General features: G+C 41.5%; 3 protein-coding genes across 5 annotated transcripts in view; 1 reads left to right on the top strand and 2 right to left on the bottom strand.

The window, feature by feature from the left end:
- The first annotated feature begins 10335 nt into the window (after positions 1 to 10335).
- POU3F4 (POU class 3 homeobox 4) lies at positions 10336 to 11427 on the top strand. Its single transcript, XM_042876715.1, has one exon. The coding sequence runs from the start codon at positions 10336 to 10338 to the stop codon at positions 11425 to 11427; it is 1092 nt and encodes a 363-aa protein (XP_042732649.1).
- A 35485-nt stretch (positions 11428 to 46912) lies between these two features.
- RPS6KA6 (ribosomal protein S6 kinase A6) lies at positions 46913 to 87260 on the bottom strand. 3 transcript variants are annotated; one of them, XM_042876542.1, is made up of 22 exons: positions 87117 to 87260; positions 78688 to 78747; positions 75248 to 75364; positions 71672 to 71753; positions 70931 to 71011; positions 69931 to 70010; positions 67085 to 67191; positions 66788 to 66825; positions 65631 to 65773; positions 64781 to 64851; positions 63680 to 63768; positions 63129 to 63193; positions 61122 to 61224; positions 60504 to 60628; positions 60068 to 60193; positions 59488 to 59577; positions 58731 to 58889; positions 58149 to 58310; positions 57595 to 57671; positions 55844 to 55961; positions 53524 to 53664; positions 46913 to 52505 (listed from the first exon to the last, which is right to left on the bottom strand). In XM_042876542.1, the coding sequence occupies exons 1-22, from the start codon at positions 87195 to 87197 to the stop codon at positions 52380 to 52382; spliced, it is 2241 nt and encodes a 746-aa protein (XP_042732476.1). In that variant the 5' UTR covers positions 87198 to 87260; the 3' UTR covers positions 46913 to 52379. The 3 variants fall into 3 exon arrangements, with proteins under 3 accessions (XP_042732476.1, XP_042732478.1, XP_042732477.1); XM_042876544.1 differs by having other exon boundaries at positions 87136 to 87260; XM_042876543.1 differs by lacking the exon at positions 87117 to 87260 and adding an exon at positions 86720 to 86741.
- A 16363-nt stretch (positions 87261 to 103623) lies between these two features.
- Positions 103624 to 144179, bottom strand: part of HDX (highly divergent homeobox) — a 42782-nt gene continuing 2226 nt past the window's right edge. The window contains exons 2-11 of the mRNA XM_042876648.1: positions 144178 to 144179; positions 141616 to 141762; positions 136334 to 137455; positions 132209 to 132262; positions 124779 to 124925; positions 120387 to 120594; positions 117255 to 117334; positions 114430 to 114513; positions 111620 to 111742; positions 103624 to 110598 (exon numbers count right to left, since the gene is read on the bottom strand). The exon at positions 144178 to 144179 is cut by the window's right edge and continues 145 nt beyond it. Of these exons, the coding sequence (XP_042732582.1) occupies positions 110473 to 110598; positions 111620 to 111742; positions 114430 to 114513; positions 117255 to 117334; positions 120387 to 120594; positions 124779 to 124925; positions 132209 to 132262; positions 136334 to 137455; positions 141616 to 141762 (2091 nt within the window). The 5' untranslated portion in view covers positions 144178 to 144179 and the 3' untranslated portion in view covers positions 103624 to 110472. The remainder of the gene's footprint in view (positions 110599 to 111619; positions 111743 to 114429; positions 114514 to 117254; positions 117335 to 120386; positions 120595 to 124778; positions 124926 to 132208; positions 132263 to 136333; positions 137456 to 141615; positions 141763 to 144177) is intronic.

Here is a 144179-nt window from a genome sequence, read left to right as displayed (position 1 = left end):
CAGCCTGTGGTCAGCCAGGGGCCCAAGGACAAACGCTTGCTTTTTCAGGCCAAGATGGCTAAAAGCAAAGTTTGGGAGCACGGTCATGGTGTGGTCTCACTCGGGAATGGGAAGATCAGAGTGGCACATAGGTGTCTCTGCAGCATCTGCAGAAATACACTGGGCAGTGGTCACCACGCATTCACTTGCTGCTGTCACACAGTTCAAACGTGTGTGACATCTCCCGTGTCACAGCAGTCATTGGCCTCTTACTGATGATCTCTGTTCATGCATTCATCCCATTAGATTGATACGCTGCATCTCCTTGCACACTGGAGCTCGGGTTGTGTCACTACCACACTACTCCATAAAGGCAAACTATTTCATATGGGCTAAGATTATTTCAGAAATTATGCAGAATAATTCTGATATCACTCATGCAATCTTTTGCTCAGTCCAAGAAAATCTGCAGTTCATGTAACCCAGACTACCTTCCTGAATACCAATAGTGCTTCATCAGTTTATGTCAGCTGAAGGTCTGGCCCCACATACTCTCCTCAACCTACTAAGAACCAATTTCTGCTGACACAATAATTACTACAGTGATCTCCAGCTTCACCTGCCCTTCTTCCTATACAAGTCTTTCCTACCCACAAGTGCACACACGGGCAAGAATCCTGCAACTCTGCAACCAGAGCTTTAGCAAGAGGTATCCACAGACAACACAAGAAATCAACAGCGGCTGAAGATAATCATCATTCAAGTAATTTAGAATCAGTTAGCCATGTGATTTATCTAAATACAAAGTGATCTGAAACTTACAAATCTGAATTCAAAACATGGTCATGTGAAACACCAAAACAGAATGCAGTTACAGCTCAGTCCTTGGTGGGTGCCAGTCACTACTATAAAACTATTGCATAGATCATTTATTCAGAGGAGAAGAGTATAGCAAGAACAGAGGTTGAAGCACTTCCAGATTTGCAAAGGAGCTGGTCTTACCAATGAGGTAAAACAGTTAAGCTTTAATGGAAAAAATATAAATGCAAATATATATAAAACGAACCATGAAATAAGCTTCTTATGGAAATCTGTGCCTCATAACAAGAATGGTACATCATTTCATGACATGCCAAGCCCCCTGGATGTGTACTTTCATTCCTTCCTCACTCCTGCACAGTAACCACAACAAGAGTTATTTAATGGCACTGGTAAAAGTTTTCCAATTTGGGGATATACAATCAGTATCTCAAGAACCTGGACAAACAAATCTAATGAAAACAGACAGAAGGAGAAAAGATTTCACTGGGAGAAAAATGTGCCTGATGGGAAGGAAACCAACTGCTGTATTTTGCTGCAGCTAAGTTTGCACAGTCTGGAGAAAGCACACACTAAGATCCCCATGCACTGCAACGTAGAAGTACTGCAGTTCTAGCCACATAAAGCAAGTCCTGTGTAAGCCAGAGCCACGAGATCCCCAGCTCCCAGTTCAAAAGGAAGCCCCTGTCTGACCCTGGGCACCGCCAAGCGCAGCACCGCATCCTGCGGCCACGCGATGGGACAGAAGCACTCCTCGCATCCGCAGGCACTGCCAGAGGCCTCAGAGCAGCAGGACAACACCCAGAAACCCTCGTTCAAAGAGTAGGAAATATTCCCGACCCCAGGGTGGGGGCTGGACACATCAGCAAGTGGAGCTGCCATGAGATTTGCTTTCCCAAACAACATCCTGCTCTGCTCTGCCGTGGAAGAAATTTACTCCTTATTCCTCTTTAATATTCATGGAGTACTGAGCTACATTAAGAGCGAAGTTTGAATTTCAGAAACGTTCTGACAGTTACAAAGCACAGATTCCAGCCCCAGTTTCACACTAGGTTTTTTTCATTACGGCTGTTATTACGAGTATTAGTATCACTGGAGAAGTGATTAAAAGGTCCTGGACATGTTATTAAAATAGTCTAGATCCTCGCTTCAACATCAAGATGACGTCTGTTATTTTATAAACAAGAATAATGGAATTTGAAGTGCTGCCTATTCTTGTCTTCATTCTGAAATAGAGCTACTTTCGCTATTAAAATCATCTGAGAATAATTCCAAATATTTGAAGCAGAGGCAAAAATATTTACTATATAACACTGAACGCTATCCAGATCAGCTCAGAAAATGTGAATAGAATAAAAGGCCAGGAGCTGCCAAATCCTGCACATTGCCAGGGGAATCGGGGAGTGAGATACCGGACAGACACCTACAGCATTGGTCCCCACATTTATTTTCAGGTGCTCAGTTGCTGAAGCACAGGCATTCCAGGCTTACGATTATACAGAAAGGGTAGTTTGAGCTGCAATTTTGAACAGCACATTTTTGCTCGTGGAGGGAACCCAGCAGTTTAACTACATGTGTTTGTGCATCAGCCCTCTTTTCCATAGCGTTCACAACACAGAAATTCAGAAGTCTTAGGCATAGATTAAATGCTTTCAAAAATCAATTGTAGGCTGGCATATAAGTTAACCAGTCTGACCTTGTGATTTACAGAATAAACACTTCTTTAGGAAACAAAGTGTAGGAATATTTTATGTTTCTATAATTATTTGAGATAGAACCACACATAAAAATGAGAAAACATGACAATATTTAAGGACATTTATCTGCGGATAATTGCTTGAGGTATTAAAACAGGGCTCATTCTGAGGTTTGGGATATTGCAATATTAAAATACGCTAACAAAGGCAATATCCAGTACACAGCTCAGCCAAACTGTAACAAATGTTTTGAATTCCACGTGGCGTTGTGAAGATAATCACGTAACCTGGTTCCTACTTGATGACTCCAAGTGTTTAACTGGGAGAGCTTCATATCAACACATAGAATGTGATCATGGAAGAAGCAGTTTGATCCGCAGTTATTCTGCTGGCTAAAGAGCATCTTTCAAGCTACTGTAGGAGCCATGCAAAGCAGTCATAAAATACACTTCTTCAGTTACATATTCCTGAGGATGGAGCGCGTAGGTAACGCCCAAGTACTAATGTGCCTCACAACAGCATTTTTTTCATTCTTACTAGTGTCAACAGCAGTGTAACCCCAGAGCTTTCGAATAAACGTTTGCCTTAGTTTGATCATAGAAGTGTGCTACCCAGTAATTAAATCCAGTTTGTATTTGTAAAGTGCACACTGAGCAACACTGCGCACAGAGCTGAACCGCGCCGTGTTGGTATCCACAGCTCTCAGTTCTGGGAAATCCATAAATTCATCTGTCAGAGGTAGAAATACTTACACCAAATTCCTGCTAAATCTTTTGAAACGGTTTGCTCAAACTCCTGACATAGCGTTTTGCTCTAAACAAATTTCTAGACAACCCTGTGATTTTCCATCTCTGAAAATGTACTGTTTCCCCTCCACGAAACTAGAACAGAGGGTCTGAGAGAAAGGAAATTATTAAGCATTCTAGTGGGTTTTTTCCAACAAAAACTAAGATAGAGGTCAATGAATAAGTATGTGCAGGCTGGAACTTAAATCCTCTGGGGTGACTGTAGGCTAATTAATAATTAATGCCAGAGACATGGTGTTTGAAATGCAGATGTGATAACTGGAGGCCTGGCAAAGCTGTTCAGAGGAAGCAGATTTGGATGCTATAGGGAATAGGCACTCCCTTGCCGGCTGGCTCTGAAAGCAGACCTGGGTGCAAAGCAGGGCCTATGGTTTAGATTATATTCCCCTCAGCTGTTAATTACCTGAACCTACTTTGAAGTTTTTCTCTTTTTATCCTCTGCATGAAAAGAGATTGGTTCAGCCAAGGGACTTGAAAAAATGATCAAATGCATGGAGTAGAGGAGGGGAATAGAACTTCAGATATAAAGAAGATAAGGAAGAAAAACACTCAGGGAAACATATAAGAACACATTAGGAAGTGCACGAGTGTGACTGGCTGTCGGAGCGCGGCGCGCTGCTCTCGGTTATTCCATCCATTAAGTAAACCCCTGCGCATTTTACGAACAGATTTGTTAAAAGGAACCTCTCTCTATATGTATACGGTTTACATTAATTATTTGATGAAAGTACCGTAGGTGATTTTCTATGCTATTTTTAATTCAATAAAGTCATTTAAACCTCCTTATGTTTGGGGCTATTTAATGAGGTGTGCAACATTAGCAGAATCACCAATGAGCTGTTACTACAAGGATTCAGATTTTGCAGAAACCGCTCCTTCTCGCAAAGGACAGAGGCGCAGCAGCACCGGGATCTGCCCTGCGAGCAGAGGGACAGGTGCCGGAGGTCCCTCAGCCCCACGGGTTATTTCCACAGCGGGCACGGAGAGCGGGCAGCTGGGACCCGGGCACCCAGGCTTCGGGCCTCGCCGAGGGGAGGGAGAGACCTCGAAGACGCGTGAAGGGCGGGGGAGCCCTTCCCGCAGTGCCAACCGGCCGCTGAGCACCGCGGCCGCGGTCGGGTCGTGCCGAAAGGCTCCGGGCGAAGTGCTGGCGGCGGGGCTCCGTGCCGGCCGTGCCGGCCCTGGCAGCGCGGAGCCGGGCGGGCTGGCTGCTCCTCGGCCGTTCTCGCTTGGCGAGGGCACATCGCTCCCTGTTCAAAGTGTCTTTTTGTGATGCTCTTCCCCACTCGTTAGAGCTCGTCGTTTCAAAGGCTTCCACCACGAAACTTCCCAGCAACTTCACTAAAACCCCGTGAACAAAACGGGCAGGGGGGTCTTCTCTTTTTTTTTTTCTTTTTTTTTTTCTCTCTTTTTCTTTTTTTTTCTTTTTTCTTTTTTCTTTTTTTTCCTGGAGCACGGCAGGACGAGGCTCTCTGCCTTACGTCACGTAGCCCAGCCCGCTCGCACACACCTGCACGGCGCTCCCGCTGCGGGCGGAGCGGGGCATCCCCAGCCCTGCCGCCCCAGGGCGCTCCGACGGCTTCGTAACGGCATCGGGGCGTTGAGACGGTTTGATATTAAATCCCGCTCATTTCCTAGGTGAGGGCTGCGAAGTGAATGTGAGGCAGCATTAAAAGGGAATTGAATTTGCATTCCTTCTGCTACAGGCACATGTTTACATGACCTTTAAAACAGAATTAAAGCTGTATCATCAGCAGCTGTAGGCAATTCACATTACTAAGGCAATCAAATCAGAAGGCTAAACTAACTATAAAACATAAATTAAACTGATAGAGAATCAACCTAATTCACTCGGTTTACTCGCAGTTTACTTATCCCCTACTAGTAATTTCGGAGCGGTTTGCAGAACGGGGAGCACTCGGAGGTGGCACTCAGAGCCGCCGGCCGGCGGAGGGGCGGCCCCGAAGCACAACAAAGGCACAGCCGATACCGGCGGAAAGTTTGCGGATGGTGTTTCCCGGCCCCCCCCCCCCCCGCCGCCCCTCACCCCCTCGACTTTGATTTATTTCTATTTATTCCTAGCGGGCAGCGGAGCGCTGGCACGCCGAGGGGTTGCGGCTCCCCTTTAATGGCTCTTCTCCCGTGCGCACTTCGATTTGTCCTCGGGACTGCTCTGATTTATGGCTCTCCCGGCTCCGCACGCGTGCGGCCCCGCCGCCCCTCCACCACCACGGGGAAAGGACCGCCGTGGCCTCGGGCGGCTTTAAGCAGGAGAAAAAGGTGCAGGGAGAGAGCACGGCCGCGTGCTGCGCAATGCCGGCCGCTCTCTTCACGCAGGCCGGGGCTTGGGCCCTGGGGCTGTCCCGAGGGCAGCGGGGGAGGGTCGGGCAGGGGCCGGGCCGAGCCTTTGTGCGCTGCGCTGGGGGCCATCACCGCGCATCCACCTGCGCGGCACCGTCCCGTATGGCGACGCGAATCGCAGAACCCCGAGCCTCCTGTCCCTGAGCGCTCCCTGCCATCGCCTGAGAGCGATTCGCGAAGGAAACGTTTTTCAGCGGCACAGCCCGGCCTGAAAGTTCCGATTTTATAACGGCTTTGATTGGCGCGACGTGGATGAGACGGGGAGTAAACTTGCCACCAAAGTGTAAACATTTCATCTGAGCGAAAACAAAGAATTAGCGGTGCCACAGAGGTATTTCTAAGCGTAAGCCGAGGAGTGACGCGGCACCTCGGGCTGCAGGAGGCGTTAAGATCCCTCTGCAGGACCGCGAGCATCACAGAGCGATTTGCGGGCTGAATGAGAAAGGTGGGAAAACGTATAGTTAAAAATAAAAACACACACTGAAATTCTTCGGTAAACCAAGAAGCAACGACGCAGGGATCTGTCATCCTCGGAACAGAGCTATTTGTCTTCGATGTCTCATTAGTCAACAGAGGTTCAATAGCACTCGGGTTGGTGCTTTTTTCAAATCCAAGCCACTCTCCTTTCAATATGCCCGAGCAGGACTCTGCGTTCGGGAATTGTATTTTAACTAAATAATGAAAATGAGAGGTGGGCCCTTGGGCTGCGAGGCGGCCCTCGGCTCCCCGTGCCCGGCGGAGGGGGAGAACGGTGGGCAGAACTGCGGTGCTCCGGTCCGGGAGAGCCGGGCACAGCGCGGGGACCACGCGAGTCTCAACCGCACCGTGAGGAAAGCGCCTACGTAAAGGGAAGCGATCCGCATTGTCGTGCGGATCTATTAACTCCTCCCGTGACCTTACAGCCATGCACGGCACGAAGCGAGCCCCTCCGCCTGCTCTGAGCACAACAAACCCGACCTTTCCCTCCGTGGATTTAATCCGGGGTGCGCATAACCCACGGCGAGAGCGGTGCCACGCTGCAAATGGGCGTTTTGCAGAGACTTCCCGGACTATTTTTGCTCTCAGCTGCAAACCAACCAAATGTTCGATGCAGTACCTGCCACACAGCCGCCGAGCTGGCGGAGAACATGACGTGCTCGTGCACAAATGAACGACATTTTTTTTTTTTCTCCAGCAAGTACATTTCTCAAACATTAACAACGTGGAAAATATATATATATATACATAGAGAGAGAGAGATAATAAATGGCGATCGAAGCAGAGCAGCGAGGAGCCGCACAGAACGATTTGGAAAGCTCAGCGGTTAGAAGACAAATGCCATTTACCTTGCGGTTCTCTGCCCGTGCCTCGCCCATTGTCCCTGCCTACCCTGCTCCGTGCGCTGCCCCGCCGCTGCGGGGGGGGTCGGTGCTAACGGGGGCAGTGGGGGCTGCGGCCGCTCTGACACTGGGACAGCGTTCATTTGCGATCTGTCCGTCCGCCACAGCTGCGGCTCTGCGATGGCACTGCGCTGCTGCGGCTCTCCCTCCTCTCTCTCCCTGCACAGCGTTTACTCACGTTCGAGAGCAGCCAACAGAGACCAAAAAAAAAAAAAAAAAAAAAAAGAACTAATTGAGCTTGTGTCGGTATTGGCTAATTTCTGCTAATACTCCGTAAATTCCTCTTTTCCTCCCAACCTTCTCCCGTGCAGGTTAGGTTTGCACAAAGCACCTCCGGAACCCGGCGGTTCTCGTACCAGCGCCTTGAAGTACACAATGAGAACCTCAACTCCTGGCTCCGGGAGCGCCGAATGCCCTCCCCGGCCCCCCCTCCCCGCTCTGATTGACTCTGTTTGGAAATTTGCACTTGTTCCCACCGAGCGCAGCCCGACTCGTCCTGGCTCCGGAGTGAACTTGTGTTGAAGGTGAAGTTTTCAATCTAGAGGTCATGACACCGAGCCGCCGCTTACCGCTCCGAGCTTCATGCCGTATTAAACACAATCAAAACGAACCCCTTTTAGACCTCTTTCCCCCCCCCTTTCTCCCCCCTCCTCCTTCTGCGGATGAACAATGAGAAAAAAAAATATCTAAAATATAATAAACGCGTGATAACAACACCGTTCCTCGCGCTTCTCGGGGAGCTCCCCGCCGCACGGAACCGCACCACCGCACCGCTCACACCCGCACACCCGGAGGAGCTCCGGCAGCCCCACACTGGACACAGCAGCCCCGTCCCCCCACGGAGCACGGCCGCGGTGACGGCTCTGCCTCCGCCGGGCTCTGCCGCTCCGCGCCCGCCCCGATCCCACGCCGGGAAGGGCGATCCGAGCCGGGGGGCTCCGAGCAGTTGCCCCCCGACAGCGGCCGTCCCGGCCGAGCCTGCGCCAGGCGCGGGGACTCCGCCACAATGACAGCTCCTCCACTTCAAAGCCGGCCTTTCTCTATAGCGACTTCTAGCTGCCCCGAGACGGTAGGCTTCCTTCGGCTATTGTGCGAGCTTTTTCGTGCCAAAGATTTAGCAAGAAAGAAAAAAAAAAAAAAAAAAAAAAAGAAGAAGAAGAAGAAAAAAAGAAAAAAAAAATTAACGCCGGGGGTTTGCTGGGGAACGGGAAGAGCGGAGGCACCGGACCCGGAGGACCGCAGAGCTCGATCCGAACCGAGAAACTTTTTTTTTACTTTAATGGGTCCCAGTCTATGAAAAATAAGTTACAAATTCTTGCAACAGTAGCTTTGCATGTACTTATTTTTCTCCCATGTCCAGACGGGGTCGGCTATTGAATAAGGCTCTTTTATTCTGCATGGGGCAGGGGATTTGTGGCCATGGTCCCCCTTTTATTCCTCTCTCTATGGAAACCCAGATCATGGGGAGAAATATGCGAGGCTGAATAAAGAAAAGCAGCAGAAAGGACCGCTTGAGAGCGGCATCTGTTACACTTGGGAAGTTAGACTGACAGGAAAGAGCTAAAGAAACCCTCTCCAGCAGATTAGTTAGAACAGCGCCGAGATTTAACTATATGCAGATAAAAACACTTTAAAATACCCCAAACGCGCCCAGAGGAGGCACGGAACCTCCTCCTACGGCAGCGCTGCTGTCCCCGGCCGCAGCACATCGGCGACAAATCCGAGGATGGGACGGTCGGGTTTATCTCCCTGCCGCGCTCTGCCTTCATTAAGCGGCGGAGCTCCGCGTCTGTTTGCACGGGCGGATGGGATTTGAAAAATTGTTTCGGAAGTTCAAGCGCAAATTAATTTTAAATAATTTAGTTACGTTTTTATACAGCGTGGAGATATGTATAAATATATATACATCGTCTTCCGCGCGCTCCGGTGATATTTATTTTGAGAAGCTCGTGAAGGCGGAGAGAGGAGGGAAGGGGAAAAAAAAAAAAAAAAAAAAAAACGGGCTCTGCGGTCCCTCTTTATCCGCCCTCCGCGGTGATGAATGCGGCGCTCCGCCGCTGCCCTCCGCCGCAGCCGCGCCTCTCCCAGGGACATTTGTCATCCCCTGACCTCCGCGCTGACCCCTCCTCTCGCTCCCGGCCGCTTCCCGAGGAGCCGCAAACTTTCGGCCGTGTTGTCCCCGGGTCGCGTTGCCCGACGCGACCCGCACCCGAGAACCGGGACCGAACCCAGGCAGCGGAACCGGGGGGCGGCAGAGCGGGATCCCGCGGTGCCCCCGGGCGGCCCCGGCCGAGCCCCATTGCGGGCAGCGCCGTGCAGGAGCCCCGGCGAGAAATTCCCGGGGCTTTTATAGTGGTAAAGTAGGAAAGCGGGGCTGGAAGGGGGGCCGGGGGGAGCTCACCTTCTTTCTATCAATTTTCTCATTTTCTTGAATTTTCTTCAGATCTGTCTTCTCAGGGAAACTAATGCCTTAATGACTTTCTGGTAGCTGCAAGCCTTCTTTTATTTCTGCTAAATATATGAAAATGTATGCAAATTTAAATCAAGCTTAACCTAGGCGCTCTTGCAATATATTTAATGGAATTTCAAACCAATAAGGGCACCGCGCCGCGGCCGCCCGTCAGCGGCACCGCCAGTGCGCAGCGCGGAGCCCCGCACGGAGCGGGACGGCGCGGGGAGGGGGAACCGCGGGGCGACGGCCGCGCTGGGCGCCGTGGGGGTTTCTCCACGGCTTTTAGTGGGTTTTATTGTTCGCTTGTTTGTTTGTTATTTTCTCTCCTCGGGAGCGCACAGCCCGGGGCAGGCGCTGGGCGCTCGGTGTGACGCGGACCACGCGCGGTACCTCGGAGAGCAGCGGGGCGGAACGGAGCAGAGGGACACAGGACCGCGCTCGCCGGGGTGGTCCCGCGGCCGCCGTTCCCCCGCCCGGTACAGCCGCCTGCCCGCCCGCCGCTCGTCATTTAAGCGGTGCCCCGCGGCCCCCCCCAGCCCCGCCCGGCGCGGAAGGAGTTAAGCGGCGGGGCCGCGTCGCGCCCGGCCCCCGGAGCAGCGGCGGAGTGATTCACTTCCTGCCTCGGGCCCGCGCGGAGCCCGGCTCCCCGCGCCCCGCCCCCCCGCCGGCCTCCTCGTCCCCCATTGGCCCGCGCAGCGCGGCCCCGCCGGCGGCGCGCCCCCATTGGGCGCTGCGGCTGCCAGTCGGCGGGCGGCCGCTGCCCGGGCCGCCGTGCCGGTGGATGTCAAAGGCTGAGGCGGCGGCGGCGCCTCAGTATAACTCGTGGGGGCTGCGCGGCGGCCATGGCCACAGCCGCCTCCAACCCCTACGGCCTGCTCGGCTCCGGCTCGCTCGCCCATGCAGACGGCGCGGGCATGCAGCAGGGGAGCCCGTTCCGCAACCCGCAGAAACTGCTGCAGAGCGAGTACCTGCAGGGCGTCCCCGGCAATGGGCACCCGTTGGGCCACCACTGGGTGACGAGCCTGAGCGACGCCGCGCCCTGGCCCTCGGCGCTGGCGGGCGGCCCGCTGGAGCAGCCCGACGTGAAGCCGGGCCGCGAGGACCTGCAGCTGGGCGCGCTGCTGCACCACCGCTCGCCCCACGTCTCGCACCACTCGCCCCACGCCAACCACCCCGGCGCCTGGGGGGCCAGCCCGGCGCACGGCGGCTCGCTGGGCCCCGCCGGGCAGCCCCCCCCGCTCGGCGTGTACCCGCAGGCCGGCTTCGCGGTGGGCGGCGTGCTGGAGCACGGGGGGCTGACGCCGCCGCCCGCCGCCGCCGCGCAGCAGCCGCCGCCGCCGCAGGGGCTGCACCCCGGGGAGCACGGCGAGCTGGGCAGCCACCACTGCCAGGACCACTCGGACGAGGAGACGCCGACCTCGGACGAGCTGGAGCAGTTCGCCAAGCAGTTCAAGCAGCGTCGCATCAAGCTGGGCTTCACCCAGGCCGACGTGGGCTTGGCGCTGGGGACGCTCTACGGCAACGTCTTCTCGCAGACCACCATCTGCCGCTTCGAGGCCCTGCAGCTCAGCTTCAAGAACATGTGCAAGCTGAAGCCGCTGCTGAACAAGTGGCTGGAGGAGGCCGACTCCTCCACCGGCAGCCCCACCAGCATCGACAAGATCGCGGCGCAGGGCAGGAAGAGGAAGAAGCGCACCTCCATCGAGGTGAGTGTCAAAGGCGTGCTGGAGACGCACTTCCTCAAGTGCCCCAAGCCGGCCGCGCAGGAGATCTCCTCGCTGGCGGACAGCCTGCAGCTGGAGAAGGAGGTGGTGCGGGTTTGGTTCTGCAACCGGCGGCAGAAGGAGAAGCGCATGACGCCGCCGGGCGAGCAGCAGCAGCACGAGGTGTACGCGCACGGCGTCAAAACGGACTCGGCCTGCCACGACCTCTGACCGGGGCTGCCGCCGGCTCGGACCTGCCCGCGGCCGCCCGACTCCCCCCCCCTGCCGCGCCGCCGCCGCCGCCGCAGCCGCCCGACCCCGCGGAGGGGCGGCCCGGGCTGAGCGCCGCCTGCGAATGGCCGGGGGTGCCCGCCGCCCGGCCCTGGATGGGCGCTGCTCGCGGACACGGGCGGGCTTCGGACGGAGGAAAACAAAACAAACAAACAAAAAACGCGAAAAAAAAAAAAAAAGAAAAACGCGGAAAAAAAAAATACAACAGAAAGGAAAAAAGACAGACGTGTGCCTATGAATAACCTTCCAGCGCCTTGGTTATATCAGCTGTATTTCAGGTGAATCTGTTTTACAATAGACTAGTTTTGCATTTTTAAAGACTTCTATAGCGTTTTTAAATGGCTGAGGTGTTTTACTACAAACTGTACACAATATTTGTGAGCTAATTTGTACCGAATCGAGCAGTCCCGCGTCCTTCCCTCCCCGCCTGGCACCGAGCGGGGACGGGGCAGGGCGGCCGCCACCCTTCGTCCCACCCCCGTCCCCTTCTCCGTTCCCATCCCTTTCCCCGTCCCCCTCCCCTTTCCTCTCCTATTCCCTTTCCCTTTCCCATCGCCGTTCCCGGGGCTCCTTACCACCAACCAGCTCTTTTCTCACCGCTTCCCCCTTCCGTCCCAACAACTCCCCCCGATCAACCGGTCAAGTTTCAATCTCTGACCACCCCCCTCCAATGAAAAAAAAAAAAAAAAAATTAAAAATAATAATTTCCGAGCGATCCGAAATGAGGCATCGCCCCAAGCCCGCGGCGTTTCGTACCGCCCGGCGTTCGGGGCTTTTCGGTCAGCGCCAGACGGAGAGGTCTGTAGTAAAACACCTTCGTAATTCTGCGCTTTGGCTTCGGAAATCAGTTTCTCTGTGTTTTGTTTCAATAGCGAAAAGGGGGGGCGGGGGTGGGGGGGGTCGTGGTTTGGGGGGAGGGGGGGGGGCGCAGCATTTGGTTCACGCTGAGCTTATTTCCGCGTCACAGGGATGCTGGATTAGCGGAAAAAATATATATATAAAATTATACCTATATAATATTATATATATATATTTTTCTCTCATCCCGCGAGGGTGTAAAAAAAAAATAAAAAAAACAAAAAAAAAAAGATAGGGGAGGAGAACAAAGTCAATACAACGCTAATGCCATACCCCATTCTTTCAGCATAGGGAAGTGCCGAGCCGTGCCGCCCCCTGGACGTTGTGCACAAGGACGGGGCCCCGAGCGGTGCGGGCCGGGCTGGGGCCGTGCCCCGCTCCCCCTCCCCCGGCCTTCAGATTTTTTCCTTTCGACATTTCTATTTTTCAAGTATTTTTCAGTAAGCGCTATTAAAAAAAAAAAAAAAAAAAAAAAAATAAAAAAAATTTAAAAAATCTCGACACTGAGGACCTGCCTATTTCTGCCAACTTTATAACTGTACAGTTTTGTATATTAAACGTTTTTTGGAAGTTATTAATTTAAAGAAAGATCATTTAGTTTATTCATTTAGTAACTGATGTATAATAAACGCTATTTTCATTAAAGGTTGCTTTTTTCAACTATTTTATCCAAAATTGCCTATTGCAGTTGCCAACAATTATTTATTTTCAATAAATTCCGCATTATGTTTAAAGAAAAAAAAAAAGTTTCAGAAAGAAAAACAAAAAAATAACAAAAAAAAATAAAAAATAGAACCCAAAGCCGAAGGAAGCAGAGGGCCCAGCGGTGCGGGGCCGCACACGGGGCAGTCGCTGTACGGGTGGTGCTCGGCCGGGCTCGGGCGGAGGGGTTTCTACCGACGCAATATTTTGTTGTTGTAAAAGGAAAAATTAAAAAAAAAAATCAACATAAAGAAAAAAAAAAGTTTAAATAAACGTTTTTACAAAAGGCACGGACGCGTGGTGCGGTGCGTGCTTTGTGCGCGGGCGGACCCCGGCCTCGCCGCCTCCCTTCCCGCTGCCGGCCGCTCCAGCTCCGGGCTGCGGGGTCGCGGCACTGCCGCCGGGCGGTCACACCGAGTGCCGGCCGCGCGGTGAGCGGTGTCCGCGGGAAGGGGTGCGGGCACGGAGCGAGCGCGGCCGGCACTCCGCCCCGCCGCCGCCGAGGAAACTGTGGTGCGCGGCCGTGAGCGGCGGGGGCCGAACGCTGCGCGCCGGGCCCGGCCGGGCCGGGGGAGTCGCGGCCTCGCGGGCGTCGCCCCGCGGGAGCGAGGCGGGAGAAAAGGACGGCGGGAGGAGGAAGCGGCCCCGGCCCCCCGCGTATCAATCGACGCAACGAGACGGCCGCCAGCTGACGGCAGCGGGTCGCGAACGGCCCCGGCTGTGGCCGCACGCCGCTCAGCCCTGGAGGGGAGCGGGGCCGAAGGCCGGAGGGGTCCCGCCGCAACGAAGTCCCTCCGAGCCGCGGGGCTGCTCCGCGCCCGGCACGGGGAGCGCTGCATTCCGGTCGTCTTCCAGCCATGTGCCCGCAGCCAAAAAAGAGGCGGTGAAAGAAGTAAAGTTCATCAGCAAAAGAACTTCAAGGACTACTTGAAAACCGGAGAAGGAAAAAAAAAACAACAACCCAACATCAAAATCAAGGAAGGAGAAATTCATTTTAAAAAGACAATTCTCGTCTCACTATTCCCTGTGCATCAGCGTTCCGGCGAGCAGAAGGAAACTCGTTTGTGCCACCTAATGTCAAGCACCAAGCACTGTGCCGTGCCCCACGCGGCCGGCACCCCGAGCACAAAGCGGCACCAGAGGGGGGAGGGAGGGAACTTGGACGCTCACGGGTCAGGGCTTCCTCTGAATTTAGGAGATTATTTAAAAAGCACAATAACAACAATCATCACCGAGGCCTGGCACGGCCATGAGGACTGGTGTTGCACACCCACAGCCACTCACAGTGATGGAGATGCTGATTTAGTGCTGGGATGTCACACCCGCTCCTGCAATAAGGGGCTGGTAGCAATGAATTCCACTGCTTTGGGATTCTGATGAACCGTTCAGTACGTTTAACAATTTTTGAGGCTGAAGCACCTTTGCTTGGTAGGGTATTAGAAAAGAAGAGGATGTGAGGCTTACTCCATATGCAGTGCCCAAATGCAGCCAAAAGCTGTGCTCTCCTGCAGCAGAACAGGGCCACAGGAGGGTGTACTCTTGGAAGCAAAGTTACAGAACCGCACAGCACCACGGTCTCATATGGCCCAGCATAGGGATGGTGGTCCCACAACCAGCTGCCTCTGACCAAGGCTTAAATTCTTTCCTTTGAAGGGTTTTTAAAGCTTGTCTTTCTTTGCTTTTAAGAGCAGCTTTATAGCATGGAGCCAAGCGGCCCCCAGCATGCAGCCACATGGGTCCTTCAGCACTGGGTCTGATCCCATGGGCACAACTCACCCCCTCACACACCAGGGCAGCTTCCACTTAATGCAGGGAGATGGCTGTGCACGTAAGTCCTTCGTTGTGCCTTCGTACATCCCAGAACATGCAGCCTCAGGCATGGCCCTGCTGCACGTCCCCAAACCCAGGGTCAACCCCATGCTGCACCACTTTCCCCTTTCCCTACACCATGGCCTGCAACCAGCAGACCAGAAAGGCTCCACAGCAATTACAGAGTTAGGAGACGTGAGAGCTGCAGTTAAGATCTTGAGGGCTGATTGCAGGATAAAATTTACTTCCAATGTGCAAGAGCCCATTTTTAAACCACGGCCTTTCAGCTGGTTTCCATTACATATATTCTGAAGTATCAAAAGCAATTAGGGTAGACAAAGTCTAAATGGTAAATAATTTCCAAATCAGACTGTTGTTAGAGCAAGCAGCATCTATTTTTGTTAGCAGTAATATACGGAGGGGGCCAAACTAAATAACTTTTGCTTTCATATCATGAAAAAAAAGCAAGGCTTCTGCTTCCACCCTGAGAGCAGAGATACAGGATTTCAAGCAAGAAAAGAAGAGCTTCAAAAGCCCAAATACAGTGGTGAGCTGTAGTGCTGTGCTCCCACCTGACCCCAGGCTCTGCAGGTCTGCCCCGCTCAGCGCTGTGCCACAAAGCAGCACTGCAAATGCTTTGCAAAGCACAGTTTGTCAGAACACCCGTCTTGCAGCAGCAGTGAGAAGCAGGCAGCAGTCTCTGGCCACTGCTGGGCACTGCTGAGGAACCCAACGTGACCCCACGTTCCTGCCCCTGGATTTTTTTCCTCAGTTGTGCCATTCCTCAGCATCTGCAGCTCAAGTACAAATAATATTTACCCGGACTCCAAACACCATTTTTGCGTGGATGTTGTTTTCTTTTTTGGCTGAGGCGTGAAATTCTGTTTTGCATCTCTATCTTTGGGAAGGAAAATAATAATAATAATAATTAACAAAACAGCCTGCAGATCTCATTAACCAGAACGTGGCTATGGCTAATGGCAGTGCCTGAGCTCCTCTGGCCATGGCTCTGCCTGGAGGATGGGATCTGTGTCACACCGCTGCTCTCAGGACCCTGCGATCCGCCTCAACCAGACTGAGCACTGCCCGCTGGTGCTGGGAGCTCTGTGCAAAGGCTGTGCTGGAGGGGGGGAATGAAGTCAAAATCCAGACAAAAACACAATTGCAGGAGGGACAAAGTCAGCCACAGCTTTTTCCAGCTCCTGCAAATGGAGTTGCTAACACAGAATTACAAACACTGTTGAGATGTTGTGCTTTGCGCTGGGCTTCACACGCATTGTATGGACACAGCGGGTCCTTCCGACCTAAGAAATGCTAATTCAGGGCTAGAACGTGGAGTTTGCAGAAACCATCCTGCGAGTGTCATGGGGGGATTACCGACCCGACAGGAAGATTACAGCTCTGCATACGTTTAGACTCCATTGATTTAAAACTTTATTACCTTTGATGTAGGGAAGCAGCCCAGCAGCAGGAGCTCAGCCTAAGGACGGGGACTGCAGGCTGATCCTCCCCGTGGGCAATGCTGCACCGTGTGTGTGCAGCTCCCACTCCCTGCCCTGCACATAGCCACGGCAGAGAGAACGCAGTGCACCCCAAATTATACAGCCATGATACATTTTAACAAAAAAAATCACAGAGTAAGTGATACTGTCGTATAGCACCCATGCTGTAGTAAAGCTGTAGTAGAAAACTGCCTGGGCTCTTTCTTCTTGGCCGACTACTGCTGGGCTGCTCCAAATGCTGTGCCAGGGACAGAAGGGGAGAACAGAGCAATTTAACCTCAACTCGGCAAAGCAGTGCCTGTTGCATCCATCCTAAATCGAGATTAAAAAGTAAAGCCTGCCTTGCCTGGTATATTAAGGCCACTCACTGTGCTGCACACAAATTTCAGCTGATTTCCAACCGTACCACATTTGTGGCACCCCTGCGTACAAACTCTGTAGCGTTCTTCGCCCTTGATGACAAAAACACTTCTTGTTATTTCATGCCAAATATCCTGGGCATTTTCCCAGCCCAAGCCCCAGCACGGCGGTAACACATTGTGTGTCCCCCCCAAGGGAGGTGGCAGCTGGCTGCAATGCTCCAACCTTTTGGACGTTGGTGCTGGTGGGTGCCCTTTGCTGTGGCCATGCCTCTTGCTGGCAACAGTACCCTGGGGGACATGGTGTGGTGAGGGCCCGTCAGGTGCCAAATATTGAAAAGGTTAAAGCCTGTGTTTATGGGTCTATTAAATGTTTACAGTCTTTCACAGACTATACTGGGCATTAAAATTACTGTATCCCATTCTTGTAACAAACACTGTAAAGAGAACCGAAAATGGCAAAGCATGAAGCTTGACAAAATTTGCAAAGGGAATGCAATGACAGCATAGTATTAATTCTCCCCTTTGAAACAGCCAGAACAGATGATGCCAGCAACCCAACCACACAGCTCGGCAAGGAGTCAGTGTAGAACTCACCAACATCACACCTCTGGCACACACAAGCAGCAGCTGCCCACAGGGAAATAAGGAGACCTGAGCAGAGACTGGAGCTTTCCTTCAGTCCTCAGAGTTAGTAAGCTAAAATGTAGAAAATAAAACTTTTGGGAGACCCCTGACACACAGCAGGGACAATGCTCCCGGTCCCACAGTCTCCTCTTAGCCCGCTTGGACCACTATAGACTATCCATCCCACTTGTACATGACAATGGGGTTTATAAGCCGATTAAACACTGTGCATGTATATATATATTTTCTTTTTTTCTAAATATTCTTCACAAGTCAGCTACAGTACATTAACAAGTGCCCGTGGAGATGGACAATGTGTACTCAAGCTGCCAAAGCATCGGTCTTTTCTGGACCTGGTTGTATGAATCCACAGGAAGAACCCTTCCATGAAGGAAGAGACCCTACCACAAGCACTGTTTTGGCAACCCAAGATGAAGCAGGTGCTCCTGGGTCTTTGTTTTTCCTGAGGGATTTTAGCTGGGGAGTGACGGACCATGGCCATTTTGGATCAGTTTTCCAGTCCTACAGTGTATAGAGTCTTGGCTAGGGCAATGTGATGGGCACCAGCTACAACATCCCACCAGTTTAATCCTGAACAATTTTATCCAGGAACCACAAAAGTGAATTTTAAGGCAAAATTTGAAGATGCTGCTGAAGATGAAGATTTCCTCAGTATGAGGAGCAATACAGAAGGAAGTAATGGAGAGGGATTTGTTCTTTGAACTGCCAAGGGTGGTGATATCAAAACATACATAGATGGATTTAAACACAGAGAGAATCAAAGGAGCTAACAGGGTGCAGAGGCTGTGCCAGGTCTGGAAAAGGTCCCTAAAAGTGAGAGACCAGTAGACACCCCATACATCATCAGAGTTTGATGACCAGGGAGTGGCCAGAAACTGTAATGGAGGAAGAAGAAAAATCCCTCTGTCCTGGTAGAGGGTTGTATGTTTCAATGTTTCTATCAGCAACAGGAGGGCTCAAAGGGAAACTGCAATGGGTATCATTGTATAATCCACAAAATCACAGAGAGCTGCAGGTTTGGTGTTACTGTGGCTGTCTTCTCCAAAAGTTTTGTGTTATGAAACAATCAGCTATGAATGTGAAAACCAAACATCTTCAACAGCCTGTAACTTATGTACACCTGTGGTAACACCTCTAATGCCCTCAAACACCATCACAATGCAACTGGTTCCCTGCTGCTGCCAATACGCATTTTAGAACAAATGTCAGATGAGGGTTAAAACATGGAGAAGTCAAGGCACCTGGATGATCCTGGTATTTGCATGGCTGAGGTTGCACCAAGAAATCAGAGCGCTGGCCACAACTCTGCAAGCTTCCCAATGGCTGCTGGTACTTGCAGTGGTGATGGAGAGTTGGCAAAGGTGCTGTCAGAATAGGGGTGAGCTAGCACAAAGCATAGTGAACTCTGAATTAGCCAAGCTGGAAAGAAAGGAAGAGAACTGGCAGTAGGTAAGGGGAAGGTGGGTGCACACAAGGATGGCAGTGCAGAGGGCAAGAGGGATTAATAGGGGTTTGTCACACAAGAGCACTGTCCAGTAACAGCATCAGCATTTTAAGGATAGTCTCCAAAAGGGAAAGAAGCATTCTGCCAAAGGATCCCCTCAGAAGTAGAATGACGTGCTTAGTAGTTGAGAAAACAGGTGAAGATCCCTTGCTGTCACTCCTCACCAAGAACTGGATGTGTTACAGAACAAAGAGCAACCATGCCATCAACCCATCAATATGAACCAAATCGTGTTGCTTTAGAGCAGCTCTCCATGTATCAAAACAATGTATAGATAAAATTATAGGAACAAGAGTAATTTTCTCTAAAATCCAACTTTTTACTTGCTTTATGTGTATCAATAGCCCTCTTGCTAGCATCCAGCTTCAAGGCAGTGATCCCAGTAACTTCTGTAGGGAAGGAAGCACATCATAAAAGTTTTGAGTGCATTCAGAAATGGAAGAACCTTAAAAAGTAGTATTTCACAGTGCAGGAAGCAGTCCCAACAACTTTCTCCTAAAGATGAACAGCACAGCAGGTTCTTGCTGACCTGGGGATCCTGTACCCTGTAAAATCTTTGTCACTGCAAGTTGCTGCATTTATACATAAATTCTCCTGGCAAAATAATAAACTTAATGTTCTTTTTAGTCTGTTGTAAGTGACAGAGATATCATGCAGGAAGCAAAAAATTCCCAGTGAAAAAAATATCTTGTGTTCTGCTGAGCTCCTCTGAAACAATGAACTTCCCTGGAGGAGCTTCTGCCTAAAAGGAGCCATGAAAACAAAACATGCAAAATAAGCAGATAAACTATTTCCTAGTATTAACTCAAAAAATTGCTAAGAAAAAAATCAAACTATTTTTTCTTCTTTAAAATCACTTTTGATTCTCATAACTGGTAATGAAAACAACAGGTCCTTCCAGCAGCAATCATTACAAGTGCACAAAAGAGGCTAAAATGGCATTAAGTGTAATGATGTCACTGATATTTGTTTCATCGTCAGCTATAGCACTAATGTGATCTTATTTGTTTTACAATCGAGGATTAAAAACCTATATGTGTAAAATATCATATGTGGTAAAGGATTATAAATGCAGTGTGGGCACAGTAGGATTAGCATTACTTAAATAGAGTTGCCTGACTTAAGTTAACTAACACGCCATACCCAGCAGGGACTGAGGTACTGACATGGGAGCATAGGACGAAGAACTAGGGTTACATGAGGAAATTCACTGAAATGGGCTACTGTGAGCCTGATGTCATGAGCCTTGATGAAAACCAGACAAATTAAGGGATCCCACAAGGTTTCACAGCCATTTAAGCTCAGTTGCAGGAATTCAACGTTATTTCTTGGCCTGCCTCTGTTACTTGCATGTTGAGCAGAAATTTTGCAAGATCCCCAATCAGGGCTGGGCTCCCGGCATCCCAGCCCTGTGATGACAAGCCCTGATTGACCTCTGAGAGGAGGAAAAGGGGACGGGAGGGAGAAAATGAGCCCTAAAGGCTGCAAGATGGGAGGTTTCCTGCAGGACAGCCTCACTGCGGGGAGTAAAAAGGAGGAAAATCCATAACTGGGGCATGGGATGCTGCACATGGGAAGTAGGAATTCATAGAGGAAAATAAAATCCCCAAGCTGGATTTTTTTCCAAAGGGTTTGTTGGAAACAAGCAAAGCTGCTCCTTCCCATGCTCAGAGCAGAGAGCATTTGGGCTCAGTTTGAGAGTATCATTTTCTTTTTCTGGAAAAAAAAAGAAAGCGTTGAGGACTCTGAGCTCTTTCACAGAGAAGCGCAGGCTGACCATTCATTTTGCCTGCTTGCATGTGAAAACATTCATATGACATATTCCCATAGCAAATCTGCAAATATACTGGAGTGAATCAAAGCAACAACGAGAATACAGCAGGGTCCTGAAAACGAAGGGCTGCCGAGCTGAGCCGCCAAGCCCACGATTGGACAGAAATTGCACTTCGTAGCGGTGCTCGACTCTGCACAACGCATCTGAGCACTGCATTGTGCAAACACCTGGCGCTCAGCAGCACGACGGTGGCGGGGACGCGCGATCAAACGGCGCGTCCTGCGGCCCTGCACGCATCGCTCCTCGCCGCCCATCCGCTGGGCTGGGGCTGCGCCGGTCCCCCCGCGTGCGGCTGCGGCAGAGATGAAGCAACTGGGAAATCAGCAAAGCAGCAAGCTGAGCGATACAAATTGGTAAAAATTATTTAATGCTGGGAGGCTGAGCTAGACACCCCCTGGTAATACTGTCAATTAAGAGTACAAAATTAATATTAATTATCAATAATGAATTGTTTGCAAGTGTAATAATGAATAGAGAAAATACGAAGGAACGCAGCGCATTTCAGATGCAGAACTGTTGGCTGTCTGTGAATATTTCCTCTGAAATCTGTTTTGATTCCATTAAGAAATACATTCATAATTATATTTTCTTAGCATTTGAGTTGCAAATCAGCCTAGACAGATCAGCAAGTGCCATAACGCAAATACATACACTGAAATTCTGTCTGATCCACAAAGTTATATTCATTAAAATTTAAAAAAAAAGTAAATCGGAAAAAAGCCCACAGAGATGCTCAGCAAGAGCAGTCATCTTTGGAAAGGAGGAAGTCAGCAGCACTTGGCAAATATTTTAACAAGAGAAGCACGTGCTGGAATATCGCTCACAGCTCATGCTGATGTGCTGGTGCCTATCAACAGATTGCAATAAATTCCTTCTCAAGCCAAGTTAAAAAGGAAAAAAAGCCAAAAGGAAAAGGTAGACACACCTATAAAGAAAGAAATCCTAGAATCATTTGAGTTGGAAGGGACGCTGAAAGGTCACCTAGCACAACTCCCCTGCAGTGAGCAGGGACACCTTGATCAGGTGCACATCCACCACCTCTCTGAGCAACCCGTTCCAGTGCCTCACCACCTTCACTGTCAAAAACTATTTCCTTACATACATTCATCTCTAGGCCTGCTTCCTTCCACCCTCACCACTCAGAAGCTTCAGACAAAAATCAGTTTACATTAAAAGTAGCCAAAATCCTTTTAGATTTATGGACTGCAAGAAAATAATTCCAAATAATACAAGTCCTTTGACATTCATCTCATTCTTTTTTTTTTTTTTTTTTTTTTTTTTTTTCTTAATAAATTGGTTGTAGCTTTATTCTAAGCCCAAACCTTCTGCAGCTCACACCACTGCCCAAGGGAGAAGAAAGGAAACCTTCAGCTAGTGTAAATGTGGTACACTGGAACGTAAAGGAATTGGGAGCATTTATACCTAATAAAGGCCCGCTCCAGAGTGCTGCTCCAGATCCTCTGAATCCCTTCTCTTTCAGCAGAGGGGCTGCCTGAACGTCATTCACATTGCCCTTTATTTTTATCCATTAGACAAACAAAATGAATGATCACATTTCTGCTGCGGACAGAAAGCAGACCCCACAGGCTATGTGCGGTTAAAAGAGCTCTTTCTACAGAGCAAGATAATACTTGAAAAGGTGACTGAAAAGACTTCAGCAAGGAGGAAAATGTCCCTGTAGGACCCTTCCTCATTCTGAGCTCTTCAGTAACGTCAGCCTCACTAATCCATACCTAGATGCGAGTTCAAATGAAAAATTCATTAACTTTGTGTCCTTTAATTTATTAGGTGTAGCAACACTCCTCATCAGTGGAAGGGCTGCAAGGAGGAGGCAATCAGTGCTCTTTTATTCTTTCTGCAGATCTATGGGCTCACAAAGGGGAAGGGCTGGTTCGCAAGGAATTATGCTTGCCTAATTAGAACGGCTGCTGGTTGCTCCGGCAGGCCTGCTGAAGGAAATGCAAAAGCTGCACCAAAGACCCAAAATGGCCACGGGAAAAACCATGCCGGGACCAGCCGGCAGCAGCACCACAGTGAACATTTTACTGCACAGTGGTACGCGCAAAGAGAATACATTAGGAACAAGAATAACAAGTTTTTTTTACATAGCAAATCGGAACTGAAACCTGGACAGCCTGCACTGCAGCAGGACTAGATGATGAGTTACGCCTGCTGGATAAAGCTGCCAGATACCTCTTGCACTCATCCTATGGCACCACAGAACTACAAACTGCTCCCATCCTACCACAGCGCTGATGTGACAGTGTGGTTCTTTTCACATAAGTTGTCCTTAGGTGACCTGCACCGGTGTCCTTTCCCTCCCTCTTTGGAAAGGGATAAACAATTATCCCCACTTTGTGCCAGGAAACACAGATAGTGAGCGGGGTGACATGGACTGCAGCCAGGGCAGAGCCCCAAGCACAGCCCTGCCTCCCGCCTGCCAGAACCGGGACCTATTAATGCCTAATTAGTGTTTACATTTTCAAAGCAAAATGTAAACACATATCTGCACCAGCCAATGCCAGCTGGGACAGGATAGCGATGTTATCCAAAAGCAATTTCCTCTCTTTTCACAGGGGCATCTCCAGGAGGTAGGAGCACAAAGCGGGATCCGGACCGCGACACCGCGCACGGTGCATGCTCAAAGCAGCGGTGCCAGATCTCCAGTTATGAAACGAGACCAGCAACTGCTCAGGCTGACAAATAGCTTTAAGCTAAGTAATGCAGTAGGAAAAAGTACCCACAAACCAAAAAAAATACCGAGGGTTCAACAACAGTCAAATACGATTTCAATTATGGAAATATAAACTGTCTTGATAACCATCTGGATAAACTCTTTGAAGAAACAAATTATTGATACCAGAGTTAATTGTTCTTTGGAATACCAGAGAACTCTGAACAGCTGTAAAAAATGTTCACAATGAAATCTGGGTCTGCTTGAGGTTAATCTGGGTTTAAGTTTCTTTACAGATATTAAAGCGGAGTTCAGCTGGACTAGAATTCCATGAGATCAGCCTGTTTCTCATGCCCATATCTTGCTCACAACAGCAGTACAAAGTCTATGGCTTTCAGCCCTCCACTCTCCAAACTCATGCCCTGTTGACCAAAATGCCAAGGATTTCCCTCTCTTACCATTAGTACCTCTTGAAGGCTAGCAGCCAACTTTCCTCATTCCCTGCAGCCAGAGTTCTCCCACTGCAAGGACCACGTAGATAAACAGAGGAGAAATTCACATTACTGAGGATTTTCTGCTGCAATGGCTGATAAAGTAAATCTGCAAATATTCTGTCACTGATATTCCTAAAACCTCTGTCACATGGATGCTCGTTTAGCAACTGCTCACAGTTTGACAGGGGATGGATATGATTGGAAAAGGCCAGCTTATATTTATCTATGTCTATTCAATGCCTTTGAGGCTTTTTAAAAAAATATTGGAAGTTAGGGAATTGTAACATCACCAAAAGATGGAAAAGAAGCAGTCTTCCTTCTCTCAGGGTCGCTCTTGGAGGGAAATATTCCAGACCATAGAAGAACAACCATATGTGACATGGGGAATTAAACATACATGTTATTTTGTGCCATAAGTAGAATCCTTTTGGGGTGGTGTAAAATGGCTATTGAGAAGAGCAGAATCAATGCAGAATATAGTCAACACATATACAGCCATCAGTGCTTGTCTACAAAATCTGTGCAGTGGTGGGCTGCTTACAAGGTACAGTTTCTTCAAGGATGGAGATTTAAACACATCTGACATAGTATCTCTGAAGCTGAAGACAGCTCTCCTATATTTCCCTAAATGGTGCATATCCTAAAACTATAAAAACTAATCTGGTTTCTTGACAAGAAGAAGAGATCATTCAGGCTCAAGTGAGCATTGCAGGAAGAAAGCTGGCAAGAGACTATGAGCTATATCAAGAACAGTAAATAACAGTAAAAAAAATAACAGTAATATCCTTACTACTTCTCATCGTATGATGGTGTTGAGGTCTCGGTACTGTGACAACAAAACTTCTGAAAGCAAAGGTACTGGGGAATACAGGTGTTGTTGCCTTGGCTTTGGTACTAAGCTGTTGTGACTTCTTGAAGTGCAGCCATAACCATATTACATTCTTATGCAATTAAGAACATATTAATGACTCAAATCTATGCTTAATCTTTCTTTGACATCTCCCTTAGTTTTAAACCCTGCTGACCTCTTGAAGCAAGGAGTTCCACACATTATACAGAACATACGCAATTACACTAGCCTCAAAAAACAACTTCTGATGTTTTCATGTTTATTGCCTCTCTCTTTCCTCGAGAGTTTTGACATTGTTAAACATGAAACTAACTATATAAAATGATTTTAGAAATTCTCAGAAGTTACAAGCTTCCTCAGAGGTGAAAGGCTGGAGTTTAGCTGGAGATTTGCCTCCCAAAGACATGAAGGGCCACATGGCCCCCAAACTAGTCTGCGTCCCAAAAAGTGTAGCATTAACCCAATATAGCCAGCATGGTCACCCTTATCACAAACACATGAGCAGGTGCATGACACTATTCCTGTTTACAATGCAACTATACTATGCATTTTAATCTGCACTTGTAGTTTTCTCTAAAATTTTCATTTGGAACTCACTTTTGTGGCTGTCCTCCATGCAGGGACAATGGCTGACAAAGGAGCATGCTAGAATGACTGGACCAGCTAAAAATCACAAAGAAAGACTTTGCAAAGAATGCCTTAGTGAATGCCTTTGTTCTCTCAGGAGAACAAGACAACACACGGTTATCTTGCACCTGTGAGGAAGGCTTCTGAAAACCTTTGTAGCAGCAGCAATTCTTTTTGGAGATTTATTGCTGTTTGCAGATCTTGCCAGATTATTGAGGGTGCAGTGTCAGTCTTGCTTGCCTGTAGAATTAAATCTCCCAGGTGATCTTCTCAAATACAATTTATTTTGCAGTGTCCCGCAGTGCTGAGGTTGGTGATCAGTGCTTTTTGGAGTGTAGGTCCCATGTAGATAAGTTGCTGTGGGGAGATGATACACACAGAACAGCTCAACAGCCCGAGATTCTGTCCCCACCATTGGCTCCACGCTTTGGAGCAAGGTGAAGCACTTATTTATTTGCATGCTGAATCAAGCACAGGAGGTAGATTGTGCATTTGTGAGGGCACAAAGGTGGTAAATTATTTATCAGGAAACAACTTTGCAAAGGCTTACCTAGACACCTCTGATGTTTTTGAAGAGCACCGCCTAAGCTTGTTTTTGGAATGAAGTAGCTAGCTCAATGATATCTTCATTTCTTGAAGACAGTTGTTCAGTCTCTTTTCTATACTGTATGTTCCACATTAAGTCATTATCTATGCTGTTCACTCCATTAATTCTGCTAGTTTTATTAGCAAAGTTCTGCTGCCTGGTCCTGTAGCAGTGACAAGCATTTCTAAAAGCTAATCTGACAGATAATGACTCCATTAAGTGTTGAATACTAATTGGTTTACATCAGGGGCCTGAAATTAATTGATGTAAATAAATTAGCACCTGAGCATGCATCACCCCAGCTTTGGATTTTCCTAAATACCAATGATTTTTAAAGCTTGTATCTTCAGCAAAACGCAATGGAATATAAACAGACAGGATGAGTAATTAAAATGTGGCAACAAAATAAGACTATCAAGATGAGCTTAACAAAGATTGTTTACCTATTGATGGAAAGGGTAGTGCCTGCCTGTACAGTCTGTTTACACTGTTCTGACTTGTACAAAAGATACTTTTCTGACAGCTTCCAAAAGATATAATTATCATTACTATTAATAACAGTGAAACTGACCTCCACACCATTACTAAGATTTAGCAAAGTTACGTGAAGCACAGTGAATGCATGCTATTAATCACAACAAACGCCTTCCCCTCCTTGAAAGTCAAGCCTTCGATTATTATTTCAAGGAATTAATAAAAGTTATTTTGTTTTAAAAGGATAAAACCTCATTACAGAGGAGATTTGTCATAGGAATGACACAAATAATGAATAATTTCTAAAGCTTAACCATGCAGAGCCATCTGGGAGCAGGGCTGTGTGCATTTGGGGCATTTCAAGAGCAGTCAATAGGTTAAAAGACACAACAAATACTGTCTATTTTTATAGAGATATTTACTATATTTATTTTCACCTCTGTAAGGAAAAAATCAAATCCAATATAAAGCAATAAAAATCAGAGAGAATACGCACGACTTGGGAAAGCAGATATCATTTGGTGCAGTAAAGCATGTTCACCTCAGGGCGATGCATGGACAGTACCAGGCACCGTATGGGCACTGGGTCTGCCACCACCAGTGAGATGTCCCCTTCCTGTCTTCGAGGCAGACAGCCTGTGGAGAGCTGCTGAGGTTGATCAAGAGACACCCAAGAGCCTCCACTTTAGATCGACTTTCTAATTACTCACACAAATCTCAGGTTGAATATGCAGATCATTTCACACGCACCAAAGAGCACGTTGTTTCAACAGTTATCACCACTGTGAAGATATTAAGTGACTTAAGGCTATCTCATAAAGGATGCAATCAGAGCTTCTGGAGGCTGGCATCACCTTCCTATCGGAATTAGAAAACACAAGACTATCAAGCACTGTCGAGAAAATAACACCAAAGCAGCAACCATCACCAACAAGCAATCTGAGCACCACCACAAGCTCAGCCTTCGCATCTTTTGCACTCAGAGCCACGGGTGGCTTCACCCCACATCCCTGGGAGCGATGCACCTGTGCAGTGCTGCTGTCACCTACTCTGCTCCCATTCCAGCCTGGAGCACCATGCAGAGCTCAAGGAAATCCCTGCTGCTAAGCCTTTGCTCCCTGCCATCAGCTCCTCTCCCATCCAGAAAACCCTTCTTGGGTTTTCAAGATTTGCCATCAGGAGACTGAAGCTGAACTGCAAGAAACAGGGGTGAGATCATCTCTGGAAACCAGCTGTAACAGAACCAACCATTTCTCAACTGTGATGCCCCTAAAGATTCTTTATTTCAGAGCCATTAACCATTTTGAGTAATAAGGGTAAAAAATGGGAGTATTAATAACTGTGAGGAAATATAGGAATGAATATCTGTCTCCTTTGACAATTGCAATAATACAACTTAAATATAGCTGTGAGCGATTAGGCAGCTTTTAAACATTGCCTGAAGCTAAATAATACGTCAGAAACATTTAGCAATGCCGTGTTTTCTGGCACATGCCTCCTTCCAAAGCACTCACCCGAGTAGTGCAAAGCTACGCAGAGCATTACACCTCCTGGATAGCTCCAGACAGCTTCTGTCATCATTCAGCCCTTCAGTTTACACCACTTATGTGCAGAATAAAGTTTCACATAACAGAGCAGCTCCAAGGCAGAACCCTTGTGCTGGGCACAAGAGGTGCAGTGGGGTCCATCCCTTTTCTCAGCACGTCACCAAGACAGCTTTAATCTCACTCGTGTAACAATTCTGATTCACTGCACCAGTGCAACATTGGAAAGTCATCAGGAATTAACCAGTGAAAATTAATTACTGGAATAAAACTTGCATAGGTTTCTCCTGTTATCAGCATTTAAGTGTAATGGACAACAGAGCTATTAGGCAGAGTAATAGACAACAGTCGAAAGTGTGCTGTTTTCTGGTAGTCACTGTACATATGCTTAATGAGAATTCAAAGAACATAATGAATTGGGATTCCCCTGTTGGGCACTGAGTATTTCTTCATTAAATTCTAATGAAGTAGGAAGAGCATCAGGTTTACTCACACAGTGTATTTTCCCCCTTTTCTGTGTTTGCGTTTAGATGCATTTAGTTGGCTCTCATCATCCTGAAAAAGCAGCACTGAAAGAACATGTTTGCTAAGAAAAGAAGTATAAATATGTAAGGACAGAAAAGACAATAGTACAAACTGTCTGAAATAATAGCTGAGGAATTTTTGCCGTGCCACACAGACCCCACATTGCCCCAAACAGCAGTTCATTTTCTCTTCAGAAATTACAGGAAGAGGTGAAACGTCTAGCAATATGATTATGACAAATCTCACTCAGTTACCATTTCTATCCAGTAAAACTCCTTTTCCCATTCATTTTGTGCACGTCACAAAGTAAGAAACACACTGTGGCTAAAGCGAAGAGTTGAGAGACTTCCCTCTGCTTCTTTCAGAATTCTATGACAAATCTGGAAATCAGCTGTTGCCACTCTACCTGCACATGGGTTGGGAGCAAGACACATCACCGTGACGCTGCCTGCACCTCCCGCACTGCTGCCTCCCACGCTGAAGTAAAGGGGATTAAAGCACTTGATGTTCTTATTGGCTGCTGGCAAGACTAGAGAAGCAATTAGGCTGTTATGGCAATTTTATGGTGCTTATAAAATTCATTAGCAGCCAATTAATTACATTTTGTCATTAATAATATAATTATTATAATCATTTCTTTTAATGTTTTTTCTGCTCGGGCCTCTTTTTTTTTTTTTTTTTCTCCACCTCTTGCTTTACCTTTTTGCATTTGCTTCCTGGCCTGGCCCATTCCAAGCCAGATCAGCTCTTAGGGCTCATCTACTGCACAGCAGCAGCACCAGCTAAGCAGCAGAGAGGGTGCGGAGAACAGGGGCAGCCCAGCAGAGCCAGCAATGCATGGCAGCTCAGGATGCAGAGATTTGTGCCAACAAGAGGAAGGCCCTCCCAGAGATGCTCACCCCTTGCAGCATGGGCCCAAAGTCCTCCAAAAGCAGTTTCTGAGGATCTTTCAAGTGTCCAAATATCTCCAGCTGACCACTCTTGGCAACATACATTTGTCCAATTTCTGGAAGGAAAAACAAAGTTTCTGAACAAAGCCTCCCTTCCATGAAATGGTGTTCTAGGTCAAAGGAGAAATTCTTGTTGTTCTCAGATACCTGTAATGTTTCAAAGCAGCCCTCTTTATTTTATTTTCTTTAAACAGACAATGCAGATAAAACCTGCAAAGTGGAATCTACCCAAAGAGGTGAGTTTTTGGAGAATTATCATCATCGTTCAGGGGTTCAGAACCAGATCACTTGTTCTTTGTGGACACCAGCCAGCTTTTCCTTTTTGTTTGAATGTTTGTATTTTAACTCCACATTGGGAATAATCTCTGAGAGACAGTTCCCTGATATTTTACATTAATTTGAGACTGAAGGGTATTTTATTTGTACCGGAGCCAGGATTTTTAAGTCTCCCTCCCAGGCTCCTGTCCTCTTTTGAAACGTCTCCCGAGACTTCTTTGATGCTCCTAGCATGAGATCCCACACCCCACAACGCAAGAGATGGTCGGAGCTGGAAACTTTCCCAGAACAAGTTTGCTGGTTAAAGGGCTCTGCTTGTGCTGAAATACCTCTCAGTCCACAGCTCTTACCTCCCATTGGTATTCCCAAACCATCATCTAAGACAACATTAACCGGTACCATGCTGGGTGCACTCCTATCTCCTGTATGAGAGGCCAAAAGGCTTTGCTATTTTCGTAAAAGTCTTGATTTTCTGGAGCTGGATCTCGGCACAGTCCTGGTGCAGCACCGCCACCTGCAGCACGGTCGGCAGCACTGCAAAGCAACAATAATAACGCAATGCAGATTTGTGGGTGACACACACGTTCCGTATCAGATGCACCTAAAAGTATACTGGTCAGGTTTGGGGTCTTATAACTCAATCCTTGCTCAAACATTCATCGAGCTATGAAATTCCGTTTAGGTTTTGTTTTTCCATAGTTCAGGCAGGCAGAGTCACTTGCTATAAATTCAGATCGTCTCCCTCAGCACTGATACTCACCAGCTGTATCTTGTGTTTTGTTTGCTGTGCACCAAAGCACTGTGTTTCAGTACTGTGCAGAAAGCCAATGGAGAAAGACAATGGAGAAAGCCAATGGGATTTCCACCAGGCTGCAGGAATCTCCAACCTAACTGTCCTGAAGCTCCTACCAAATGAATCAATTCTCAATTAGTTTTGGAAGCACATTCCACGAGCTGAAGTTGCAGCTGTCGCATCACTGAAGCCAAAGAACTTGGAATGGTCTTATATGGTGGCAGGAAAAAAAAGCTGAAATCAAACACAAATGTACTATTTGGCAAAATCATGTTTAAAAACAGCATTTGGATATGATAAGCCTGGCCTCGCTCTTACACAAGTCATCAAGGCGTTTAACACTTAAATGTACAACTTGCTCATGTCCTAGCTCCAACACACTAGCAATGTGTTTTTGGAAGAAAACACTTGGGCAGGATGTGTACATTGAAAAAAAACACAAAAACAAACAAACAAACAAACCCCTCACCTTGTAGATGTTCAGCTTTTATCAGCTGGCACAACTCATACAAACTCTCACCCACAGCAGCCTCCAGAGGAGTCTCCTCTCCACCATCAGTCCGGTGATTCAGGAGCCACAACACTGTTAAAGCACAAAACACGTAACTGTTGCTCTTAGTAATAAAGTGATCTTTTTGACTGAAGTAATTTTAACACAGCATGTTGTTAATTTCAAAAATCATTTCTCTTTGCAAGTGATAACCTTTTTGTCTGTTAAGTCTTCACTGTTTCTAACTTTCTTCAAGATGAAAACTTTGTTGTTGATGGAAACTGCGCAAAGGTTATTACCTTCACCTTCGGCTCTTTCAGGTGACTGAAAACGATTTAACCTAACGCTACACACAGACTTCATTACCCTACATTACTTGCGAAATAAAACTTTTAGGAATCCAAATCAAGACCTGAGTGACCCAAGATCACTGATGGAAGATCTGGATGAGTGTTGGCAGCACCATTCTCAGCCATATTCACCATAAGGGAACGCTGCAGCCACCTCCATCCTTCATTTTGCGATACCGAATTGCACCAAAGGTGGTAATGCAATAAGCCTTCACTGTTATAGGAGAAAAATTAAATTTGCCATTATAATGCATTCACACAAATCCTCGTGGAAAAGTTAGCTTCTATTTGCATTAAGCAACTATATTTCATATTGCATTGGTTAATGCCAATGTCTTTAGAGGTCATCAAACTCAACAGTTAAAAAAATTAATCTGAGAATTTACAGCGGTTAAATACAGCTAAATAATTAATGATGAGGAAATTGAACTTCCCATTGAGATTGGATTAGGAGCCAATGTGGGACACCACTGCTGTAGAGCCTCTTTCCCCAGGGAACCCCCCAGCAAAAATCAGCCTCTTTATTGCTTTCCATATCACTAATAAAATATGAAAGCAGAGAATACAATAAGATTTTCATATCATATTAATGACCTTCAGAATGCAATCAGACTAGCAGCTCTCGCTGAGCAATTTGCTAACATAATATAAAACTGTTAATATGATATGAAGGTCACTAAGACAGTACAAAAATTAGTGTAATGACACCAACTAACCCAGGCCTTTCAGCAAGGAGAACAATTAACTGGCAACTTCATTTTTGCAACCCATATCTCATATGCATGCGACAGACACAACAGCAGCACTAAGTAATGCGGAGTTGTCGGGTCTGGGGGACTTCAGCTCTGCAAGCTTTAGCTTTGCTGGCTCCAATCCAGCGATGCAGGGGCACGTCATGATGGTCCTCTGCTGAGTGCCAGGGAGCAAATGCAGAAGATGAGATTGATTGTAGGTCTTGTCTCTCCTTCTGCAGAACAGAAAATACATTTCTCACAGGGCCTGTCATGCTGACCAGATGCCCTGAGGCCCTGGGAGAAGCAGCGCTTCAATAGTGTAGAAGAACTTTTGGGAGGAAAGCTTTGATACAAGGGGATTTACGGGAAATAAAAGAACAGTGGTGATTTTAATAGAAGGACGCACTCGAAAATGAAAATATTTTAAAACTGTATAAATAATTTTCCTCCTGTATAAACCAATATTTAAACTTCATTTTTTATTAGGTTAAACTTAAGAACAGCCTGCAAAAAATGATCTGAAAATATTTTATAAAAAATCCTTGATTTTAATCTCTTCACTTTTAAGGCACTGCTCTGAAGTTGGGTAATTTTGCTTTCCACCATGTAAACACTGCTGAAGTACCACAGAGCATGGAGAGCAGCATGCATCTTAAAATCAGTCATATTAAGTCCTCCTGAGAAGCAGACTCGGTCAGAACAGAAACTTCACCTTGACTCACTGCATAACTCTAAGAGCAGGAACTCCACATATCCTCTGAAATTCCAGCATTAACACCAGCTGTATCCCATGACAGAAGCTGCAGAGGGTCGGGCCAACATCCCACCGTGCTCTGAACATCCTCTATTCTACCAATAGCACCGTGACAAAGTAATGGTGATGACCATCCCAGCGGCAGATGGAAAAGGGAAATCTCTAAGCAGCAAAGGGAAAGGATAAAGGAGAAATCTCTCAGCAGTAAGAACATCAGGTCAGAGTCCTGCTTCCACCAACTGTTTTTATACAGGTACTTCAGTATTTTGACCGCCAAATGCAGCGGGAAGTCATTTCTCAGTTGCTTAGTGTGGAAGAGGAGAATCTCCTCTTGGAAATTCATTTTATGTTCTGAGTCAAAGCCCTTTTATATGTATTTTATATAGAAATTGATTGGTATTTAATTAAACTACACTTTATGCCATAGTCAATCTTTAATTAAATGCATCCTTAAGCATAGAATTTAGAGCACTACCAGAATGACTTTAAGTGCACTAAGCATTTTTATGTTTTCCTCATAAACGAGAAACAAGGAAAGAAGCAAATAGCTGCTCAAACCAGGGAGTCTCTCCAGCCAAATGCAAAACGTTTGCAGGAAGCCATCCACCTACAGAAAGCAACTTCTGAATATTTCCTCTTGGGGATGTAGATTTACAGAAGGCAAACCTAAAACAGCAGCAATACTTTGAAAGAAGATCCTTTAGCTGCTACGATCTCTGTGAACATCAAAGGCTTGTGCAGCCTTTGAAGAAGGAATTTCATTAAAAAAATTAAAAATAGGTATTACCAAAAACTTCCTAACAAAATATCATGATTAACTGTAATATCTTAAGTAGCTAAATACTGTCCAAATAATACCCAACTATGAAAAATCATCAGTATTTTATACTGTACAACTATATATGTATATTGTACAACTAAAGCCTCTCTCCATGCAAGCCTGAGCATGCTTTCTCTGAAAAATCCTGAGCCTTCTTATAGAAAAACACTGAACCTGACTAAATTTGGTGTCAACATCTTTTCCATTGTGTTACAGTAGGTGGCAAAGCCCTTGTGAATTTAAAGAATATCTACGGATTGACGACAGCTCTCTAAAACCCAGAAAAATTACATCCCTTGTCATAATACCAATGTTATGTCATGTAATGATGTAATAATGCTGCATATCCAATCATAACTCTCTTGGCTTCAAGTCTGCAGGATAGAATTCTGTTGACTGAACAAAACACTTACATGGTGGAGGATCTAAAAAAGTAAGTTACAACAAGAAATAACTTTCCTCACTCTGCTTATAGGTCTAAGTTTGCACCTAGGAAAATAAAAGGTAAGAAAACACGTCCATATGCTGCGATTATTTTTTCAAAAAATTTCAGGAAAGGTTAGGTAGGCATCCTCCCCTCTGAGCTGTGTGCATATTGCTTAGGACTCTGCTACTGTTTCAGTAATGAACTGAATCATGGAATCCTAGAGACGGCTTAGGTTGGAAAGGACTTAAAGACCACATAGACCCAACATCTTGCTGTGGGCAGGGACATCTCCCACCAGACCAGGCTGCCCAAAGCCTCATACAATCCTGCCTTGAACGCATCCACAGATGGGGAATCCATAACTTCAGTCTCAGTCTACGCTTCTTTCTGCACAGATTTGATGAGGAAATTTATGAAACTTTTCCAGAAGACACGATGCTGGATGAAGCAACGGAAAAAGACGAAAAAGCAGAGAAGGAACTTGACGACTTAGATGCTGGCAGTAATTCACCTTCTGCAGGCAAGAGCAGTTACATATTCTGGAGAGCTAACCATACAGCAGGGAATGGCAGGAAAAAAAAAAAGTCATGTAATGCACTATAACTAACATATTACAGTCTGACCTAAAATGCAAGAGATAGAATCTGGACTCTTTCAGAGATCAGATCAATTCTGCTGCAAAGCACTGAGAAAGCAGTATAGGTTTAGACCACGTGAGACAGAATACATTCTGCACACATATTTTATACAATTATCTGTATAAAATACCATCCTAGTTTGTTAAATCTTCTGTTATTTATCAGAATTACCCAACATGCAATAAATCCTTGTAACTTCTCCCACTGGGCTGCCCCAGTACCTTGGGGTAACTGGCTCAAAACTCAACATGGGTAAATAAGAACCCAACGAATTTATCTTGGCAGTAACGCTGGTATTTTATATAAGCCACTTTTTCTACTTTAGTTTTGCTAATAACTGACTTTTTATCACCATTTTAATGATTTATAACCAGTGCAATTAGAACATATAACTCCAAGCACAGGGGCAGGTAAATTAATATAAATAAGGCAAAACCATTCTAGATTTCCCTGTCTCAGTTTTCTCCCTTTCCACAGCCTGAAGCAAAAGGCTCTTTCGGTTGAATTACTGGGAAAAATCTATGGTGAAGAAAAAATGAAAGAGGAGATGGACTGCAGAGATGCATTACAGAAAAGACCACAAATGAGTCTGGTTTTGCTCTTTGTTTGAAATGATTACTTTTGTCTCAGTTCTAAATCTGAACTTCCAAGAGCGAGCGTTCAAATTCCAGCCCCAAAACCATCTGAGTACAGACTTAGGGCTGCTATGGGACAAATTCCTTCTGGATTTCTCTGGGGCTTTTAAATCCGTTCTCTGCAATGCAGCATGGAAATTTCTCTAGTAATTAACACTTACTATAAGCCTCTCAAATTGAGATGTATTTTATAAAAAGGCAGTCAAGCAGTGACAGCAAAACAAATGCAGACGTTTTCTCTTTTCTAGACCTAGATTCAATTTTTGGGAATTTGCCACCAAAGTCACTGATCAAGACTAAGCTCCTCTTCCCAAAGCCTCCTTGTCGCATGACATCATACAAGGCATCAGGAAGACATCACCCCCGTTCTATTAACAAACAGGTAGGCATCCAACATAGGCCTGACATAGTATGCAGAGGAATGCTATTTAGGTTTGCTTGTTTTATTTTCCTCTAAAGCTGATCTTGATGTGTGCAAATCAGCAGAAGGATTAAATAAAATACACGAGTAGTTTTAAAATCACTATCAAGCCTCTCCCTCTGCCATGGAGAAACACCTTCAGAAAAATCACCCTCATTTGCAGCTTTCAAATAAGCACTGAGGACAATCAGAAAAATCAATAATGGAAATCCAGGTCTCCTGCTATAACATAAGAAACACCAAAGATGCATTTTCAAGTATATAACACAATACCATAACTTTGACGTGAGAGAACATATCTCAGGGCAAATGGCTATTTGCATAGAAATAGCTATCCCCTTTTCCTGCAATAAATTTAACTGAACATGTACGTTTTCCTAAACAGCAATGTCTTACCAAACAAAAACTCTATTTGTTACTAAAAAAGTAAAATACAATCAAAATCATGTGGACAAAATTGTACTGGAAAGTCTTGTAAAGACTGCTGCTCACCGAAGGCAGCAAAGAAAAGAGCAATGAAGCTGTGAGAGGTATGGAGCACAAGTCTGATGAGGAGCAGCTGAGGGAACAAGGATTGTTTAGTCTGGAGAAGAGGAGGCTCAGGGAGAAGTCATCACTTTCTACAACTCCCTGAAAGGAGGTTGCAGTGAGCTGGGGGTCAGCCTCTTCTCCTGCATAAGTAGCAACAGGACTAAAGGGAGTGGCCTCAAGTTACACCAGGAGAGGTTCAGGTTGGACATTAGGGTAAATCTCTTCTCTGTAAGTATGGTCAGGTGCTGGAACAGGTGCCCAGGCTGGTGGTGGTCACTCTCCCTGGAGGTGTTCAAGAAACTTGTCGATGTTGTTCTGAGAGTCATATTGGGGAAATATAGCTGGCAGAGGGACAGCTGGGCTGGAGGATTTTGGAGGTCTTTTACAACCTTGTTGATTCTATGAGAGGAGGCAATTGGGGGAAGGGGGACAGCATAGGTAGCTGCCCACAGACCCATCTCCCACTCTGCACTGTTGAAGGACACGTTTCACTGTGCCCAACACACAAACTCCTTGTGCTGCTGGAATTCTTTCCCTAGCAACAGGCAACAGAGTTTTTGATCCATGAGTCTCGTTAGGCTCATCGTTGTCTCAGACATGTTTAGAGCCTGTGCTTTTGTAGTTGCAGTAAACATTTTGCAACTGTCAGATACTTGATCACTAATGGTGAAAAGAGACTCATTAAACTGTCTTGAGGCACATATCCCAGCAGTCACCGTTCTCTTTAAGTGAAAATATTGTACTAGGAGCCTCCTGGATACCGCTGTGGTCCAATAATATGCATGCATTCTTATCTCTGCATTCATATCTCTGCAATTTTCTTTGTATGGCAATGGAAAAGTAATCCCTCGAATTTTAAATTCATGACAGTACAAGTTTCAATATAACACTCATGATAAACTTGTATTTTCTGAAATTGAAGATTGTTGTGGCTGGTGAAAAGAGAGACCAGGATGTGACAGTGAGAGCCCTGAAATCTCCCAACAAGAGCCATCTGGCACAGAAACACACAGTGAGTCACTGGAATGCTCCTTCCTCCAGCACCAGCTCAAGAGCTGCTCTTCACAACCACAAAATCACTTGTGATAGCACACAGGCTGAGCAACAACAGCCAGGAGGAGAACATTAACTGTATTGCACTGTTTCACTGCTGCCGACTTCCAGAAATACCACTTGCTGGGATACCCTGATGAAAATTCTACCAAAGTGTCTGAATAAAGGAAATAATACTCCTTTGTGAATGATATTTTTGTGCTATGATGGCGAGTGTTAACCGCATGTGGCTTTATACAAGGTATATGAGATTTGCATACAATACCAATAAGCAGAGCCAGCAGTGTGCAGGTAATCTCTTCCAGCTTGATCCTTGCTGGAGAGGGATGATTGCTACCCACATGGATTACAGCTATTTGATGAATGGAAACTTCTATTTGTGTTCACTGAGTGGCCAGCAGTGGAGGAAGCAAGAAACACCTACTGTCAACATAAAATGGTTGGAACTACCTCAATCTGCCTAAACTCTGCACTTAAATGCAGGCAGCTTTCACCTTCTCTCTTCAGTGGATGAGGGGAGGAAACATGACTAAATGATATTCTACTCTACAAACCCAAATAAGGCACTTTCTAAGTAGGTCCAGTCATTTCTGGAAAAAAAACCCAACACATTATCTCACACAGAAAAGAGCCTTCTATATAAAAGCAGTGTATTTCCTGCATTTTCATACACATTTTCTTGAAAAGCCATTTCTCAGACATCCCATGGGCAACTGTTCAACCCTTTCCCCAGCTGCAACCTTGCATACAAATCAGGGCAGCCTCAGTGTACAGGATGTTGTCAAAGAGGCTTGGCTGCCTGGCAGCAGCAGCATCTCAGCACCAGGCAATCCAACGTCCATCTCCCCTTCATTCATTTCTGTCAACAGAACACAAACACAAATTCATTGGGAAAAAAATGTAAAGTCCATCACTAAATTAAGATGAAGCAAAATACCCATTTTCTCACATTGTCCACATGGATATAAGATAAATAAGTGAATATGTGTATATAAATCTCCCCATGTTGAATATTTCACCTGTTAACAAAATACTGTATTATGGAAGAACCTATTTAAATGGTGGTTTGTCTTTAAATTGTTTCACATACCCTAATAGGCAGCATTTAATAACTATGATGCCCAAGCACTCTGTTCTGCACGTATGTTCTCCTTATGATGTCACCTGCCATGACAACACTGTGACATCACAGGCACCTGCATGTTGAGAAGCAACGCTGAAAGTGTCCACAGAAGGAGAGTAAGTACTCATGAGCACTCAGTGGTGCCCTGCTTTAGGAGAAAAGGAGAAGAAACAAGTTGGGGGCAAAACAGTAATTACTGAATATTGCAAATGCCAAGCAGGAATCTTGCTGGCCAAAAATGCACTACTTACTAATCTTAGCACATAGCACAATCTTAGCACATAGTTCAGTCTACAGTAACATCATTTTTTTCCCCTTACAATATACCCAGTTACCACAACTTACTTCTCTACCTTACTGCAAAAGGGAAGATAAATCTGTGTGTACCACAGATTTACCTCAGTAAACTAGCCTTGTCATGGCTCCATACTGAAGGCTTTCTCCTAGGAAAGCATCTCAAGTACAACCATTTCTTTTCAAAGCATTATCAAACATTTCTATGGCTCCTAACTTACAGTGGTAGAAGGTTATGGGCTCTGCTTTCTCTATTTGGGTTTCTTTACCACAGATGAAAGGTCTCATTGAAACCTCCTCAGCAAAGCTTAGGAACAGTGCTGCGCAAAAAGAGTCATGGCTTTCCTGGAAAATAAAGTCTGTCTGAATCATTTGAGCAGGATAATGCTTCCCTCCTACATGGAAAAAGTGCATCTTTCATGGCATCTTTGTTATGAAAAAAAAAAAACAAAACAAACCAGAAAAAAACACCCTTTCATTTAGGCTGCAGTACAATGATCTCATCCTACCAGTACCAAACATTTTCTCTCCCTGAACCCATGTTTCCTAGCATTGAATCTCCAACATGACCAATTGCTGTGCACAGACCTGGCATGGGCCGAGTGCAGGTTTTCTTGACATCTCTGCATGAAATATAAACTGCTTCCGATGAGCTTAGAATTTTTCATGTTGTAGGTGGCAGAAGCCACATGGGTATTAAGTTAGCAGCAACTTCCTATCAGTAACACAAATCCCGCAGCAAATCTTACTGCCAGGACTCCTCTGTCCTGTGGCAAAGCTCTGACAAGGGACCCAGCAACTGCCCAACATCTCAGCAACCTCCTGTCTATCTGACTTGCAGCCACTTTTATGTGCTGGAAAAAACTCAGATGCTGACACAGTGAATCCAGTTGTGTTCACCATCTCCATCCAATTCAATCCCTAAATTCTTCTTCTGTATTCAGTTTTATGTCTCTTCTCCAAGAGTGGCTACAAAAGAAAGCCGTTTTTTGGCAGAGATAGAAAAAGGAGAATGAAAACAGTTGCTTCAGTGTAAAAAGAAAATAAATCACAGGTTTAAGTCATTTTTAACAGATTACAGATGCTGATTTGCTTGACATAGTACAACTAGATCTAGACATTTGTGTTTCTAAAATTGATGGTGACTTACCTCCTGTGCACCCCTTGTTGGTATTTTGACATTTGGAAGAGCTTCCCACCTGTCAAACAGCAGGCTGTGTGCCATCACAGCAAGCTTCAGGACAGCCCTGTTGTTTCAGAATCATTCTGCAGCACAACAAAATCTGCCTGCCTGCCTAAAACCAACCTCCCTGATGAGCATCTGTCTCTGCTCATGTTTTCAGTCTCTGCAATATATTCAGTTATTTGCTTTGTTTTCGTGATATTTAGGATTAAGTTATTACATTTCCAGATATTTCCCCATAGACGTTTTCTTAAACAGCTTCCGTTGAAATAGTAATAATCCTTTGGATGGTCCAGCTGATTGTTCACCTTATTTCTTTTCACTAGGGTAGGTCTGTAAATTAGATCTCTCTTCTCCAAAGTTTTCTTGGATGAATAGTTTCATTAATAAGAAAGGAAACAGAAATCGATTCAAGCATTCAAAAGGCTCTGAAGCAAAATAATTTCAAAGTAAAAAGAATTTAGGAAATTTCAAAACACAGAGTGTAAAAGGACTTTTTAAACTAGGATTTATGGAGAACAGATAAGGTATGGAAGAAAATACAGCAGATTAAAGAAACTCGCCAAGAAACTTGCCAAGTTAGATATATTGAAATATATTCTTGCACTGGATTTTTATAGTGTACCCTCCCTGATGATGCCTTTTTCTTCTCTCTGACAGCTTTATCCGACAAGCCATTAAGAAACTGTTTGAACTTCTAAATTAAGTTTCCCTTTCTTAGTTTCATTCAAGTACTAAATTGCAACAGCTTTTTATCTTTGCATCCCTAATAATAATCATCTCCCTCCAATGCTCACACCTTTGGACACCTGCTAGCAAGGATACCTTCAACAGACCTCTAGTCTTGTTGAGCATCTGCATTTCTCATTCTCAAAGTTTTTCCTCTTCTATTAAGTAGAAAGTGTACCTGTAGTGTGTAAACCAATCCTTATTAATGAGGTAACACCTTGTAGGAGAGATGCTGAGTTTGTACACGCACATCTGTATTTCTGCACACACAAGCAAGGAAAAAATTGTCAGTAATTTGTTTTCTGGGCCCTGACTAGCAGGATGTTCCTATAACAAGATCCGCGAGGAAACACTGTTGTTGAATGTTCTGCAAAACATCACTGGTATCAAACTGTACAACTCCTTAGCTCCACATAATTCGTAAGGACGTTTGAACAAATGTAGTAGGGCACAAATCACTTACAGTACACAATTGATTCATGTGAAATTTAAGTTAGTTCACTCTGAACTCAAAACAATTACCACTGCAGTGATTTTATAAAACGCCTCTTCCCTTGGAAAGAAAGCATCTAAATCAAGCTTGGTTTCAAGCCACAAAAATTAATGATAGGTATTCTCATCTCAAGATGCAGGAAGCTATGCACATAAATCCACATGTCAAGATGAGGTTCATATAATTCTAAGCATTAAATCATTTATCCCTGAAATTGTACTATTCCAGGAAGTGTTCAGTTATATCAGTTTTGAGTTGAGGTGCTACACTAAAAGCTGTCACCCAAGCAGCCAGCTGGGATTCAGCACAAAATTGTATCAGCCTCTGTATTGCTTTCTTCTGCTTTATCTGAAAGATCTGATGAATGAGCTGGTGGCTAAGAGAAGAGACTAGCATCAGAGGAAGCAACGACACCAGCCTGACGTGGGGCAGAGGAGCATCTCGGCTGGCAGCGTGGCCTCACAGAAGCAGGCAGGATGGATGCGGGCCCCCAGACCCAGCCGGCCTCAGCCCAGCAAGGAGGCAGGTGCCTTCCCTCTGCCCAGTATAAACATCTGCACCAGTATAAACATCCACTGCAAAGGCTCCTCATCACACCAGGCTGCGCCCTGGGCACTGCTGTTAAATGGTTTGGAGCAGGACAGGGTGATGGCTTAACCAAAAATGCAATTCTAGGCCAACAGAGCATGTTTAAGGGCCGTTAGATTTGTTCACAATATTACGCATGCATAACTGTCATTAGCAGTACACGACTTGCCACTTGTTAGAGCATATTAGAAAAGTTTAGATCAAATATTTTTTGGTTGTTTTTTGTTTTTTGAATTTTTTTGTCACTGATTTTAAAAGCAACAAGAAACATCACAGCACCCAAACATGCCTAGACCTAATCACTACATGGAAGGTAAGGCTTTCCTCCTCTGTGATTGTCCCTGTCTGAATTTCAGATACCAAAAGTTCTAATGCAACACAACAGATATGGAAGAATTTTTCCCTGAAGTTCCTCAAGCCGCGCCGGCCAGGGACAAAGCCCCGATCGAAGCCGTCAGAACTACAGGCAAATAAGCCCAAGGCTCAGAGCCCAACACCTGCAGAGCCACAGGGAAAGCAGCGGCTCCATGTGTCCACAGGAAGACCAGAGATGATTGGTAACACAATGATTTCCATCTCCCACCACCAGAAACAGGCTGAGCCTCGGGCCAGCAGAGCAGACCCTGCTGCACCAGCATTCCCATCCCAAGCATGGGGCCTCATAGGCCCACATAGGCCTCTGGCAGCGAGCCCACAGCTAGACCATCCTGATGCTGGTGAACAGCAGCCACTGCTCTTTGTCTTCAAGAAGAAAATGGCCCCCCTTGCCACGGCTGCTCGGGGTCCCGCAGAGCTGCATCGTTCGGCGTCTTTAGAAATGGAAATAGTGCCACAGGGTACCCAGCCAGCACCTATCTCCATGCAGCTGACCCCACAAGGGAATTTTGTCCAGCAGCGTTCACAGCCTCCAGCTCTGCACAACAAGGGCAAGTCGGCTCCAGTCACCTGCCAGCCCCCGAAGGTCCGGCAAGCACCAGTGGGAACCAGTGTCTCCCCTCCCTGCCTGGAGATCATCTCGCTGAAGGAAGGCTTTGCCATCAAGACCTTTCCCAGGTGCAGCCAAAGCTGTCTGCCTGCAGACCCCAACAGAGCCCGCACTGAACCCCTGCCGAGGGCTGCCAAGGCACAGGGCGTTCCTGTGAGAAGCCGAGCACCGAGCTCTGTGCCCCTCGTAAGGAATTGGGGTGGAATGACATCTGGGTTTCCCCAAGGACGACCCTCACCTACTGCAGTGGTACCTGGGTGGGAGGGTGACATGTGCCCCCACATCCCCTACCCAGGGAACCACATCCCAGAGACCCCCAAATGCCAGCTCCAAGGTGACCCCATATGATATCTTTAAGTGTCATCAAATGTTAGTGTTAATTGAGAGCTGATTCCAAGCTTGGTGAGGTTCAGTTTGTTCTCTCCTTAGCTGGAAGCAAGGGGCAAGAAAAGTGGTGACACTGGGCCATCTAGCTGCTTAAAAACCTGAACACGCTTGCCATTTCTCTTCCACAAACTCCAGCAAGCACTAACAATGGTTAATCCCACAGCACATAATCAATTCTTGAAACAGTGCATACGTACCAATCCAAATATCAATTAGAAAAAACTGGCACTTCTTTTACAGCCTGGAGCCAAGTGGGTACACAGAATCCTGTAGTGAGAAATCTTCCCCATGCAGCACCTGGTTCCTGTGAGGATGGCGCAGCCTGAAGCACACAGCAGCTCTGCCCCTGCGAGTTCACATTTTAAGGATGCTTTCCACTCATTCACACCCTCAAACCACATGCAAGAAATTAATAAACACAATGTTCATTCAGTGTAAAGGCTGAAATGTCTTTCTGTCACCTGCTTAAATCCATTTACCCAGACTTTAAACAGCATCAGTGTTGATAGTGCTCCTTCCAGTAGAAATGGCCCAGGTAAGCCAGGAGGAAAAGGAAGAAGGAAGAGCTCCAGCTGTTAAGATGCGTGGTTTGCCCACTGGGGATGAAGTTCTGAGAAATCTGGAAAGAAGATTTTGTTTGGTTGGGCTTTTGTTGCTGTTTTTATTTTAGAGCACATGCTGCCTTTCCTCTGGATCACATATTGGTTGTTTTCAAGGATATGGTTATTTTGGCTATATGCTCTCCAACAGTCCATCAGAACTCAACAGAATACACTGCACCAAAGTTTGCTACAGGACAGGATTTTAAAATTCATCCTTAACAATACACCTTAAATTGCGCAGCTCTCATTACAGCTAAAAACCATCTCCTCTAACCTGCTTTCAGTGAGTCTCCTACAAAAACAGAAGTCTCCTTTCTTGAAAATCTACCAGCACCTAACACAGCGTGAATTGTAAAAATGAGACTCTGGTCATTCAGAGAATAAATGCTAGCATCTTCATATGGTTTGTGCATGGTATTTTGAATACCACATGATGAATATGACATTCTTTATTTGCCCCTCTCCTGACAGCACACAGCACCGGGCAGTTTGGCAGAGGCTCCTGCTTGCTTTCTTTGATGGCTGCTGGTGATGACAGTTAATTCAGGGCTTTGTGAAAAAGAATGGACAGTAAAATACTATTGAAAATGATTGTATTTACTAACAGCAAATGCAAAATGACCGGCAGAAATGATTATTTTCATCCAGTTGCCACAGCTGCTGCCGCTCCCCTTACTGTCCTGGTTCTGCTGTTGCAAGTGACCATGCTGGGACAGATCCAATAGCTGGTAACATTGCTTCCTTAGAGCTCTACTTCTTAGAGCTTTGTTTCCTAGTAATAAAGCTTTCAGTACAGTTTGCTGAAGAGAAGCCTCAGTACCCATAACATGCCCAGACCATCCAGCAGGGCTGTACAAACCCATGGACTGCTTGTAAACTATGGTTACAAAGACTGATGCTATGGAGGCAACACCTCACATCGCTCAAATCCAGCTAGGAACAAGGCAAGTGACTTAAACAACAGGCATGTTTTGCTCAGCTAGCTTCATACTATACCTTATGTATTTAGCATCTGTGTACTGAACATGTACATAATTAAAATAAAACCTTAACTTTGATACACTCAGAAAATGAGTCCTGTCTCATCCAGGAGATCTCAAGCCCCTTGCTGTTTAGCTTCAGTTATAGCAACAACTGCCTGCAAATACTTCTCAAGAACATGGAAAGAGTTTTAAGGGATACTTGCACTCCTTAAAAACAGAAGACACATGGAACAACAATTCGTAACTCCACTGAACCAGAACCACTCCTTTAAAGTCATCCCAAATCAGCCTTCCCACAGGCCTCGCTTTTAGCTCAGCTTAAACAACTTTGGAGCCAAACAGCAGTTCCCAACAGCAGGCATAAAACACGCTTGAAAACTAGTTACGTATCAAGCTTATAAAATTAGGAAGTAATTTAATACTGTAATTTAGGTCGTGTCCAACTAGTGAGCATTTTACAGTCATTCCTAAAGCAACAGTTCTGAAAATTGAGTGTCCTCCTAAAAGCAGCTGCAGCTGTACTCTCGAGGCTAAGAAATCAGCAGCAACAGCCCTTAATAAAAGCAAAATATCTCTAAAACTCCTTTCTGTTAAGCAACAAACACTGCGCAAAGCCCTGGAGGGCAGACTGTGTGTAGGTGCAGGGGCTGAAAGCTCAGCGCTGCGGCAGCGCGGGCAGCCCAGCAAGGGCACAGCAAAGCCATGGAGCACAAAGCGATCGATGGGAGTGCTGGCTGCTTCTTTCCAACAATTTAGGGCCATTCTTTTTAATTAAATACAGATGCCTTTTCACGTTTCAGAAAATTAATCACTTTTGGCATTTATTAGTTATTCATTTCTGTTTAAAGCATGTTTTATAATTCATTAAACCACCACAAAAATTAAATTCTTAACAGCCCAAGGCCCAAAATACGCTTAAGTAAGAAAATTAAGCACAGTAATAACTTGCGAAGAATCCTGAAATATTCATTCGGCCCGCAGCACTTCCAATGTTTATCTGCGACGATTAACTTGACACCGCACCCCCGCCGCGCTCGGCAGCCCCGCTCGGCGCGCAGCTCAGGTGGAAATGAAGGCAGCAGCCAAGGGGACGAGCGGCCGCCCCGCCACGCGGCACTGCCGCCATCTCGCGGCCGTTACACACGGCGATTCACACACGGCGATGCGGCGCCTCAGCGCTGCGACCGTAGAGCGGAGCGCTGATGTTGCGCAAGCACAGCGCGCGTGAAGGGGGAAATAGCAAGCTACTTTCTTTGGAGTCGCCTGTACTTTGCACACTTAGGAAAGCGTCTTCCTCAAGACAGCCGTGTGCAGGCAGCGCAGACGCCGCAGACGAGGAGCGGTGCACGACGGCAGCTCTCGGTTCAGCAGAGCAGTGCCTTCCCCGCTTACCTCTGCCCGCACGGTCTGGCACCGAGCTCACAGACACACATTTTGGTTTTCTCAGCATTCTGGTGCCTCAGTGTCCAGCACCGTGCTAGCTATGACGCCAACCTCCGTGGCCATATAAAGAAACTACTCAGCTAAAGCAAGCTCATATCTTAAGTGCTTCTGAGAGCTTCTTCCCCATCATCTTTCTACCCCATAAGGGAAAGAAGTATGAAGGTACCTTATACAGTCATAAAGCTTCAGATGAGTCACAGGTAGGACTGAGCTCTTTTCTGAGAACCAGTGCTTGTAAGAAAGCAAAACAATACACAACGTGCCTATGTAATTGCAACCCTAGATCTCATCAGCAGTCCAGGTTTTTGTCCAGGTTTTCCTTCATACAGGCCTTGTCTCTTTCCCCAGCAGCAGCCAGTGCCCAGTAAGCACGCAAGGAACTCATGGCCTGGGGGTTTGGGATCTCTCACTATTGTGCTGTGATGGGGATTATTTGCTGCACAGTGAACTGTTCTACCACGTACAGTGAGGGCATCACTGCCGGGCTATGCAGCAATAGCTCATCTATAGCAGAAAAGAATGTTAGCAGGCAGAGCTTTTACTACAGCTTTTTATGACCTCACGTGGTAAATGCTGATGCACTTATTTGACTGCCTGTGCAGGTCACTGCTTTTAATTTGAGTGCTCTCACTTGCACTCTAAATGCCCGTATCTGGAAAGAAAATGATTTCCTCTTTTGCATATAGTCAAAGCTGAATACCTGAAAAACATATGGAAGGTAGATCATCCCACCCTAAATTAATACATCAATCCTATCAATAAATGTATGTTTATTGAAAGTGTGGCATAAAACACTTTACTGTGAATATAAATTTATAAACAGCTCTTGATGTGAGGCTTTTGGCAGGGCTTACCAAATAACACAATTCACAGTACATTTGATTTACTATGTGTGCTCATTAATTTTTTATATCACTTCTTAAAAAAGTTGTTGAACTTTCAAATCATAAGTGATCATTTTTGTCAATTATAAAAATCATGAATCTGCAACTTTTTCACTCCAGTACTCGAGAAACTGCCAGCTATTTAAAACTGTACCTTTATCATTATTCACAAAGTCTAACAAAAATAAATACAATTTTGAGGTTGTCTTTGGCATGTTGGAATTCAAGGCAATTGTATCTTTTAGCAGCACAGTGCAAAGAAAAACAACATACCATACAATGCACTACTAGATTCAGCCTTACAAAGAGAAGAGAACGTAGTACAATGCAAACTTTAATGTCAATATATACAGAGCTTTAAAGAAAACTTTTAAAATTAAATGAAATAAATACAATATGATACAAAATCCACAATATGCTCAGAGAAAGAAATGACAGTTACAATATCTGATAACGGGGACCTTTTGTATAGTTTCATCTTTTAAGTACCTCAGAGAGCATGTGATTCATTGCACACCATTTTCAATTAATGCCCTTTCGTATATTGAGATTTATAGCCAGTCACGTGCCAGAATAGTTTTTAGCTCTAATCAGAGTATCAGTGCAAGATGCCAAAGTGCTTGGGATATTATGACAACACAATTACTTAGCCAATGCTGCTTATAAGCTTAATGCAAAACACACAAAATAAGAACGTTTTGTCCTGCAAAGGAGATCCACCTTGAGCATTTTTAGTTCTCACACACACACACAAAAAACCCAAACCAGGATCCCATGTTTTTCAAACTCATTACTGGTAGTAAGCTATCTCCCAAATCTTAACCTTTAAAGACCATTTAAAGCTTTCAAAAAAAAGTTGCTTTCTTTACATAGAAAAATCTCAAGAAAGCCAGTCACTGACTAATTGGAGAAGGGAATTCTAGTTACATAAGTTACTACAATATTCAAGTCAACTACAGCTATACCCTAGGATTTTATTTTCTTTAACTTGCTTTCATTCTTTTATTCCCAAAGGAAAATATAGGCATAATAACAAATTAATTCAGGGGAGTACATTTAAGAAAAGACACTGAGGATATGTAACTAACGAGGCATTGATGCAGAAGGATGGTACATGACAGCAGTGTACGTACGTTACCTGCAGGTACCAGTACATACTCAAGAAAACTGAGCGAGCTGTCATGGAGCAGTGTTAAAAAAAAAAAGAGCTCTGATAGCATTACTTAAGGACTCATAATAACTTAAGAAACCATTTGAAAACTTTATGAGAAACCTGCTCCTCCCTTCCCTCCCACAAATGTTAGCAAAGTTTTGGACTAGATAGGTCTAAAAAACTTAAGTGCTACACAAGAACATGAACTCCCCTTAATTGCATTGATGTTCTATTCTAATTGCATTGATACAAACCAATATGCTTGCTATATTACTGTCTATTTAACTCAATCCTCACAAGATCCCCAGCTTTTTCAATTGCAACATTTGAGGGCAGAGAGAGATGTGTCACTGCAAATGACCAGTGCATATTGCAAGTAACTTCCAACTGTTGAAGCGGCTAGATGTAATTTTAACTACTGGACATTTCAGTTAATTTCTCCAATGCATACATGAAAGTTAGCTTTGGAAAGTGAATTAAAATATGGAAGACCACTCAAGCTCTACATGAGTGATGTGTGTGAGGTTTTGGATGCCTTCTCTGAATGCTAGAATAACTTTTAAAACCATAGAACATTGGCCTCAGCTAGATAGTATGCTTAGACCATCTACGTAGGCTTTTTACAGGGTCAGAAACAATTTAGTAGTTTCAGGCATAATAGGAAAATATACACCATGCTAACAACAGCATTTAGGCAAGCCACAAAACAGTGGCTTAAATCAATCTGCCCATGCTGATTCTCTCTGGTTTGGGCATTCTTCATTATGCACCACTGGTGGACGTTGATGCCACTGCACAGCTTCTGAACACAATATAGGAATACGACAGAGTTCTTCACTTTTCATCAAAAGGAAAACTGAAGATAACTGCAATATTGAAGGGGTGAGGTGAAGAGAAGCAGGTACATCAGGTACGTGCTCCAGCTACAGTTTATTTCTGAGGGTTATCTACTCCCTTCAGCAAGAACTGTATCAGACTCTGTGCTCTTGAGAGCTAGTACTTAACTGTTATTATCAAAGCCAGAGCAGAAGTTACCTTGCTGGCAGAAAGACACCACACCCAAAATATACGATCACTTGATAGTAATTAGTTCTCCAGAAATTCTTTTAAGTAATATCCATATTTTTTTTTTATAAAAAATAAAAAATGTCACTCTTTTACAAAGTCTGTATTAGATCATAAATAGCTTGTAATCTTGAACTGTGCAGAGACCATACAAAACGTTACTGACCTTTCACTCCAAGAGCATGTTCGAGTGTTACTCCATTTCACACTGAACTGACAATGCACTCTGTTTATGAGCATTAGTAATTGAACCAAGGTCTGAAAAGTATGAAAAATTCCAAAAGAAATATCAAAATTAAAGTAAACTCTCTTGTATCCCTGCATACCTGACATTTCAAAACTGATATGCTAAAATATTCACAGCAAGTTCCCTTCCCCCTCCCCCCAAAAAATGATTTAAGGATTAAAATCAGCATACTAGAGCACACAGGTCTCATTAAATACAACAAAGATGTTTCTCCACACGATTCCCTTGTGATAAGACAAATTTGTAATGCTGTAGTCACTACTCCTGGGGCAAAAGCAAGGTTTTACTGTTAGCACTACAGGCTAGTAATGATTTAAAAAAAAAAACAAAACACAACTAGAAAGGAGAACCTTACAGATGTTTAAAAAACTTTGCTAAGAATCGGAATATCACCCTCATTTGCACATTCTTCCTCTTACCACCTTTGTTTTGCACATTGAGAAGAACTTAAATTATCTTCAGCTGCTTACAACTGCTTTTGTGCAAAATGCTTTTAAGGTGCTTATAATGTGGTGCTTCTAAGCAGGCTAAAAGAAAATGCCAATATAAACACTGTTAAATGATTAATGAATAAAGCCATTAAAGACCAGCTGCTACCTTGCAGGAAAGCTGAAGACGATTCAAATTTGACATTTGTGTTCCATTCCTTGTGTTACCCTCTAGACAAACAGTTTTTACTATTGTGTTTCAACCCATAATATACCTGGACCTCAGCCAAAACAACTTATTTCTACCACTATTCTTCCCCTTCATAGTGTGAACTCAGATTTTTTTCTGGTAGTCATACATAAATTTGCAGACAAAAATTACAGGCTGTAGATGAGAATTTCACATGTATTCTTTTGGACAAAGGTCTCTAATAGAGAAAAGGATGAGCCAATTGCACAAGGGACAGATCTGGTACTAAATAATAAACTTTCCAGGAAGCAGTCATGTTCTTTGATAGCTTTCAAGCATTTCAAACGGGCACCTCAAAATCAGGCACAAATGGCCCCAGTAAGCTTCCAACATCAACCAAACGCTCAAGAAATTTGGTATGGGGTATACTCTGCATGATACAAATAGCTCACCTATGTCTGCTATATTCATAAAGTCTCAAATCTATGTATACTCATACCTAACAATTGGGCCAGAAGATTTCCATCTTCCCTTACCACATCAGAAGAAAGCAGCTTATCTAATAGTGCTTCAATCTCAAATACTTCACAGGTATAAGCAAAGATCAGCCAGCACCCTTTGCATTTTAAAATCTGAGTTGCTATTGTCACTTTTGGAAGTTAGGCCAGAATTTTCCTGAAAGCTTTTTTTCCACCCCTCCCCCTTTCTGCCATCACAAATGTCTTATAACTGGCTACCAAAGGCGTCTGGAACAAGTCAGTCAACGATGGACAGAAGTGCAATTTTTGGTCACTTGCATTCTCAGATAGTGAATAGTCCAACTGTTGATCAATAATATGCTTCCTGATATTTAAAATTCATACCATCGTACCTCTGTACAATTTTATTGACATAATGTCTACAACATGTGAAAATATTTTAAGCTTATCATCTCTGAATGTATTAATTCCTATTTTACCAGCAGATGCAAGCCAGCACTGGTTTTGAGTCAGAAAACTCCAAGACAATTCTGGCCCTGAGATTTGTTTCCTTTCTATCACAACATTTTTTAGAAAGAGCTGAAGTTGTAACATGAGGACAGACAGGAAGAGCGAGTGCTGGCAAAAGGATATTGTCAGTAACTTGCCCATAACTGAAATTTCTGGTCACAATTTTCTTATCTGGGTACACCGCAAGGCTTATTTATTTTTCCCAAGCTACCCCTACAGTTAGGCAAATTGAATTTTGTTTCTGTAGTATTTGTACATGCAGCTAGAGATTCAGGTAAAAGCAACATTCTATAAGATAAACAAATAAATAAAAAAAACCACATGCCAAGTTCGATATAACAAAGTGTCAGTTTGTCTTATGTGCCAAACAAACTTAAGGTTAGTTATATTCAGTGGAAACAACTGCTAAGGAAACAGAACAGTTGTCGTACAGACAGATATGCAATAATAAAATGTTTTAACAAAACTGGATGACATGATGTTGTAGTACCAATATTATTTCAGTCCTTATTTTTGACAGTTTGTACATGTATTTACCTTCTCCAGCTCAGCGCCAGACAACGACGTTCATGGCAATAACCAGAAGTGTTCTTTTTCTTATAAGAGGCCATTTTTCATAAGTGAACAAAGTAAGTTTCCAGGTAAAGTGCAAATCCTTACCCATTCCTCTTGTTTATATTTTCACAAACTTACCAATTACTGGCACCATGCAAACACAGGCCTGCCAAATTAGCACTAATGAATTTAATACTGGCACAATACATTAGTCATTTTTTTAATAAAAAGAATGAACAAGTTAATTGATTCAACTTAATTCATTTAAGTGCCCAATTATAAAATTAAAAACTTGTCCTTCAAAACAGGGTTTAAATGCACAAAGAGAAGGAAAAATGTACACTGACACTTTATGTACAACTTGGTCAGTGGCAACGGTCCCCTAAACCTTTTTTTTTTTTTTTTTTAAATGAACCCACCAAACCTATACAGAATGCGAAATATTTGCAACAGATCTCTTAAAGGACAGTGTCAAGAAATTCATCATGGTGCACCTGATGTTTAAATTAACCCTAACAGATACAACCTGTAAAATAACACAGTATGAACCTGTGGCATTTTTTTTTTTCTTTTTTAAAAAAAAGGACTTCTACAGAATTCAAGTAGTGTAGCAGGAAACCATAGATGCCTTTTGATCACAGGTCAGGCAAAGTAAAGCCACTTATTGGATTTTCTCCTTGCTTCTGTTTGCTAAGGTGTCCCAGTGGATCTATAAGTCTGTTGATGTTAGCTTTTTCATGCTCCGTCGCTGAGCTAAACTTGAGGCTGCAACAGGCTCTAACACTGGCTGAAACGTCTTGTGATTCAGTGCAGAATATGTAGCAGCCATGGCTCCCTGGAGAACAGTGAAATAGATAACAAGTTGTAGAAGTTATTTTTAATCACTAAGTAGAATAATTCAATATTAAGTTCATAAAGAGAAAAATAGGATTTATGTCAGATCACATACATTTTCTAAAGTTTGTGTTGAATGAAGAAAAACATTTACTGCTGATTCCTTCAGCAGGGTACATAACGTTGCTGTTCCTTTGCTGTGTATTTATTTATTTAACATTCCTTAAATATAGTGGTTACCTTTTAATGCCAGTCAGACTTGGTACCTTCCAAGCAACAAATAGCATCAGTTTATGAAATACAGCCCCTTAAGTGGCTATTCAGGTCCCGACTTATGAACACAACACTACTAAGACTGGCTTTCACTGCTCCTTATTCGATTTTGTTAGATTAAAAAGCAAGCTGTATAAGCTGTTTACAGTAGAACATGCTTGTGTGTTGTAAGTCAGAATCACAGATACAAACTGAACACATAAAACAAGTGCAAAAACTGTAGCTTGATAATTTACTTAGGAAACATGATCTGGTCACAGAAACAAATCCCAGATGTCGTCACAGAATACCTGTAGTGGGAAGGAACCCACAAGGACTATTGAGTCCAACTCCTGGCTCCACACAGAATTCAAACCCTATGCCTGAGAGCACTGTCCAACTGCTTCCTCAAGCTCCAGCAGCTTGATGCTGTGCCCACTGCCCTGGGAAGCCTGTTCCAAGGCCTGAATTTCTCAAATAAGAATGATAGGAGATCTGTGGAAATTTCAGATAACTGAGATATCTGGTTCTTGTAGGGCCAAAAGCTACCTTTATCTATGGAAGCACAAGAAGAACGAACAAATATTTCTTCCCTCACACACAGGTTAAAAAAAATTGTTTGCTTAAATAACTTAAATGAAGATGTACATACTGGCAAAGAAAAAAAACTAAGTTCAAAATCAGTTCTGTCAGTAAACTCTCAAAGTGATACCAAATCATTGCACATCCATTAATTCAAGCAATATACAGTCCTCTGGTTGTTTTACCTTTACTAGATGTGGTGCATCTTGCCTGTTTAGTTGATAATGGGGCAACTGGTCTCTACAGGCTATCCATGAATGCTTTAATACTTGCTCTGCTGTGTATCTCTGATGCGGATCTACATGAAGCATATGTGATAACAAGTCCTAAATAAAAATGAAAAAAGATACATGCTATTTAATTAAAACAATTTTAATGTATATTTTAATTACGGCAGTAATGAAAAAATGTGGCAGGGATTAACACAATACAAACAAAAAAATCATTTTGTGCCCTGACACTACAGAAGTCTGAAAACAATGTGTTGTACTGTAATCAGTTTAACAAAACAAGCTTTTATTGTAAAGAAACTTGTTTCTGTGCTTTACATTTCAGTTTGTTCATTACTAATATGCTCTATGAAAGACCAGAAATACTGTTAGAATTTAGCAGAAAGATTTTATGGAAGAAAACTATTGGCAGATATCAATCCACATTCACACTACACACCTGGGATCTGCTGACTATGCATTACAGTTGAATTCATATACAGCTATATATTAGCAAAATAATTTTCTTTCAACAAGGTATGTAAAGAGTAAAATCAAATAAGAATGGACATTTTTCTTTGTTTAGAGGCACTGGTAATAAGCTATGAATTCGATGTTGGTCAAAAGGTGAGCTAAATAGGAAAGGCAGAGGAATAAAGACAGGAAGAACTTAAAGAAAACTAAACATGAACAAGCTGACAGGATGTTCCTTTTGTTTAGGCACAAAATATTAAACATTTATGACTATATACAAATTAATTACTTGTGGATAAGAGAATTAGCAAACAAGTATTCTGAATCACTCCTATTGAAATGCACAAGCTGTGCATTTCCAAAAGATCAGGAAGAGACGGTATTAATGCTAAGATTTATAAAAGGTAAAAAAAAAATGGTGACTAAGATACCTACAGAGGCAGGCCAACACTAAACCCCTTGAACACATACTGCAATTGTAATTCAGTCTTCAAATAAGAGGACAACATCATAATCAAGCTGATAAAGATTTGCAAGATATTCAAACATATTGAAGTATTAGTTTAATATTTGAAAGTAAAAACAAAAGCAGTGAAGACCTGACAAATTCAATGTTGAACAAGTTAGAAGTGTGAACTGAACCCGTACTATAGCAATAAACATATCAATGCAGAGTAAGTTGCTACTAGAACGAAGATAAATGGAAGAATTACTTTACCATTAAAGTACAATTAAAATAAAAAATTAAAATAAAATACAAGCAATGCCATATACATCTGGTTTTGGTCCAATAAAAACAATGACTAAAAAGATTAGGAAAATCTAAATTAGATTAAGATAGATAGATCCCAAGTTAGTGACCGGCAGGAAGTAACAGTCATAACTCTCAGGCTTTTACTGTATACTTCTAGTTCAGTTCTCACTAGCAGCTGGTAAATTGAAGGGCTGGCAGCTATCCAATGGGATCCAGGCAGGATAGAATTATGAGCCAGCCAGAACCTTACAAAATTCAACAACAACAAATTCAGAGTCCTCTACCTGGGATGGAAGAAATCCTTGCCAAGTACAAGCTGGGGATTGACTATCTATTGACTATCTGGGGAACTGCTTTGCTGAAGACGACATGGAGGTCTAGATAGGACAGCAAGCTGAACTACAAGCATGACTCAACATCCAAGAAGTCCGACAGCATCTTGGGTTGAAGCATAATAAGTAGGTTGAGGGAGGTAACAGAACTCCTTTACCGAGGCCAAAAGAATTAAGGCTGAGAAAAACTAGGAGATGTTCCACAAAAGATGTTACTTGAAACCAAGAGGAGATTTTTCCTCATTTACACAGTAAAAGCTGCCTGGCCAGGTTGTACAAAAACCTTGGAGGTTTTCAAGATCAGATTTAAGCCCTGAGCTACCTACTCTAAGATGATACTGCTTTTGAACATAGAATCACAGAATTCCTTAGGTGGGAAAAAACCTTCAGAAGAATCAAGTCCAACCAGAACCTAACCATACTGCCCTAATTTTAACAAATCACATCCCTGAGCACCACATCCAAACTGTTTTTAAACACATTCAGGGATGGTGACTCAACCACCTTCCTGAAGAGCCCATTCCAGTGCTTAACACCCTTCTTTACAGAAAGTTTTTCCTGATATCTAAACTTAACCTCCCCTGGCACAACTAGATACCTGCAGACTTTACTGTAATACTGCTGTTAAGAATAGCAAACTACTGCGTTAGCCTAATACATTTTAGTAAGATCAATAGCTGTTCTTTTAAATACCACAAAGTTACAAAGGGGAAAAAAAGCATTAAAAAATTTATACCTTTGCTGCATCAGAAACAGTGTCCCAGTTGCCTCCGCTTAATGAGAATTTTCCACTGCCTATCCGTACCAGGATCTCCTCAGGAGTATCATTAGGACCATTTGCAAATGGAGTATAGCTATTGAAAGGGAGAAACAAAACCTCTAGGTAAGAAACTAAGAAATTGATAAAACCTCATAAACCATCCTGAGTAAATATTCCACTGACAGAGATATTACATTCTATCAACACTTAGTTTCAAAGATGAAATGCTACCACATTTTCTTTTGCCCATAATTATAGTTACATTGAATAAATGAGAAATGCAGATTGAAAAGATGCTTTAACTTCTTAACAATGCATTCTAACTGGTGAAGACTTAGAAATTAAACAGAAAGGATTCATAAAAACAAAAACTATGGTATGCAGTAAGCATTCAAAGCAATTGAAACCCACTAACAGAAAGACTAGTGAGGCTAGAGTAATAGTGTTGGGAATGAGTGTACATTTAGACACAGAGCAAAACATGCACATATCTCCATGGCAAAACTGCAAGAATATTTTTGATTAAAAAAAACAAAAAGCACCAACACTAAAAGTTAGTAAGGCTTACACTACAAGATCATTGGGTTTTGATTTTTTTTTTTTAATAACTTACTGGATTTCTGTAAATTCAGGTTATTTTCCTAAAATTCCTACTGTAAAGAATTCAAAAAAATACCTGAATGACTTAAATACACACCTTATGCAAATATCAGAAGTATTATAATGCTTTGGCATCTTCTACGATCACAGGCTAATATGAAGTTAGTTTTAATAATAACAGCCAAATGTTACTCAGATTAATTATATTTTAATACCTCTTAGATTTCAAATCAGCAAGATGAAGTAATAAAACTTAATGCATCACATCTTAGCACTTTGAAAGCTCTACATAGAAGAAAGGTCAACCAGCATCATCAGCAAATGTTTAGGAAGACTCCCAGCCGGGTTAATTCTGGTACTTGAAATGATATGATTAAGGGGAACAAAAAAGAAAGCTAGGAAATCACGCTGGACTGTTCTTCTCCTGTTCTTGTTACCTGCCGTATCTTCCTGTTCAGACAATGTTTCTTAACTTCACAGGCAGCATACTGCCCAAGATCTGCATGGTTGCACATCAGTCATGCAGTGAGCTGAGCTTGATGACAAAAACCATAGTGGTAGTAGTGATTTTACACAGAAAAGCACAATATGATGAAGAACAGTTCCCAATAGATATTTATCTGTATAACAAAACTTATTTTTATACCTATCAGAAGAGAATTCCTTAGCAAGTTTATAAGTTATTCGTTTAAGTGCTTCATAGTGCTTAATGAATGTTTAGAGTTAAAAGTTTACAAGTCAGAGAATTCTGTAAAAGGGTCGTGAGCCAAGCTCGCAGAAGATGATACATGAGTTGACTACAAGGGCACTACGGGGGGCAAAAGAAGGGGCAGAAGGATTAGAAAGCAGAAACTAGACATACTTTTACAGACTAAATTATCTCTCATAAACTAGAGCAAGTCTTTGGCATCCTCTGGCCATGTACTAGGAAAGAAAGAAGTCCTGAAACTAACTATAAGATAAACCTAGTTTCTGTATGCCTTTAACTCACAGCTTCCAGTTCCACTTGAGTGTTTTTCGTTCTGCATTCAAATCAGTGAAGCAATCTCTCAATATTTTAATAGAAGCAGGGATTTGTGCAGCATGCTGAAGTTGTAGGTAAGAAAAAAACCCTAATATTTCCTCACCCTGCCAACATTGTGTAAAGGAGAACACCCAAGCTCCATATGTCACAAGCAGCATCATATCCCTGCCGCATGAGAACCTTGGGGGAAAAAAAGAAGTGTTGAGACTTTCCATTTATGAAAAACAACAAGAAAAAGCCCCCACATGCAACCCCAAACCACTACCACTACACACACAAGCTATGGATGGATAAGTCAGTCCCGGTATAGGTTGAAGTTTCACCATTAGTTGCTCTATATACAAGTTACAGTTACTATCTACAATATTTCTTGTTTCCGGAAAATTATCTTAAAATTCAAATCCATCCTTATTTCCTGAAGGTAAATCCTTTTAAAGTTAACCTTTTTAAAGCAGGCTTATTATAAACATATAAGTACTTAATAAAGTCTGGTGCATAACTATATCTAAGGAAAACTAGCAGTTTTTTGTGAGGTTTTTTTTGTAACTACTTAGAAGCGTTTGTTTTTTTTTTAATTATTATTATTATTATTTTTTTTTTTTTAAGTAAGTTGATGCATCAAAAACAGCGCAGAAGACACATGGCAGTTTAAGATACCTCTGGTGCCACAAAGTTTGCAGTATAGCACGGAGTTAGAAGTAGCCCATTTTCTCCTCGAAGTTGTTTTGCAAATCCAAAATCACAAATCCTGATAGAATCAGCATTATTTGAATCATCCATATATAAAATATTACTAGGTTTAAGGTCTCGATGCACTACCTTTAAACAAGAAATTTTAAAAGCCATCATTTAGATGACAAACAAACACATGGACGTGCAGTTTTGTTATTTATAAAATACTCTACATTAGCACACCTATTAACACTTCTACACTATTATCCAAGTTTCAAGTAACAAAAATTTTGTTTAAATTAAACTGAAAGCCTACTGGCTCATAATGCAAATGGAATTAACAGAACCAACTTGCAAACAAGCATAAGTGAACAACTATTGTCTGTTTCATTATCTGTACAAGTTAAAAAGGCTTGCAGAATAATAATAGGTAGGATGGGTTGCTAATTATTTCTTTTTAAAAAAAATAAAACACAAGTCTTCCTTTCTGCCATAAGAAAAGCACATAAGATGTGTTTGTTAATTCAAAGCAACGTGAATGAAGCTGTGACAAAAGAGATCACTCACTCCTTGGCAGTGCAGGTAGTCCACAGTCTTAGTGATAGTATATAATACAGCACTAGCCTCTCGTTCTGAGAAGAACTTTTGTCTAAGAATTCGATCAAGCAGCTCTCCTCCCTTCATCAGCTCAGTGACGAGGTATATGAATCTACCATCATCATACACCTGAAGTTGAACAAGCACATATATACACACACATTCAACTACGTCATCTGTAATTACAGATCCAGAAAAATCTGGAAATCATAGACTATACTGCGCAAACAGCAGGGACTGTCAAATTTAAATCCATAATTCAAAAGCTTTAAAGTCTGAAGAATAAAGCAACCCTATATGTTATTCTGTGAGAAGTTGAGATAATAAATCATTAAATCATGACTTAGAATAATACTTCCTCAGTCTAGGAACTTCTGTTTGTAAGAGCTCTACCATTCCCTACTCCTTTTCCCCCTCCCATAGATGGTTTGTTATCTGCTGACACTTTGCATACACGACACATGCAATTGTATTTTCAGATTCAATTACCAAGACATATTTGAAATAAGAAAAATATGACTTTTAACAGGTACATCATTTCTCATTTTAAGTTCATTAAACAGAAAATATCAGTATCCAGACAATTTAGAAAGAAACAATTATTATACAGACAGATCAATACATATATTTTGCTATGTAAAAAAAGTTTATAAGCCCCAATAAACTCCCTATATCTATGTTTATTTATTGTATATTTTGTTACAAAGTAAGAGACAAAGGTACCTACATCCTTTAAAGTTATAATGTTTGGATGCTGTCCGTAACGCATGAGAATCTCAATTTCTTCTGAGGGATCCCTCTTGCTTTTATCAATTATCTGAAAAATAAAAGTAACAAAAAAAAATCTTGGCAAGTTTCAAAAATTGCAAGAGCTTAATGCTTATTTATAGTGATTAATTTCGTCTTCCAGCTTCACATCTCTGTTTACTCAGTTCTTGTTCCATCTCTGCTACCAGTTAAGGTTTGTATCATTGTCTATTCTGCTCCAGTAGGCAAAGAAACTGACTTAACTGTCTGAAGCATCACTTCCCTGCAGCCTAGCCCCAACCTCGTGGATCTCACCTAGTTTACTTCAGATGTGTTCCTCACAATACAATATTCTCAAGCTTCAAAGCTGTAATTTCAAAAGCCAATTCCTCAATGCCACAACCTCACCAACAAAAAGAACTACAGAAGCCTATATATGCAATTTCACTTAATGAAGAACACTCATTGTTCACAGTATACTAACAGCTACAGGAACTGGAGAACCGGCATTTAAATTAATGTCTGCTACAAAAGAAGGCAATGAAGTCTATTCAAAATACCTTTACAGCAAACTCCATATTGGTAGCTATGTGTACACATCGCTTGCAAACAGAGTAGGAACCAACACCGATATCCTCCTTCAGTTCATATACGTCAGTAAACTGCGCACTGTTCCCATGAAGTTGCTTTAGAAACAAACACATACAAGCCGTCATCAAGAACTCTTTGTAACAGTACTATTTTCAACAGCAAAGGTTTTTTTGTTTTGTCTTCTTTGTTTTATTTATATATTTATTTTTAAGCTTGCCAGTGCTTTCTTTTGAATACTCAAACCAGAAAGATTCTCCTCCCCACATCCCCAGTTCTGGAGTTAAAATAGGCATTATTAAAATGATTCAACAGAATATTTTGTAATAGACTCCACAACATAAAATAACAGACTGCAAATGTTAGGTTCTGGAATTTGAAAAAAGTTTACAAAAAAAAAAATTTTACCTGTACTATTGGCAGTATGTTGGTGAGTGGTGATATTTTATGATCTTCTACAGTAGTTGTTGCAACAAAACTAAATCCTTTAAAGAGCTGATGCGCATTCGCACTGGGTGGAACTCCTGGAGAATCTAGTTGCATACACATTTGATTAGCAGGACTAAAAATTAAAGCTACTTTTAACTGTTTGCATGTTAGGAGAAAGATCGAGGAAAGGAAAACAAAAGTAGCACTATGCATTGAATAAGATTCCTATCCTGTTATCTGCCTTGGTTTTTGTCTTTTTTCCTTTCTTTCAGCAAACTAAAGGAAAGGGAAGCCTGGACACATTTAAGATGAAGTTAACAGCTATTCTCATTATAACAGAGCTGGTCTTGCCTTCCACCTTCCTTGTCATCACATCTAGAGAAACAGTAATTAAAAGAAAGAACAAAAAAAATACTATGTTAATAATAAATGCTACAGTGACTTAAGAAGGTATTGAGTTTACTTATATTTTACATCATGAAATTCATCTCACCAGCTCCAATCTCCTAATTTAGCACACACCACATTAAAAAATTTTATTTGACCCCTATAAACCCATAACACTCACCAACTTAAAAACAGTAGACGCATATTTACCTTTTGGTGTTTTTGCTGTGAATTCTGGATCAAAACAAAAGGTATCTTCTGGTTTTCCAGAAGCAGGTTTAAATGGGGGTTGAATTTCTCTTCTGAACAGTTTCTGTAGTAGGATGACAAAAGTCATAATTAAGAGTAAATGAAACTTTGGATGCTGTAATTTCACCAAGCTAAAGGCAACTCAAGCATCACCTTGTATTAGAACAGTCTTCTGAAAGAGTGAATAATACAGTAATCAGAAAAAGCACATACACATGCAAAAATGAAGTTATATTTATACGTCTTCAATTTGAAACATTATGGAAACGTTACTCAGCAAGTCAAACAATACATCTTGCTCTTCTGAATCTGTTTTGTCTACCAAGTCTGCACTTTTCAAACTAGGGCAGCAGGCTGCCGCTTATCCCCTACTTCTTCTCTCGCTTATTCAGATGAACGGTCACAGCGCATCTTCCATCTCCATCTCACATCTAGTTCATTGCCATTTCACACAGTTGTTATCATCCCAAAATATCCAAACTGGAAAGATGTGGGATACAGTCTTTGCTTTTGTCTTGGACCCAGAATAGAAGCAGCTCTGACAAGTGACAGATATATTCCTTTTAGCAAGGTACTGCCAATTCCCAAAGCAACTCTTCCAGGTTTTTCCTGACCTACTCAACTAAGCCTAAATGAGAGAAAGAAAAGGCTCCTCATTTTCTTCTTGTTCACTCGATAGGCTTTAGAAAAAATGCTTTGCCAAAGGATAACAAACCAGCAATGTAAGTCTAGTTTATAGTTACAGAAAATTTCACATTAAATGATGCCAAAACCCCATGCTAGGCTCAGGAAGTTCTGAGAACGTTTTTTCTTGGCATTTGTCTTGCACTGTCAGACCTCTCTGCAGGTAATATTTCAGTAACAAACGTACTTCCCCCTAGCCAAAACCAGGAATATACAAGAAAGAGAGACCTGTACTCATCCCAAAGAAAATGAAATAAAACACAGAAGTGTTCATCAATACCACCATAGCCAAATAAATACAAGAGTTAGAATGGCAGAGTTTTTGAATTTGCTTGCTTGTGTTTATTTCCAGCTCAGCCCTCTCCAAAAAACACTAGCTAACTTAAGATCATATTAAAACAGCCTTCTCTCACTAAGTACATTCACATACAATACTCCCATTACTTAAAACTCTGCTTGCTAATCTGGACTCTCTATGGAGATGCTGCATAAGCACAGCTAGAAAGCCAACTTCTCAGAAGTAAATAAAAGAGAAGGACAATGACAATAGGCTTTAAAACAGTTAAGCACAGTATTGACTAGCATTGCAGGTAGCCTAGTCAGCACAGCTACTGTTCCATCTACCCTTTCAAAGGCATTATAGTAAAGGAGTGTTTACAGAGTATCTTCACTTGTTGCGAATGTTTCTGGGCAACACATCTAAAAAAGGCATCACATCAAGGTGATAAAAACATAAAAAAGCAGCCATGAACTCAAGACAGTAATCTGATCAACTCAGAGCACCACAATCAATACTTCGACTGCGTGGAATATGACTAGTCAGACCGCAGTGTGCTACAGCTAACTACAGTCAAGCCAAAGAAAGCGACAGTCACAGTGAGGTTTCGTGCCTGGCACAGAAGGCATGAGACGTGCTTCAACTGGATGGACACTTATTCCAGAGAATGATTCTTGCACACAGTGAATGCCAACACCCTCTCTACCAAGTACAGATGTTGTAAGAGACAGTTTAAAATTCAGAATGTTGCAACTTTAATTACTGAACAATTAAATGCCCACTTTATAATTAATTACTGTATACCATAAACACTACAGCTCCAGATCCAACCAAGATTACAGCAGAAGCCTGAATGTTAACAGTCAGCAGTACTGCAGTATTTACTGTATCCTATTCAGATACAAATACCTGTAAGCTATAACACATACACAAATTGAAAGATAATTTTGTGTTATCTTTTATTCAGATATTTATTATGTCTATAATTCAGATCATTTTGTACTTACATTCCAGTCGACAGTAGAAAAAAAAGGATGCCTCTTGATTTCTTCAACTCCATCTGAACCGGCTCCTGAACAAAGAAAATACTCAATTAAAAAACTCTTTTTGGGTGAAGTCTTTGAACATAATTACATGAAAAGATGCTCAGTTGTTCGTTTTGTTTTTTAGTCTTACGTAAGGGTTGTTTTGTTTTTTTTTTTTTTTTTAAATAGGAAGAACTGCTAAAAATCAGAAATATTTCAAGGATACAAAATACTTCACTAAGCATATTTGCCTCCCTGATGAGGTACATGAGAATAAACAAAGCCTATAAATACAGAATGTCAATACTTGGTCAGTTTTATTCTCAATGCTAAAAGAGTCACTGGTTCAAGAAAATAATCATTCATTAGCCAGATGCAAGAATTCATGACCTAAGCTGCCAAGAAATGGACCAGAAGTCAAATTTTACTGATCATCAACACCAAAGCTTGAAAAATCCCCAGCAGCTGTTTTCCTTAAGTAACAAACTCAGCCCACTGACTTTCATTTCAATGATCCAAACAAGTTGACCCACCTAATCTATTTGATGGGTTCCTTTTAAATAACATCCTCAGAAGACTTTGTGCTTCAGGGCTGAGGAACTGAGGCATACCAAGTTTTGCTCTAGAGGAAAACAGAAAAAGTAAGAAAACAAAATTTATCGTAGTGAGAAGAGTGGATACAGGCTTCACTGCATTATATGATGCATTAAGGATTTATTCTAAGTTCTTGCACAGTATACACATTTAACTCGTTTGCTTTTCACTTTCACCTTATACATCGATGGTTACCAAAAGCAAACAAAAACACACTAAAAACAAATAATACTCTCTCCAAGCCCCCTAAACAAGTTTTATGCTAGAACTAAGTAAAACAATTATCTTGGAACATGTAAGCAGTTCAAAAATATCTTCAAGTCACCAGTATGTTGTCACCAAACTAGACATAAGGTTTGAAGAAACTCAAATTCCAAATTACTTGACTAGCTATTAGCCTCTGAAGTGACTGTGAACCTTTCACAGTAAGCAACACTACAAATGCAAACTACCATGTTAACAGAGCTGCTCCTTCATCCCTTTCTTAACTATCACCCCCTCAAAAGGCCCAAGGCTCTGCATGTGGTCCAAAGGAAATTCTTTGTTAACTAAGCACAAACAAAGGTGAGAACGTTTGCCTAACAGCTTCCCTTAGAAGTTACCAGCTTACCCAGTTAGTCCTGTTAGACAACTTAAGTGGCAACTGAGGTAATGTAAAATGAAAATGTGGACACATAAGTGCCCCGTACATATATATATGTACATAAAGAAACACCTGATTAACTGCTGCTTACAAAACAAGGAATTCTGTAACAGTAGCAATATATAAGACCAGAAGTGGCAAGTAATGCTGTTCTAATACGCTGTACTGTTATTATTTTTCATTACATCCTACAGTGAAAATAAAAGTTCATCCCTATGGTTTTAATTCCTGCAGATACTCAGCAGCATTTCCATATCTAGGATCTAAACCTTATTTCCGTGTGCATGAGGGCATGAGCTTATGTTTCTGTTCCAGTTTTAATACTCTCAAGCAAGAGCTGTTACACGTGTTTAAATTACTCTTTAGAAATTCAGAAAGTGTAATAAAATATACTTACTTCAGTATCATATTCATAGTTTCATTTCGATCTTTACCTTGAAATGGTAGTGTACCAGTAAGCATTTCAAACTGAAAAGAACAAATGTTAATCTAAATCAACACTTTTTCCCCCCAGATGCTTCAAGTGCTAAGTAGTGTACTCTTCCCATTGCTACATTAGGAAAACTGGCATGAACTTTTAAAGATATTTAAAAAAAAAAAAAAAAAAAAAATCAATAAATCTCACAATTGCTTTTAATCAGCAGTTTACATGATAGTGGCAAACGTACGGTAACGATAATGTTGGAATATCTTACATAAGCTACTTTAAGTAGAGTAACAAAATGCCTTCTGTAACCTTACTTTAGATGTTGCTGTACCATGAAAGCAGCAAGAAGAACAAGTTCTAAAACAGTACTTTTAATGCCAATGCGTATATTTCACACTGATGCTCTAACACATTACAGCAAACATGTAAGTGCTAGCATTACTGGCTCACTGCTCTGCTGCACTACAATTAGCCTGCTAGGCACTACTCTTACAAAAACACAATTAATAATCCATTTTTACTCTATGCTTTTAAGTAGCATGGAGAATAAATACACAAACTGAAGTTTCACACTATGACAACTGTTGAGCAACTAAATGGACCGTGTACATGATTTTTGGTTCCTAGCAAGTACTCCTTACAGCAAGTTTTATTCAAATTAGTTTCTATTTCAGTAGCTCTTCAGTTGTCAACTTCTCTCTCCCTCACTTAAGCTTCCTTGAATCTGGACAAATCTATTCTAGGCATTAATTCATTCACTTCAAACATCAGCAGCATATTTATGACCCTTAAGCCAGGTAAGCAGCAAAGCATACAGTACCATAAGAACACCAAAGGACCACCAGTCAGCACTCTGGTTGTGCCCACGCCTGTTTACTACTTCCGGTGCCATGTATTCTACAGTACCACAGAAAGAATAGGCCTTCTTCTCTTGATCTACTGATTCTTTGCTGAGTCCAAAATCTACAACAACAGCATTACAAGAACACAGCCAGTAAAGAACTTTAAGAGAAAGCAATACTGTAAATAGCTTATCAAAATAAAAGCGTTGACAGATTCTGTTTGCTTGCTTATAAGAACATTGTGTCATTATCCTAATCCTTCATGAAACAAGACACTGCAGATATCCAGAGACATCAGAAATTTAGTTTACCATATGCCAGAGACATTCTGCAAAGTAGTGATCAGCCATCAGTGTTACCACTCAAAATATTAGTAACTCAGTATTTTGAACATTACCTACTCAGAGCCTTACAATAAACAGAAATTTTCACTTCCTACTTACTACCTGCTTAATTCATACACAAAAATATTACAAATAAATGCATTTTGTAGAAGGTAGACTGTATTACTGAATGATGGAAAAAGTCCCTGACGTTAGTTCAATTCTCAAGACAAGGCTCTCAGCGTTCCCTTCTCTGAAGAGGGAAAGGATTCCTAATGAGTCTTTGCTTTCAAAAGGAAGAATTAAGATTGAATTTAAGTATATTGTGTAGAATTTTAAAAATGTTGCCTTTTATAATTTTCCATCACCATTAAGTCTTTGAGAATTTAAAGTTTTTTTCTCTCAGAATCTAACAGCAATATCTACAGACCAAAACATAAAATGAAATTTATTACATTTAAAGTGAAACAGTATATTTAGAAATGCATAGTCATTTATATTTTCCATATATCCAAATCCTGCAGTTCTAGATAATATATTTCCATTGTTCCTTGTAAAGCACATTACTGCAATTTTTTTTTTATTATTTATTTTATTTTTTTTTTTTTTTTTTACAGTGATAAGCCCAAAATATAATAACAATAAAAGCCTTTTTACACCAAGAGCACAAAAAGGAAGAAAGTCTCCACCAGCAACTTTTAACCAGACCGGCCTCATTTATTACTTATACATCTCTTGGGTTCTTAATTAAGCTTACACACACACACACACACACACTCACAGAAAGTGCTGTACTAATAAATGTTACCTACCTGTTAGCTTGATATGTCCTGCTTCATCAAGCAAAATGCTGAAAATTAAAATTCACATTCACCAATAGACATAAACAGAAATATTTCATGTAACATTTAAAATGTAGTAGTTCATAATTTTTATCTCCTCCAACATCCATCATTAAATTAAAAAGTCAATATTACATTTAAGTTACAGATGTATTTTATTTAAAAAAAATTACCAAAATATTTTCAAATTTTTACATTACTATAGCAGAAAACGCAAAGCAAACAAGCAAAATACACGTAAGAGTGGTAAAATACATTTTACTTTACTTTTCTGGCTTCAGGTCCCTGTATACAATTCCCAAGCTGTGAAGGTGATCCAAAGCAAGGGCCAGTTCTGCGAGGTAGAATTTCACATCTTCCTCTGTAAACATAACCTAATAAGAACTGTATAGATTTACCTTCTGATCTTGTCTTCAATTTTTAAAACTGCAATCTAAAAAAAAAAAATTCTCCTATCTGCCTTAACTTCAAAACAAGATTTAGCAGTAACTTATAAAAGGATAATTCGGAAATGTACCTAACAGATATTATATGATAACACACACTAATCATCATGATAACCATCAAGTAAAAGAACTATCTGCAATATTTAAAAATAACTGCAGTTACCACGGAGCATTGGCTAATTTTCAAGGTAATTAATTGTTGTATTTGGTATTACTGACCTCTAGGATTCCTTCAGCCACAATCCTACACAGTTGCCTACCACTGCATCCTAAGTTTTTATATAAGCAGCCATTTTTCTGCCTTTATCACCAGGTGTCTCAACTGCCATTAAAAGCATTCAGAAAAAAGTTAGATGTAAAGTAAAACATCTTGTGAAAATAATGGATGAGAAAATTAGCAGTAGGATCTGAAGAGTCTAATCCCCTCTTAAAATTTAGAAGGCCCTACCAAGACACTGAACAACCAACTGAAATTGCATACCCAACATTTTATAGAGATGCTTTTTTTCTGTCCAAAACACTCAGCTGGTTGTTACTAATTTTCATATGCAATAACTGTGTCTGCTTTGGCTTTTGTCAAGTTCTAGATATTATGAGATAAACTAATAATCTTCAAGCTTAAAACCTCAAATTCAATTCCAAAAATTAAGTCAACTATTCTCTATTTCTCAAAAGAACTAGCAACAAAAATAGCCATCTCAACTGCACAGTAAGTAATAAGACTTAATATTACAGTCATTGGACTTACTGATTTAGTAGTACACTGATCAGTACTTTGAATTGCACAATAAATAATCTGTTGCACTAGCAATGTTTCCAATTTCCAGTGTCGGTTATTCATATTGTATGAGTGATAAAGTTGTTACATGACAAAAACAGCACACAAGAAATTTCACTTTTTTTTTTTTTTTTTTTTTTTTAAGAGCAATGTTGAATCTTTCATTTGTATCCAAAAAGGAAAGATAACATTATTCTTTGGAACAGTCAAAATGCAAATCTCAAAATATAACAATGCTAAGTGGTAATCCACAGCCTTGGAATAATAATTTCATTTAAAAACTACTTTGCGTTAAATTAAATATAATGCAAGTCAATGTCATTAAATTTTACCAACGAAAACCTCATTAACTACTCATTTAATTTCCACAGTTGAAACTCCCATACCCGCATTAGAACTTAGAACACCAACAAAAGCATTTTAATAACCTCATACTAAACCCAATTAACTTAAAATAATCCTCATATAGAAAGTATGAAATGCTGTGGGGAATTTACATTTGTATGTATCTGTCTTTGCATTACAGGCATTTTTGAAAACATCCTTTCCTCATAACAGAAAACAGGCACCATTTCCTCTTACACATAGATATAGCAAACATTTAGAAGCTATCTTAACACGTAACTGAAGTCCTCAAAAAAGCATAAAGTTAGTAAGAATAACCTCACAATCATTAATTCTTTATACCTGAGGGGAGTACACAGCTGATTCAGCCGTCTAGTTATCTTTATTACAGATAAACTTGCATCCCTTAATTAAAGTACAGTCAGTAATCCTAGCTGTGTTAGTGCAGAAGAACAGTTCTTCATACTCTACTAGAACATCCTCTATAATCAGACAGTCTACGTCAAAGCAGAGACAGACCCCTTTCCTACCTAGAGTTCCAATAATCCTTTCTACAGTATGTCTATTCCCTTAACAGAGTTTTTAATCTTTATTTTTAGAACTTTAAATTAATAGAGCTCATTTCTTAGAGATGATCAATGGTCTACCAAGGTCAATTTTCTTAAAAAAAAAAAAAAAATTACATTTAGTAAAACTTGATTTATTTTTTTTTTTTCAAATAGGAAGAGGGTAGAGGAGTTCATGGACTTAGGTACTGAGGATACAACCACCTCCACCTCTATGCCATTAAAGAAAACAAATCAGATAGATACTTTCCTAAATGAGGAAAAAGTGGATAACTTCTTCCATATTTACATTTTTTAAAAACGCTGGAAAAGCTCTTTAAATGCAAAGTTGTTGGAAAATTTTCCATTAAAGATTTAGAGCTTTATATATGGTTTGTAGAAAGAAATCTTAAATATAGTAATACAAAGACATACAATACAAAAAATACTTTATGACAAATCTAAGGAAGAGGCAGGCTGTGTCACATTTCCTCCTCCGTAACTCTCTCCCAAGAAAGCAACATAAATGAAAAGTTATAGCTCCAGTTACGTGCCAAAGTTAGATGGCAGAGGAGTGCCTTCAAAAATGCTCCAACTTTGAGAGATTAAACACTGGGATTTATTTCACAATGCAGAAGAAATCTCTTAGAGATTCAGGTTTCAAGGAACATCTACACTGACTACAAGCACAAGAACTATATAACTGCTTGTTGAATTTTAACTTACTTCAGTTGGGTTTCCAAGCAACAAAACATTTTTAGACAAAAGAACTGGCCCTTGTAGATACCAGAGAAAAGCTCAGGCTGCTAGCTAATAAACATTTAAGGTTACAGCTTGTTATTCTGCAATATGCAAGGAAAATCCAACGAAGTTCTTCAAAACTTGACCATGACCAGAATAATGAGGGCAACCAGCAAGGAAAAAAAAAAAAAAAGAACCCTAATACTGTCAAAGGCAACTTCTATAAGACTGAATTAAGATAAAATTGTAGGTACTTACCTCTTTGGATAATCGCGTGAATACGTCTCCTCCCCTGAGAAAATCCAATATTAAATATAGCTTCCCTTCAGTCTGAAAGGCTTTCAAAAAAATAAAAATCAACAGTTGTGTGTGACGAAGGTGATCTACCAAACAAACCTGAATGTTTTTACAACAAGGAGACTTCGATGAAACAATGCTTTTGTTTTGGAGCTGACAATTCAGTAGCCAACATGAAATTTACATAAGTTGCTAATCAAGGCTTAATTTTAATCAATGACTCCTTGCTTGCTTCTTCACAAGAACACAATCTTAGTCATAAGAGATTGTTAAAACAATATTGTTTAATTTCTCCTTTGCCAAACAGGGAAACTAAGTACGTTAATGGCTGTTTTGGTCTAACTCAAATGTAGAAGTCTCTGCAGAACTCTTAAGAAGAGTTTTCAAAAGTACCTTATTGAAAACTTAATAAGGCTCTTGTTTCACCTGTGATAGAGTTAATTTTCTTCCTAGTGTCGTGTTGCTGATTTAGGATGAAAATAAAGTTGACAATGCATTTCTGTTTAGCTGCTGCCGAGCAGTGCTCGCACAGGCCAAGGGTGTTCCAGCTTCTCATGTGGCTCTACAGGCAAGGATTCTCTGAGGGCAGAAGGAGCTGGGAGGGCATAGAGCTAGAACAGCTAACCTAAACTGGCCAAAGCGATATTCCATGGCACATGGGAGTCATGCTGAATAGTAAGACTGGGGGAATTGGCCAAGAGGGGGGCTGCCATTGCTTAGGGACTAGTTGGGCACTAGTCACCAGGTGGTGAGCAATTGATACACAACCTAATTGCTTTGTTTGTTCTTTTTGCTTTTAAAGTTTTGGTGGGTTTTTTTTTTTTTATTTATTTTTTAAGCAATTCACTGGGTTAAACCACAATACATATACACACACACACACACGTTCTTTTCTCAGCCTTGCTACTTAAGGTCGCTAAAACCACTTCAAGTAATGAAAAAACTGAAGCAAAATACCAACCATAGTGCAGTTTGACGATAAATGGGTGATTTACTTCTACTAATATATCTCTCTCCATTTTCGTACGAACTCTATCCCGAACTGAGGAAAAAAAAAGAGCACCAGTAACAAAATTTAATAGGTGTAATACAAACAGAACAGAAATCTGGAACATCTTTACTGTCCAAAATACTTATACCTTTTTAACAGCACAAAGCATTGTTACCTAGCATACCTAACTTTTAAGTCTTCCATGGAACATGTTTTCAGACATCAAAACTGACTTTTCTTCCTTACCTGTCTCAGCTTCCTGTTTTAACTAAGTTTAACTTCTGAACTATTTGTACTAAATACATATGTTCCACCTGTTAAGATTACTTTATCCCCCTTCAAGTACTAACGCATCCCATTTGTTTGGGATTGCCTCCATTAAAGTACCTCCTGAAAGCCACAAATCTCTAAGTTACCTCACTAGGGCACCTATGAAAATTAATGACTTGAATTTCAGCCAGAATAGAGTTTAACTTGAATGTTTAAGCTCACTTACTCAGTTCACTAATACAAAAAAAAAAAAAAAAACCAACCCAAAACTAAGCAGAATTACATAATACAGTTTGAAAATCTGAAAAAAGGACATTTTACTACATAATTAAGCCATCTGGTCAGATTTGAGCTCACATTTTTGTTCTTAAGTATTTTATCAACTATTTTTTAAGACACATTTAAAACCAACTTTATGAAGTTTAAATAAAACAGACAAACCTTTTAAAGAAGCTTTTTTCAATACTTTCATTGCATAAAGTTGTCCAGCATCAGGACCAATTATTTTCCTTACAAGGAAGACCTAGTAATATAAACATTGCCTTTAAAATCACAACTTTAAATATTTTACATGTATATTAAAATCAACCTTTTCTCTCTTTTTTTTTTTTTTTAAACACTTACTTTTAACTTCATCAGTACTGACAGAGAACAGAGAACATATCCCTAGCCACCATCCCACTCCTCAAGAACACCACAAAATGAAAAGATGAAACATTTGCAACAAGACCTTTTGCGTAAGCAAGATTGATAAGCAACTAGAAAACTACCACAAAGCATTTGCAGGCCTCTTACTACTTTCAGACAACTTTTGGTATTCTTCCCTAAGCATTCACTTCTAAGGAAAAGACAAAATTGCACTACCTTGGTCAAGTTAAAGGCACATACACTACCAAGTTCTTTTAAGCACACAGACCTTTCTTCAATAGTACATTCTTTCCTATAGCCAGTAGATGTTTCTCAAATAGAATACCTGGATAGCATGAGGTTTTCTTACTTCCTTGAAAACAACTATAGCAGGACTATCTGGTCTGCCATTGATTAGTCTAAGATTTTTGAGGCTTAAGACTTGAGATCCAAGTACACATCATGTTATGTTAATCAGTTTTGTAAGAATGGTGAGAGAAAGGCAAGGAAACCTTACTATTTGTGATCAAAGCAATCCCTCCCTCTGAAAAAGATACAGCAACGGGTTTTCCCACTCTTACCAAAGGGGTTTTTACACTATATGGTATATAACCTAATACTAAGAAACTTATAATGTTAATTAGAAAATGCAGCACGAATACATGCATCTCCACCAACTAATATTCTAACGACTAGGTCTTTCAGTTTTATAAATTGATTAGTAAGTGCTTCTGTTCTTAATAATTGCTGCTATAATAACAATTCAGTTCTGAGCAACTTTCCCCCTTCTTAGTTTTTATATTCAAATAACAAGAGAATATGAAGAACTACCTCAAATTGTCTCTGGTATTACTTAGACTCAGATTTTCCTTGATATTTGATTTATTTACACATATGCTTCTTTAGAAGTGATTAAATATCTAGAAATTATTAAGAGACACGCTTGTAAGCTCATTCTGGTATCAGAATCTCATACACTGTCTACATAACTGACGAAGTCATGTAGGGCTGGAAGAAATGGTTTTTTTCTACTGAGAGCCTGAAATAAGAGGTCATATCATATTTCCTGGTTATCAAGCTTTTATTAATGTTTTGCCTAATGATTGATCTACAGCACTGCTCCATGTTGATGCGAAAATAGTCAAGGCAGTAACTCAAACATCAGATAAGATTACTATACTCACAATACATTACAAATTAAAACATCAATAAGCCTGAACAAATATTCTAATGCTTAATATCTAGCAGTTTCTGATCACGTAAGGAATTCATGTTCTAGTTGCAAATACTAGCTAATAAGGACCTAAAATAGATGCCGTTGTGAAAATTCCTTCAGCACCATTTAATTCACAGACAAATTCACCTAATCCCACATCTCACAGAGGTGCAATGGCTGCCTGTCCAACTGTAAAGTGCAAATTAAAACAGACACGTTGCACAAAGCAATGCGCATAAGCTAATCAAAGACCATCTTCAGACTGGACACTGAAGTCTCAGAACATTATCAGAAGTTGAACTGAGAAGCTCGGTAAGAGACATGAGGTTCAATCCTTCATTTCAGATGCTGTAGCAGTACACTGGGCCAGAGGAAATAAGCCTTGTGTTTGCTGAATCCGAAAGAAAAGGCCTGGGAGGTATGAACTGCAGAGAGAAACCACGTATCGCCAAGGCAGCAGGCACCTATCTTCATTGGTTTCTCTTCTAAACAGAAAGCAACAAACACTAGATAAAACTAGTCCTGTTCTGAAACGTGACAATAACCACCTGGTTCTTAAAGCTGGTTCCTGAACCAACTACTGCCAGGCTTTAAAAAGCTTCCAAACAGACATCTCACCAAGCTCACCAGGTTCTGAGCAAGAGCATTCCTAAAGCTATCAGAACTCTGAGAACTGTAAAATGAGAAACTCCCCGAGTCAGGGATAGGATGTCTGGTACCAAATGTGCTGAACCCTGAGATAGCTTGGATGTCTTAAGTTCAGAGGAATAAGAGCATGGAGCCACAATGTCTAAAGAGTCAAAGCACAGGAGGGATTTGAATATACCAACTCTCTCAGGTAAGGAAATGTTTGACAGCTTAAGAAATATTAAGAAACTACTTTAAAGGCTATTTTCTAACCTCTTTCTTATTCAAAGGACGCCTTCCTAATTATTTGAATTACTTTTCACCTCTCACGCAACTCAGAGGTTTGTTCTTGCCACAAGACAAAAACAAAAAACAAAACCAGCAAAAGAGCAATCACCCTTATGTATTTTTCCAAAGAGGAAAATACAATTTACAAGCGTTGCAGAAATCTAGTTTAAAAGTCTGGTTTTAAAATAAATTAGCTATTTATATAATAGGATTAATAGTGTAACTAGTGTTTCAAATTAGCATTTGAGCCACTTTTAATTTCATGTCTGCAATGTAACAGCAAGAAGTACATTACAAAAAATTACAGTAGGAGAATTGCCACATTTCTTCTATAATCTATTTAAATAACTTCTCACATAGTGCCTGTAACTGAAGGTCTCTTGACAAATACAGCAAAATAAAGAAAATGAAACGCCTCCAAGGTTATTTACTTTATTGTTACTTCAGTTCAAGTTCCAAATTCCCACAATCATTCCTCTGTATCTACATCAATACAGCCTTCTCATTTCTGGAAGAACCAAACATTTACACTTGTACAGAGATGATTTATCTTTTAGTGAAGCTATTTGGTACATGTCCATCAATGCTTCTTGCACCACTAGTGCCTTCCAAGCATCAATTAGAACTACAAAGAACTTGAGACCACTGAACAGATTAAATCCAGTCCACACCACACAAGAGCCCCAAGACAGCTGAAGATAGCATGATTTTATTTCAAATAACCATGGCGCTGGGCAAACAGAACGCCTCAGAGCCGTTGCATAAAAAACACCCCTTAGCCTTCAAACCAAGTGCTAAAATCTTTTGCTATGGTGCCATAGCTTCCATGTAGCTGCAGACATCAGTTGAGATGAACAGAGGCATGTCTGTGGCTCAGTCAAAGCAAGCCATAACTTTTCAAGGCAGACTTCCTACGGATTTGCTACTTGTCCTTCTGCCTAGAGACTGATGCCGTTGCCTATCTGGATCTGACAAGATAGGATGTCCTGCTATAAATAGTGCTCCCTTTACACCTTCAGACTGAAAAAATATGCGCTTTGTCAGTTTCTTTTCAAATATTATCAGTGACTCAGCTATAGCACTGTCATTCTTCCTCAAGAACTGTACTTGATCTCATTCTTCCCAGGTTCAAAGTCTGAACAGGTCTGGAGAAAGATTCTTTCTTTTCTAGTAACATACACTCCTACCAGCATTACCACTAACAAGACAAAGCTGGTTTCAAAGTGGGCATCAGATGAGAACAAGATTTGTTGTCTTACCTTTCCAAACGATCCCTGACCAAGGACCTTTAGTAGTTCAAACTGTGCTGGATCTGCTTTCTCACATCCTTCTTTCACATGATGGGTAATGGGAATCTCTTTCACACTTCCTTCATCCTATTATTTCAAAGTAAACAAGACACAACAATGAAAAGTCCTAAATTAATCAACTCTTATTAGAACTGCAAGTAAATGCTTGCTTTTCTTTTATTAAAATATTTGAAGTTGTAATAAGGCCTAAAAGAAAGCCATTCAAATGGGAAGGTTTCCATCTATATTTTCTGAAAAAAATGCAAGTTTAAAATTTCTAAACTGAAACCAAATTCTCACCCAGTTGAATAGCAGCTGAATCCTCTAGTCATAGATGTTACAACTAGAGCAACATGAGTTTTCCTACATGAAAAGAATAAATGCACAGATTTTTAAACTGAGCCTGAGATGATCCTTCTGCGCTTTACCTTTGCTTTAGCTGCCTTTCATTTTCCCAGCAATTGCTCTTCCCATCCTTTCCTTTCCTGAAATAGTCTTAATGAAAGCTAAATTGAATTTCGTCATTTTACATAATTATTGCTTTTTGCAGCAGCAAGTAATAAATATGGTCATCCACTACTCTAGCTGAAGGACTCCATGTTGTTTGAAGAGCATAAATAATACATGAATCATGTATTCTCACGTACAGATGAAAGGATTCTCAGCAGATGAAGTGCTCTCTAAGGTACAGGGCTCATGGAAAAGCTTCTGTGTGGCATCCTCCCTCAGAAAGCTGAGGGCAATGCTGAGAGGTAGGGACAGATTTAGCGTTCTGTTGACCTTTTCTCTGCTGCCTTAGTCTTCAGCAAAGTAAGGCATAGCAGCTACAAACATGAAGAGACAATCACCCAGGATGAAAATAGGTATTGCAGCTCTGTAAAACTTATGGTCTAAGAAGTTTCTGGAAGCCAAACAACTGAGATGTCAAAATAAGCACCCTTCAAATTATATGCCAAAGTCTGCAACAGCAACCTGAGCTTGCAAGCAGAAGGGGCACAAGAGTACCCCTTGGTCCTACAAAAACACCAATACATCTCACGTGCAGCAAATAAAACCCAATTACAAGGGAAAATCCCACAAACAGAGAAACAGTAGTACTTTCATGTCTTGAAGGTATCCAAGAAATTATTAGTTACCTATCTTTTCTTCACATTAAAATCTTTTAAGTAAAGGCAGACCAGGGGAGAAAAAAGAAATAAACACCCCCCCAATCTACAGCGCATTGCTTTCCTTCAGTGAGGATGCCACCGGACAGAGAACTTCAAATGACTGCTTTAACAAACATCTTTCTATGATTGGCTACAGGAAGGCCTGCAGCTTAAGACCATGCATGAAAGCTTACAATCAACATTATCAGACTGAAACATATCAAGATGCAATTCTCTAGGTCATGTGATACATAAGATCCAGGCAGAAATCTGAACATCCAAAGGTGGATGCATTTCCTTCAATGAGAAAAAGTATGGGCAATGTCCTTGTAAATTCACAAACCATAGTGCAGTGCTATTGCTAGAGTCCTTTCCCCTCCCCAGCAGCCCTTGTTTCACTCTATCAGGGAAAAGGCCTGCTTCCCAGGCACAGGTAGGTGTCAGCAAAAGGCACTGCTGCATAACAAAGTGAACTCTCAAATTAACACTCTAAGCTACTTTACTTCCTCTTACTTCACAAAAAAAAAAAAAAAAAACAGCTGACATACACTGATGTTACAGTGCATACATCCCAATTTTATTCTATCCATCCATCCATCTTGCTGACTGTGCAGATATAGATTTACATTAAAGATTTTTTTTTAAATAACCCACAACCTTGGACGTACGGCAGGGAAAAATACTAGCAGTTTGTGTCGCCTGACAACAGAAAGCAGCAGTTCCTCTGTTATACACCAGGCTGAACAAGAATATTAACTGCTAGTTCTTTCTATGAAGCGTGTGAACTCTACTCAGAAGTCTTTTTACCTCAACATCTCAATTTGTATTGCTTAATACCATGAACTTCCGCATGAGAAAAGAAATTTAAGAGTTCCTCTATTCTTTCATTTATCACCCACCTCCAGTCATTAGCCTGTGATGTCACATTTGGTTGCTGTGGGCACAGTATTTCTAAATGTGACTGAGGAGAAAAATGTTCTCAATGCAAATAAAGACTAACTTGAGATGTATAAGATGATTTTTATAGTAGTTTTGCCTTTACGAAGGATGTCTATACTATTTTAGCTATTATACTATTTAGCTATTTATCATTAAATCCCTAGAAATTGACATGACTGAGGTTTAAAAAGATCTCTGCATCATCAATAGCAAATGAGCAGATAAAGAGTTGAACAAATATACAAGCCAGTTTCACTTCCACTTCTAGTTTGGTCTCTGTCAACTGCAAATTCAGTTCTGATGTGCTCTGCTGCTCAAGTAGCAAATCTGCAGTTTCAGGTACCTGTCCTCTGTGAGCTGCCTTGCAAAAGAGGTATCTATTCCCAGCAGCTTACACAGAAGACAAAGCGCTGAAAGAAATGCCACAATCAGTTATGGCTTTCTGCCATCTTATTAGTTACAGCTTGACTGGTATGTAGCTCCAAGCACCTAACAAACAAGCTCAGCAACATCCTTTTGGTTCATGTGCAGTGAAAGACTGACACACAGCCCACTGCTCATCTTTCTCTGCTATGTGAAAGATGATGACCAGGCAGAAGGTTTATTTGCTTACTCCATACCAGAAACGTGATGCTTGTTTGTTTCCTATCTCCAAGTTTATTCCCTAAATCATTTAATTAAAAATATATTGCTGCAATACAAAGCAACGTGCAAGATTTACTTGATACCTTCTTCGATAATCCTGTTTAAAAATAACAAGGTGAGTATGCTCAAAAATGGCAGACAGTTTTCCCATGCAAAGAACAATGATCCTCAGCATCTCCTGAAAATGCAAGTTACTGAGGCACTGGACAGAAGTCCTGTTAAACAAGGATTAGCCAGTATATTTCTACATAAATGTGAAATGAACATATTGTTACAAAAATGAATTGCTATCTTCAAAATAAACGTTAGCAACCACATTGCAAGAAACACACCATTATCTCTTCTTCCATAGCAAGAGCAGCACTAAACACAGTGTATAAAAGGTTCAAGGTTGGACTGAATATTTCCTGAGCCTGTAAATGCTCTGTAAATGTTCACTTCAGTACAGAGGAACTGCCTTCCATAAAGCACTGCCTCACATTGCCAGCTTTCTCAAACAAGCCATTTAGGCCCCCACACAAATGCTGATTTTCAAAATCTTAGAGACAGAATCTCTTCACACCTGGTCAAATAAAATGACAAGTTCCAAACCCACAGAGCAGACAACATATATGTTTCTCTTCAAAAGAAAGTTATGCTAACAAGTGTTTAAGCTGAACATCTATCAAATATACTTACATGGTAGGAATATGGTTCACCTTCTTCCATAGGCTCGTCTGCCATTTTAAGGCCATTTAGCTGGAGAGGGAAAGGAGAGGGATAGAGGAAGAAGAAGAAAAATACAGTAAGATGAAATACTTTTGGAAAAAAAAAAAAAACACAACAGTTAATGTGACTAGTTTACATTTTAGAACACGTGAAATTTGCTGGTCTCCGTTCTGTAATTTAAAACTTTAGTGTTAAACAAGAACTACTACTACTTTTTATAGATCCCTTTGTAGGTGTCACTTCAGTGGTATTTAATTTGAATTAGTTTAGAATTCCTTCTCTAAGAACTGCAGATACCATTCATACAAGATGATGCTAACACAAAATTCTTCTATTCTGCACAAAATCTATGTTGCAGATGCTTTTCACATGCATTTCTAAACTCCTGCAGTATGCTGCTGAAAATTAAGTTCCAGTTTAAACAGAAAAAAAACCACCAGAAGCAGTTTTAAGGAGCAAGGACATGCACTACAGAGGGTGGAATGGAATGAGCACCACAGAATTCTTACTTCGCAGAAAAAATATTTCATTACCTATTTCTGTAATTAAAAAAAAATTGATTCCTCTACAAACGTAGCAGCAAAGATGATTTAAATACCTAGCAAACAAAGTATTCAAACTCCGGTGGAGTATTTCACAGACTGCAGATCTGTATACTAAAATATTGGTCGATTGATTACCAAAATAATACCTTCAAGAGGCAAAAGGTACAATATGCCTCTGGAGAGAAGCAAATAAGTGGCATGGTCTTAAATGAGAATAATCACAATGCCCCCACTTCAATCACCAATAAAAAAAGTTTAATTTATAAATTGAGTTCTTGAGTTTAAGGTCTTCTTAAGTAACAAAGAATTTGATGGTGTTCAACAACTGAAAAAAATATAAAACTCAAAGGACATGCTTTGTTCTAGCACCTGAAGTATTAATTATAAACTGGAAATACCTGATAAAAATAGGTGAAGCCAGCTATGGATTTTGCTAGTGATAATTGCTAATTTGTTTATGCTAAATGCTCAGCACAACTACCTTCATGTGGCACAGATCCCACATAAGAAAATATTAAATAGAAATCAGACACACAAACTCGAAACTACCTTTTTCTTGACAACAGGAGTTGAAGCAAGTAAGTTCTTGACCAGGTGATGACAGATTTGTCTTGTACTTCTGAATTTATGTAAAATACATGCCTAAGATGCCAAAATACAGTGTAACTTCTAATATGTGGATGGGTAAGACACAGAATTGCGAAGAATCTCAAAACACTGTACAGACCGTGCCTGTTTAAGAACAGAACAGAAAACCTGACAGACGAGTCAGGCTGAAAGGACAGGTCTATGCTGCTGTGGTTGTGTCATCTAAGCATATCCTCAACTACTTGCACTGCTCCTCCCAGAAGGGCTCTTCATTTCAAACACGGCTTTGAGAGCCTAAATTTGACCTCAACACCTTTGAGAGCCTTTAGAGTCCTAAATTAATGACTTTGATACACTAGATCTCCAACTTCTGTATCAAGATGCTAGCACTTATTTTTAGACTGTATTCTCACTGACAAAAGTAATCAGAGGTCACAGTATGAGGCTTTGGTTACTCCAGCTCTTCTTTGTATTTCCATTTATTTTAACCATAAATAACACACACTATTCACATTAACTACAAATCCAGATGAGTATATAACAGAAGATCCATCTGCTTAAACAAGAGCTGGCGTATTTAGCACTTGTTGGTCATGTATATGCATCATGCATCGCCCCTCGATTCTCCCAGGGGATTCACAAACCTACTACACCTGAAGCAGAAACCTTGCACACACTACAGAAGCCAATGCATTTCTTGTGCTGCATAATTTCTTTTTGCATGCCTTCTTTTGGTTAGATACTCGGAAAGAAAGGAACACCCACTATACTTAGTAATGAATTAATTAATTGCAAGATGCAAAAGTTCAGACCAGATACAAATGCCAATCTCATTTCAAATGCCTCAGTGCTATCTCATTTATTTTCACAATTTTCATAGAATAGATTCAAGTGTAAACTAACATGAAGCCCATCAAAGTTGTCCAAAAAACAGCAAGGAAAAGGGACTCCACTCCAGGTATTCAGAAACATGACAACTCCTCGCTCAGACCTGCACTTCATTTACTATGCGTTTTGACTCTTTAAATAAGATAAAGATTTTCCAAGTTTTGTTACTTAAATTTAAGCTCTGGAACCAGTATTATTGGCCACCAGGACTGCAGACACACAATGGAAACAGAGGCTTAACTCCAGATAATCTCACTATTGCTGCTGGAAAAAGCTTATGAATCAAAAACCCGTATGCTATTTTATCTGCTTAGTTTCTGAGCTTGCCATGCAAGCATCCTTTCAACATTACGGCAAATCAAATACAGTAAGTTACTGGATTTTTATGGCAGATAATCAAATGTCAATGTTAATTAATAATTTCCTATCGTACACTTTCCCCCTTCACTGTTGCTTCCCCCTCCCCCCCCAGCCAGTCTCTCTACAATTACAAATACTGGGATGCCTGCCAACCTTGAGTCCAAAGAATTTTATGCTCAAGCACATCAATCTACTTTCACTGCCTGACAGACACACAGACAACTATACTTCTGGCTTATTTGTTTGTGAATCCTGGTCATCATTTAAAGGAGAAAAAACTAAATGTGCCTATCATATCACAACCCAAGGGCTAGTAGTTTAAAGAAATCACAAACTTGCTAGTTGTTCAGTTAAAAAGCATTCAATGACAAAAATCAAAATATTACTACTCTGCCTAATTACTTCTATTGGTCAGATTTCAGTAACTAGAAGATGTCACTGCCTCACATTCTACAAAAAGAAAAAAAGTAATTCACACTCAGTTCCCACCTTTACAGAAAAAAGTGCAAAATTCTGCTTCTTGAGCCAAGTAAGATCCCCTTTAGTGATTTAAACTCAAATATTTATAAACAAACATATAAAGGACAGATCTATTTAAACTTTTAAATGTGCAATTACTTTCTGAACATCTATGAACACAGAAATTGACTTTATTACTGAGAATTAGAAAACACTCTCTATTCACAGAGACCAGACGAAAGGAAACAAGTACCAGTTTTCTGAAAGACACTTTCATCCTTGAATCGTTTTACTGTTCAGTACTTCTGAACTTCTACAATTAGCCAAGCATTTTGAAGATTAACTTGCACTAAGGTACAAACTAAACTCAGACACTGAGGCAAACAACATCAACACTTTCCAAATAGAAACTTTCAAAACTAAATACTCCACGTTGTTGATCAGTATAAAGATTAACAGAAGTCACTACATAAAAAGATGAAAACAAAGCTGAGGTCAGACAAGGTGGCAGGTAAGAAGCTTACCAGAGGTGCAGGCTGAGACCCAATGCTGTAGTGCAGATTTCTCTCTGAGTTAGCTCAGTGTAACCTGCCTTCTAATTTAATGCAATGGGTCTCATGACTTGTTGGAACTACACCATATTACCTCAGGAGAATATCTAAACTTCTGAGGACTAGTAATAGGTTTGCATAGTATTGCACATGCTTTCCCTCAGACAATTGTGGCAGAGCAGAGGAATCTCAGAATTACCAAAGATCTGAACTATCTAACTAAATATAATGCTTTCACACTGAGGACATTTTAACTGTTTACATGCTGAATGTATCATGGTTTGCGACGCCTGTAAATTCAGGCCAGATAAATGGTCACCAAAAGCACCTCACTGCAATGAAAAACAGTATGGCGCAGGACACACTTCACCTCCTGAGTCACAGAAGTATTTCCTGAAATGCTTGTGCCAAGATGTTAAGAGAGCAAGCTTCATTACAAGCCCCTTACTCTGAAGGCTTTGAAAAAAATGACTTAGGAAAAAAAATGTTAAGATGACCGCATTTGTTCTTCTCTTATTTTGAATTACATTTGCAAAGAGTTTGCATTGTTAATTTAATTAGCAGCAAACTGTCATTTCATTAGTCTGAACTAAGAAATTTTGGGCTTTTATGTACACTCAAGCAGATAGATAGTTTTAATACTGATTTTAAGCATTGTCTAAAAACTTTAGGAACTGAAGCTTAAAGGACTTACTATAAGACATCCACAACTTCCCAATGCAATAGATACTATTATTATAGGTTTTTGTTTATATTTTAATGCTAGGCATCCTTGCTGTACACGTATGGGTTGCATTCAGGGCTCTTTGTTAGCAGGGCTCACACACCCTCAGGAGGGACAAGGCACACACCCCAGGTTGTGCACAGGGCCAGGCTGCGCTGGAGGCCAGCTTGTTCCCCTGCCCTGCCACAGAGGCCAGATAACTCAGACCCACTTTAAATATATCAGTGGCACAGGGAGACAGAGCCATCCACCATTAAAAAAAAGCGTTCCTAATTTCATAATTCCTAGGCAAAGTTACAGAGCTCCTCTCCGGTGGAGAATGAAGGGTACATTCAGACAGGCTAACAAACCTTCAGCAACATGTAATTACTGATTTTAAGGGAACATTTTGATCCTCTCCATTATCTGATGCAGATCTACGCATGTCTTGTACTTGCTACTGCCACAGCAAGCCAAAACCCCAGCCATGAGCACAGGGACTGCCAAGTTCACCAAGGCCTGCAGCCCCTGACACCGCTGCCTGGCAGGGAGCAGGCTGCAGCTGCACAGCCCAGCGCATAAAGCAACAACTCATTTCTAGATAGAGCACTGATGAAAACAATGTATTTCAAGTTTTATTCTTGATGTAATGCAGCACTACGTCCACATACATACTGAACTTCTATACATCAGAAGCTAACAAGTTGCAGAAATCTAGATGGATGGGAAAGATTGCAGGGACTGAGCTGAGCCACCTCAGCTGAGCCCCAGCCCTTCCGGAGACTCAGAACTCCTCCACAGCTATGTTCCAAAGCAATATACCAAACACTATCGCAGCACTTTCCAATGCAGAAAGACATTAATTGTTTTCCATTTAGGCGTATTACTGTGCTTACTTCTCTCATCTTCATTTAAGGCCCTTCTTTCTTGTAAATCTTTACGAAGACTGGACACTGCTGCAACGGCTGAAGGCCCTCAATTCACACGTTATGCACAACTACGATTACATTTTTTTTCTCCTTAGCATAACACTGCCTAATTGTGGAGATTTCAGAGATACACAGAACTAGGTAGCTGAGTCATCCATGTCACTGCCAGTAATTACTCACAAAGGAGTTATGCAACTCCTAGCACTGACAAAATTCTGTGGCCTTTGACAGACAAGGATCTGAACACGCTTGAAAGGATGAACTAAGAACACGGACATGTCGAAGATATGTTGACTTAAACTGCCACAGACAGACTACATACAACAACAGCAACGCTCAACTCATGAGCTCGCCTTTAAGAAGGCTGCAGTGCCCAGTGCAGCCCAGATTTCTAGCTGAATGCTTTTATTTCTGGTCACTTTGCTGTTTCAGACCTTGCCGTTCTTGTCACTCGCAGACAATTAGGTAATTAACTTCACAAATATTTGCTTCAAAAACAAATAATTGAATACGAGGTTGCCTTCATGCAGTTCACACTATCTCTACACTTCTTATTTTAAATACATGCAACACCACATCTATTAAATAAGCAGAAAATTCAAAAATTACTGTATTCTGCTTAATTCTGACTATGGCATTTCATTGGTTTGACCAGTAAGATGTTATCAGATACTTTCTTGTCTCTTTGTAAATTGTGGTTATTTTCATAATCCGCTATAGTTGTTAATAATCAACATCTCTGTTGTATTTTTTCTTATGACAGTGAAAATACTCAGCAATCCTTTATTGCTGGAAACAATAACGAAACAAGTTCACTCCATATTTCAAGCTTAAATTGCATGACACTAGCTCTTTTACCTATGCTTAAGGAATCTAGCTATAGAATTGCTTCACCAAGGGGCACTGAGAAACATAAGGAACGTTAGACAAGAACTTCCATGGTGTGCAGTCCCAAAGCTCAGCCTCAGCACTTCAAAGAAGCCTACGATGAAAAGTACAAAATAATTCAATCCTAAACTTCCTCCAAAAGTTCATGCTGCTTCTACACCTTCAAGCATGAAAGTTGTTTCCTACCCTTCAAGATCACATTCTTCCCTTGCCAACTGTTTTTAGCTCATCAAGTTGTCACAAGTGCTTCTTCCCTGGAAATGCACTTATTTCTAATAAACCTAAATTTAGTCAACAAACATTCCTTGGAGAGCACTGTTTCTCCAATTTTTCCTCCGATGGTAAAACTAATGGAGGAGAGCTCTAGTAAACAAAAGTAATTTAGTCTTTAAAATATAAAACAATTTCTCAGTAATACTATTTGACCACAGCCCCAGCACATCCAAGGTCACCTGGACCTATCAAATTGCGAACATATGGTTATATGAAGCATTGTAAGCAATAGTTCAATTTTGAAACATGAATCCAAACTAAATCACCTTTGTTAAATCCTCAGAACCTAACATAGAAGTCCAGCAAATCAGAAGCACTACCCTGAGATCCACTTGAGATTAAGTGTTATGACAACAGTAATTATTTGCAAAAGTAACTTGGGAACATCCCATGCAACCTGAAGAAACTGTTTTTGTATAAATGAAGTCTTAAACACCGCTAGCCAAATGTATCAAGGACATGATGTCTCACTTTAATCACAAGCACAACTGAAACAGTTTTAGGAAGATACTGTTAGGTAAGCAGTTCGTGTATGGGCTTGAGAAAAGCGCAATTTAAACAGCAACTGTTGCAAACACAAAGCCGTTGGACATCCATCACTCGATGCTCCCCCGGCTAGCTGGGCCCGCCAATCCACCTGTCAGGTGTTTCTGCCACCTTGCCAGCTGCCAACACTGCACCCAAGGCAAATCCTGGGCCTAATGAACACAATGCTCTGAAAGCAGTGCCAATGGTGGTGCAGGGGTATTTGTTCAGCCAAAATATACTCCAAGATGGGCAATACCCATGTTTGAGGTTCCAAGTGCAGCACTTGAACTTCAAGTACATTAAACCTGAATGTATTGCAGTACTCTTAAAGAGCAGCTAACTGTGCCAAGAAAGTTCTCAGATATGCAGTAAGCCTCATGCCCGAACTGCAGCGTACTATTTTTACAAAGCCCTAACAGTAACAAATAAGCTTTAATACTTCTGATGACTTTTTAATCCCTACCTGTAGCTTCAATAGCACAATTAGGATGTCTCTTTTACTGAGCTACATAGATTGTGTTAATTATGAGATCGTTAGAATATGTAAAGTGCAGCAGCCATAGTGTAGAAATGTGCGCCCAGTAATTGCAGCGCTTGAACGTGGCATCCCGTAGACACAGCAGCAAAAAACTAACAAAATAAACCCAGAATCTTGAAATTCCTAGCTTTATTCCCATTGTGAATTACTGTGTTTTCCTTTTCATGCATACACTTTGATACTATCAGATAACCAAATTTCAATGCGATCTTTTAAAGGCAATCATGTCACTTGTCCCAAAAGTGGAACACAGTCCTACTTTGATGGACTGCTGCAGACCTCTCACCCATGAAAAGACAAAGACTCCTGCATCACAGAAAGCAAGTCCGACCAGTTCAGAGCAGCTCTCTTTAGATAACATCTTTCATGAGTCTAGTGCAGCAAGGAGCAACCTTCCACTTGTCATACCTGACAGCACAGCGATGCAATCCCACGCTTCTGATTTACAAGTGCCAAAGTTTCAATACGTGAGCGCTGCTTTCTGCTTGAGGTAACACATGACCGGAGCATGAAAGCCGTGCCAGTTTAAAGACTACATTTGGCTCTCATTTCTGGGCACACACACTGAGTAGCGCCACAAAGACACCTCTGGATCCGTCCCTATTCATGACCCCTTGCTCTTAGTCGAGCACAAAGAGACACCGGCACGACGTTAGCAGAACCAGATTCAGAGAAGTTGGACCAACTTTCCACGGTGGCTACGACCACAAAACCGAGCGGATAACAACAAAAGCTCCCGAGCCGCGCTGTACCTGGCACCCTTAACTACGGGGACGTGCAGCACGCCGGCTCCCATCGCAACCCCACGCGTGTGCCCCCTCAGCACTCAGCCCCGGGGGAGCGGAGCTTTGTCATCACTTTCCCAGCCCAGCAGCCGGCGCCGGGCACGGCTCGGGCCGCGAGGAAGTGGCGTCGGCCGCGGGCGCCGGCGGAGGAAGCGGCGGGGCCGTGCCGGGTACGCGGGGGTGAGAGGGGGTACTGGCTGCGGAGGTGCGCCGCGCTCCGCCCGCTCTCCTCCTCCTCCTCCTTCTCCTCCTCTTCCACCCCTTCCTCCACCTCTTCCTCCCACCCCCGGCCCGGCGGCTCCCACGCGGCCGGGCAGAGGCAGGCAGGTGCCCGCGGGGAACCTCCGCCCCGCCCCACACTGACCTCGCCGCCGCTCACGTACAGCTCCATTTTGCGGTGGGGCTCCGGCTCCTCCACGTCCTCCAGCGGAGCGCACGGCACCATGTCCCGGCTCTCCCTTGCCTGCCGCTCTCCTCCTCAACGGGGGAGCCGCCGCCGCCGCTGCCAGCCGCCTCTGCGCATTACCCCGCGGCTGCCGGAGGGACGGCTAAACGGAGGAGAGACGGGCGGGCGCGGCGGGCCCCCTGCCCACGCGGCGCGGCGGAGCTTGGGCTACTGCTGCTGCCGGCCGGCGGGGGCGGCTCCGCTTTGCGCTCCCCCGCGCACACCCCCCAACATGGCGGGCGCCGGGGGCGGGGCCTGCGCGGCACGGGGGTGACGTCAGCGCGGGACGGAGAATCCCTGCATGGCGAAGGGCGGGGGAGCGGTGACGCGCGGAGCCGCGCTGAGGGAGCGGGGTGGGGGGAGCGTCTGTCAGGGCCGTTGGCGGCTCCCGGGGCTGACGGACGAGGAGCGAAGGCCTCCATGTCGCAGGAGGGCATTTAAAGCGAGCATAGTAGTGCCGATAAAGGTGTGGGAAAAAGCCGTCGTGTTATCCAGTGAATCGCCCCGGCCGAGAGGCTCGTTGTCCCCTCGGGTTTCTGTCTCCGCCCACAGAACTCCTCGGCACCTGCGAAGCTCGAGGCGCCGCGCTCCCCTCGGGCGGTGCCGCTGAGGGAAGGCGGGCTGTGGGGATGCTCTCGGTCGCACCAGCGCGCAGCCTGAGGGGAGAAAAGTTTTCTGTGGGCCGATTCTTTTTTCTTCTTCATTTTTCTTTCTTTTTTCCTCGTAATGCAGAGATGGCAGGGAATGAAGCAGGCACTGCAGAGCGGGAAGCCGCGGCACGGCCGGTGCCCGAGCAGCGGGACCGCCCGCTGCCCTGCTCACACCGCGGGCGGGCGCCTTCGTCTGCAGGCACGCGTGGGGAGGGGGTAAATAAAAGAGCGTGGATGAAAGACAAAATTTTTCCATCTCTGTTTGATGCTAGGAGCTGGGGAAGGTAAGGTAGCACTACCAAAAATACCTATCTTTAAGGACTGCAAGCTGCCTCAGTGACACTGAGTGCTTATTGAGGCACTGCATGGTTTCTCGGTGAGCCCTACCCTTCTGATATGGCCAGGAAAAAAATTCACAATTATTTGGCAGTTAAGAGCAGCATGACCGACAAAATGACGGTGCACGTCATAGTCCTGCGTGCTTTCCTTCACTGATCTTCTACTCAGAGGTCAGGCATGGAGCAAACAAGAACAGATGCTGCCCTGCTCCTTGGTTAAACGAGAGCAACCTGCCTCAGCTCACCACTTCAGCCCCCGCCACAGCCTGCTGAAGAGTTGCCTATTGTGAGTGTGTCATTGCAGCACCAGCCAGCTGGCACGTCAGCATTTCCATTGCAAACCTATTTTTAAAGGTCTGTAACTCAACCATGGAAGACAAATGTTTTAGACTGAAATAGGGAATGTGTAGTAGGAATGTTCTTCAGAAAATAAAAAGCGTATGGGAAAATGGAGGATCAAAGTTAGCACTACTTTATATTGAGACGATGTTTACGCTCAATAGAACTGCATAGGCTTGGTCACTTGTAAGCATTATATTTGTTTTAGTAGGATAATATATATGTGAAGCTTTCAGGGCAAGTTGCAACTAAGTGATTGCAGAGAAAGGGACAGGCCCAGATTTGTGCGCCTTGGTTCACCTGCTGCTCCATACCCCAGTGCCTCTGCGTGTTGGTGTTACTGGTATGCATCCTCAAGAATCCAAATGACCAAATAATTTTTTCTGTGAGATTAGATATGCTTGTACTTGAGCTGTGACTGAGACAAATCTTAATTTAAACATAAATGAATGGAAGAGAGAAGCGACTCTTCTAAAATGCTTGAGTGCTCAGCAAGATCTGTTACCTGAAAGTTGTACTATAGATGTTATTTCTCCGCGTCCGACTTTTTTTAATGCCACCAAGGATTTCTTTAGCATCTTACAGAATGAGAGGCTGCAAACAACTGCTATGCGCCCAAGAAGTCCTTAGTTTGAGAAGTTCAGAAGAAAGCAATGATCAAAGCAATTGAGATTATTATTCACTTACTGTCAAAGACTATACAAAGGGAATTATGATATGTGTAGATATAGTAATGACTGATTCACAAAAAGTAAAGTCAAAATTTCTTTTAGTAGTTCTTCACAACTAAAGAAACAAAAGATACTAATTAAAAAGACAACAATGTATCACTGAAATTCAAAAATTGGTAAGATCCAAAAAGGTTTCAAATGACTATTTAAGTTATATATGTATTTTTTCTGTTCCTGTGTTGTTGTTGTTGTTGTTTTTCTTTAGATCATCTCGTCTCACTCGTGTCCATGAATGCACAAATATCAGATTTCCTTTGGTGTGCAACTTTCAGGTGAGGACATTGGATCTCATTTGGTGTGCAGTTTTCAGCTGAATATTTTTTACATTTCAGAACCTTACTTTGTTCAGCAAGTTCTTTCTGTTGTGTTCCTCAGCACGATGTCATATGGTCATCTGGACATTATAACCTTTTTTCCTGTCATTTAGTAGATGAAGGTTTGAAAGTAATTGGTTTCTAAAAATTTATTTACTTTAAAATTAGACAAATTAAAAAGACGAAGTTGCTGAGAACACTCTTCTACATAGAAATTCTAATAATAACAAACAGGATCTGTAGCAAAAATTCAGCTTGTTCAGTGTTAATAATATGAACTCCAGTCGCTCAGTTGTCCTTTTTATAGACTTCATAACTGTGGCCAACTCACAGCATCATCCATGTTTAGTTTGCTTATTCAATTTTCCTGAAAGTATCTGTCACACTTTTGAACATATGAAGAAGAGATTATTTATGAGACGAAAAATCCCTGCATATCAAATTCTCTGTATATGACTCCTAGCAGTGCATCTCTCAGAGAGGTGTATCTCCTGCACTGTGCTGCACTATCTCCCAACTTTAAAGTCAGTCTTTGTCAACCTCGTCCCTAGAGCAGATTTTTTCAGAAGGATCGTACAAACATTGTGTTCCTTCATCCAGCAAGTTTTATAACAAAGATAAAGTAAGAATATTATGATCAGGCCAGTTTCGTCTGTTCCCCTCCTCCTGCCAGTTAATGATACTGGAATCTGAACCATGCTAACCATGGCAAGTGCAGCACAGCTCCACCCTAGAAAGCAAAGCAGAAAAAGTAGTGTGACTACAGGAATATGTGAAGAGTATCTAGCTCAGCAAGATCTCAGGAAGGAAACTGTATAAAAAGCAAAGTTTAAGGAAACTGCCGAAGCCACGGCTGAAGTTTTTGTTCTGTTCTCACTGCAATGGTAAAGTTTCTGAAAGGGAGCAGATATATATATATATATATTTTTTTTTTTTTTGTAGGTTCTGTTTAAGGCAGGATGTGCACTCTACTTTGATTGCAAAGGTGGTTTTGGGGTGGGTGCAGTTAATTTTATGGGGCAAGTTTATTCAAATTCATAATTATTTCACCTTTAATCTTTTGTACAATACAATTCAACAATACTTGCACTGTTTGAGCAGTACAACTCTTTCCTGTGTGGATGAATTTACGTGGGTACAAAGCATGCTTCTGTTAACATGACTTGTTCTCTTACAAGAAGGAAAAAGAATTGTCCTGAGACACACAGAATGTTTAGCTGTGTGCTTGTGTCCATTCCAGACCTATGCTGGAGTAGGAACTGATTTACACAGAGCTCAGTTTCTCTGAGTGTGCTTTACACACTGGTGTAAAGGAGTGCAGTGTTTCATTCTCAGTCCAGTGTCACAGTTGTAGCTGACTGACCTGTGGAGATCCTTTATGCACAGCATAAATTGATCTGGTTCTGATAAGGTAAATGTTACAGCAAGGTTTTCATATTTCTATAAGCTAATATAACAATGCCAAACTTTCTATATATTTTGATAAAGTTATGGAAGAGTATAATCAGAAAATATTAAATCAATACCGAGTTTGTCTGAATATGCAGCATAAATGTGAGTCTATAACCCATTCTATTTATACTGATATTTAAAAAATGCAAATAAAGCCAAGCTCACATATGTACTTACAAAGAAGTGATATAAAATATATTATAAACATCTTGATGTTATTAAACAGTTCATTATGTAGTGTGCCCACCCTTCTGAGGAGAGAGAAGTCAATTACGGGAAAAACAGCAAGAGCCACTTTTCTACTCAGTTATGGTGATGCTTAATGTAAGAAGCACAAGTGAAGAGGCACTTGCTGAATTCCTGCTTCCTCTTTATGATTATATTTTTACAATTACATCTTTCGTACTTTTGTAGCAAGTTTTTAAAAAGCCTGTTTATGCATAAGAATGCAAACCAATTTAAGTGATGGCATTCATAGTTCAGCACCCTGAGGCCTTGCTACTTGCTATTTCACTCTCATTTCTCAGGCTCTTACATAGGAGTAGCCAGCTAGTCTCACAAGACAAATCTGGTAGCAAATTTTGCCACTTTTATCCAAAATGAGCTAAAGAAAGTTCTCAGAAAACAGTGTATTTCTGCTGGTCACACTGCATCAACAGAAGGGGAAAAGCTGTATAGGCACAGCGAGTGAAACTTCCGCTAGACCTTTTATGTCTACGTAAATTTCTTTTTTTCACTTAATACTTTGGAGTTGTTCTTCATTTCAAAATGCATTTTGAATTCAAATATCCTACAGTATATATATATATATATTTTTGCAAACCTGGGTGAGTGCTTCAACCCAGCCAAATGACACATCTCAGAAATTGTATACAGTCGAAGCAAAAGCTGCAGACAGCCACGTTAAAGATCCAGCATCCTGTTTCTAACAATGGCCAAGAAAGCAGATGCCAGACAGAAAATATAAACGTAAAATAAAGGGTGAGTAATACCTAACAGTAATTCTCCAGAGTTTCATTTCAGCCTCCACCATTTCAGTTTCTTGAGCCCTTGATGAATATTATGCATAATTATTCTTGATTGAGATTTCTTCCATGAATTTACCCAAGCTGCCTTGTATCTCTAAATTTTTAGCAACAATAGCTTCTCATCAGTTCCACATCTGTATCTTATCTAAAAAATTCTCAGTTTAAGCCTACTGACGTTTCCCAGCCATACATTGCAAAGGAGAGGGATTAGCCACTCTCTTCAGTGTTCATGACTGTATGTGTGGTGTATCTCCCACCTTTACCATCCTGCTGTGTTCCTCTCTGTTGCCCAGGCTAAGATTTCTGAGCTGTTCAGTCAGTCATGAATGAAGGTAGGAAGGTAGGAAGAATCCAGTTTCTTAGTACATATTTTCATCTGGAAGTAAATATAAAATAGCTGTGCACAAATTACAAAGGGAAAGGGAAGTAATGAGCAGTCATTAGCTATCAAAGTCCTCTGGGGAATGACAAACAACTCAAAGCAAATTACAGACTTACCACAAGGATTGGATAGACAAGCAACAATCTGGTGAAGAGGGAGTTTACTTTACTTCCATGAGCACCACTGCAGAGACTGGGACTCAGATTTTGCGTATGGTTTTGGAGTCTGTGCTTGGAAAAGCACAGCAGCAAACCACAGAAATACTCTAACCTCTACTTAAAGACTTACTGTGGAAAAACCAAAAGGACCAGCTTTATCCAACCCATACTCATCAACAAGAATTTATTGGGTTGCTCAGTTCCCTTTCCAAGGACTACAGAAGAAAACTAGAGCAACTATACTGTATGAACACCTAAGCTTAGCTGAGGCAAATGCAGGCCAGAAAAAGTATTTAAATATTAAAATGAATTACGACAACAGTCTGAACACACCAAGAGAGGACAGATGCTCTACAAGCAGGTGATGCTGTTTTTTAAAACTTACTCTGACATACTTCAGTATTTTCCAAAACTTGCTTAATTATTTTTCTTCTAACCAGAAATTGTTTTCTTCAGCTTCTTCTTGAAGCTGAAGCCAAACCTGAGAAATTCAGCTTGAATTCACAGCCAATTTTACCTCAGAGCACAGAACAAACCATTACATGACATACCATTAATTACATACCATGAATACATGAGGAATTGATTGTATCTAAAATCATCATGATCTCAATATCCACGCCAGGTTTTGTGACGGCAGAATGTGTTACTTTTAAAATGATCTGGAGCCAAAGCTGTTGCCGGTCCCTAACTTTAGATAGGAACCTACATATCAAACTACAGGCTTCAAACTAGTATCATTATCATCTCAGGTGAGAAACATGTTCTCATTTTGGAAGGTTATAATTAAAGAACCATGCTTAGAAAAATGTCCCAACCTGAAAGATTAAACAGGGACTGAGTACCTGTCAGCAGTCATTCCGTGGTAGCAGTTTGTGTCTTGAGGCATAAATATACCCATTTAAAATATTAAATTTAGTAATTGTTTTCCCCTTGCTGTGGAACAAAAGGACTTGTCTGCATGAGTAATTGTTGTGTTCCTGGTAATACGGAGTAGGTCGCTGAATACCACTTCACTCATACCAGTTTAGGTCTTCAGATAGTTGCTGCAACAGTCGTATTTTCAGAATATTCACTCCTGGAGAAAATCACCACACCTTCCCAGCCCACTGCTGCTCTCCTGGCGTCTGTCGGTCAGTATAACTTGGATTGATTGCTATTCTTTCTCCACTGTTATCAAGGTTATTTTCAAGCAATCTTGACTTTGCTTCTGTCCCAGTTGGGACACGACTTGACTCATCAGTTCTTTATTTGGAAAACACATCACATTTCTTCACTTCATCACTTCTCCCAGTGAGGTCATTTGTTTGTGGCCATTCAATACTTCATTCAAGCACTGATTTCTCAATTTGATTCATTTTCATATTATCCTGCACAAAGAGTCTTTCTTAAAGGCACAGTTAAGCCAAGTATCCATTTTGCAGAGGGATGACAGGATATAAACATATGGTGAAAGCCAAGGGCATTCTGAAATGTATTTCAGAACAAGTATCTGAAGCCCAAATTCTTTTTCCAGAAAAAATGGTGAATGTATTCATAATAACATGATCATTCTCTAAGTAATTGCTATCAGGAATTTAATTTAAACCTCATTTGACTGACATTCTTGTTTGCAAGGTATCTATTTTAGGAATAATGTCTTGCTAGTATATCTCTCTTCATCTTAGTCATGACTGATAACAGAATAATCATCTCAACTACTTTCCTTTTCTTTCCCTGCATAATGGCTTTACTGCATTTTTACATACTAAACGGACAAGAATAGAAACAATTTGACAAATAACAGTATTATATGCAGATGAGCAGGTAAGTGAATAGAACTTGCCTGAACCTCTATCCTAGCCTCAGGTTGAGACCCCTTTTTAGTCAGATACGGTTTGTTTAACAGAGTAAGGCATATTTTTCTCCTTAGCATATCTGTAACTCACATTACTCTAAATTGGCATTGTACACTTGTGTTAAATCCAGAACTTCTACGTGCCATAACTCCTAACTGCTCTTTACTTGTCCTTGTGCTTTAGCTCTGCACGAGCTAACTGTTCAGTCCTGTCAATGCTATCTGCTAACACAACACTACTGGCAAAGTCAGAGCTATTTACCCCACTCACACTGAGCTTTCCCAAGACAAATCTGAAGCAGAAATTCCAGCTGTAATTTATTTTTGAGCAGCATCTTTCATACAGGGAAATGCCACAGAATGCTTCACTGTTCATTTTGTTATCTTGTTTCTTCTACCATTTTAATGAAGAACAGTGGTCATAGGGCAGCTGAATGCTCAGTTAAAAAAGGACATTACTTGATACTATTTCCAGTTCTTAGTAATTTTTTCTCATGTGCCATAAATCTGTGAGGACAAGAAATTATGAAGAGTTTTCAACAAGTTGACTTTGACACTGGAAGAGCTGCTTCTCCTTCTAATGACAAGCTGTCACAGGCATTGATCAGTAGCCATGGCAGAACAGATGAAAGCAGTAAAAAATGACAGATGAACAGACTTCTTAATGATAAGGAAAAAATACAGTCCAAACCATCTGAGAGGCAGATTCTCATTGGCTTTAATGGGAGAGGATTTTTTTTAGTAAACGTTGTGTATTGGCTTCAGTGAGAAATGAGAGCACTTAACAAAGGAAGCATCTAATAGAATGAGGTCAGACTTTTAAAGAATGGCTATTACCCAGCAAAGCAGAACACCAGCAGGTCACTACGGAGTAAACAATAGATAACTTTCTGTTAGCAGGAGGAATAATGTTAATAGGAGGCACCCTAAGGTAGCTACAAAAGGCCAGTTCTGGCCTGCTTTAGGTTTACAGCATTCAAGCAGTCAGTGGTGCTTCAATAAGAATAAGCAAATTAGAATTGAGCCCAATAGCTGATATGACAAGACTCAAAAGGAGCTAGATATGGAGTCTTGCTACTAAAACATTGCTATTACACAGACCATATTAAAGGGGTAGGAAGGAGGCAAAGGCTGCATCAGAATTAAATTCTATACAAGGATCTGGCAGTACTATTCAGTGAAACTTCAGTAACTTCACAAACAGGACTGCTCCTACTCTAGCAGTGCAGGCAAGATGTGATTTCATCACTTTCTTGTAAGAGTAAAACCTTCCGTCTGCGTCCCCATGCTGCAGCCAGGGAAGGGCTGGCTTTGCAGCTTTTCCCCTTCTGAGCCAGATGGGTGTACGTGGATGGATGCTTAGTGCTCTACAGAAACATCAGCGTATCTTAGGGCTGGGTAAACAAAATCCCACTTTCATTAAATGCCAGGTTTTTAAACTTGTAATTCTAAGCATCAACATTTATGTAATAGAAGAACAGCTGCTGATATTTTTCTTGCAACCAACACTATTTAGTGCCAATTTTGGAAGGACGACAAAAAGCACCAGAGCTGGACTTTTTAACAGAGAAGGATCCGATCTCTCAATATAAAAAAAGTAATACTTACTTTTAAAATATGTTAACTGTAATATAAGGAAAAAATAAAGGAAAGAATGCTGGGTTTGTGTGGGAAGGGAGTATATTTAAATCTAGAATGAACGATGTACCTTGTAATTACAGGAACATTTGAAAGAGATAGTCAGAATTAAAATGCTCCAAATATTCGGTTTGAAATATTAATTAAAAAATGTATAGTAAGTGTAAGTGCACACAAATGTGCACATCTGCAGTGAGGCAGATGACAAAAGGCTGAAGTTCAAATCACCTCAAAGAAAGAAATTCGCCCCATTAAGTGAAAGCTGAAGTTGCTGAGCTCAGCAGGAAGGGCTGTAGGCAGGATGCGGCCGGGACAGTGGTTCTGGAACTTGAGATTTAATGCTAAATTGGTATCTGTGGAGCACCAGAAGTGCTCCCAATGATTCCTTTTTAAAGCAATGAACTCTGAGCTCTCTTAAAAATTTAGATCAAAGCACCCTTGTAAAATCTGAATTATCAAACAATGGGTGATTAAGAGTAACTATTAAACTTGCAGCAATGCATGTAACATATTTCCTCTGTTATGACAAAATCCTCATTGCTTAGTGCATTTTTATAAGACAGTTATAAAGTATTTTATGGTTTTACACACATTTTACATCCATCTATTAATATTGCCTACTTTGCCTGGAAGGAAGATATTTTCCCTAAGAGATTATTCTATGTGTTTTAACTGCTACAGATAAACCTGTGTCTCCATTTAACAAAGAGAGATGGCATTTTTCAAGCAAGGAGTATGCTTATCTAAACATAGAACTGGCACAAGACACCTACAGATCCATTACAAAATTAGATAGGATTTCGATGGGGCAAACATTGTATTCTTTTTCTGTAGAGAAGAATATTTTACCATAAAGTTTTTTACGTGAAAGATTTTCCTTCATGAGCCATCACACCGAGTGCTCAGCATCTCCTCCCAGCCCCCTGACAGCCCTGTGTAACCCAGTGACAGACATGAGAACTGTCTCTCCTTGTTTGTTCGCTTGTTCGTTGCACACTAAGCCAGCACTTCTGGCTTTCTGCAAGTTGCTCTGAGACTCCAGGAATGCTTTCTTTATGCTACTGTAAAAGGGATATCTGCGTTACATTCTACCCTATGGAGCTGGAAAAAGGAGAGGTCACTTGCAACGCACTCTGTCTGCTGAACCAGCACTTTACCAAATCCTGCTGCAGAAGAGGGCGATTAACTTGCAGGGATTGGTGGTTCAGTTTGAGAAGCACCTGCTGAAACAGCTGCTAATGCATTTCACTTCAAAGTCCTTTAAACATTTGTGAGAAACAAGAGCTTCTCCACGGCATCGGCTTCTCTGCGCCTTGGAAACCTCCACCTAACAGCAACACAGGAATGCTGGGCCTGGCCCTGCCTGAATGGGCCACCAAGTTCACCACCAAAGTAGATGAGTTTGAGAGCTCATTTCATCATCAAACTTTCTCACACTGGGAAGGGTTAATTTGGAGAACATTTCAGCTTCTTGTTCTGTGTGTGGGTGAGTGTGGGTGCTTCTGTTTTGTTTTTGAGCAGGAAGTCATATTTTGAGCTTTTACTGACTGCCTTAACCCCCCAAATAACAAGCACACTGATTGGCCCTAATGCAGTCCCAAGCTCTTCTATGCTTTTATCTTCATCCCACTCTGTACGTAAAAACATCTCCTGCTTTTCTTCTTCACTCCATAGGAGTGCAATGCTTCTCAGTTTTTGTTTTAATTTCTTTTCTAGCCTGCTGAAAATTAAGTACAGTGTGTGCTACCGAGTCAGCTGTTTTGCCTCCAGACCGTCCATCTTTCAGCTGGCATTGATTTCACTGAGCTGCTGAAACCTTTTTGTGTGATCCTCAAGATTTCCTGAGAGATTCAACTCTTTGGTGACTTCTAGACTCCAGTCTGACACGTGGGTTGTTGGAACCCTTGGGCACTCTATCCAGAAAGCTCTCTGACACAGCATCTGGGGACGGCCTGCCCCAGTGAGGGTGTTGGTCAGCTTTGCTTCTGGTGCAGTGCTTTGCACAGCTCCTGGCTGCCTCCAGCAAGACCTCCCCACCCCCCCACCCCTCCCCCAAGCTGTATTTCTTCCTTTTACTACAAATTAAAAATACGTATTTACAAGCTCTAATTATATTTCAATGACTAATCTGTTGAAGAAGCCACAAAAAAAAAAAAAAAAAAAAAAAAAAGTAAATTGAAGTTATCAGAACAGATCTTGGATAGAGGAAGTATAACTCGATTTACTTCTAAGCATGAGGTAGATTGGTTCAAGAACTCGTAATTTAGAAATGGACAGTGCTCTGACTTTGCTGTCAACAAGCTGCCTTCTCTTCTCTTGCTCTTTCTTTCACATCTGTTTGTGTACTCAAACCCTTCCTGATGCTGCCTTTGTGTATCTTACATAATTATCCTCTTTCTCATTTTTGTACAATGACATTTCGTCCATCAGTTAAATCTGGGTTTGTTACTTGCAGTTCCCATCTGTGTTGGTTCTGATTGTTTGAAGTTTCTGTGCCCTACTTACACCCCAGCTACAATGAGAATTTGGGTGATGTTGGAACCAGGCTTTAAATTCAAACCTAAATCATGATGGCCACCACCCTTTGTTTTATCTCCATTCTCCATACATCGTACACCTCATCTTTGCCTCAGAATAAGGCAGTTCTGCATTGCCTGAGATTTGCTCATGCCAGACCTCCAGATTTCAAAAAGGGCAGCTCCTCTATGAGAATCTCCAAGTGGGCACCAAAGATCTCCCTTCCTCAGAACTTTGTCCTAGCTCCTCCAGCGGCAGAGCCAGCCTGAGGAGTGACTGCACCCCCACAACCACATCTAAATCACTTTGGCACACCAGTTGAGGTGGGAGGCCATCCCAGCACCACTGAAAGGCAGTAACCAGCACCAGGAGAGCTATGGTGGCCAGACAGTGACCCCCCAGCTCTGAAGAGGTGCCAGGCGAGGAAGTGATGATGAGAACAGCAATGCTTCCCACAGAAATGGCAAATAACTTTGCCAAGGGGGAGTTGGTCACTGCCCCTTTATTTTTATGAAAAATCTGAAATTGCTCTTGAATAACTGCATGTGGTCAGGATGTTAACTTGAGCTATGCACAACAAAGTCAGCCCAGGAGATAAAGCAGCAACTCGAAGGCCGTGCTGCAATGCTGACAGCACAGTGACTCAGAGAGGTGTCACCCACTGAACCTCCTTGGATGCTGGGCTCCACCCAGCAGCCTCCTTGGGTGAGATGCAACAGATGCACATGCTTCCCTTCCCTTGTACACATTTCCAATTCACACAGAGACCTATGAGTGTGCATATATATACACACACACATTATACATCGACATTTAAATATAATATACTGCCAGAGTTAACATTTTTTAAATATCTGAAGGATGTGGTATCTTGGAAACCAATTGCTTCAAGTTGCCCAAATCAATTACAAAGTGAATCAACACACTGCTTCGGCGTGGGAGTAGCGAGCAGCTGGTGGTGCTGCTGTCCCCATCCTTGGGGGATGCGGGGCTCTGCCAACCCCCAGCTGCCCACTCTCAGCCATGGCCAGGGCTGCAACCACAGGGCAATGGGCACGGAGTGAGCAGCTGCAGCGAGTGCTCAGTGTGACGCCATGGCTGGCTTCTTCAGTTGGAAGGAGTAAGAGGTACAAAGAGGAAGAAATTCTTTATTATTTCATTACCTGATTGTTCAGCAATCAAACCAAAGCAAATCACTAAGCATTATTTACTCACATTTTCTCTACTGACGTCATTCAGACAAATAAGAAACACATACTCTGAAAATCAAGTCACGTGTGTTTGTCCTATTTCCCAATGAGGAAACAGCTCATAGCGGGCAGTGAGTGAGCTCATAGCCCACTGACGTCAGCAAGAGATGACATTTTCAGGGCAGCACTGGGAGTTTTATAATATAGATAAATTAACATCTCAACAAAACTGCAATCAGAAAGCCGTAGTTTTGAAGTGTGACTGTGGGGCACAAAACAGCATTTCTGCTCATTTCTTACAGCCCTGAGCTCAGCTGGGAGGCAGAAGGTATACCAGAAGGGAGTCTGCCTCTGATACAGAGATGGTCACCGGCCCCTTACTCTGATTCCCCAACTTCACACAGAGCTGAGTGGAAAAGAGCACACTGAGCTTTCTCTGCAAATAAAGAAGGGTAAGCAGTGGGTCTGTGCAGCCGGCTGGGGACAGCCAGGACCGGGCTCAGTGGGCTGTGAGGAAGGTTAATGGTGTGCACAGGTTTCCTTAGTGCAGGCCCAAGCCCTGTGGTCTGCTAGTCCAAATTTGGTGTGAGCCGTGAGCAACTTGATGCACAGATAAGAGCTGACCGAGTCTGTTTGTTTTATTCCTCTCAGATCAGTTTTGTTTCTTTGTCCAGCTCTGTGAAAATGCTGATATTTTAAATAACGGTCCAAAAATGGGATTATGTAGCTAGGAGAGTGTGGGTTGTGAGAGAAGAGATTGCTGAGCTAAATATTGGGCAGAATTAAGAAAACCAGGAAAGACATGTGGGCATAAAGAAATAATTCAATATTAAATTTCTGGCAGAATTCATGAAGCGTGTTCATAGTTGAGATCACTGCGAGCCATTTACTCGCTATTATGGGAAATAAGGCCCACCATCTCAGGGAGTTTGTTACGATGGCTTTGCAAATCTGACAGAGCAAGAAGTGGTCGCCTGCTGGGCCTTGCTGCTCTCGTGCCTCTGCGTGCTGTGTGTCCGAGAGCTCCCTGCGTAACTGCTAAGTGGCGAAGGAGCAGCAAGGAGCCAGCAGGCCGGGCAGCAGGATTTACCTCCTGTTTGATTTGCACAGACATGAGAGATGAAATGCAGGGAGCGATGCTGTTTTCTGGGTTAGGGCTTTACGCACAGCTCCTCTCACCCTGAAATAGTGCTTCCCTTCAGGAGGAGGCAGATGATGCGGCTGGCCTCGTGCCCAAATACTAACAGTGCATTTTTGTTTCCAAGGCCTTCCAGGCCAAAAGACAGCACTGCTTCTATCAAGTGCCAGCACAGGATCCCTCCCACTCCCCTGTCCCTGTTCTGAGGCCAGCTGTACCCAAAACACTTGTGAAGGAAGAGATAACAGACCTTCCACTGAATTTCACATTGAACAGAAAGGAGCACAGACTTGCAGGAAGGCAGGGAGCAGGAAAAGCCTTCCTTTTTTAAAAAAATTTCTAATGCAATTTTTTTTTTTTTAAGTGAAAAATAGTCGCATATTCCATCCAAGATTGTTCAGATTTCTGGTGAAAAACAGCCAAAAAATTCAGATAAAATGATAAGGGCCAAAATGCTCAGTTCTCTTCGGGAGAAACAACACTGCCTCCTCTTCCCTCATCCTTTCTTCCCTACTAAAATGAAACAAGGAACTGTAAGTAAACACCAGGAAACGGTTTCTTTCTAATGTTTCTTGCCCGCTGCCTGGTGGATGAAGCTCCTACAGGAGGACAAACCAGTATTTAAAAGCCTTCGTGTGTTCTGTTCAGCCACATGAAAAGGAGCAAAGACAGCACAGCCCACGTCCACAGGAGATTCTGCTTAGCAGCAGCACAAAGCAAGAGGCCCATTTGCCAGAGGGTGGCACAAGAGGCTGTGGGGAGGCTTTTACCTTCCTGAGCAGCACCTGGCATCACGGCCACAGCTTCAAAGCATCACCTTCTGGAGCAGCTCCCTGGGCACCTACACCTTTCCCTTTCCCTGTGGAAAAGCATCCCTCTGCTGAAGGCCAGCATTTACACAAGTTTTCCAGACCTCTTCCTTGGTTACAGCCAGCTTGTTGTACCCACACAACACACAGAGATTCCTCAGATGGCTGCAGACAATATTGTGCCTTCTTTCTGATCACATTTCCTTTGCAGGTATTTCATGTAGAAACACAATGTTCAGACAGGAAAGAATACAGAATAGCTGGAGGGCTCAGCATCATATTGCAAGTCCCTGGATGCTTCATTTTAATTTCTGAGAACTGTTTCCTTCAGGTTTGAACAGATCCAGGAAATATGGCTCACCCGATACACACAAAAGCTTGCTCTTTGTTTCTTGGCTCTGCATAAATATCAATATCAAGACTCTTCAGACAGTACCCTGAAAATCCTATTTATTGCTATTTCTGCACAGCACTGGATTTCAAAATGTGAAGTAGGGCTGTTCTGGTTACTTTCACACACTGCTGAACAGCTACTGGTGCTTATGAGAAATTAGAAGTAGCAAAACCTGAAGATACAGCGCTGCCCACCAAACCCTTTTCTCTATAATGACACACAGACTTGTGTTGCAGAGCAGAACTGCCAGGTGGGAATAGGACAGAGGTAAGGCTGCACGCTGTCCGACCTGTCTCTTGGTTTCTGAAAGCACTATCAAAACTGTGGAATCAAGCATTTATTTACTGTTTAAATAAAAAGCATTGTGAAACGAACAGCTGAAGGCATTTTCCCCCAATTCCTGGGAGTTTTCTGCCACCAGGTGGCAATACAACCACAGTCAGCATCCCCGGGTCAACTTTTATTTCCCACCTCCTCTTCCAAAAAATAAAAAAAATCCTATGTCAGTGTCGCCCACCCACCGACCCTTCATTGCCAAACATATTTTCCTCCTTTTCATTTGTCTGCTTTTCCGACTTTCAAAATCCGCTCCGCATCCTCCCCACACGACCCATCCCTGCACACCGGGCCGCGGCTCACAGCGTCCAGAAATGTGTGGCACAGCCCCTCTGCCCCAGCGGCTTTGTTTGCCCTTTTCTATGCGGAGCCATATCCTTCCAAAGGCTTCTGAGGTCGGACTGGGTCTTAACGCCGCGTTCCGGATGAAGTCAGTCGACTTTAGAAGGTTCCGAATTTTTAGTTTTCATTTACACAGATGTTGCTGGTAATCGCGTTTATACAGAACTGAGCTTTAAAGACAGAAAAATGAGGTGAGCACGTGCGCGCCCACACAGCGCAGCGGCCGGAGCTCTGCTGCCACCTGGCAGCACCGCGAGACAAGCCGAGCAGGCTGCTGAGCGCGGCTCCCACCTGCGGGCTGCAGCTGAATGGGTTCTCTCGCTGTCCTGCTTTCAAATCTCTTCTTATAAACACAGAAGACTGTGAAAGCAGCGGAAAACTACTTTAAAATAAACTATATATAACCTTTTGCCACCTAGCACAGTACGCAGCTACTGATTGCACAGCGCCTGCTGAACTTGCATCTGTCCCAAGTAAGGCTCAAGTCTAAGCAGGAACTGCCAGCGGCTTCAGTCTGCCGAGTTCCTGTCGCCTAAGATGCAGTGAGCTGAGCTACAGAAGTGCACGCGCCTGCTCTGATGCTGTTTGAAAAAAGCAATACAAGCCTCACTAGAGCAACTTTTACTCAGTAAGAAGTTACTGACTTTCTTACAGCTGACACCTGCAAACAGAATCTTACCACAAAAATCATTCATTGGTGCCTTTTTGGGTTCTCGCTATCACAACACGGAGCTGCACACACAGATGTTGGTGAGGGAGGAGGTGCCAGGAATAACAGCGTCCAGGTTTACACACGTGGGTGTTCAGGTGACAAACACACAGAGAACGTCGTGTAGGAAAAGGAGTTAGTTCACCTTTATTTCATTTTGCCATAGTCCCAAACTTGACAGACGTAGAAAAATATCCTTGAGTCTAGTAGACAAAGTTACCAACGCTAAATAGCCCTTTGCTCTGACCGTCTGGGCACTATAGATACATTTGTACAAGCATTACTTCATTTCTTTCTTTTTCAGTGGAAGGATTTCTAACTAGAAACAATAAGCTACAGAGGAGAAGCTGGCTCTAACCGAAGCATGCACACGGGGTATCTTCCAAATAGAACAAAATCAAAATTAAGAAGAAAAAAAATCTCATCGTACACTTGGAGGAGAAAGCAATTTAGGACAGTTTCAGGAAAAAAATAATTAACCAAAGACATTTGAAAGCAAATTCCATAAACTATCTGAGGATAAGTTAAAATATCTATGGCACAACTTTCACAAAAAAATTAAGGCAAAGACCACATTTTATATAAAAATAGCTGAGCAGGCTTCTGAAGAAGGAAATGAGCATCTCTGTTAATACAGAACTATAAATACCCTTATATATACAGAACAACAACATGGAAAAATCAATATAAATGCATGGAATATTTCACTAGGCATCCATCTCTCAAATAAGCCAAGATCAAACGTCCTGGACTGCAGCGGAGGTACATCAGGTCAAGATTTATAGTATTTTCTTTGCTACACATACTGATACAAATAATAGAAATGCAATATAAATACTGACATGTCACAGATTCACTGAGCCACTCGGGTTATAAGCCTTGGCAGATCTGCCCAGAAGGAAACCATCCTTGTTTTAAGATTGCTTTCTGTTGGCTAATGAAAACACTGAAGGTATAGATTAACGTTTAGACTTTCCAAAGAAACATTAAATCAAACTAACAGCTCCTGTGAAATTAAAACAGAAATTATCGTGGCAGAAGATTCACTACCTCTTCATAAATACAGCAGTTCATTTATATGCCACGATTACAAGTATCACTACTGAGGACTTTTTAGCTAACTTCCAATCCTAACCGCTACCAGTTTTGCTGCTGGACTGCAATCTGTACTTACACAGATGTACAGAACTATGTAATCAATGCAGTAAGACCTACACGAATGAGCTCAAGTGAAGTATTTCTACGCGCACTGTAGGCGCTCACGTTGCCGTGCTTGTTCCACCTGCACACACACACTCAGCAGTTCTAGAACTCATACACACTGTGCCATGCCCACCAGTGAGCAATGTTCTTCCCACACACAACTCAGCCGATTCTGCCACGACTTCATACGCTGCCCTTCACAAAGTCTGAGACGATGCAGAAGCTCGGGCTGCCCGAGGTGTGGAACACCTCCCTTTGTTTCAGTCCTTAGGAGCCCCCACAGCCCCTGCCGCAGCCCCACGGCCGCCTTGGCGCCCCGCACCTCCCTGCCCACCCACGGCTCCAAGGCGCATTGGTTCATAGGCACAGGCAGACGTGGGGGAAATGACTGGGACTTGCTGCTTTTTGCTACCCAAAAATGGCCTGCGTTTACATGGGAGCTGTACTTGCCCCTGACTCATTTTAATGTCACACTTGCTTACAAGCAAATCAAAATTGTTCCTATAGGTTTTTATACACATGGTCACTGCAAAAAAAATCAACAGAAAATGAAGAGATACCAGAAACTAACATATGAGAGTGTTCTTTCAAGATGTCGTACCTCAGAAAAAATAAAATCCTGTCCCTGTTCACCACATTGCTGAGACTCACTATCCGACCAACCCCGCTGATCGATTCACCTATGGTGCATTAAGAAACATCGCATCGGTCATTTGGTACCAGGCTATTTCTAAGTATAATATTCATTTCTTATAATAGCTGTACCAAAAACTGCAAAAATTTACTGTACCATCCTTGAGCATCAATAGAAATATTCACTACCATTAACATACGCTAATCTTTTTTTCCCAAACATCACATCTTCATTATTTCCCTGTCCACAGATTGAGACAAATACATGAAATAGTACCAGAACAAAAAACAAACTGAATGTTTCACACAACTAAAAAACAGGCACAGAATTGGAGGATGTGTGTTGGAAATAATTTATTGCCTATAAAAGCTTTTTTATTTTATTTTTTAATTCACATTTTCTGTGTGGTTTTAAAGGTGGTGTTACGTTTCAGAGGTAGCGTGTGTAAAATGAAATACAGAACTGGAAAATATTTACTTCATTCAGTAATACAGTAAAACGTTCACCGTAACCAAAGCTCTGACCTGAAACCATTTTCCTCATGGAGACATTCTTAAGCATCTTTTATTGAGAACGAATGCTGCTTTGTCTACAAACAACACCCACCACCACCACTAGCCCGAGCTTCTGATTCTGCCCCTTTTACACCTGCTGTCTTCTGACCACCGTGTCAGCCACCATCTTACAAACACTCCTTAGCCAAGAGTAGAACCCTACTCTACCACTGAAAGAGCTCTGTGGTACCACTTGGCCAACGTGCTCATGGGGCAGAAAAGGCAGAGTCCTGAAATGAAGGCTGAATGTCAGGCAGCTGCCAGTCCCCCCATGCATAAAGCAGCCTCGTAGTTCCCAGCTGATCTGAAGGATCTGGGCAGCAGGACTGGAGGTAGTAAATTAAGCTTTTGGTTGCAACATTACAAATTGCTCATTCTTCATGGTTCAGATATTCTGTGTGCTATTCCATTTATGCATATTATCTTTGTCTTCTGTCACTATCCTGAGACCAACAGTCAGCTACGACTACAGTACCTCTGGAAAAATTAGTGCTGTGCATTATCATCTTCAACATCACTAACAGGGCAGTGCTACAGAGACCCCAAAGCAGATAGCTGATGAATTCTGAGCAGTAATTTCTACAGTAAAGACGCTATGATACAGTTGATTTGTCCTATCATTTCAACTCTGTATCAACAACAGTAGATATTGCTGCCTCTGTTTGGTGAGCAGACCTGATGACTGCTTCCCGAGTTTAGAAGATGAAGTTGTAAGTTATACATTCCTTTTCTCTTCCTCAGAGACTGCAAAGTCCATGATCTGCTTGTCATTTTCAGACTTTCTATTGCCTTAGCAAAAAAGAAATACTTGGAAAGATTAAAGTGCAGTGTTGCTTCAAGAACTAAGTACTGAAGAAAATTGACACTTGTATAGTACATCTGTTCACGTAGTTTTAAATCTGCCAAAATTTACCTATTAGAATATTTACTATTACTCACTCCTGCCAGATCTAAAGACTTGACAGAAGCATCATCTGCAGGGAAATGAAAAGAGGCATAGCTTCAGGAAACAGCTTTCTGAAGTATAAGCAAGCTTGCTAGCATCAAAGAATTTCAGTGCTCCCTAAGGAAGGGAGAGCGTCCTGTTTCTAAGTGCCTAAGAACTACCTTCTTCCACTTTGCCTTCTTCAGAAAGACATACTTAATCATTCATACTCCTACAGATGCATTAGGAATAAAGAACACCTGCAAAGTCATCTTCCATGGACAAAGCAAATGAGAGCCTTAGCAGAAAGACGATGAGAACATCAATACCTGGCACGTCTGCTGCTGTCACTATCAGTGAGATAGTAAAGGAAGGCTTATTTCTTTCATCATGACACAACACAATATTAGCTTTCTCTGTCATTACAGTCTATACAGATGTGTTCTGTGGTCATCCACTGATCAGAGGCAGTAAACACAAACCAAAACCCTAAGCAAAGTCCTGGGCACAGACAGCTATCACCTATAATTTTCCATCTTCTAAAGCACCTTCAGAGCAGAAATGAGTATCCCGGTGACCCTTGTATTAGAATCTGATGCTTGTCAGCACAACTGCTAAGACAAAGTTGGCCAGGAAAATGGATGGCAACAATGCCAAACTTCCTCACACTGTTCTAAGGCCCAGTTAGATGCAGGATATCTGGATTTGGACATAATTTGAGCAGAACGTTTGTGTAGAAACTTGTCTGTCAGGGACACAGGCAAAGAAAAAAAATCACAAAGCCATAAAGCATGCGTGCTGCTGGTCTGATCTGCACGACTTAGATACGTACTGCGTTTAATTCTCAGGGATCGTTATGTTTTATGTTACAGAGCCTCCAAGCAAGTGTGTAGCTTTCCAACCACTGCACTGCAAAACTATTCTTGCTGCAATATGAAAAAAAAAAACCAGCAGTGGCAAAATGTCATTCAGATTTTTGTTTTACCTATGACAGGAAATACACACTGATACCGAAAAACAAAACACCTGAACAAGCAGCTGTACATTATTATCCCCTGTATTCTGTTATACAGGAATATCATTTACACACCTTCTTTCTGAATTGCTGTAATATTGCCAAATGTTTCAGGGTATGAAAACAGGACTACTGTGCTATGTTTTGCCTTGTCATCATGCAGAAGAAGGGGACCAAAGAACCACATGCCCAGAGGCACAATGTGTGGGTGCTGACTGCAGCCAGAGTTCTAGCTGCACTTCCTTAACAGCAGTTCCAGTCCCTTTAGCAAAGGGACTTGCATAAGTGCTTGAATCTGACAGTAGTTCATTCAAAAGTAATTCCTTCCACTTGTTTGGCACATCAAATAAAAGCAAAACAGAGCAAATATGAGATATTATCAATTAAAATTTTCTTGTAGAAAAGTGGATAATTTAACTGACTGTGAAATCAAGTCTATCCTGCCGTTTGCATTGGGAATTCAAGCAAAAGCAGCAGGAAAATAGGGTCCAAATAATGGTAAATAACTTTTTTTTTTTTTCCTTTTTTTAAATTATAGCAAAGCTCACAGAGGTTTCATTGTCAGTGGCAGAAATTTCCTATCTAGAGAGAACAGTATCAGAGAGTATTGTTAACTAAGTACAGAAAACCCTTTGTAAAAGATTTTTTTTCAGAGTGAGCAGAATTACAGTTGAACTCCTCCTTACATTTGAAGGCTAGCGCTGTGAACTTTGCTAACAAACCTAAATTACTTCTAACCCGGTGGTCATTTCATCAGGCACATGAAATAAAGCTCCTCCTTTGAGATATCAGCATTCACCTCCCAGCCAGGGTGTGATACTTCAGTGGAGGCAGTGAGCGTGTGAGCAGCCCACAGCTCACACACAGCTTACACAGTGCCTCCTCTCTCTCTCGGGATGCTATTATTGAGTTAAGACATTAGCTTAAGTGCAGGCCTAACAGCTTCCATTTGTGGGGTTACTCTGTAAGAGGTTTTTTGAGGACTACATACTAACCTTATTATATGGTAATCAGAATTTCAGAACCGTGAAACTTTTTTTTTTTTTTTTTTTTTTAAATCTTTATGCAACTGGCACTTAGCAATACTGTAAAAAATCCCGCATGCCCAAGTACAACACTGGGAAAAAAAGATGGCAGAACAGAGCTCAGCACAGATCCTAAGAATACAAAATCTGCAGGAGTGATGAGGCAGGACCAGATGGAGAAAACCTGAAATCATTAGTGAGTTAATCCCAGTATTAAAGAAAAGAATGTTCTGGGTCATCTCCTACGTGCCACCACTCCTGAATTTTGTGAGCCTCACCTAGGACCTACACTGAAATCAATGGGATTACTTACTGCACTGCACAAACAGAGACTCGCCAGACTGTATTATGACTCAGTGTAAAATTGAAAGATCGGGCTTTTTAACAAAGTGTGAAAGTAGGTTTTGAAAATGCTTGTTGAGGAATATACAGATTAGAAGATATAGAGCATTAATAACATGGGCACGCACTTACAAACCCCATTAAATTCATCCGAATGTGTCTGCACATCCATTTATTCAGATGAGGAAAGGGATTCAATGCGACCAACAGCTGGGAAAGCAGAAACTCATTCCAGCCACTGCCTGCAATCAAGCTCACGGTTTGAAAATGACAACTGTGACGTGGTAGTGCCAAAAAAAACTTGTCAGACAAGGCTACTTCAAAACCAGGTCACATGTAGGAAGTCTGTAATGCTCAATTCTAAACACTTCAATGCCTTTCAGGGCATAACGGATTTAAGAGAGCGTCTTGATAAAAGGGAGTAAGGTTTGTTAAAAGTATATAGGTGGTACTTAAAACAATGAACAGAACTTCAGCACTACACCTCTACAAATAAAAAAAGATAACTACATTCATAGAATCATAAAACTGCATGTGAACCTGTTTAACCCACTGCTGTTGTGAGAGTCTCAGGAAAAGTCACACAGTGCAGCTACCAGGTTTCCCATATGATCTCATGGGCGAACTGCTTACAGACAGATTCTGTACATCAACAGTTCGGTGATGATTTGAATTATTCAGTTAGCCTTTTAAAGTGTTTTCCATTGTTTTGGTCACAAAATGTTAAGATTAAACAATCTGAAGTCATGTGACGAAACACACTTTAGTTTAATTTCAGATCTGCAAAGAGTTCAAGCACAACTCAAAAAAGCTCATTATTCTATTTGGATTCTCAATTTTTAGTCCACCTACCTGAGTCAAAATTAGGAAAAAATTAAAACCAGGAATAGTGAGCAAGCAACTCTGAAAAACTGGCTATTTGTGTAACAGGACATTTGTTTTCCACTCTTGGATCCCTGCTCAAAAAGTCTTTGCTACAGAGCAAGTGTTATTTTGGAAAGTCAGAAGTTATGCTAATCAAGGCCAAACTGCTAAAAGTGAAACGTTTCCTCACACAGTTCTTTCATTTAGCAGAAACAACACTCAACATTTCTTGACATTGCAAACTGCAGCCACTATGTACTATAGTCATTCTTCAGGGAGGTCTACTTCACCTCGGGCTTTTCCTTTTTGGGTTGAAGAACACTGTACAGCAAAATGCTGTCCTCTTGAAACCTACACATTATGTGAAGTTTCTTCCTGTCAATTAGAAATAATTAAAAAAATGAAGTAAAATCACAAACTGTCTGAGGCATTTTTCTCCGATAAAGACGACAAGCTGAATGAGGTATCATCAGGCTCTGGTGATGTGTGATTGAAATCCATTTCTTCTAATTCAGGAGGTAAGTCTGAGAGCAGTGCCTATAATTAAAAGAAGTATTACAATGCAGTCTTAGGTTTATCTTCCACATCAGCAATTAATGTAATTTAAACATATAGTTAAAAAACAAAAAGAACACAACAAAACACCACCACTTTGTTGAGCTTTTTGGTCAGTTTTCACATTGGACAGACTGAAAACAAACAAACCTCCACAGATCGGTACTGACAGATATTGAGAAGAAAAACACTGACCGAGATGATGCAACTTAGACCAACAGTCCCACAGGGTCTTTCAGGTATTCTGGAAGCAACTCAAAACATTCTTCCCCAGACTGGATGAGATCAAATGACCTACACCCATTTCTTTTATTGGTCACCGTGAACGCACAAAAGCTTCACTATATCTACAGTTGTGCTACACAGAGAATGTGCATTAGAAAGAACCAGATGCTGCACACGGGATCATTACAGTTGTTAATTACCTCTAAAGATTCGAGTTCACTTTTTTTTTTTTTAAAGCTTAGTTCACACGGTTTTACGAAAAAATTATGAAAAAACTAGAAGCCAAAATTTGTTTCAGAATTAAAAGTGTTCTAAGTTTTTTTCTTGCAAGTTATAGTTCCAATTTTTACACCTGAAAGACTGCAGACTCTAAAGGGGAAAGGAAAAAGGAGAGGCAACCAAAATCTGTCCAAAAAAACCCAGATACAAGACATGATCTGACAAAGTTCTTAAGGAAGTGCTATGCATTAAATGCAGCGTGGTAAAACTGAAGCCTGGCTTTTTTTCCTATATCCACCTTGGGCCTCACAACAGACAAATCCAACTTGCTCAGTGTTGCGCTGCTTGCCTTTTGGTGAAAGGAACAATGTTTAATGTCATTGCTCATCTAAATTGTGAGATCTTTTATTTAACTTCCAACTTTTCTTTGCAAGATGTTCTGCACATTGCTGTCCCTAATCACAGTTTGAGCTTCTGGGCTCTACAGAATAAAAATAAGGAGATGACAGAACACAACAGGACATGTACCCCCATTATTAAAATCTGCTTTGACACTCACCTGCTGCTGTTCCTTATCATCTGATTTAATAGCAAGTATCAAACTCCGTGTAAACGTCTGCAGTTCAAAATACTTCTGTTTGTGATTCTCCAACTCATTTTCAATGAATCTGACTTCTTCATTCTGAGGGGGAAAATTGCATACAGTTTTGCAAGTAATAAACTATACTGCATCACTTTAGTACATACTAGTACTTCAAACTTTTTTGTGTGTAAAGAAGTAAATCAGCATGTTGTGATTCCTGCCAAAACCAGTACTAGAATTCTTGAACGTAGCATGTAGACATTCGATACAAACAGAGGTTCCTGATGGACCACCAGGAGCATCGCCCTAAACCTACACACACGTGCCATCTGCTTTCTCATTCTCCTCCAAAAGAGGACTGGAATGGCCAAAGAGGTTCCACACAGACAGTCATTAAAGAACGAACGACTTAAGCCTAAGTACATAAACTTAAAGGCAGCACTTCCATTTTAAAATAAAGAAAAATGGAGCCTAGGTCTCTTCCCAGAAGAGATGATCTTGAAAAGGCAGGCTGACCCACGACACGGAGCAACAACTCAGTTCATCACTACAGCAGGAGGTCTGACACTAAGGCCACGGAAACTAACTTGAGGATTCGTTGTTAAAACACAGCATCCCTACAACAGCCAAATTTGCTGTGTGCTGCAGAGCAGAAGCTTATCAACCTCCCCAGGATCTCTGAGGTTAATGAATAAATAAGAATGTATTTATAAGAATAGAGAAATATTAGTAATGTATACAGTGAATAAAGAGACATTTCATAGAGTCATAAAATTGTTGGAGTTGGAAGGCTTTTCCAAGCTTTGTATGTAAACTGATGTCACTGTACCTGCAAATCACTTTCGTAATACAGAAATAACAAACACCTGGATTAAAAATTTAGACTGATACACACTTCAGCATATTTCAAGTAGCTCTTCTCCCTTAAACTCACCAACTGGTTGGTATGTAAGATCCAAACACTAAATTTATCTATTGAGCAACCAAAATTAATCTTCTCTAGTTATTAACCTTTGGGAAGATCACATAACCTAAACACGCAGTTCACCTTTAAGGAACAAAATCATTGTGCATTATTGCAAAAAGATATCTGCATAGTGGCACCAAATGCACACCCTCTGTAAAATAATAATGATAAAAATACCCATTAGAATTATGACTGTATAGAATTAAGATTACACATGATACACGCAAAGTAAGCATGTAGGTTCATAGAGATTTCATGGCAAATGCTGCGTTTACCAGGGGATATCTGAGAGAAGAAAATGGAAGATAACAATTTAATACAGACAACCCTGAGTAAATTCTAAGCTGAAGTTTAATGAAGATTGTTCCATGGCAAAACTGTGTTCTCACATACTGCACATCCTGTTGCACAAGACCTCGCCTGTAATCCACAGTCTAGCTTTTCTGTAAGCCTAAATCCCTGCTATAGAGTACATAGCTGGAAGAAAGAAGGGGAAAAGGGAAAAACTTCCAGTGAATGCCTTTAGAAGTACAATCAAATGTCTTATGGTAATCCAGATATGAGATTCTACTATGAAGCCATTTTATATAGGTCTCATTTTCCAATAAAATAATGAAGAGTTTTTGGACAGAAGGTCAAATAATGTAGCAGAATATTCCCTTTTGAAAACAAATGGAAGAGAGAATTAAAAAAAAAAAAGGCACCACCCTTATTAGGCAGCCACAAGACTAATTAGGTTGGCAGCGGTGCACATAAAACGTTCCTTGCTGGCTGGTTTTGATGGCAGCAAATAGTTACATAAGCAAACTTCAATTTGGGGGCTTACATAAGAAAATCAGCTTAATGTATTTCTTCTAGATGGAAACTTACAAGATGCTTCTGTAGCAGTGGATTTTGGCCAGTCAAAGATGGAATTCAGATTTATGCACAAAAGCCAGAAAGACTAATCACTAATGTCAAACAACAAAGCAACAAACAAGACTCTGTAGGGCATGCTGTCACAACAAGCCTTTCAGTTTGGTGACAGGTGACATTATGAAAAGGTCATTCCCTATCCATATTCATTCTGTACTGCCCTTACCAGGAAAATACTGCTTGAGGGAGTAATTTTTGTTTCGAACAGATGATCTATTCATTATTTTGGTAACTGATTATCATTAGAAGAGCATACCTGTTTCTAACTAAAAAAATTAGCTACTTACATAAAAATGTGCTCAGTACACAATAAAGAGCTGTGGCAACTTGTAAGAGAGTTGTAACAAATATTACCTTTGCCATTTGGGAGAAGACAGCAGCTGTCAGATATCCAACTGATTTTCCTCCAACCCACAGCTACCACTTACAGACAAGTTCTGTGCTACATTGTTAGAATGATTTATTTCTCAGTTCCTCCATTTTATTAGAGGAGTTCAGCTGTTACATCCCTTTCCAGAGCTGGCAGCATCATGCTGCTTTTTAAATCACGCTGTAGCACTCCAAAGAACAATTTTGGCACAGAACGATGAAGTTTTGTTTTAGATACTACATAAATTTGTCTTGGGACACGTGGTGGGAGCTGCAGATGGCTACAGCTAGAGTAACACAGCTCCTCTGTAGAAGTGGAACTTTTCCTGCTTCCCTCTGCACTGAAATATGGGTAAACTGACTTTAAGAGGGATGAGGAGATGTGACTGAAGGGATGACACGTGGCACTCTGACTTTCTGGTAAGAGCAGAGGAGTTCCAGGCTCTCGCCTTTGCTGAATTCCTCACAGACAGACCTGTCAGAACGTTCTGTGAAGGACTATCCTGCTAAACATCTCGTAGTCTGAATTACTCACCTTGTAATCCAAAAGAGAACTCATTTGATCCACTTCAGAATTACTTATCATATCACTTTCTTCATCATCTATAATTTCTATTTTCTGAAACAGAAGTAAATGGCTCATTCCAAACATGCAAATGTGTAATCAGACAAACAATCCTATCTCAGACTGACATGATAGGGTGAGGGTAAGAGGACCTGGTGCTTGCTTGTGAACAATTTAGAAGTGTGGAGCACCATTAGATGGCAATCATGCACCTCAGCCACAGGATCCAGGAGGAAATTGAATGAAACTATGCTCAAGAGCTGCTGCCATGGTGACTCAGGCTGTTTACATGTCACCATGCTTTTGGCATTAAGTCACACACTGCATCTCATTACAGCTCGCAAAAGCCTGCATTTTATTCCATAAGCTGCTCATTGAAGACTTCCTAGAAAGCAAAGATTATCACAGTTTATTCCTCCGGAACAAAAAAGACATTACAGCAAGTGACAAGCAAGTCCAAACTGACCTACTTCTTGCCTAAGGAACTGAGGAGGTCCTTTGGCCTATTTTGGTCATGGTGCAAGTCAAATGCTCTAAAATGCATATGAAGACAGCTCTAATTTCATACACATTGACTTTTCCCCTTAAATCTTAATAATTCTCGGATTTTTTTTTTTTTTTATATTGAGTTTCATAAGAGATCTAAAGTTAAATGTTTAAGGTCAACATTAATGCTGTTCAAGACTTAGAAATACCATATAATCACAAATTTTAACTGTATTAACTTCCACGCAGTGTTTTTCTTCCCCACAAAAGCCTTCTTAGATGAGAAAATCAACTCAAAACATAAATTCTGTATTTTCTCCTACAGAAATTACGTGTCTTTAGTAAACTTACGGCATTTTTTTTTAATTCACATCTAAATCAGATCTCAATCAGCTGGAATGATTTTGAATTAGACAATGATAAGAGATTGGCACTTCTACCCAAGAATTCAGAAGAATAACTCAATGACTTTTGAGAGAGAAGCAGTGGTCAGGTAAGAAAAGGATGTTTTGGCTGTTTTGTTTGGTTGGTTTTACTATTTTTCACTATTTTGGCAGTTGAAAGCATACAGAGACTGCATATAATAGGTCAAAGTGGTTTCATTCCACTGTTCAGTACACTATGTGATACAGCATAGGCAACGACTCACACTGACACAATAGATTCTAATGGTTCGTTCTCAAGCTGTTATATTAGAGGAGGTTTCTTCACTACAGCTTGCGTGTGTGCCTTCTTCCCCCCTCCTACGGAGCAGCCATTGGAAGCTTCCTTCTCATCCCCCGTGAGCTACCCATAAGGACTGGCTATCACTCTCACTACCCCACAGGCATGTGTCACAGGGAGGGAGGGGAAACCACATTTTCTGTTGTTCAGTGTCTGACAACCCAGCTGAAATGACAGCACTTCAAAGGCTTAATGTCACAAAGATCTGCTGCTGCATCATACACTGAGCTACACTGTGATCTACATATTTTGGGGGTTAGAGGAAATTATTTTTGAGGAAAAAACTTCTAAATAAATGTCAGTCGTTCACTGACTTTCTTATAACTATACATTTTAAGATAGTGGGGGAAGGAATAGACCTGAATTTCAAATAAGAAAAAGTGTTATGCAAAGTCTAAGTGCAACTGCAACAGCACACATTTCAAGAACTGTTACAGTTCTAATAAAACAGAGCGTGAAAAAAAAAAGCCATCTTTGCCTCTCCCCTTCCCTCTTATCAAATTATATAATGCTGGAGTTTAGGTGGAGAACCGAGCCCTTGGACATCCCCTTTGCAAACCTTTTACCTTTGTCATTTTATATTCTGCATCTCCATGGCAAACACGTCAGCCTGAGTGATTATATCTAAGGTCACAGCAGGCTGCTACGGTAAACAGAAAGGAAAAAGGAGCTGCTTCTATTCAGACAAGCCACAGAACATACAGCCTGGGATTTTTTTTATCCAAAAGCTGACCATATACTATCAAAAGAAATAAAAAAGGAATAAAATGTTATCTTCTCCACATATATACACCTGTAGAGGAAAAAGAATCTCCTGTTCATCAGCCCATTTCAGCGTTTGTGTGATTAACAAAAAAAACAAATGTAAAATCAGAGCTGTAGCCTCTGGCTGCAACGGCTGTAACTGGGACCTGTTCATTCTCCAAGTAACTTTTTAAGATAAAAATCACCCTACCACTTGGGGTCTTCTCTCTTCTTCCTCCTCTCCTTTCTTCTAATCTGAGAGAAGGCAGGCTAAACAAAGGGACATATCACATTATTTGCCATGACTCCTCCCTCTGTCTTTCCTTCCTTGTCTCAATGCAGTCGATTAAGAAAAGCAAGAACAACTGTGTTTGACTTAACGTGAATGCAAGTGGGAAAACAATGATCATCTAAATAATGTCCTATTGAGATTAAGGGAATGGACTGATCTCACAGACTGAGGGCTAGGTACAAAGAGCAAGCACTAACAATACCTGACTTCCTTAAAGGTACCAAAATTTTTCACTTTTTTTCTAATTCTTACTGTTTTAATATAGCAGGTACTAACAGAGCACTACCCAAACACTGCACCTTGCACTATAGGAAAAGACACTGGACCGTTACAGTATGGAAAAATGTCCAGTATTCAGTTTCTACTGAATGTGCATAATTGTCTCCTCTAGTACTTTTAGTACAGTTTCTTCCAGCACTCAAACAATATGAAAATACACTCTCAGAACTCAACTGAAGATTTTACCTAGTGAAAAACATGGTGTTGGACAGCAACTTCAACATTAGACATAAAGGAAGTCACATCAGTGGAAAAGGACAGGTGTACATACCACATTATCAGCAGCTACTGGATTCCGCTCATCATCTTTGTGATGAATTTCTTCATTTTGAAGAGCTTCATTTGTTTCTTCTGCAAAAACAAACGAGTTTTTCAGATTTCATTCAAATTTTATGCTTAAGGAATATTAGTTGCCCCTGTGACCAAATACGTCACATCTACTAGATACAAAAAATGAAAATCATTATCAGAAGCTAAGCAAAAAATAATACTCCATGTCTCATTAAAGAAGACATTGTACCACAAGCTTCTCAGGCCAAAGTCATGCCAATTGCTAGTGGAAAAGACAGAAAAAATATCTGTTACTCTCTTGCCACGTACCAAAACGTTCCTAAAATATTCAAAGATGATGAAGTGTTTCACACGTCAGAGGTGCCCAGAACATTTTTTAAGGAATTAATACATGAAAAATCCAGCATGCACTGTAATTATAGGATAGATATCAGAATCCTCCTACTTGCAGGCACTGGCTACTTTTGAACAGAACAGTGATCAAGTAGATTATTTCCTTCTTGTATGGCAAACTGTTTATTTCTAATAGACCTAGGCTTGGCCTGCTCTGCGTACAAGCGAAGCACATGCCTGAAAACAGAGCAAGTCTTATCCTTAGATCTCAGCACAAGATGATTCCATTAGCCCTGACTTCTGCTAGAAAAAGATAAGATATTCTCATTGCTGTGATTAAGTGCGTTTCTCAGATTTACTTTAATTCTCCACATTTAACTCAAAGACCTGAAGGAAGCAGTTTAGAGAAACAGCAAATAAATAAGAAACAGAGACGAGAGTGCTCTGGTGAGAAACCTAAGTGAGGGCATGAACAGTGAGGCCAACGCTGATGGAGACACATGGCATCAGGTGCTGTGCAGCACCTGCAGCACGAGAGGGGCAGAGGGGCAGCAGTGGGACAAGGCGTACCTCCTCCAAGCACGCAGAGCTAACAGGACTTAACAACAGGATTTAAATGGAGACTACTGACGCTCACAGAGAATGGATAGCATCCAGGCCAGGCCATGGTGAGTTATTGTTTTCTGCCAGTAAATATCTCTATACTGAACAAACGTTAAATCGATTTGAAACAACGCAAAATAATCTGCCACCGGCTGCACTGCAGAGGAAAATCTCTACTAAAACAAAAGTGAGTGGTTCCAAATGGGAAAAGCGTGAGGCAGGGAGCAACCACCACCCACCCTGTGCTGCTCACAGGGACCCCAGCAGCCCACAGCTCCCCTCGCTCTGCAGCCTGCAGCCACCACTTCCTCATTCCACCAGTGAATCCAACTCCCTGCAGCACTTTAAAATCTTTAAGTGTTCATGCTCAGCTAACATAAACTGGCATAGTTCAGTGGCCTCCACGTTGAGTTCATTTACACTAACTTTAAAAAAGGCAAGGCACTGTCTGAATCTTAGTGCTTGATTTTGGAGAGTATAGCCTTCTTTTTTCTTTTATCTTTTAATATTTATGTGGTACTTTTTAAAACCTAATGCCAACACTTTCACTCTAATTCGGCAATTTAAAATATCCTAAGAGTTATGGTTTTTTTTTTGTTTGTTTGTTTGTTTTTGTTGTTGTTGTTGTTGTTAATTAAGACCGAGAGTTATACTGAAACAATCACATCTGTGGTTGAGCAGTGTACATGATGGTCGGTGTGACTATTTTCAGGAAGTTCCCAGTAATCCGAGCAGTGAAATCTGCTGGTTTCAACTGTAGAAGTCAGCAGAAACAATTCTTGTGGTAGGATGGAAGAGAGACTCCTGGGTGCTATGCAAACCCCACAGATTTCTGGTACTTCCTTACACTTTGACTATACTCATCTGCTCAAAGTCCTGCACTCTGCTGTAGGAAAGCCTTGTTCAATACACGCAGTGTTATTTTTTGCTTTAAGCTGCAGAAAACTCAAGTTCTTCCCCCATCACCACTTTCTCTCAAACAGATCTGACTAAATCAGGGCCTTCCACACCTCAGGCAAATCAAGGACTCCGATTCTGCATCTCACTTGGCTTTCAGTCATTTGACCCATTTCTTAATCATCTTATTCTCTTTATAGTAGGTTATGACAAAGCTATCTCAAATTCATTCCCAGCAGTTCTCCATCTCTCTAGTTCTTTCTTTAAACTGTTCAGACAAAATGACAAGATCAAGTCTGGCATATGAAACTGAAATACTGCACGCTTGTTCAGACTTTCTTTCAGCTTAGACAACAAAAGTTTTATTGATCTCTTCTAATCAGAAGCACTGGGAGCAATTAGTCAAGGCTGCAAAACTGGTGAAAGGAGCAGAGTGGCAATTTATGCCCTCGGCCCAGAGCATGAGTGTACAGGAGGGGAAGGCAGAGGTTTGTCCCATGTGGTCAGACGGTTCTTTAAGGTGCAGTAAAAGGGAATTAAGTTCAAGACACTTATCACTCCAGAGCATGGAATTCACTGTGAACAAACATGCACCCTGTAGATGCAGTTCTAAGGCTTCCTGAACTGTCTCCAGCTACTGACTTTGATTCTTACTGCAGATCTGTATCTGCCTGTCAAAGCACATACACACACCTGAGGCAGCTTAATGGCACAAGTTCTGCTGTGCTCTGACACAGTCTGAAGCTCTTTTAGTTTAAGACAGAGTTTGAGCTAATTCATTTTCTGAACTTATCATTTTGAGTTTATTGTGGAAACCATAACTGCATAGCTCTGGTCACCTCAAGCTAGCAGCTTCACACGCATCAGTGCTTCTTTAGCCACAAATTGCTGATGTGACCCTAACAGAACTGATGTTGAAGTTCGCAGAGTAGAACTGGTGAGTTACCAGAGAGCACCTGTAAAACTCAGCTTCCCAGGGAAAGGAGGCTGATCCACCAGTACTGTTTGCTCACCTCTCAGTTGCACGAGCAAACTGTGAACTTGTTAATTAACTTCTGAGGAATCTGGCAGAAAAATAATCTTATGACAGAAAGTTTCTGAAAGCTTTGTGATATAAACATTGGCAGCATTCACAAAGAGAAGTAAGAGACCAAACAGTACTGTCTATAGAAAACGACACTCTTTCAGACATTTCTGAATGTGTACAACAGAGAATCCAAAGCATGCAACAGTACAAAATTAAAAACACATGCACAGTGGTAACTGCATTTTCAAATACCTTGTGAGCTTCCTTCAGATAAGCAGATTGATACTTCATCATTCCTATCATTATCATCCCCCACTTCAGTAGCAGTTTCCTCTCCTGGATTAAGTGCTGATTTAGAAACAAATTCAGATTGATCAGAGAAATCAGCAGGACCTCCTCTAGGGGGTGGGACCTCAATCCCCATTAAACGGTACTTCCGTCTTCGATTCCCAATCCATGTCTTGCAAGAGAAATAAACATGAATTATAGCAGAAACTGTAACAAAAGCAATAGACCCACAATCAAGTGAAATTAGCACATCTGTATTCTAAGAACAGGAGTATAGCCAGCAATCCAAAGGAGGTGACTATTCCTCTATATTTGGCCTTCATGAGGCTGCTTCCTGGAGTATTGTGCTCAGTTTTAGACCCCAATGCAAGTGAAAAGGGAAGAAAAGTGCAGAGCAAAAGGAATAAAAGCAACAGCTGCAAGTTACAGCAAGAAAAATTCTGACTAGAACTGAGAAAAAAAGAAAGCAGATGTTTTACAGTGACAGCAGTTAAGCACTGGAATGGTTTGTCCACAGGAGTTTTGCAATCTCCAGCCATGTAGGTAGTCAACATTTCACTGGACAAGGCCCTGACCTAACTGTAAAGCCAGCTCTGCTATGAATAAAGGCAAGGACTAAGTGATCTTGTATGCCCATCCCTCCCTAAATTATTATATGAAATCAATATATGATCTTGGATTCAAGTTCTCTTGGTTCACAACTTCTAATGTGATCAAACCACCCTGTGACCCAAATGGTCCACCTATTCCAAGGTTTCCTACAGCACAGGAAAAAATATTCAAGATGGTAGCTTTACATCGCTTCACTTTGATATGGAAGCATACTTTGTAAAGTAAGTGAAGTAATCTCAAAACAATATTATCTTTGTGTCATCTTTAGTTGTAGGACGAGCCTTTAGGAAAAGAAATTACAGAGCTTCCTAACTGTTAACTGACTTGCTTTCTCTGATGAGCTCTAAAGAACAAATTATGCTAAAATTTTTAAAGACTCAAAAAAGAGTTCAATGTGATGTAGTAAGACTTGTCGGCAACTCTTTATCTCAACTCTCTTCTTTTCCTTGCATTACCCAAACTTTTCAGTCTCACCCATTTCAATTCCACTTGTCAGCTCTTGTTCACAGACACTCGGTTCCATCAAAATCAGTTTCTCACTGGTATCCAAAAACCCTGGAATCAGTTTCTTCGCCTGATCATAACTTCTAGTCTTCTTGCCTCGGCCCTCCCCCCTTCCATACCCTCCATAAGATGACAGGAGCAGTGCTGCCAGCACTGGAAGCACATCCACCACCACCCCAGGACCTGACCACATGCCGGTCCAGGACTGCTGACAAGGGAATTGTGCCACATAAGCTACATACAGAGCATAGTGGATTACTGCAATTATTAGGTATGTACAACACAGTCAGTAGTGGGCTTTGAAGCATGGTCAGTGCTGGAATTTCTGGATTCCAAGAAACAAATATACCTCTAGAAAGCATGTGCATTGCTATTATTGAAAGCACGTTAATGGGGCATGGAAAATGTACATTGCTTCCATAAGGTCGGAGCCCCAACAGAGTTTGCCAAACATATTAGAATGTTACAGGACTTTTTTTCTTTAAAGATATATGAAAAAACATTATTACGGCTTTATTTTGGAAATAATTGCAACGTTTCTTCTTCCCAATCCACTCAATTTAACTACTCTTCCAACACGTAGCACAATAAAGATTATTAAAAAAACTTATTGCTTATAATACCTTAGTTATCAGAGAGAAAAATTAAGAAACACAAACTACAGTCCAACTACTATAGTTCCATATAGTGCCAGCCTTAGGGAAAAGTAAAGTAAGATACAATAAGCTGCATCTCTAACTAGGTAGAAGATGGCATGGCTAACACTGGTTTTGGCAAATCATTTTTCCTAGGTGCTACTTGCTTTCCCAGCTCTAATTTTCCTCAGTGACAAATGCAAAACAGGTACAAAAAAAGCTAACTAGAGATTGTTGTACAATACATAGCATTTGGGGTGGCAATAAATAGTGTTAACAACTATGCAGTTTAAGAATCAATATGCTTTTTTTTTTTAAACTAAAAAATTCTGAAAAAAAAAAGAAGAGGCTCCTGGACAAGATAGATATGACCAGTCTTTTTATGTGCTTCTCAAAGCAGAAATTCTTTCATTCAACCTACTGAATGCTATGCTTAAATGTGAATAGTGCGGAGCCATACAATGATGAGAGTATGAGCAGAACAGTATTTCCTTGTAGGCGGTGTATTAATGTCAATTATATCCCTAAAATGACACGTCCTTAAAAAACAAAACTACCTGTAAAGTACATATGATCAGACTCACTAAGCCCACTTACAACAGCCAATAACAAATTCAGCATCAGCTTCACCCGATGACAAGGAGGAGGTAAGGAAGAGAGGACAAAGGCTAGGTGGAAGCAGCCAGTGTATGTTTGCTGTGAGTAAGCCTGCAGGTAAGCAGGCTGACAGGGAGCCACCTAAGAAGCGTGATTATAGCTCTGCAGTGATTGAGGTTAGGGTGTCAGCACGCTAAAAAGATTCTAGGTTGGAACTCTCAGAAACCCCAGGTAATGGAAAAAACACAGACTGAAGATTCCAAGTTGTTTTTTCACATTGTTTCTTGATCATAAACTGGATCTATACTATGCCTAGGCCCCCCAAAAGAAGCTGTTAATCAGATAGGATTAAGCAGCCTTTCTGCTGCATATCTCTGCAGAATTACTAGTAATTCAAGCTGTCAATAGCATAGCATGAAGCAGGACCAACCTAAATCTCACTACAACTGTCAAGTCTGTCAGTATAGAGGAACCTGGGGCAGAGGTTAGTTTGATACTGGTAACAATAACAGTTACCATGAAGAAAAAGAAACTTTTGTTTGCTCATCCATTTGCATGTGCACACACACTGAAGAGTTTTAAGAAGCTCATCTAAACCTGGTACAGTGGTCCTGAAGACAAAAGTATTTCAAGAAGACACTACTAAAAGATGTGCACAAAACTTCATACTGCCAATCTCTGTATGCCAAGAAAGGAACAAAGGGAGACTAAGCAAGGGTGTCAGACTGCCTGTTATCCAGGAGACCATTTTTGCTGCTTTCAGTGGAAACAGCTTCAGTTTTTGAAAGTGAACTGAAGATCTTGGAAAACATTCTCTCTCTACAGAGAAAAGAAAAATTCCTTTAAGCCTCCAAAAACGTGCAACTTCATTTTTTCTTAATTCAGATTCAGTCAGGAAAATAAGCAAGTAAATAGCCAAGTTCACTATTTCAAACTAATTTGATACCATACAGATATACCAATCCAACAGAGATCTTCATACGAGTTTCAAATAAAGGCTCTCATCTCTTCTGTTTTGGTAGCATTTCATCTTTTAAGTACAATCATTTTATGTTCCATTAAATAAAAAAATTGTCATGCCTTTTCCTTGTATTTTTCATACACTTTTCAAGAGTTTGATTGCTGTCACCCTCTTTTCCTTTGGTGTCAGGTTTTAAGGGAGAGATGGAAAACGAGCAGTCTGAAGGCTGAAAGGAGCAGTCACAATTGTCATGCCCATTAAGATGGGAAAGGACAGCTCTAATCAAATTTTTGTGCTGACTGCAAAGACAGTCAGACTATTTTCTGAAGATGGAAGCAGTGAGTGAAGAAGAGACCTCTGTTTTTAGAGTGATGATACATCTGGTAATTGTGTTTACAGTGGCAACTATATTTGGATGTTTTACCAAACTTCCCCACCTCAGGAACAGACAATGCAGAATGACTCTCAGCAAACAGGATATCTACACTAAGCACATACTTTCTAAAGCAATCCTTCCTCAAAGGCACAGACTATCAAACTGAAAGGACCCAGAATTCTTTACAGTACCCCTTGCCCTCTGTCACAACTCAATCCAGCTTCAAAGCAGCCTCGGAAAATAAGTTTTGTTTTTGAACGTTTTCTTTTGTATGTTTAAAATTACTTTTTTCCTGTAAGTACTGAAAAATATTTTCCCTGTATCTCTAGAAGGTCTTTTTTGTATCTTAATCACAATATAAATGACAACACTACTCATTCATCTAGGATATCCCTAAAAACATGCAGGGCTTATTCAAAACCTCACTCAAATCTAAAGAGAATGTCAAACTGTTTGGAGTGCGACTTCTACTCCTGATCAATAAGACTCTTACCTGAGGGCTTTTTTCTATATATAGACTACAGAAAGAGCAAGAGAACACTTCCTAAAATGGTCATTCATTATGTAATACATGAAATCTATTTCAAGCTTCCTCATGAAATTTTTAAAAGCTTTCATCTGCCCTATTTTTGCTTCTGCTACAAGATAGGGGAAGGCTCTGGATTTCTTACCCGCACTATTTCACAGTCAACATTTAATTCTGCAGCAACAGCTTCTATTTTCTCTCTGCAGACTGAGCCCAGGCTGGTCATGCCATTGTCCCAGTATTTCTTTAGGGTCGCCAAGTCTCGGTCACTAAATTGGGTGCGGTCCTGTAACTGTAAGATAAAAGAAAATAGAATACTGTTAGATTAAAAATCCTTATCCTGTTCATTTAATTTCCAGAGGTCTTGCACACAGTAGGATGTATGTTACACTGTCTTTGTGGCTTTTCTTCTAACTCACCCTTCAGAATTTTTTTTTTTAAGTTCAGTTACTTATCCAGGCCAGAACAGCGTTCCCTGGGAGTTGCTTGAAAGGCAGTGGCAGTGCTGAAATGAGTTTAAAGCACTTTAGCTTTGTTCCAAACTCCACCTGATTTTTAAATTTGTTTTATCTTACTCCAGAAGACCTTTCTGAAAATAACTTTTTCCACTTGTGCTGTTTACTCTCTCCACCCAATTTATGGAAATTACTCCTTAAGGCTTTTCAAGTTTCTCACCATCCCCCACCTAAAGTTCTTTTATCTTACTGCAAACTACAATACATGCATAATTCAAAGGATTCTGAGTTCCTAAAGGGAATACTTTAATGTTTATTTGGTGAGCTTCAGAGTTTAAATTGGTTCTACAGTTTATTTGCAAGTTCCCTAACTCTGTGTATATTTATCAAAATAGGTGATAGTAGATTACTGATAATAAGCAGTGAAACTGAGAAACAAATCCTACACTTCCTGCTAATTCTTCCTACCATTTTTATGGGCTTCAGTCTGCCAACAGAACCTTAAAGTTTTATCAATAGCTTTTAGCCCAGAATTTTAACTAACATTTCAGGTTTCTTTATATCAGCCCACGTTTGTCATCTCTCCAGCGATTAGGAGCATACAAACGTAACTATAAAGTGCATTAGTCATCACATGTGCCAAATCTGTCATCATTTCAACAGCTGAATTTTGAGAGAAATAATCTGGTCTCACACCTGAAATCCAGGTTTGCCCATTTGAAAACTGTTTCAAGTTAGAATGAAATAACTCTAAAGTGCATTAAAACACAAAATGTTGGAAACACCTAAGCCTCCTTAATGCAATGGTAAAAAGGATGTCAAAACATGGCTGTGGCTTCTCCCAGCCAAGCACAGAACACCAGAAGCTGCTCCCACCTTGCCATCCAGCCGCTCACACGCCGGGAGGAGCCCAGCAGCAGCCAGGCAGCCGGAGCTGCAGCCGCCCTGTGCCCAGGGCCTGAGCCCAGCAGTGCCTCAGGTGCACTCCCAGATGGCTGCTGCAGCCTGCCTTCAGCTGGGAGACCACCTGGAGCATCTCAGCGCTGCTCAGGGCAGTAAGTGGACTTCACCCGGAGAGCACACTGCTGAACTAAATCCCTCATGTACACTCCTAAGCAGATGCTGGTTAGCCTGACCTGACCTACACTCTGAGTACCTGCAAGCCACCTTTCAAGGATGACGTGGTCATTTCCCAAATCACTGTGACAATATCTCTTCTTATAGCGGTTGGCAAAGCAGAATGCCACTTCTAAAAAGGGCTGCATGACTTCTCTTGTTCTGCATGGAATGGTCAGGGAGAGGCAGCCTAGCACTGAGAAAAGGGAAGGTAGAAAGGAATGTGATAGCAGTGCTCACTGCAGAAGGAGAAACAAGTCAGTCTGACCTCCCCCGCTCTTTGTGATGGGCTGGAAGCTTAGGGCAACTTTATCTTCTGAAGCATATTGAGTGTTTATAAAAAAGTAAAAAGAATTTCTTCCTAACATCTAACCTACATCTCCCCTCTTTTAGAAGTCGCTCAGCTTTTGCACACTAAATACATGGGTTTAGTTTTCCCTCATACTTGGGAATAAGATGACAACACATATTTCTGCATTTTGGTTGCTCTTGCAGCTGCTGTCACATCAGGTACTTTACCCTTCCTCTTTCTGCTGAAGGACTCGTGCAGCAGCGCATGAATCACGCTGATACCGATCGCAGGTCAGACAAGGGAATGGAGAACAAGCTTTTCCAGTCAACTGATATGAAAGAAAAAAACAAAACTCTACAACACACACTGCATGAGAGAGTCCAGAAAGCAGAAACAAATGGAGAGGAAAGTTGTTCAAGTAAATAGATGATGGTATTCTTTAGAAACACATGAAGTTGGAAACAGAAGCTACAATTATAGAATCATAGAATTGTTTGAGTGGGAATGGATGGACCCTTAAAGGTCATGTAATCTAACTCCCCTGCAATGAGCAGGGACATCAACATCTCCATCAGAGAGTTGAGAGGCAGGTCCAGCCTGACAGGCCTGAGTATCTCCAAGGGAGGATTGAGACTTGAAATCATACCAGTGCCCCCTAAAGAAAGATATTTGGCACCTGGGGGCTCAGAATGACCAACAGGTCACTGTGAGTAGCAGGCTCCTGCACATGTTAACAAACTGCAGAAGCTGCCCACGTGCTTCGCAGACATGAGCTGCATTACACTGCATGAGGGAGCACAAAGGAAGATTCTCTCCTTCACTTACACTGCTCTCACTGCTGGGATCCACCTCAGCCCATAGGCTTACTAAATGTACGTAACACCTAAGCTTATTAAAACTCAGATTAGGACTGGCTGCTTTCTGTAAGTGACCATGCAGTGTCTTTGCATGGATTTCTTACACAAACCACATTCAATTACATTATCATCCCCTTGACAAATACTGTAAGTTTGACTCCTGCATTATACACTACTCAAAAATTACTTAACGCTCACAAAAGTTGGTGTCTTTTGTAAGGAAATAAAGGGCAGAACTCCTACATTGAACATGCATCTTCCATCTGTTTGGTTAATAACCTCCTCTTATTTAGTATCACCAGAGGAATTGGGGAAACAAAGACGAAAATGTACAGTTCTAGAAATACCACAGCACTGATGGTGATCAGCAGTTACCACAGGGAGGGGAAAAAATTAACAAAAAAGATAACACTGAAAAGCTTCATCTTTAAGATAACACTTCTTATAACTGAAGACAAGTCAATAATTCACTTCCTATTTTTTACTTCATTATTACGAACACTGTGAATACAGTTCTCATGTCCTTCCTTCAAATTCCCTACTTGCTGATTTGGGGCCCAACTTTATCCTTGAGAGCATTAACTGTCTGTATTAACTGTCTGTGGAATACTTTACATTTATCAGTTCAGCTGTCCATACTTTGAAAAGCAGATAGAAGCTTCTTCCAGCAGAAAATAGCCCATCAACTCACAATGAAAAGCAATCCTTGTGAGCAAATTGAATCAGCAGTTCTGCCAAGCTCAGGGTTAAACCCTGCTTATCCCCTGACCTCTCAAGTGTAATAACAACACTCTTATAAGAGATGACCCAGTTTATTATAGGCATCCCTGGCACTTGGCCAAGCCCCTCATTATACCCACTGTCTGCAATATTTGTGGTGCAATCCCAGGCTCTGTAATTGGTACGAGTAATTACACTTCAGTGCAGTGTCCTTAGCCCGTTGTTTATTAGCACCTGCCTTTTTTAGATCACTTCTTATGTGTCAATTGCAAATGTTCAGATTAGGCATATCCTGAAGGCATATTCTGAAGTTAAAGAACTAGGTCAGCAGCCCAGTTCTGATGCTCTGTGATTAAGTGTTCTACGACCACAGTTACTTCTAGCAAATGAACCTCTTGCAACACATCCTAGTCACTACTACAGAGTGTCTTGCTCCCTGGCAAATGTTGCAATTTCTTCTCCCAATGGCCAACACTGCATCTCTTTATAGAAAGAACAGGCTAGTCTTCAGCCACACACAACTCAGAATTTGCTTTACTGTCACTAAAAAAAACCTTTAAAATCTTGGACTGACTTTTCCCTTAGCACTATCAGCAGAAATATCAGTCAGAGCATCCCTGAAGAGCCTGCTGTCTGTGGGCTGGTGTCCTGTGTGCATTTCCACCCAACCCACTAGGACTCCCAGGATACACACTTCTCCCTGGGGAATTTAAAATAAATAAATAAGGATGCAGCTGGTGGCCATAATTACCAAAATGATTTGGAGGGTTGGTTTCTGAACGCTAATTATCCCCATCTCAAGATTTCCTCTGTCAGCACACGAGCAGATCAGTACCTATCACATGGCACTTCCAATCTTAAGACAAAGAAACATACCAGAAGGCCCCCAGCAAAATGGCTAGGAGTGAGCTGTTAAAAATGTTACCACCAAGTCTCATTCACAGAGCAGAAGATACAGAGAAGAACGCAATCTGCAGAGCCTTCAGACAGACACGTGCTTGGACGTGGACTGCAAACCATTACAGCTCCTGTACCACAAGTATGCAACCACAGATTTCTGGAAGAGACTTTTTGCACTTCGCTCCACTGTTTTAGTAAGCCAGATGCTTGCTCTGAAGGAGGCAGGACTAATAAATATTTCAATATTGGCATACAGTTTTAAAATAAAAAGGCTTAACTGAAGTGCACTTGGTTTTAACCCCTGCGGGTTCCCACTTTACTTAAAAAGCCACCCAGAGATAGCTTTCATCAGTACACATAGGCTCACTGTGGCAGTAGTTTTCATGAGGTTTTTAGATCACAACCCAACAAGGAACTTTATTCAGCACTTGTACTGATGTACCCACACCACCAGTGTCCACCACACACCAGCTGCCACTGCCGTTCCCTCAGACGAGCAAGTTCAGCTGGTGGCAGGACTCACAGCAACACGGAGCTGCATCTGGTCCTTTACCTGATCCAAAGTGCATGACTGTACTCCTGTGACAGACTCTGAGCAGAACACTTTAATGCCAGTGTCTCTAGAATTTTATGGAAATTGGCTGTAATGGCCCAGTGATCTAAATGCAAATGTTCATGACAGAAGCCCTCCACTTACTCCACAGTACAGAACTCCATGTTTTTTGAAAGACATTCACATGAATAACAGAGTGATAGTTCTACACTAATATTCACTAACAGTCAGGATTACATCATTCTAGAGCACAGCTGAGCAGACCAGCAAGAGTTTCTGTAGAACTGTACAGTTATTTGACTCGATGCAGCTGAAGGACAAGGAGAGGAAAACAAATTACAAGGCAGAAGATTAAAACAAATTCAGAGCATCTAAAACACAATCTTCTCTATTTTAAACAAAATACAGATCAGCCTTTTTGCTTCTTGAATGGTAGTAATTGCCATAATCACAGTTCTACAACTTCATGCATTCTATTTCTGTTTCTTCATGTTCTTTCTTCAAAAGAATTTCACATTTGAAACTGAAGTTTCCTAAGAAATAAGAGACTTTCCTGTCTTTCATTTCCTTACACCTGTGTACATGTATCAGTTCTGGAGTGCCAAACCCACAACTGCATGGCCATTACCCTGGTCACCTCTAAAAAAATAAAACTTCGGAATACCAACGCACAAGCTATCCAGTTCCTCAACTGCTTATCCAGCTCACTCTACATAGATTCATCTACAGAGAAGTCCTACATCCCAATTTAAATCAGATAAGGGTAAATATTGCCATCAGAAGTAATTTATCTGGAATGACTAACAGAAAGGTGAATGCTTCCTGCCCTGCACAGCAAAGGAGAAGCTCCGCTTATGGTTCACTCTGTGCTGTGAAGATTACTGCCTTAGAAGTGTACCTATTGCCTCTCAGTCATAACATAACCTCCCTGAAGCATCTACTGCAATTGCTTACATCTGCATTTTCCCGTTAGGTTCATCCCCAGATGGCAGTGCAGCCTTCATAGAGCAAAAAGAGGGGGAAATAAGTAAATCAATCAGTCTTGTGTTGCATTCTGGTTGAAAAGGGATGGGAGAAATAAAGAGAAACAAATTCTTTTACATAGAGAATTCAGAGCAAAAATGGATTGGAAAAAAATAGTTCACATTGTTAAACAGGTGATTAAAATTACAGTTTATGGAGAGAGGCAATGCTTAAGCAGCAGCAGCTGATGTTAATGGAAAAGCCTTCCCTTAAGTGGGTATTCCCAAATACCTAAGGCTGGAGAAATGAGAAGTTGCAGTGCTTACCTCCAAAATAAGAGTGGGAGTATGGTGTGCTGTGGGGAAAGACAGCTATACTTGAAATGCCAGAAGGAAGTGGATCCACCAACCCCTCCCCAGGAGACTCTACCCCTGGAGAGATCTCACTTGCAAACAGTGAGCAGACTGGCACAGTAACTTCCCCTGCTACAGAAGGAATCAGTCAGCAAATCTGTAGCTCATTAGGAGATAAAATGTCCCAAATATCTGCAAGAAAAGATGTCAGCTGCTCACTGAGCTGCTCATGTGCCTGCTCAAGCTTCAAGAAATTCCACACCCACGTTTTCTCTCACCCATCCCTATCATACACACACTACATACACTGAAGCTGAGGTGGCAAGCTAATTACCGGAAGTCCATGCAAATGTTTTACGTCTCATTAGTTTGTACATACAGAAAAGAAGAAATTGATAGGAAAAAATGTAACATGCTCAATTGTTATTCCCTACTGAAAAACATTTTAAGTCTGTCTGATACATAAAGTATCACAAAGTCTGAATGATAGCAAAGAACAGATAAGTATTTTCAGAAACAAATTCCATGTTTAGAATCATTCTTAAGTTATAATTTTTTCCTGACTCAAAAGTTGAAGATGTCCTGCCTAAACATTATCCACTGATATTAAACTGAGGACACAAGAGGAGATTTGGTGTTACTCCCAATAACCTTGCAGTTGAGGGCTCTGCACTGGACCAGGACAGAATCTGCCGCACGTGGCTGCAATCAACATCAGTAACTGCCTTCGTGCACCACTGCTACTCATACCACAGAGATGGAAAGCGTACAGGAAGGAGCATTTTGGCACTATGGTGTCATAATGAAATAAGAGTGCCAGTGTAAAAATTCACAGCTAGTTCTTGCTGCCCCACCCTCCTCATCACTGCTGCCTACTCAGAGCTATGCTCATCTGATCCCAAGTACATTCAGCTCACTAAAACCTGGAAAAATACAAACTCAGCAGAAAGAAACTCAGTGGAAGAGATGTATCTGACAGGTCAGATGCTTAATTTGGATTACCTTGCAATTAGATACCAGCACCAGTGTTACGGCTGGGGTGGCAGTGCACCCATAGGGAGCGTGGGTGGAATAAAATTCCTCCTTTTCAACTGTGAAGCACTGTGAAACCACCTCAGCCAGCTCCTGAGACTGCACTCGAGGGCACTGACTGCCTGCTTGATGTTTGAAAAGGTCATTAAATGATAGTGGGACGGTGCCTTCCAGAAAAAGGCTACAGTCTCAAGAAAACTTGTACATGGAAGAAAAAAAAAAAAAAAAAATGGAATGTACAACAACAGGACTTGATATTTCCAAGAATACATTTAGATAGAATGTCTCATTCCTGTACTTGATGTATTAGATACTTGAATGGAAATATACTTACTGCTCTTTTTCTGGAACAACCTGTAATCCAAGGCACAGTAAGGTTTCCTGAAATCTGTAAAGAAAGGGAAAACAGAACAGAAAACAACAGCAGCTTAGGTTGCTATGATAACAAACAGCAAGCAACTTCCAGAAGACTTTGATACTGTGCATTTGGTCCTGATAACAACATTTAAGATAAACTGAGATTTAGAAGCAAAGCGAAGCCACACTTAGCATTACTGTTACAGGACTAAAAACAGAACTGCTTCCTCACATGAGAGTGACAACACAACGGCAATTCAGATACTTATGAACTTTTGCTGTCTCAAAACTTACAGTTCAGAATACAAGTTTACATCTCATAACTGCACAAAGCTTGAAAGATTAAGCAGACCAGAGTTAGTCACAGGCCTGATGCTTAACAGCACTCTTCTATTTTTCAATTATGGCAGTTAAACCTTCAGAATAGAAAAAAAACAAAATCCACCAAGACATCAGTAACTGAATTCTTCAGTGTCAAATACCAAGAATTTGCAGAGTAGGAGAAAAACTAGGGACATGAGGCTAATGAAGGAAGAGGAATGGGTATGAAGGCAAAGGCTAGCTTCCTTGATTCTCATCACTACTCCATCATTCCTAGACGTCAGACTTGTTACAAAATAAAATAAAATCTTATACTATTTTCCCTGGACATGTGCAATGTTTTATAGCCTGGAATATTTTAGGCTTATTTAGGATTCCATGTCAGCTTCTGCTACAGATGAGCAATGCTTCAGAGAATAAACACAGCTCGAGAGATTAATCAATCTCATGTCATTACACATGCTGTACATGAGGAAGACAAATCTCCTCCTGATGACTCTATCAAGTACACTAAAGTTTTTGTATTAGGGAAATGCTCTAATAATGAATCTTTCAGCATGGGTCTGACTGAATACAGAATACCTGGTACAGTTTGTCTGTTGTACAATATCTTCATTCTCCAAGCTTTTAGCTGAGTGCTGAGGGTTACCTAATGGCAGGCTCTCATTACAGCACAAGGAAGGTTGAGGAAGAGAGCTAGAATTAAACACCTTTCCCTCCTAAAAGGAAGTCTGCACCAGCTTTCATATCTAAATTATTCATTTTTTAGTAGCACACATTTTAGAACCAAGTTACGACTATTAAGATTTGCTGTCCCACACAACAGCAGTGCATTCCATAGTCATACAGTTGGCTTTTCTGAGACTTCCCTGTTCAGTCATTTTGTGTTTTTTCCCTTGCTAAATTAACTCCGATGCGAAGCTGATTTGGATCACATGTAACACTAGTGTGTATTCTTATACCTCAGAAGAGCAACAAATTTCAAGTGGAGCTTCAGAAAACAGTGCTTTCCTGTGCGAGTCAAAGCAACGGCAGAGCATTAACAGTTAAGTGGAAGGCAAACACACACTAGTTCTGACAGATCTGACGTCAAATACAGTACTTCAGTGAAACTATCTGAAAGACAACATACATGGAAACATACACTGAAATCTGAAATGGCACTAAAAGTGGTTATGCAGTACAAGGTCCCTGCACAGCCTTTTCCCAGTTCACCTGTGGATTCCCTGTCCTGAACTCTCAGCACTGGGACCATTCAGCAGCCCCCACCACACTCAGCTGCTGCATGTCCTGTGGAAGCAGAGGTGGCAGGCAGTGCTCCTGCAGCCTGCTCCCTGCTGCTCTCCCCAGCATTCCCACGTACTCTCTCTGATCACACCTCTGCAAGCATCCTTAAAGTGAACCTTAGTAATAAAGAAATAAGTACTATCTATATATCTATATATACTACTCTGCCATACTTGCTGCAAGACTTTGAATTTTCCCTAGAAGAGTATGGGGCTAAATTAGATTAACAGTGCTTCAGTGTGTATAACAAAGTAATTAAAACAAACAAACAAACAACACACATATTTTCAACGTTTTTGTAGGGCTGGGGAAGGAAACTAAGGATAAATCCCTACTCAGCCCCGAGGACCAGTAAGTACAGCCTCTCCTGCTCAATAAGCTCAGCACCAAACTAACGAAAGTTAGTAGGTTGAACAATTTGCTTAGCAAAACTGCTCAGGCATTAAAATCAATCATTTCAATCATTAAATTTATTTCCAGTTTACACTAAGATGAATTCTATTAACTGAACCAGTAAGAAAGCTACAACTAATTGCTAATTAGATGCCCCACCAATGTACAACAGTAATCACTTCATCAAAACAACATCACACGTTCCTACCTTTGAAGAAGCATCTGCTTGGATGTTTAACTACTCTCACAATCACATAACTCAAGTTTAATCTGTTTTTAAATTGAGGAAGATATCCCTGCGTTTAACGGTTTTCACTGTTGGCACTGCTCTGAAACGTGCTCTAACTCTCAGCAAGGAATACAGTGATCAGAAGTCAGAGCCACCATTCCTTCAAGGCAGTACAGGATCCATCCAGCTTGTAGGACACTTTTCCTCTGCAGTTTCTACAGAACCATGACATGCCTTAAGACCACAGCTTTTATCTTCCCCTATAAATTCTGATACTGAAAAGTGCCATCTTAATATTTCACAGAGTGGATTGCTACAGCAACAAATGCATTAACAGCAACCTTCCCAGTTCTTTCAAGGTTTAAGAGTGCGTAAGGGCAAAGGATGCCACAGGAGATAGGATTTCCTCAATCCAAGGTATATTCCTAAATCCAAGGGGCAAAGGGCTTGTGAAAGACTCGCATGGAAGTCACATGGTGTAAAGAATTCCTCACTTACCAAACAATAGGTACATCACTGTAACAGAGGACAAAAGCATCAAAGAGACAACAATAAAGTAAGTTACAGAGACATCCCTGATCTGATTTATACCATACTACATGGCCAGACAGAATGGTTCATGATAGGTGGCATTTAATCTACAAAGAGATTCAGGCCCTAACCCAAAGTATTCCAAATCCAAGTTGTTTTGTTGTTGTTGTTCTTTAATTTCTAATGAAATTTGAAAAGAAAGAAAGAGAAAAACATACTGACAGTTTTTCAAAAGTGAAATAAAGAGCTAAGAGCACACAGCTGGATGTATCCATACTGTATTCCATTAAGTGAAACTTTTCTCAACAGTTTCCTGAACTTCGTGCCCTTTTGCAGTTTTACAGTCCCTTTACAAAAGGGATATGCATATTTATAGCTTTTCTTCTCTTATTAAGTAGTATTTAATGAGTTTTTAAAATTCAAGAACAGCAATATCAAACACTGAGACTGTATGAGAGGAAAAGGGAGAAAGGGGAAAAAAAGAAAACAAACAGCTCCTTTGACGTATTCAGCTTACAAAAGGCCACAAGTAAAGACAAGTAAGCCAGTGTCCTATCTACTGCACAGAATCCAGCCCAGAATAGTTGTGATTTCTGGTGAGAAGGGGCACTTATAGACTCAAAAAACCCTTACTTTCAAACTCTGACAGGATATAGGGACAAGTTGGAAAGAAGAGGGGGGGGGGAAAAAAAAAAAAAAAGAGACAGAAAAACCACCATATATCCTATTAGTCCCTATACTAGTGAACAACACACATTAAAAGATGGTATTTTTTTTATGGTTCATCTTCAGGATAAATTAAAACAGAAATAGCATGCAAAAGCAATGAGTAATACCACAGCCTGTCAGTCATAAGACATTGATGGAAGAGCTAATCCAACCTGACATTAATAAGGGCAAGCAACTGTACAGCACATGGATGAGGGTGTGATCCCATGTTCCCTGTGCCACATGCAAAGTATGTCTGCAGAGAACCAAAGGGTACAGCTGTGACATGCACCGGTACGCCAAGTCAGGACACAGGGCTTTAGCATGTATCAGCAACTGCAGGTATGATCCCCATGTAAACAAAGTTTATCTATTGAATACACAAAGCCCACGCTGCCCTTCAGTAGGTGACAAGCCACTGCAGCCACAGGCTCAGCTACCCAGATAAAAGTGCTACCATACCACAGTCCTACCTTCACTTTTAATAAGGAATTGCCTCAGTTGAAAGACATAAATGGAGCACAGCTTACAGAAATACAAACCTACCACTTATTAGCTAACAAATTCCAAAGATAACAGTACTTATCAACGACCTTGTCTTCAAGATTTGCAGACAGATAATTGACAGATTACCTGGTAATTATTTTGGTTTTGTGACAGCCTCAGTTGATTTGAAGATGTAAAATGAGGAGAAAAAGTACTTCTTGATGTATTAGCAGTGTTATATAATGTACTGGATGTATGTAATGAGGTCCGTGCAGGCAAGTGGTAGTCTCTGCTGTGATACAGCATACTGTCAGGCACGTCCCTGGCATTCACCATCTGAGAACTACAGCTCACATTTCTTCCTGGCCCAGACAAGGCTGCACTTTGGTTCTCCACTCGAACAGAACTGCTACTTTCACAGTATCTTGAATAGCTTTGTATTTGTGCTCCCATGGATGCTAGTTCTTCTTCTCTAGCATATTCATCATCCACATCTCCAGTTTCCATCGCAATGGACAGAGAGCTGCCTTCCACTGAGCAGTGCTTCTGTGCTGTACTTCCTCCCACAATTCTTTGAGGTTGATCTGTAACCGCCAGAGAAAACACCTCGCGGATTTCCAGGTTTTGTGTGCTACAAGAAGGGTCCCTAGTGTTAGCCCTTTGTCCAGGGGGCACATGCGATGCAAGGGCTGCATGTTCTGGTTTTTGTAACCTCTGACATCCCATGAGTTCAGCTTTGCAGGGTCTGTGGCATATCATTGGTTTCTGAGGTAACACCAACTCTGCAGTTTGGACAGATGAACCACCATAGCTTTTTTTTGTGTGACTATAAATGGAGTTCGCAGAATTCAGTACACTTGTTTGTCTAGATAAAATAATCGTTTTTTCCCCTACTAATAGTGAGGCATTTTTACAGTGTGGTATTTGTCGCCCTATAGGGATGTGCTGCTGCTGAAAGTCTGTGTCACTTTTTCCTGGTAGTCTTGGAATAGAGGTTTTATGTATTTCTGCCATTGAAGCACTTGTTTGCTTGGTGGATCCCTGCCTACTGGATGAACTAGCAGGACTGTATATACCAGTAACTATTACATCGTTATTAGAAGAGGTCCAAGAAGACTGCTGACTTTGGGACCGAGCAATATTTACCACATTTCTAACTGCTGCTTCTGGCGGTACCGAGGGAGCAGCAGGGGCAGTCCCTGGGGGAGCACCTCCAGATTCTACAGCACTCTTGCTGCTCATCTTCCTTCTTTTATTGCCAACCCAGGTCTGCAAACAATAACAAACACATGCAGTAAATAAGCAGAAAACATTAGCCAACTTCATTTTTAAAGCAGAACTGATAAAGTGTTAAGTGTTGAAATGACCATAAATCATTTAGTGTTATGCAGATTCTGAACAACTCAAGGTAGAAATCCATGTCTCTCAAGCTTGGGACTCACGCAGGAATACACATGAGAAGCCATCTTGACTTCAAATCTCCAGTTTCTCAGAATCCCTGAGACTGTATCATGCCTTCTATCCCAAGGCTATCCTTAAGATTAATTCCACTGGCACCCCATCACTATTTTCCCTAAATATCAGTTTTTATATTTAGCACTTTGGGGTGCCAAACCTTCACTGAGATATACACCTAGATTTACTTCTAAAAGAAGGAAGATTCTGTAACCAAGTAACGGACAGACACAACTCTCAGAACTGCCTTGAACAGAAACCATTACTTCTTGAATTCAGGTTAAGAGGAAGAAGAGAAGAACAGGAACAACTCCTTCTGATAAAACACTTTTGTAAAATATTTAAACCTACAGAGTAATTCCTCTTCTGCCAGCTGCACAAGACAAGATTAGTACTGGGGTTAGACTGCAACAGAAGTTTGCTATGATGGGCATTTCTGAAAGTGACAATGACCATACATAGATACATTTTTCAAGTAGGTAATTCTTCCTCTGCTATAAGAGTTGAGCACAAGATCCTGTTGTTCTAAACACAGAAGCACAGAATTGTAGGGGTTGGAAGGGACCTCCAGAGATCATCAAGTCCAGCCCCCCTGCCAAAGCAGGTTCCCTACAGCAGGTCACACAGGTCGGCATCCAGGCAGGTCTTGAACATCTCCAGAGAAGGAGACTCCACCACCTCCCTGGGCAGCCTGTTCCAGTGCTCCGTCACCTCACTGTAAAGAAGTTCTTGTGCATGAGGAAACATGAGGAACACAGAGGAAAGTTTGTCATGCAAGTAACAAACTAAGGTACAGCTAAAGGAACTTAAGGGGAAATATTAATTCAGTGTTCCAAGATAAAGAGAGTCAACCTGGTGGAATCATCAGCTCTAACACTAGAAGCATAAGCACCATTTAACTGCTCCTGGGAACTTACATGATCAGCAAAGCAGGACTTGCTTCATTCTTTCACCACAGTATGTTTGTGCTGAATGTGACAGTATAAGTAAGCAGACATAAGGGCCAAAGAACTTAAAATAAATAATCCTTTAGAATCAGCTTCTGCTGGTTATTATACATAGATACAGTGAAACAGTCATCTGTACCACTCTGGGTATCATGTGCCTTGGTTTGGTTTTACATGTGCAGCACATCTCAGCACTGAGCATCCCAAACCAGTTGATTTAATCAACAAACCACTTCAACCCACTACAAGGTAACAACGCTGAGTACCTTTCTCAGATTTCCACTTCATCACGTGAAAGAAGGCAAGATTTCTTCATACATTAACACCTGTTCACAGAATCACAGAATGGCCAGGGTTGGGAGGGACCTCAAGGATCATGAATCTCCAACCCCCTGCCACATGCAGGGCCACCAACCTCCACATTTAATACCAGACCAGGCTGCCCAGGGCCCCATCCAATCTGGCCTTGAACACCTCCAGGGATGGGGCATCCACAACCTCTCTGGACAGCTGTTCCAGCACCTCACCACTCTCTCTGTAAAGAATTTCCCCCTAAATCCAACCTAAATCTCCCCTCCCTCAACTTAAAAACATTCCCATTTCTATTGGGGAAGTAAAGAGATGTTCTAGAGCAAAGTACACTCCCTTGTTTTAAACAAATATCTTGATATCTTGGGGGGTTGGACTCGATGATCTCTGGAGGCCCCTTCCAACCCCTACAATTCTGTGATTCTGTGAAATTCCTGATCCATTCTACTCATGTTCCTCATCCAATTTTATAAAGTGCCTAATTTGAAGCATGATTTATTACATCAATCAAATCTCAGTTACTTGTTTCAGAATTCTGCTTCACAGAACCAAATTTAAATACATGAAATTAGAGCTGCAAGTCTCAAATTATTTCCTTTTGTTGCTTAAAACAATTTTAGAAGATCAAATTTATTTTTCATTATTTCTTCTCAGTCAGCAAACTTTTAAATCAGAAATCATTATTAGGGATACTGCAGATTTTGATCCAGGGAAAGAGACATCCCCTTGAACTTCAGACTGTCCCATAACCTATACACACGCCGAGTGGCTGAGTGCTACTGTTTTTAGTTTTAACCAGTTCCACCCTAAATATGACAACAAGATGTTCTCAGGATCTGCTTCAAGAGATATGGAAGAATAACGAAGCTCTGTGTTCTGTTACAGTCACATTTACTGTTGTACTGAGGGGAGAACCACACACTACCACCCAGATCAGTGCTCCTCAGCACTTGGTGATAACAGCTATGAAGATTGAAAGCTGGAGAACATCTGCACTTTAACAAGTCATACCTGCTCATACTTAACTGCAAAGCCAACCAACAGTAAAAATATACTAATATTAATCAACAAAACCACGCCATTCAAACCCTGCATGGTTCAACATTTCCATTAAATTTGAAGAGGGTAGAGGATTGTCCTAGAAGCAATCTTCCAAGTTTCCTAATTTTGAAAGGGAGAGACATTTTGTATGCCTCACAGTGATAAAACCTGCATATGTTCCCACCAAATCATAACATACCTTGAGATTAGGAAAACCAGATGTAGTTCTCTGGGACAGGGTTACAGAAATCCTCACTTGGGAAATGAATTAGTTTATTTATAGAGTTATGAAATTTGAATTATAATATACATTTAGGAAATTTGTGTTCCTCTTTGCAAGCGTCAGCTGCAACCTACACTTATTCTGTTCAACAGCATACAAGGAAGTACTAATCCTGGACCAAAAGTCTTACAGAAAAACAAAACAGCACGCTGCTAAGAGCAAAAAGGAGAAGTATGAAGAAGAGAAAGGTCATAAAAAAATAAGACAAATGCAGGACAAATGGTATGTTTCCATTTCAGTTCACGAGTAGGAAGAGTTTACGTTGCGTGAAGAAGGGCTCAGCAAAGAAGACAACTAAAGAAAAAGGCTGTGACACATTACTGCAGTAAGGATAATAGAGAAAGGAATGGTAATAGGAAGATGGAAAGTGAATGAGGAGTGCAAACAGAGGAGAGACTGGCTGCCTCCTCTGGGTCCTTGAATCAGAGTAAAAATAGAAAAATAGGCACAACTATACCATCAGCAAACAGATGCCTGCTACAAATCTCCATCTGTGAGTTAGAATTTATGGGTGACTTTCAGAGCATCCTGAGCTGAGAAAGTAACCTGAATATTTCCAGAGTATTCTGAGAGAGGGGAATCTAGTTAAGAATTAAGGGGCAGAAGCAGCTGTTGTATACCACAGGCTCGTCCAAGAAGCATTAGACTGGTCTCACTTTCTCCTCCTCAATGCCCAGTGCTGCAGCACCTACTGCTAGCTTCACTACCACTGTTATTCCTTCAATTTATGCTCCATGATTTCTGTTTCTGCTCCAAGACAACAGCCATTTTACTGTTCAGTGTTTCACAAAAGGATTCTTATTTCCTTTCCCATGTGATTCACAGACTTTGGAAGAGCTCCTGTTAGCACTACTGACATTCTTTTATACGAAAACAATGTAGTCACTGTAAGTAATAATGTGTGACATGGAACATCAATGTGGCAGCGTTTTCTATGAAAAACTGTGATATTTTTCCCCAAAATACAATAGGTCATAGAAACTGCTTTACCTTAAGAATAGTTTTCTATCAGCATGACCTTTCTTTGGTACAATACACTGCACGAAGTTTCTATAGGGAAATTCCATTTGCAGTTTAATTTAAAAAAATGCAACCAACAAGAGAAATCAACAAGAGACAAAAACAAAAAGACGAAAACAAACCACAACCAACAACAAAACAAACACTCCTTGTGCCACCAAGCACCTGCTTAACACAGCAATCATGCCATGACATTTCAGTCTATAAACAGGCTCACTGGATACAAATGCACATGTCATACAAGTATGAAGTCTGACTTACAGACACACAGGAAGACACTCCAGTTCTCTGAAGATATTTGGTGTGAAGGAATGAACTTGTATAACTTAAAAATAAATAACTTACAAACAAATTTGGAAAGCCTCAGTACTTACCCTGACTACACTGAAGTCCAGTTTAGTTTCTTGTGCACACTGCAATATGAGCTGAAAACAATTTTTACTTTGATTTGTCATTCCATTTTCATAATAACGCTGTAATATCCTTTGCTGTTCTACAGTAAATACAGAACGCAGATTCATCTAAAAACAAAAGAAGATACTCTGAAAGTTGGAATACAAACTGTAACACAGAATGCATATAAATGCATTTACTTATGCTTGTGATAATGTTAAGCACTGACATGTTCTCCTTATGCAATCCTTTACCAAAACTTTCACATCCTTTCAAAAACAAATAAACAAAAACCCCTGAAACAGCAACACTGTTACGGTCAGCATTCCTTTGAGACAGACTCAAGGCCAGCACCACATGTTTGGAACGCCACTGACAGAATTCCCTAAGAAAGTATTACATTGTATTGCTAGATCCATGAGCTTCCAATTTAAGTCAAAATCTTTCACTTTCACTTAAAATAAAGAAAAAAAAAAAAAAAAAAAGCATTAGGCAAAACAGAGCATTGCAGCAATATTGCAGATGTGTCCCTTCCTCTACCAAAGTGAGATACATGATCTGAGAGAAGAATGCAGGTTGCAGTCTGGCATGAGGAGTTCCCACTGACTCTGGCTTCAGCAAATCCTACACTACTATGGCTGGTCATTCGTACTCCTGCTGTGTCAGCACTTTGCAAGGTCAAAAAGATCAGGGACCAGAACTGGAGACCGACTCAAAAAACAACCACAGACAAACAGAAAGGTCATAGGCAGCACGGACCAGCTCCCTGCCTGGGAAGCCACAGCTACGTGGGGCTATGGTGGAGGCCCAAGGGCCAAGGCAACCTTTTCAGCAGCAGTTCAGTGGCTGTGTTAGACCAGGTGCAGCTTCACGGCACATTAAAATCATTCCTGAGATTGGAAATTGCAAACAAATTAATACAGAAGAGATTTCATAGTGGCAAAGTGAAGTTTCACATTAGTTACATGCTCTAGGCAAGCCAGTAATATACAATCCCCTGGTTATCTATTCTGATTAGAATTACTGAAATCAGCAAGTAAAGCCCCACACCACAACATTTCCAAAATAGGCCCTTTATTTTGTCTTAAACAAAATGGAGCCAGCTGAGACAATGCAATCCACTGTCCAGAAATAGCCCACATCTGACTTTGTGCTTCAGGAGGAGAGGGGGGAAAAAAAAAAGCCATCACCACAAGTTGGGTTAATACTTTAAATATTCACTTCAAAATAAGGCAGAATGAATGGAAGAATCCATACCAGAATCTTGCAGGAAAATAAAGTGGATGGGGGAACTCTTAGTAGTTACCAAGCTTTTAATTACTATTTTTGGAAATTTCAGATGGAAAGTAATAGAGCAGAAATAGGCCTAGTCCTTGCAGAACATCTAATGGAGCAAACAGAAAATCATTAAGGGTTCAAAAGCACAAGCAAAAATTACTGCATTCTTTTCAGCTCAAAAATCAAAGATGATTTTGTAATCACATTTTTACCTCTGTTCCTAATTCTTACTTTATATTCTCAGTCAAGTGCATTACTACCAAAGTCAGGCTTTGCCAGAGTTATGCACCTCCCAGAATCTGTATTTTAGTTATTTTCAAGCTGGGCAAAGGAGTGACTTGCTTTGAACGTTGTGCTGTTGAAAAGAATTGGTTGAATAACAAACCAATAAAGCTCATAAAAATCTACTTTCTAACAGTAAGATCAATCTTCCAACCTCCTCCGAGGATGCACGTGATGATTCAGTCACCACCTGATTTATGCTACCTCTAAAAACAGAATCATGGTACGCAGAGTTGGAAGGGACCCACACAGACCACTGAGTCCAAACTCTGGCTCCACACAGGACCCCCCCCAAAATCCAAATCCTAAGTGTGAAAGCATCGTCCAAAAGCTTCTTGAATTCTGGCAGCGTGGGGCTCTGAGGAGCTGATTTAATTTTGACCTGGGGCCCCAAAGCAATTGGCATGGCCCACATTACACTTCCGTGTCTATTACTTTCCCACTACCTGTGGTTCTATTTCAGAAAAAAAACAAACAAAAAACAACCACAAATCTCAACTATATGGATTGCATATTTAGCAAAATCTCATGTGACACGTGAGCTGTTCATAGCAGGGCAGGAAACAGAAATTCTCACAAAGACCTTAGATTACACAGAACAAGAGGAAGAAAACCACCTGATATGAAGGTAATTGCTGATCAAGTCATTAGTTTCCTCCTTTTGACTTCCTAATTTCTTTGAGAAGTATTACCTGTTTAACACCAGTTTTCTTAGCTATACAGAACAAGATATTAATTCTTACATTTTCTTTGATATCAGAGTTCCATGACTGTTAGTAGGAATACACACGAATTGGAGATAACTTAAGTGCTGACGTTACCTAGCAGTAATTCAGCCACATTAGTATCAAGGGAATCAGCAGCTCTTATGTCTCTATAATGAATTTGGTATTATTCAGGACAATCTGTAACACCAAAGGATGTAATCTCTGTTTCCCAATTTGTGTACCTACAAAGTATACCAGTTTGTTTAGATTTCTCACCT

The sequence above is a fragment of the Lagopus leucura genome, unplaced genomic scaffold (assembly GCF_019238085.1).
Source record: "Lagopus leucura isolate 7727_CA_CO unplaced genomic scaffold, USGS_WTPT01 Super-Scaffold_100016, whole genome shotgun sequence".
In the NCBI taxonomy this organism is placed as follows: Eukaryota; Metazoa; Chordata; class Aves; order Galliformes; family Phasianidae; genus Lagopus; species Lagopus leucura.
The sequence above is the reverse complement of the archived record's forward strand: the minus strand, read 5'-3'. Positions and strand labels throughout refer to the sequence as shown.

What these genes read in the sequence shown, in the direction of transcription:
- RPS6KA6 (XM_042876542.1), bottom strand. Translation starts at nt 87,197, where the DNA reads ATGGTGCCGTGCGCTCCGCTGGAGGACGTGGAGGAGCCGGAGCCCCAC. An exon ending in TCACGCGATTATCCAAAGAG is followed by an intron (nt 67,192 to 69,930) that starts GTAAGTACCTAC and finishes AGTTCTTATTAG; the next exon opens with GTTATGTTTACAGAGGAAGA. An exon ending in CTGTTTCTGATGCAGCAAAG is followed by an intron (nt 53,665 to 55,843) that starts GTATAAATTTTT and finishes ATTTTTATTTAG; the next exon opens with GACTTGTTATCACATATGCT.
- POU3F4 (XM_042876715.1), top strand. Translation starts at nt 10,336, where the DNA reads ATGGCCACAGCCGCCTCCAACCCCTACGGCCTGCTCGGCTCCGGCTCG.